Source organism: Abramis brama (genome assembly GCF_963993115.1).
Source record: "Abramis brama genome assembly, chromosome: 6".
Classification (NCBI taxonomy): Eukaryota; Metazoa; Chordata; class Actinopteri; order Cypriniformes; family Leuciscidae; genus Abramis; species Abramis brama.
Window position 1 is genome coordinate 36284160 of NC_139968.1, and position 144179 is coordinate 36428338.

At 37.6% G+C, this 144179-nt stretch overlaps 5 protein-coding genes across 12 annotated transcripts; 2 read left to right on the forward strand and 3 right to left on the reverse strand.

Annotated features, from left to right (window-relative positions):
* The first annotated feature begins 12035 nt into the window (after nt 1–12035).
* Nucleotides 12036–21447, forward strand: LOC311084779 (uncharacterized protein). Its single transcript, XM_084117049.1, has 7 exons — nt 12036–12270; nt 13327–13641; nt 14710–15030; nt 15682–16011; nt 16881–17012; nt 17144–17175; nt 17778–21447. Exons 1-7 carry the CDS (start codon nt 12219–12221, stop codon nt 17904–17906), a joined length of 1311 nt encoding a protein of 436 aa, XP_083973175.1. The 5' UTR covers nt 12036–12218; the 3' UTR covers nt 17907–21447.
* Nucleotides 21448–22426: 979 nt separating this feature from the next.
* Nucleotides 22427–25172, reverse strand: LOC311084396 (SLAM family member 5-like). Of its 2 annotated transcripts, XM_084116400.1 has the most exons (5): nt 24849–25165; nt 24403–24699; nt 24168–24284; nt 23995–24056; nt 22427–23330 (listed from the first exon to the last, which is right to left on the reverse strand). In XM_084116400.1, the coding sequence occupies exons 1-5, from the start codon at nt 25132–25134 to the stop codon at nt 23283–23285; spliced, it is 810 nt and encodes a 269-aa protein (XP_083972526.1). In that variant the 5' UTR covers nt 25135–25165; the 3' UTR covers nt 22427–23282. The 2 variants fall into 2 exon arrangements, with proteins under 2 accessions (XP_083972526.1, XP_083972525.1); XM_084116399.1 differs by lacking the exon at nt 22427–23330 and having other exon boundaries at nt 23900–24284; nt 24849–25172.
* A 21098-nt stretch (nt 25173–46270) lies between these two features.
* On the forward strand, nt 46271–67448 carry LOC311084776 (uncharacterized protein). 4 transcript variants are annotated; one of them, XR_014606599.1, is made up of 10 exons: nt 46271–46385; nt 49417–49749; nt 52358–52687; nt 56035–56364; nt 56456–56564; nt 64555–64689; nt 64829–64860; nt 65758–66960; nt 67098–67204; nt 67292–67448. XR_014606599.1 is itself a non-coding variant. In XM_084117045.1 (7 exons), exons 1-7 carry the CDS (start codon nt 46334–46336, stop codon nt 65905–65907), a joined length of 1362 nt encoding a protein of 453 aa, XP_083973171.1. In that variant the 5' UTR covers nt 46271–46333; the 3' UTR covers nt 65908–67448. The 4 variants fall into 4 exon arrangements, 1 of the variants encoding a protein (XP_083973171.1); XR_014606600.1 differs by lacking the exon at nt 56456–56564; XR_014606601.1 differs by lacking the exons at nt 64829–64860; nt 65758–66960; nt 67098–67204; nt 67292–67448 and adding an exon at nt 62274–62392 and having other exon boundaries at nt 64555–64690.
* A 4414-nt stretch (nt 67449–71862) lies between these two features.
* Nucleotides 71863–76392, reverse strand: LOC311084790 (SLAM family member 5-like). Of its 4 annotated transcripts, XM_084117070.1 has the most exons (6): nt 76289–76390; nt 75617–75937; nt 75149–75445; nt 74935–75051; nt 74468–74541; nt 71863–72888 (listed from the first exon to the last, which is right to left on the reverse strand). In XM_084117070.1, the coding sequence occupies exons 1-6, from the start codon at nt 76335–76337 to the stop codon at nt 72841–72843; spliced, it is 906 nt and encodes a 301-aa protein (XP_083973196.1). In that variant the 5' UTR covers nt 76338–76390; the 3' UTR covers nt 71863–72840. The 4 variants fall into 4 exon arrangements, with proteins under 4 accessions (XP_083973196.1, XP_083973198.1, XP_083973197.1 ...); XM_084117072.1 differs by lacking the exon at nt 74468–74541 and having other exon boundaries at nt 76289–76392; XM_084117071.1 differs by lacking the exon at nt 74468–74541 and having other exon boundaries at nt 74939–75051; nt 76289–76371.
* Nucleotides 76393–89739: 13347 nt separating this feature from the next.
* Nucleotides 89740–98989, reverse strand: LOC311084118 (sterile alpha motif domain-containing protein 3-like). The gene is made up of 8 exons (XM_084115971.1): nt 98862–98989; nt 97869–97920; nt 97569–97636; nt 97326–97365; nt 93661–94717; nt 93368–93526; nt 93123–93215; nt 89740–90716 (listed from the first exon to the last, which is right to left on the reverse strand). The coding sequence occupies exons 5-8, from the start codon at nt 94645–94647 to the stop codon at nt 90390–90392; spliced, it is 1566 nt and encodes a 521-aa protein (XP_083972097.1). The 5' UTR covers nt 94648–94717; nt 97326–97365; nt 97569–97636; nt 97869–97920; nt 98862–98989; the 3' UTR covers nt 89740–90389.
* Nucleotides 98990–144179: the final 45190 nt, after the last annotated feature.

The following is a 144179-nucleotide window of genomic DNA, read 5'->3' on the forward strand; positions in this document are numbered from 1 at the left end:
ATAGTTCAACTGAATAATCAATTATTGTGTATATGAAAAAAAAAAACGTTATAACCATGTGACCATCTCTCATTGCCAGTCTCATTGAGGTGTGACTCTTGCAGCTCATCTATTGAGTCAAACTGAAACTGCTGCGGTCGGTTTTCTTCAGAAACATGGTTTGATCTGTTGGATGGACAAAAAGCTTTTGCACGACAGAGGCCATTTGTTTCATCTGTGTTCAGTTTGAAAGAGCTTGTTCCTGTCTTGCTGAACCTCACAGTCTGACTTCCTCTTGATAAACCTGCTTCACAGAGTAATAAAGTACTGAATCAATGCATCAAAACTAAAAGCAGGGAAAGAAGAGAAACAGTTCGGCATTCTTCATCCGGCCAATTTGAATTCTTACCCATCATGCATTTTTAAACTAAAGATTAACAGCTAAGGATTTTTGCTGCTTGATCAATTACATTACACTAAATGAGAACATTTTGTCACAAATTCATTTCATTATGTTCATCCTCTTAAATTTGTAAGATGTGACTACAGGAATCGTTTTTGTTGGCATAACAGGACAGTGCAGTATCAAGCAAAGCTTGCTGGGAACTAGATTCATTAGAAGAGTAAATGTTAAAATCAGTTATTTTACGCACTTTTCAGTAAAGGTAAAGACTTTTTAGTGTTTAATATTATGTTGGCGAGACCAGAAGACCAGAAGGGTTTCTGTGATGTTTTTGTGCTTGGGTTTAGCTGTTGATAACTAGTGTATACAGACACTAAACCTTTTCCTGGCTTGTATATGACTGGTATTGTATGTAAGTTTTGTTTTGTTTTGTTATTTTACACAAAAATGCAAATATTTTCCCCCCAGAATAATATTTCTAAAGCCCCGATTTCAATGATAGAAGATTTCTGAGAGCATGTAGTTACAACATCTACCAGCAGGTGCTAGCAGGATAAAGATTAAAGAGACTGTTGCACTTTGAGATGCTCCTCTTTCTCGCTTCTTCCTGGACAACATGGTTTAATGAATTACACATGTTATGGTGAATATCTAACTTTGACCGTCAACATTACTAACTAATGGAGTTATGCAGTGATCTTATACTCGTTTGTGTCTGTGACAGCTTGATGTTTAAATTCATCCAGATGTCCATAACCAAAATAATAAAATGCTAAGTTATACTCTACATTTAGATTAAAAGTAAACTACAACATTTAACTGTTTTACTTAGAACCACACTGCGAGTTAAAGTGATATGAAATAACATTTCACAGCACTGCACAAACGGACAACCGGTCATTTTAAAATAGATAAAAATAATTATAATTAAAATCCCAGGTTAATAGGGAAACAGTGGTGGCGGTCTTCTTAGATTTTAAGAAGGCATATGATATGATGTGGAGAGAAGGGTTGTTAATTAAACTAGATCTTTTAGGAGTAGGAGGTAGGACCTATAGGGATTTCCTATATGGGCGCTCTATGGGTGAGAATTGGGGAAGAAATATCTGGTAGCTATTTTGTAGAAAATGGCACCCCTCAGGGTAGTGTTATTAGTCCTTTGCTCTTCACCGTCATGATAAATTATGTATTTTCAGATTGTAGAGCTTTTAGATTTTTTTTTTTTCTGATTTTTTCCCCCCCAGATTTCAGCTGAATATGTGGTCTCAGTCCGGTTCCAAACAAACTCTGGTATACGGTTTGAATTTCTGTCCAATGAATGGTTGACCTTAGCACACTTGTGGTTTTCACTTGCAAAAAGGGCAGTGTGAAAGCGAATTACACCAAACAAAAACAAAAATCTACAGTGTCTTTGGTCTGGACCAAAGAAAGTGAACTAGTGGACTTTCCTGGTGAGAATACATGTCCAGGAAGCAATAGGACTGGTAACGGTGGTCAATGACATAAGATTTTAGATTTTCAAAAGAAAAAACTCAAGTGGTTTCTTTACAAGGAAAAGGGTGGGGGAAGAGATTAATCTTAAAAGTTAAGGGTGTGTACTGGAGAAAGTAGAGTCCTTTAGGTTTTGGGAATTGTTTTAAATGTGTAAAAGGTCTAAAGTGTAAAAGGGTGTTAAATGTGATGAGGTGTTTGGCAGGAATTGACTGGGGTCGAGCAGGAAATCAGATATATGTTGCACTGAATAAATATGCAGATTATGGTTGTTTGGCATATATAATTGCAGCAACAACACTGGCCAAGTTGGAAGTTACAAACCCAGGCACTAAGAATATGTAGTGGGGCTTTTCGAACATCACCTGCAGTGGCGTTGCAGGTATGGGTGAGATTCCTCTGCTGCTGACAGCCAGCTATTGGGCAAACTTACAAGGGCATGGTAGGTCTCACCCCTCAAGAGCAGTTATGCAAGTAAGCTGGGAGCATTAAAGGGTTAAAAGACATTTGGCTGTGCAGCCAAATGTGGACCTGCAGATATTAAATAGGCACTCAAAGAGGTTTAGGGAGGTGGATTTATGTGAAGTATTTTTTAATCGGATGCATGAGGAGCATAAGGGCTATCTGGATATTTATACAGATGGGTCTAAGGATAATCAATCTGGACAAACTGGGGCTGAATTCAGAGTACCAAAGATGGGGATCAAGGGAAGAGACTGTCTGTTTTTTATGTTTTACTTTTTGGAGGTACCTACACTCCCAGCAAAGATTAAAAGGGTTTCACAGGATGGTGCAGTGGCCACTGACAGTTTGCAGGCATGTGTTCATATTCACTTTAATGTTCATGAAATGGCTTACAATGGCATGCCAGACATTTAACAACATTGTGAGCATTTTCAGCAGGAGGCACACTTCAGATGGCTTGATAGTGAGTGAGTTCAATAAGTGTGGTTGCCCCATCTTGTTTTTTGTCTAAACAATTAGGCTAGGTTAATCTCACTCTCTTCCATTTCCCTAATGCTGGGTACACACCAAAAGATAATCGGGCTGATTTTGGGCCGATTTCCCCCCTTCCGACAATCCTAGCTATGTCCCGATTATCTTGATGGTTTAACAGATTATTTTATCAGATTTTCCCTTGGTGTGAGGTGTGTTAAGAGTGTCCGAACCTGCTCGGAAGAACGTCGGAGCCGCTCCGATCGCGAATCGTAAATATTAAACATGTTTAATATTTACGATCAGAAATCCTGATGTGTGGGGGGAACCCCGAGGACAAACGCGCGCACGTTCTGGAGATTATCACGTGAAACAAAACAATATCCAATCAGAAAACGAGATGATGGAAGACACGGTCATTCTCTCTCTCACACACACACTTGCAGGAAGCTTAATGTTAAGATTTAGTATTCATAAGTGTAAATTTCGAGGAAACAAGCCTTTGTTTTTCATTGTAAGTGCAGAAATTTTACAATACCTAAACACAATTGGGTTTGAAAAATAAGAAAGCTGCAAAGTGCGTTTCAATCTGTAAACATTTTCAAATTTTTGTTTAACTTTTAAGTTTGTCACTGTTTATGTATATGTCTTTTTATGTTTGTTTATCGGCTTTACTCTTTGTAGCCCCCTGACTGTAATTGTAATTCTTAAAATCAAAAAAAAAAAAAAAGATAAAAAAAAAAAAAAAGAAGAAGCTGAGTGTTAAGGGTTCAGTGAGGTTCTATAGAGGGATTAAATAACTTTTTCTAAAGAGACAATAAATCCAATAAAGAATAAATAAAGACAATAAAGAATGAATATATTTCTGTATAAAAGGTTATATACAATGGTAGGTACAATGGTTTTTTCACGTGAATTTTCTGTGAAAATCATTCCAAACACTATCGCAATTTCTTCCTGCATGTTGTCCATCATGCTTATTCTGAAGTCTCACGATATTTTGCGAGATTTCCTGTGTTCATAGTCGAGACCCTGGTTGAAAATCTGTTTGTGTGTGGTGTGCTGTCTTTGTCACATCATGGCACACCACACACTATAGGAGCAAAACGCTTAAATCTAGGATTTTTTGTCCTCATGTTTGTGGTCTGTCACATTTTGAAAATCTTATAAGATGTCAAAAATCTTTTGGTGTGTACCCAGCATAACTTGAAACTTTTTACAGTTAAAGATTTGTTCATTTATTGTCTGAATTGTGTGACTGTCATTGTCATTTTGATATTGAACAGGTGTAGTGAATTGGAAAAGACTTTCAAAGAGACACTGTCAAAGCTACAGAAAGCTGTACACCAACTCTAGGTGCAGAAATGTCTACAATGCAGCCAGCTTTACAAAGACTGTGGGGCTGGCTACCAGGGAAATGGACAACGGGGAGAGCTTGTGGGGTTTTACTCCTCAGATAACAACCCTGGCTACTGTAGCTGGGATTGCTTTTTGGACGATGGAGGTCTTGAAGAGTGAAGTGTGTGTGTGTGCGCGCAATGCGTCTTTGATGTAACAATTTTGGTCACTTTTTTTGTAGTTCAAGTGTGTTGTCAATATATATTTTTTCTTTTTCTTTTAAAAAACAATTAAATTAACTGGAAATTATTCTTCATTATTGTACTGCATGTGGTTGATTTGTACGTTATTTTGCTTTAAATACAAAATTCTGATTAATTATTTTCATATTTTTAATTTTAATATAAAAATTTTTTTTACAAAAAAAAATCCCTTGCAGTTATTGTGTGTTGTCAAAATAATGTAAGATTATTTGGGTTTTTTTACATAAAAACAATTAACTTAAATTGTGGAAATTATTCTTCATTATTTTACATTGGTTGATTTGTACATGTTATTTTGGTTTAAATAGAAAATTCTGAAATTCTTTTTACTATAATATTATTAAATAATATTAAATATATAATATTTTATATAATAATATAATATTTTAAAAAGTCATAAAACGTAAAAGCTTAGTATACCGCTTCGATATTTTGCGTGAAGATTAGGTCAGGTGACGTTTATATATCCACTCAGCGCAGTGGAAGTGACGTGTGTGTGTATATATATATATATATTCTTTTATTTGCTGATGAACAATCAAATAACAAATAAGGAAAAAAATTTACAATTACAGCAATGAAATGGCATTGGATGACAAAAAAAAGGAAAAAAGGAGGAAGACAGTAAATACACTAAGTATCAAAACAATGGAGAAATAAAAAAGAGGTATTAAATCAAATTACATTTCACTCAACAAAATATCATACAATTTCAAAAGTTTGACACTTTTTTTGTTGTTAATTCTTTTCAGCGTCTTTAGTTGAAGTCACACAGAAAATTATTTAATTTGGGTACTTTTAGATCAAATTTGCATTTATGAATAAAATATTTTGCCAATAAAATAAATGTTTCCAATATATTCTATTCTACAATTACAATGAGAAAAATAACAAATTACATCTCCCAATACAAAATCAATATCTACTTTTAGCTTTGAAACAAGGAGTTTTGACAATTCCAACCAAAATTCTTTAACAAGGGAGCAATTAAAGAAAAGATGATCAATTGACTCTGTACTGCTTTTACAGAAATTACAATTCAAATTAGTATTACCAAATTTAGATGTGATTTCGTAAGTGGGATATATATTATGCAGAATTCTTAAGTGTAGTTCTTTCACCTTGTTGGGGATACAAAATTTGTAAGGTAAGAGCCATGCTTTCTTCCAATTAATATTTTCTATCAAAGAATTCCAAAAAAAATTCCCCCTCCGGGTAATTCGTTTTCTTGACTGAAACACACTTCTTATTATTTTATTGCTACATTTTGGGTCATAAATACTCTTGTCTTCAATCAGAAATTTCTGTTCACTCTTTACAATCTCTTCAAATGATAAATGACATTTCATTAGATGAACAAGTCCATTTGGTATAGCTTTTACCATTGTAAGAAATTCCTTATGAATAACAGGGAAATTATATTTAGACATGAAATCATAATAAGAATAAACATTCCCTTGTGGATCTAACAAATCACAAAGATAATCAATACCCTTTTCATGCCAATTCTTAAGAAAAATCGACTTGTTCTCTGCAAGAATAGTTTCATTGTTCCATAGCTTTCCTTTATGTGGGGAGAAATGGTGGACAAAGCAAAGTTTCCATGACAAAAGAGCCTGTTCGTGGAATTTAGAAAGTTTTATAGGAAGCTTAGAAGGCGAGAAATTACAGGTGAGCAAAAACTTAAGCCCTCCCACTTTTTTTATAGATATTGTGTGGGATAAAATACCAAATAAACTCTGGAGAATTGACACAACTCTTTACCCAATTCAATTTGAAAGTATTGTTTACATCAAAAAAATCAAGCATTTCAAAACCTCCCTCAGCTTTTTACCACATAAAACCTGTTTCTTCAGATGCTGATGTTTGGAGGTGACGTATATATGAGCTCCGTCGCAGTGGAGGTGACGTATTTCCGCTATTGAGTGGAGCTCCACTAGCCCCATCAGCCAGACCAGAGCCCGTCTACGGAGAGCCTGCCCACTTCCTATTAAGTCCTATTGTACCGAATTTTGGTTGTAGTTCCACCAGAGTTCCACTGGGAGCGATCGCCCATGAGTGCAAAATGAATGGGAGTCTATGGGGCTAGACGGCTAAATGTGTCTCTTTCACCCGATTGCCGTTGAGAACTCTCAGATTTGATTGTAGGTTTTGCAAGTTCAACATGGGTTATAGGTTGAAAGTTAAATGAACGAGTACATATATCCTTTCGATTTCTTACAGGTTGAGTTGTTGTTGCCCATAACACGCTAGCATTCTGCTAATGAACGCTGATTGGTCAGTGAAGGACTGATTACGACCAGAGATAGCGCTTGATGGCATCGTGGCATCCGAAGCAGGACCAGAAACAAACAAAACAAAAACTCTTCTAGCACGTGTATTTTACCTGTGTCAGCTGTGTTCAATGCCTCGAGAGAAAAGAAAGTGCAGAGCGCGAACGCACCAGAGTGACTGAAGGATTGCCGTAAAGCAGTATCTCTGGTCGTACGATGTGTATGACGTCATTGACACTTTAAAAGACTTTTTAAAGCAAATAAGTGACTCTAAAAAATCTAACACCCAGCAATGTGTAATTTCTTTGCATCTCCTTTCGAATACATCATTCAAATTACTAGACAAAAAATTATATCCTGAGAAAAGTGGATTTTGATGAGTATAGCACCATAGACCTCCATTCATTCTGCATTCGTCCTGTGAGCGCCCTCATATGGAATCAGAGTGGAACTGCAACTGTAGTACCTCTGAAGAAGAAGTACAAAAAGATTAAAGAAGAATAAAGAAGAATAAAATAAAAGAGAGCGCTGCAGTTATTGCTTCTTTAACAGTGTATTGATTCTGAATGGCAAATAATAAAAACATACATGTATAACAGATGCTCAGTACATTACATTATCAGTGCATATAACACTTTTCTTACAAAGTAATGACTAGCTGTAAATATAAGTAACTTCAAGCATGTCTTATCACACTAGAGACGTGTGGCATTTACAACTGACACAGTGACACTTGTTCTTTACAAAGTGAAAACACATTTTCAGACTAAATATTTACCCGAACCCACTAAATGACAGTATGAAATTGATGACAATAATGCAGCTGAGATATCAATTACATGCTCATGTCCAACCAATGTTCACTCCATCGTCCAATGTATTTCCTACAATAAAGTCACTTACAAGATTGATGAAAACTATTGAAATGCATAACTCAATTCACAGACATGGAGTTAATTACCCAAATGTGCAAGTTTCAGATAACTCATAAAACTGAAACAACATCATAAACTCTTATATATTCAAACAATGTTGACATAAATGACTCTCTCTCGTGTATAGCGGGCTAACGCGCTGATCGCGAGGCATCCATGCTAACCATGTGCTCAGAAATGCTAACACATGACACACTATCACTAAACTAAAATAAACTACTTTCAATCCGTACAACTCATCAGTGTTGTATTAAACAATGTTACTACTCAAGAACCAAGTGTTTAGTTACCTGAAGAAGAAGTACAAAAAGATTAAAGAGAAATAAAAGAGAGCGCTGATTGCTTCTTTCTGATATCTGCAAAGGATTATGCAGTTGTTTTTGACGCAATACCTTCTGGTCTCCTTCAGTTGTTGCGCTCTGCTAATGCTGTTGATCTGAATATAACTATTGATTTCAACTTGAGGTTAGAGGGTATAAGTATTGTTGATAAAAAATGCAACAATAGTTTCCTTGTAGACAGTAGACAGATTTGTTGTTCATTTAGAATTCCTCCAGATAAAAGTTCCTGGAATTCACGCTTCCAGGACATTAAAGGGTTAGTTCACCCAAAAATGAAAATTCTGTCAGTAATTACTCACCCTCATGTTGTTCCAACCGCGTAAGACCTTCGTTCATCTTCGGAACACAAATTAAGATATTTTTGATTAAATCTGAGTGCTGGATCACTTCTCCATAGGCTGCTAGGTGACTGAAACTTGCTGGCCCAGAAAAGTTATTAAAGAGATCGCTAATATAGTCCAAGTGACTACAGTGGCTTAATCTTAAGTATATCAAGCGACGAGAATACTTTTTGTGTGCAAAAACAAACAAAAATAACGACTTTATTCCACTATTCATTTCCTTCTCTCTGGGCCTCGTAGTGTTTTTGCGCTGCGCGTCTGTGTTACACGTCACCACGTAGGCTCACAATTGGCCGAAGCTGGTCATGTGTGTGATGCGTGGTGACGTGCAACACAGACGCGCAGCGCAAAAACACTACGATTTAAGAAAGATTTGAAATATCACGTGGCATCAGACAGGGTTGCCCAATATCTCCCTATTTATTTTTAATTGCTGTCCAGTTTCTGGCCACCTATATCACACAGAGTTCTCTGAATGGTATTAGAGTTGCAGGTAGACACATTATTATCAGTCAGCTGGCCGACGACACTACCTTGTTTTTACAAGATGCCTCCCAAATCCCTGCCGCTTTAAACTTAATACATTTTTTCTCTGAAGCTTCTGGCCTCCGTCTTAACTTAAATAAATGTGAGCTCATGTCTGTTAAAGATTGTGCCACCTCAGCTATGTGCAATATTCCAGTTAAAAATCAAGTAGTCTCGCGTAGCCAGACCTTCAGACTGACGGCTGAAGGTCTGGAATTCATAGCAGCTTTCTTTGGCCAAGGCCCGCCCATAAGGCCGTTTGACCGACATGTCAAACAACCAATTACAGTTCGTTTCGTTCAGCGTCACGTTTCGGGGCGTGGAAATGTCCCCACAACAACAGACCGGCGTGCAACAAGTCAGTCAGCATAGAAAATCAAAGAAGGAGAAGAAAACAAGCAGTAAGTCATTGATCTGTTCGTGCACGTATAACCTCGCATACTTTTGAGAATCCTACGTTTAGCTGATCTTGATAAATGCTCATTGTCACTCATGTAAACACAACAGTTTTTCTTCCGCAATCACACGTCTGCGCTTTGTTTCCCGGCGGACCGAAAATAAACACGACACTCGCGCCCCCGGAAATCCGATAAAATTCAACCAATCAGATGACGACTTCGACATTCCTGAAGTGTTTCCAGTTAAGTGTACCATATGCATCAGACGTTTAGCCAACGTTCCGTGGGCGTGACGTCTGAGGCTGAGACTAAAAATCAAGTAACCTATCTAGGAATTATAATAACCAAAGACCCTAAACTTAGATGTCCGACAAATTTCTCCTCTGTTATAGACAAAACTCAAAGAAAACTAAATTTATGGCTTCAAAGAGACTTGTCCTTAAAAGGCAGGATCCTTCTCTCAAAGGCTGAGGGTTTATCCAGACTCTCCTATGCAGCCCAATCTCTTTATGTTGATAATCGTACCCTTAAAATGATTGATAAAATGCTATTAGACTTTGTCTGGAAAAGAAAATGTCACTATGTCAAAAAATCAGTTTTGATTAACTCTACGGAATGTGGTGGGATGAACTTTATAGACTTTTCAACCCTCAACAATACCTTTAAAATAAACTGGCTTAAACATTATTTCTTCAATCCATCCTCTATTTGGAATGCTATCCCCTCCTATATTTTTTCTAAAGTAGGTGGCCTGGGGTTTCTTTTGGTCTGCAGCTATGACATCTCCAAAATTCCTGTAAAGCTTTCAAACTTTCATAGACAAATGTTGCTCGCTTGGTGTCTTATTTTCAAGCACAACTTTTCACCACGTAACTGTTATATCTGGAACAACAAGGACATTACATACAAGAAAAAAAGCATCTTTTTTGAAAATTGGTTCAATGATAACATTACCTTAGTTATTCAGCTATTCAAACCTGATGGACAATTATACAGTTACAATGAATTTATCGATGCTTATCCTGTGTTCATTTCTCCTTCAGTTTTCTATTGTCATGAACTCGATTCCTTCTGGCGTCAAAATGCTGTTGAAAAGTTTCTCCCTCTCTGGTCCCATTATCACAAAATTAGATCCGTCCCAAACATTTGTGGGTAAAATGTGCCTCTCTGCCAGCCATTCTAAGAATAAAAATATTAGAATGCTCTTTCAGCAACTTTATGTCTCTATTCCTCATGTTATGTCTTATTGGAATAGTTTAGTAAATGACATACCTTGGAAAAAAGTTTGGTCTTTACCTTATCGATACCTCCTAACTAATAAGGTGAGAGAAATTTCTTTTAAAATTCTGTATAAATATTACCCAACTAAAATGTTCATTTCACACAGATTAAAAAAAAATATCGACACCAGCTGCTCTTTCTGTAATAGTACTCCTGAAACTCTGGCTCATTTATTCTGGTCCTGCAGTCATGTGGAAAAATTCTGGTCTGAGATTTTAAGACTTCTGCAAATTAACATCCTCCCAAATGCATCATTTTCCTTCAAAAATGTCATCCTTAGTTTTTATGAACATGAAGAAGACAGTAGATACTATGTTATTAACCTGATTTTTTATTTTAGCTAAGTTTTATGTTCATAAATGTAAATATTCCAATTCAAAGCCTTTATTATGTGTCTTCATGTCTGATATAAGAAGATATTTTGTATCCATTAAAAACTCCAATAATTCCAAAGCCTTAAAAACCGTAACATTGTTTGAAAAATTTGACGTATGTAATTGGTGATTTGCAAATGTTTATCCTCTCAAATGTACCTTTGGGTTTTTTTTTTTTTTTTTCTCTCATTCCTGTATAATTGATCTGTGCTCTGCTCTTCTATATGTTGATTGTTTTAAGCCCCCATGTTACTTGTTTGTTCAATCCAATTTTTCTTGTGCTTGTGTTTGATTTTCAATAAATAAAAAAAAAAAAAAAAAAAAAAAAGAAAGATTTGAAATGTTTTTTTGTTTTTTTTTGTAATTTAATTGACGAGACTATTTGTCATCTTTTTTTTATTGTATTTGTACTAAATTGTTTTGATGTGATTTTAAGATCTTTTTTAAGGAGATTTCTGGAACTGACATTACTCTGGAGGATAAGAATATAATATTTTTTTACGATAAGCCTTTAGAAAAGAAAATTTGTTTTGTTCTTAATTTGTTTGTTATTTTTGGGAAATATCACATTCATAAATGTATATGGGCAAAAAAATGCACCTATAGTTTTATACAATTTAAATCCGAGCTTTGCAGTATCTTGAATCATTGGAGGGTGTGAGGAACACCAAAGCAAAAAAGACTATAGACTGTTGTAATGCCATGAAATGTTATCCTTTTTAAGGACCTTTGTATTATTTTGTAATTAGATACATGGATTTGATTTTAATACCCCTGTGTATATAGTTGTTACTTTTTTTTCTTTTTTTTTACTTGTATTATTATTAATATTGGTATTTATATATTATACATTTTATATTTTTTTATTGGTTTTCTTGCTGTTATTATTGTTTTGTATTACTATTATTTTTGTATTAAATTGTTGTATGTTCAATTACTGAATAAAGCATAAAAAAAGTGATTGCTTATTTAACAGTCAAACAGTGAAGTTAATCATCAGAGAAATTAATAAACCTAGAAATCACTATATCACACAACCAATTCAGAAGCCGCAAGTGTACTGAGAGTGAAACTTCTCTGGCCAGACCCTATTGCTTTTTCCGGAAGCGACACCAACCGATGACGTATCCACACAAACCGAGCCCTCGTTTGTCATTAGTCACGTGATTTTCACGTTAACAACACAAGCCTCGAATCGCGGCTCCATCTGGCACTCCCATTTTTTCTCGACACAAGCTCCGACACCAAGGTTCAAATGTCACATCACTACCTGCCGCTATCCCTACTACCGCCAACCCCTGCAACTAGTCCATTGATATGTTTCAGGAAAAGTGGTGAAAATGAAGCTTCTTTATAGTTTGCTACTACTGCTCTGGTGTTTATTCGACCAAGGTAAGATATTTAGGCTTATATCTCTCTTCCGGACAACGATGAAACCTAAAGTATGTTCTGTTTTGTATAAACTCCAATCGCGTTATATTCGACAGGCTTTCATCGTTGGAATTTCGCGTTCTGTGTTTTTGTTCAACCATGGCATACTCTTTGCGAAAATCTCACTTACTGCCAGCGATAAAAAATAAAATAATAATAATAATAAAAGAAACTTGAAACCAAGATCCAAGCGTTAGATGTCACGTGACTAATCAAATCATGGCACAAATATTGAAAAGTCCGTGTAAATGATCACATCGTGTGATTTGGTATGTCTACATAAAAGTAACCTGGCTTCAGCGTGCAATGCTGCCTTCACGTGGAGATATCTTACTTCCCTCGAACAGTTAGACCAAACCAGAGAGTAACAGAGTAGGCTACTGTGCAAAGTCCTTAGTCTATTTTTTTTTGTACTGAATTTGCTTTTGTGTCTTTTATACACACGAACCTGTTTCAGAAATATACACAGAAATGATAGAGATGACTACAGATTTAACAGATTTAAGTACATAATTCATGTTATACTTGAGTTTGTAAATTGATATTGTTAAAAAAAAGTTAGTCTGCGTAGTAAGTTTTTTTATAAGTTATTCACCATCATTGTTTTAGGGATAAGTTATGTTTAGGTTTACGTTTAGGACAAAATTTTCAGACAGGAATGTTGTTCCAGGATCAACAAAATGTGATGCCTTACTTGGAAACATCACAGTGACCTTAGTTTGGGTCAAGTGTTGATGAAAAAGATGCATCTTGGGCCATTTCTTGAAGAAGTTTCAGACTCACCTGCTCGGGTTCAGTTATGAGTATTTCATATTCATTCATTACAGTAACATTCATTATGAAAAAAGCTATGGGAATATGAAAATTCTTAGTTGCGTGAAATGCACCGATAGGGAAAGGGTGTTGGCAAACTGTCAAAACATAAGCTCACCCTTTGCAGAATATGCAAGATTATGTTAATTTCTAATTTTCTAATGTTAATTTAAATGTTAATAGTACTGTTCATTTCTCCTTCAGGTTTTCCCTGGATTGTTTCAGATGAAGTGTCAGTGATGGAGGGGGATTCAGTCACTTTAAACACTGGTTTTGAAGTAAAACAAGATATTAAATGGTATTTTAATGACATTTGCATTGCTCAAATCAGCAGAGATCAGAGGAAGATCTGTACAGATGTTCAGTGTGAAGATGGTGATATGAGATTCAGAGACAGACTGAAGCTGGATCCTCAGACTGGATCTCTGACCATCACAAACACCAGAAACGCAGACTCTGGAATATATCGATTAGAGATCATCAGCATCCATGAAAAGATCTTCATTGTGTCTGTTTATGGTGAGTCATTATGTGTAGCGGCGTACACTTTAAAAACAATCCAAAAGCCGCAGCAGGCTAAGACACACGGAGATTATACTAAAGACGCGTCACGCTGAAGTATTACATCTGATGTTATTTTTATTACTCCGTTTCACCAGCAGAAAGAACAAACACCAATCACTTACTTTGTTAAATGCATTCAGTCGAGGGAAGATACATTAAACAGCGCATAGAAACAGATAGTGATGGTAGTAACGTCATTGACAGTAGTGACGGTCAAAAGAAAGTTTTTCCCCATGCTCACCCTGCAGCCATGCTCCAAACAACCCGCCATGTCCCACAGGTGAACACACACGCTAATATACACACCACACCCCCTCACGGTGCCATAGTTACAAATGACGTCACACCGCACGTGCACATACACAACAGTATAGAAGGAAATAAAAACGTTTTCATAAAAACGTAATTTAGGCTATAACGCGGAATTTCACGTAATTTGTCAGATTTTGGATGAAAAGAAAATCCAGCCCTCCGTGGGATCTCATGTTTTCATGAGATCTCATGTCTCATGTCTTTACCTGGAAAAATAAAAACTACCCACATACTGTAAAAAAATATATATTTACATGGCTTGGTTGAATTCTTGGTGGAACATGTAGAATGCGGTCTGTTATTTCTTGATAAACGACCGCTGCGAAGTATAACACACCGTTGCCATGAAAAACAGAGGGTTGCTATGGATGCGGAACGGACTATTTTCTTTAGCGAAGCAATATAATCATTTTTAAATCAATAAACTCCTTTTTAAATAAATATTTTGTGTCAAATTATGTATTTATTTTGTAGGTAGCCATGTAATAAGCGGGATAATGTATAGCGAGGCGGTTGTTATTGCGAATAACAACCCCTTCAGGCTGATTCAAGCTCCGCTTCGCGTCGGAGTCCTGTTCAGCCTGTCGGGGTTGTTATTCGCTATAACAACCGCCTCGCTATACATTATCTCTTAGCTGCTACATAATATATATTCAGCTTTCATTTTGTTATTTTGTTTGGCTTATAATTAACTGTTGATTTCTTCTTCAGGTGCTGATGAAGACAGAGTGTCGATGATGGTGGGAGATTCACTCACTCTAAACTCTGGTGTTCAAACAAGCCAACAAGACACAATTAGATGGTCTTATTATTACATTCACATCGCTTTAATCAATAGAGATCAGAGTAAGATCTGTACAGATGTTCAGTGTAATAATGATACTGAGAGATTCAGAGACAGACTGAAGCTGGATCATCAGACTGGATCTCTGACCATCACAAACACCACAAACACAGATGCTGGAGTTTATACACTACAGATCAGCAGCGGCAGCAGCGACACTGAAAAGACCTTCAATGTTATTTTATATGGTGAGTCATTATGTTTAAAATGCAAATCTTGTACATTTAAAGCACATGTGTTAGGGATTTTTTGCTGACATTCAGAGGTGTTTTTTCTCTTTACCTGTATATTAATTTAGATAGCCTACAGTATAAAGATAATTTCTACAAAAACACATTTACTGTTAAAGTGGAATTTGTTGATTTAAATTTAAATTACTATGTGCATGTATGTCATTAAATTTATTTAATTAAAATAGTAATAGAATAGATCAATATTATATAGTATTATTTCTATCTAAATAATAATGTCATGATTACAATTTAATTTGTTATTTTATAAAGGTACTGCAAGATGACACGCGATCTGTCATGTGTGGATATAATAGAAAGAAACTCTATTGTAATACAAGCTTCACTGACTTCATCATCCTCATCACCATCTTTGCATGTTCTGAATTAGATCTGACGTAATTAATATCTTGCTACACAGTCTTTTCGTTGGATACTTTTTATTATTATTATTTATTATTACTTCTACTTGAGTAATTACTTCTATTAGAACTTTTACTTGAGTACAGATTTTGGCACAAAATGTTGCTTTTCAAACTTTTCAGTCAAGAGAGTATGTTTTTTCCCCCGAAAAAGATCCTCCAATCATCTTTTGTTTTTGTGTTTCAGGTGTTTCTGTTTTTGAACGAGATAAAATGAAGAGAAAGTCAGTGAAAGAGGGAGAATCTTCTATTTTATACACTGGTGTAATAAGAAAACTGAATGATTCAATAACATGGTATTTTAATGACACTCTCATCGCTGAAATCAATGGAGATCAGAGTACGATCTGTACAGATGTTCAGTGTGAAGAGAGATTCAGAGACAGACTGAAGCTGGATCATCAGACTGGATCTCTGATCATCACAAACACCAGAAACACAGACTCTGGACTCTATAAACTACAGATCAACAACAGCAGATTCAGCATCATTAGGAGCTTCAATGTTTCTGTCACTGGTGAGTCTCATTTAATCATTCAGTGCATTTTCACTTGAGCAGTTTTAAAATACAGTTTACTATATTTAAATTGAAACAGTAAATGTTTTCATTGTGGCCTGTTTAAAAAGTGAGTTTGGACTCCATATGTACAAGTGTATAAGTAGTGTATCCATATGTATAAGTGTAATGGCGCTTTTCCACTACACAGTACCAGCTCGCCTCGACTCGCCTCAACTCGCCTTTGTTTGGTTTTCCACTGTGTAAAAGTTGTACCTGTACCTGCTTCCAGGTACTTTTTTTCGTATCACCTCTGGCGAGGTTCTGAGCGAGTTGAGGCGATACTAAAATGTGACGTGAAAACATGGCAGACTGCTGATTGGTCAGAGAGAATCGTCACTATTCACTGTGTCATCATTTCCTGCGGCGTTGCTATGACGACCAGGTACTATTGTGGAGGTACTATCTGCAATGGAAAATGGAGCGAAAAGTGAGCCGAGACGAGGCGAGTCGAGTCAGGTTGAGCTGGTACTGGTAATGGAAAAGGGCCATAAATGCTATTTAAAAGTATTCACCTTATTCTTCAGGTGAGAATGAGTCTGGCGTCCGGTGTCATCACAGCTCATTATGCCACTTGATATTGAAAACTGGTGTTTCTAACCATATTATTTTAATGTACTGTTTTAGTTATAAAGGCGCTGGTTTGTAGAGCAAACAGTTTTACGGTTTACTGCACTTTGATATTAGTCTTGTTGATTCCCTATAGCGGGTAATAAATCAGAAGTCTTACACATTTACAGAAAACACATTACTTCTGCGTTGTAAAATAAGGTGTATTGGTAGAGTTGATTATCAGTTGATCTCTAGTAATAATGTGTGTCTGTTTTTAGCTGTTGCAGGTTTATCTTCAGCTGCTGTAGGAGAAATAAGTGCTGCTGTTAAAACAGGAATATGTGCTGCTGCTGTTCTGCTTGTGGCTGCTGCTGCTGTGATTTACTGTCTCTACAGATCAAAACAAAAAGGCAAGTATGCAGCTTATCTTCCAAAATATAAATATAATATTTTTTGTGCATCAAGCTTCTTTAAAAAATATGTAAAAGTACATATTTTTATTTTAATTGACCAAAGTAAGAGTTTGTTGTTGTTTAAACAGAAAACTGGACACCGCGCGATGATCATCATCAGGTGAGATACTCTGAGCTCTGAAACTGTCTGCAAATTTTTTATATAACAGATAGAGATCTGTAAGTGGTGTGTGTGTTTGAAGTTTTCTGTCTGAAAGCATGTGTGGTCTCATTCAGAAATCATTACATAGAAACACCAATAACGATTGATTTATTCACTGCTGGAGAAATGGGCTTTCAATAAAACCTTCACGCCTATACAGTTGAAAGGCAAAAAACTTTTGTATGTATGCCAAAGAAAACAGAAGAAAAACAGCTGTTGTCTTCCATCTTGCCAAATCGGTGGAAAAACTGCAACACCCATAATGCACTGGGCATGTTGCCATCCAAGGCCTAATAGTCATAATAGTGTCGACTTGGAGAATGGGTAAACTTTGTTCATTTACATATACTACCATCATTATAACAATACAAAGCAGGTTGAAAATTGGAGAAGTGTCACTTTAAGAGAGCACTGATCTTGTGCTGTTCGACTTCAGAATGAAGAACAGGCTCTTTACATTCAGCAAACATCAGAGAGAAAATCACTGTTGTGTTTATGCAACTGAATCATCAATCCTGAACATCTGTTTCACCTTCTGTGAATCTGTTTCTGTCTTTCAGGAGGATGATGTCACAGTGTCCCTTCAAACGACTGACAATCTACAGGAGGGTGCTGCTAACGGGACGTCCACTGGTCAGACTGATGGGCCACTGACTGGAGCTGATGATGAGATTCCACAGTATCATTAACATTAAGGAACATTAAGAGAAATAAGAAAGTTAAGAAAAAGTAAATGGAAGAAGATTATCTGACTTTCAGCAAAATAATGTCATGATACCGTATTAGTTTACTTTCGTGGATTTGTAAAAAGGGTCCTTATATTGTGTTAAGAACAAAACTTTTACATGTGCATTCAGAACAGGAGAAAGCCGCCATAACAATCACCGAAGCTACCTCAAGTTTATACCATGGTCTGGGTGAATACTCTATTCTGATTGGCTGCAAGGTGTCCATTAAAAAGTGATAGAGGACACCTAGTAAATAAACTGTCAGGTGTAACCAGGGAAACCAAGTTATTGTTTGTGAAAACTTTAGAGTTCGATTGTAAAATTAATTAAAATATAAACTAATGTTTTAAAAACGTGTTATTTGGCAAGTGACCATGGTATATGCGGGTTAATGCCCTTCGAGGTGTCCATTGTCAGGTATTAATGGACTTCGGCGGAGGCAACCTCCGTTGCGCGTCGGACAGTTCACGCCTCGCCGTCGTCCATTAATACCTGACAATGGACACCTCGTCGGGCATTAACCCTTACATAATTGACATGTTCGCCTTGATGACAAACCTAAAAAAGAAATTTACTAAATATTGAGTTTCATCCATAGACTGTAAAAAGATGGATGACGCCCCTTCACTCTCCCATTGGTGAAAAGTGAAGCCGTCAAAGTCTTAATTTGTCCTGATTTGGGACCTGATTCTGTGCAGTAGAAATACTGTAGAAATTAAATATAGCTGAATCTTTATAAAGTTACAAAAGTCATTCGATAGCAGTGAGGGCTTACTTTGTCTTTTGTATTTTGATTAACAGTAAAAACATTTTTTTAAAAAGCAGCAGGTTTGTTAGGCTGCTGTCCCTTTAAAGGTGAACTAAGTAACTTTTTTACCTTAACTGAACAGCTTCGGAGTCATTGGAATGGTTATATTACTTATTTCGGGTTGAATGGTGGTCGTTTCGCACCCCCCTGGTGCCCGTGAGCGGAAAATCCGCACTTGCAACTTTGAGCCGTCGGGCCGCCGCGCCAGGAAGTATCGCGTGATATGAGGTCTCGCGATGTAAACAATTGCTTTACAGCCAAAAGAAATCTGCTAAAATGCTGCATTATTGCGCTCCCTCACGCTGTTCGAACCCGAATGAAGAAGACGTTTTAAAGAATGTCCCATCTGCTTTGATGTCATTGATCTACTAGCCTCTGGTGTCTGAGAATCGCCAACGAGTTTTTACAACAGTGTTGTCAAATATCTATTCCGAAGCTGTGGGGGGAGCTCTAGAGAGAAACCTGCGAGCAAAAAGCGAGAATACAGCGAAGAAATCCCGAAACTACTGAGCCCTGCTTTAAGACTGAATGCATGGATCCAATATGGCCTGCCCTACTGTACAAATGTTTGTACAAATGTTGCAGTCTGTGAAAACTATTGAAAACGCTGTATTCTGCTGCCATGCCATTAGATGGCGATGCAAAACTGTAGCTGATTATGTAAAATGCATGCGCAGTCATACTTTTCACTGATTTGCATTTTTGTTGTTTTTCTCTCTCTCTCTCTCTCTCTCTCTCTCTCTCGCTCTCTCTCTCTCTCTCTCTCTCTCTCTCTCTCTCTCTCTCTCTCTCTCTCTCTCTCTCTCTCTCTCTCTCTCTCCATTTACATATCCGATGAACTACAAACTTTCCACTGATGTCTGTGAAAAATCTACTGCACATTTATATCACCATGGCTATAGGCGTTACTATATATTTTGTTTCATTGACAACCTTCTTTGTTATCCCCATTATATTCTCTGTTGTCAGTGTTTCCTTGTCTGGAAACAAAAATTGTACACATGCTGCCTGGTATTAGTTGTTGATATCGGAGCATTAATCTTGACATATCTGTTTTGATATATTAATTTATAACTGGTTAGGAAAATGAATATGTTTTCAAGACATTAGGCATTTTGGCCTAAAAATGTCATATTGCAAGATGTGAGTGCTCTTCACACACTATATGTGCAAATGCACATTTTAAGACAATTTAGTCTGTACTATTGACACTGTTGAATGCCTGATTATGTTACATGTTTACAATTTTAGCAATGGCATCTTCGCTACACTAGGTAGTAAAGGAACTTGCCACTATGGTGGTTCCCCGAGAACTAATGGTTCCCTTATTTTGGGATTTACCCATATCCCTTGTTTTGATGCTGAACAGCTCATATAACCAACAAACCTCCCTTGTTCTATCAGCTTTGTTAACTCTAAACTGGTGTTTTTACCGGGAAAAATACATTTTACACTCCACACTGATGCTTGAATGTCTGGTTAACAAAGTTTTGTGGTTAAAAAAAGGCAGTTCAAATCCAGCAAGAGTTGATCCATGAAATATCACCATTGTGTCCTTGACTCTGAATCTCAGGATTTGCACCTGCCCACACTGCCAAAATAACCAAAACCTGGTTCAATGACCATGGTATTACTGTGTAATTACTGTGTGATTTCATGTAATATTCTAATTTTCTGGGATTTTGATTTTGTGGGTTTCATAAGCTGTAAGCCATAATCATCAAAATTATAACAAATAAAGGCTTGAAATATCTCACTTTGCATGTAATGAGTCTATAATATATTAGTTTCACCTGTTAAGTTGAATTCTTGAAATAAATCAACTTTTTGATGATATTCTAATTTTATGACCAGCACCTGTATATTAACCACAACTGTTACTGGCTGCTGCACAAGCATTTTAATTGGGTTAAGTACCTGAGTAGTGTTCATGTTAAAACAATATTGTTATTATAGATTTCATAGAAGTTGAAATGTGTAAAAGTGAGTTTTTCTTGTGTCATTCTGCCTTTTGAAAGTATTGCTGACTATTTTTTTTACAGTGAAGTTCTTGTGTTTATGTGAAAGATGAAGACCTGTGTCCCAGGTCAAAAATACTGTAACATTATCCCTATATTTTCCTCCATTTTGTCTGTTTCAATTCGTAACTTTTTTTCAGTGTGATTTTTTAATGTATCATGTATTTTTTTTTCTTTTCTTTTTCTGAAACTACATTAGCCAAAAAAAAACAAACAAACAAAAAAAGTCCCTAAAAATGAGCCTGTAAACACATTTTCAAACAATGTAAATACATCTGAAAGGTCTTTTTTCATGTGATAGATGCCATTAAAACAGATCTGATCATAACTCATAACTGCTGAAAACTGAAGTTGTCATGATTTTAGAGCTTGTCATCAGAAGAAACTGAGCTAAACTAACATAAAATGTTGAGTTATCATTTTGTACATTTAACACTCACAATCTTTAACCTTAAAGAGAGAGAGAGACATATAGATGAGTAATTTGCAGCTATGTTTTGCACTAGAAATATACATATATAATTGATAAAACTGTAACAAAGCAACTTTTGAAGTTGTTCAGGGACAATTTCATCAGTCCATCTCTGAATATCACAAGTGAACGTTTCCATAATGACCATGCTGTATGTCCACTGGGATGTTTTGATCATTAAACTATAACATTGAAACCTATAGCAGGAATTTGAGCTGGTTTTGTGCTGCTGGTGTGGTTTACTATCATGATGGAATAGCTGGCATTACGTGCTAAGACAGAGCTGATATGATAAAATGTAATCTATGGTTAATTGAGTTTGTTATTGTTCAAACAGGGCAACGGGAGCGCAAAATATCCAGCATGTACGTCTGTGTAATAATAATAATAAAAAAAAATCATTGATTTTGTAAGGCTTGATTTTGTCCAACGTTAGTTTCCGATAAACTGGTGAAGGTTTCTGTGCAACACTGTCTTTTCAGCGTGGCAAAGTAATTTAATTAACTCATTGTTTCATCTGACCCCAAAAATGAAAAAGGTTTAATTGATGTTCATTAATCGTTAAATTTAGGTGAATGTTTGATTATTCTATTTAACTCTTTATTGAAATTGCATTCGTTCATCCGGATTCCTAAAACGTTTTGAGTCTTGCACTGGCCGGGTATACGATCTCTTAAACATAAGCTCATCAGTCTTGATCATTAGACAGAGGCAATTGACTATTCTAGACGGCCGTACTCCACTTTGCTCATTCTAGATTATATTATTTAGGCCCCATAGATCTGAACACACTTAATTAAGGTTAGATTATATCTAACCAAACGTCAAGACAACAAACAAGCTGACCAACTTAACTTCTAATGGTAACTTTGTATAATCATGCCGTGGTTTCCCACATACACTTAGTTAGAATAATATTACAGTAATCAGAGGTTGAGGCTCACCTTATTTAGACTGGTTTAACATCACACTGTTGCTCTAAACACAAAGCCCATTATTAGCCTCTTCAGTCTGTATACATTGATAAATGGCAATGTGTTAGGCGGAGCTCTAAACTTCAGTTTGCGTGCCCCAATGCTCCACAAAACTGAGCGTTAGTCTGTTATTAACCTGAGCGTAGACTTATGGTGTTATGGACTTAACGCAATCTACTAGAATCATTAATTTCAGAGTAAGTCAGAATAAATCCAAATGTAACAATTTATTATTAACCAGATAAATGTATCATGTCAATTACATAATTAATTCAAAGATAATCAATACAACAACATCAAATGCTCAGGGATAAAGAGTAAAAGATGTATAGTGTGTCTGGAGGCTATCACAGGCTGTTCTCATTACACATCGCCCCGAGCCTCTGGAGACATTTCTTTATATACTCAGACCAAGACAACACATCCCCCAATGTAGGGAATGAACTTACAATAGGAATTTGCAATGACTAGAGTTATAGACATGGCGGGTTCACACCTCGAGGAACAGGAAGTAGCTTGGATGAAGAACCCAGGGAAAAAGTGCACACCCAGTAAGCAAAGTATCTCTAAACCCTTATTACCATTTGGTTTACTTGGTGATGAGACCACTGTACCAGTCGCACTGAGGCATTTTAAATGATACCCAACATGACTGTTAATTCACTTGTATTGACATAGAACATTATAATTTAATATATAATATTTCTAAGTGAAGAGAATTATGTGTAAAGAGAATTATGTGGGGGATAAGGAACAAATGTTAAGGAAGGACATAAGGGAAAGAAGCTTCACTCTGGGGTGTGGAGACAAACGGCAGTGTGTGTTTGTGGTGTCCATATCTCAGGAGATCAGAGTATCTGAGCTTCTGTTTGTCTTACAATTTACAAAACAAGCAGTGAAGCGTGGGGGGGTCAATGTTTAATAGTGAATGTAAGGTAAATTTCCATGGTGAGATAAAAATATAACATTCTCTGGATGCTATTAGAGCACCGCTATATTAAATTAATACCGAGCAACAACATTTTAAACAATACAACAACAAGTCATGTGCATATGTGTATTTGATCATCGTTTTTTGGGAATATTTTCATACACAGCATCCGTCTTTGATTTCTGCAAGGGAAAATATACTCATTCAGGAACATTGCTGATACAATATAAATTTAAAAAAGACTAACTGAGGTTTCACTGTGCAAAGCTTAGTGTTTATTTTGTTTTGAAAAACTACTGTACAGATCAGATGCTAACATGAAGCAACAAGAGGAAATGACATCAGTCATAACTTTTCAAACCGTTAAATCATCAAACAGATTAAGATCTGCAGGTTTGTCATGACAGCCTGTGCTGAGAATGACTGTCTTTCACACAACAGCACTGAACGTCTACAAAGAAACCAATGTCTGCTAAAGCTGCATTTAACCTCAGATAATGATGAACCGCAGAGACGCTGCAGCTCGAGGACAGTTAATAACTCTGTGTCCTACTTTCTGTCCAAAGACAATCTAATGGTATAAACGCTGATTTTGTATGGGTTAGGCTATTTAAAAATTGCAAACCACATTAGTAACATGATTTTAAGCAAAAGATAATTTAGGCCACAGATCACATAATGAGCAAAAATAGAAATAGAAATCGTTTTCAAAAAATGTTTTGAAAAAACTAAAGATTTTTTTTTTTTTTTTAAGGTAATGAGTTAAACCACAAACATAACCGTCTAATGATGCAAACTTCAATCATCAAACTTCAATCACACTAACTGACTGCAACTACTTCTTACCTTTTGTCGTGTTGTTGGTTTACACAATGTTGTATCAGTTCTGTCTTCCTCCTGGGTCTCAACTGCATTAAGAGTTATGACAGACATGTTAGGACAGTTGTTATTATTATATAGAAAAATGTCTGTCTTAAAAAGATAAAGATGTGCACAGATGAATTGCTTGCTCCTCTGACCTGTTTTTCTACATTTCTTACAGATACAGAAGATCATGACTATAACAACAATCATCAGAGATCCAGCAGCAGCAGCAGCAGAGATCAACACTATGTACAATAAAGGTAGGCCTTGATCTGTAATGGACAAAATGAATCATTAGTGTGAGTGAATCTGTTAATCTGATCTACAGCTAACACTCTGAAACATCAGTACTATATAACTGAGAGTAAATCAACATTAATATCATCATACCTGCACATGTGTGACAGAGTGTGTTGATGTCCAGATGTGTGGTCTGGTTGCTGATGGGATTGTTCAGCACACAGCTGTAGGTGTTTTTATCCTGATATTCCACCTCCAGAGGTAGAGAGAGACCGATGCTGAGATCACACACACTGATGCTGGACAATACACTGATTCCTGCGTACCAGGAGAGAGTCGCATCACTCACATTATACACTGATGAACACACCAATGAACAGTTTGATGATGATGATGATGATGAACAGTGTGAAGAGTTACTGATAATGACAGGAACAGGCAGACGAGCTGAGAAAGATTAGAATAAATCAGAATAAATCATACAGAATAAATCATACTTTTTTACAATGTTTTAATGTGCTGAGAGAGAGAGTCTGTGATGTCTGTAGGCTGAAAAGGAAAGTCAAAAATAAGTGTGTAAAAATGATTTGGCTCACCATAGACTGTGAGACTGAAACTCTTGATCACACTGCTCATCTGTAGTTGATAATCTCCAGCATGTTCAGTTCTGGTGTTTGTGATGGTCAGAGATCCAGTTTGATCGTCCAGCTTCAGTCTGTCTCTGAGTCTCCCATCAGGAACATCATCATATACAGTGATGCTGTCGTCCATTACATTGATTTCAGCTATTAAAGTGTTTTCATCTCCAAACCTCCATAGAATCAGATCTTCATCCATTATTTCAGTAAGATCAGAGTTTAGAGTGACAGAATCTCCCTCCATCACTGACACTGACTGTATTTCATTAGTTTCAGCAGCAAACACACCTGGAGAACATGAACAGGATCAGATTAATGCTTCTTCTGATGGTTTATAAACCAGCTAACGGTACACCCGATATAAGACTAGTCCGGACATAAAATACACCTAAAGTCCTGTATGGAATTAATACCTGTTGCACCATCTAGGAGTATCGCACATCTGAGACTAAATCTTACAGTCAAAGGTGTAAAGTTAAAAGTCATGACTTGTTCAGAAAAGATACTTTCCTGTCAGTGAATTAATTGTTACTGCAGACGTCAACTGTAATGTTTACAGTTAATTTGCACAGGATAAGTGAGATGTGTGTGCCGAATACACACTGCCGACAGATGACCTAACAACATTTATAATAAAGAAAACATTATAATGCAGTGTAATGTTTGTATGTCATGTTCTGTAATGTAATGTAATGTTTAACCATAATAATGTAGGAAATATTAAATATTAATTTATCTGGGATTATTAGCTGAAACTGTATCATGCATCATCTAGCTGAGAGGGACAGTATGATTGGAAATAATTTTTCACGTCTTTAAGTCCATTCACAGCAAGCGATATTTAGCCTGTAAATGGTTGAAATTAACTGGGAAAAAAAAGCAACATTATCGCAACATATTATCTGACACATAACATAATTATTAATTACATAATCCTTAGGCTTCAAAGTGAATTAAGCTGTATGCGCATATACCTTTTAGAAAGAGCACTTTTACATTTACAGAAGGCTTATATGTAGCTCTTTTACTTTTAATAAACAGGGACAATTCCCAACTTTAAATAAACAACCATTTACAATCTTCGGACGTTTGCGTTGTAATGTACAAAGAGTTCAGAAATAAAAACCTCGTTCTGTAACGTTTATTGAAATCAGATGGTGCAGTGTCTTCACTTGAAATGATGACATGAACAATGAAGTTCTTTATTAATAGCAAAGTTTTTAACCATTGTGAATTATCTACACTGGCTGTAGTTGCACATGGTCGTAGTTTTAGATGGTGCAACAGGGATCCATTTTTATTGAAAGGACGAAGCGGAATCGGCGTAGATCTTACACATTTTACTGTATGTTCAACTGGTGACACGGCTCCTGATGTTTGAAAGGATTAATTTAACTGCTTTTTGACCAATAGGCCTAATATATTTTACTTCTGTTGTTGTTCATTATTACTATACTAAAGTTTTTTATATATTTTATAGAGGTGGATATGTATGTTCAGGAACAATTTTTGAAAACCAAAAAAAAAAAAAGCCCTGAGTTTTGAAAAGTGCTTTCTGAGCCCCACTAAATTGATTCAGTATAGAAATGTCCATTATTTTGCCTAACTTTTAACAGTTTAATGTATTTTTAAGGCCTGTAAATCACAATTTAAAAATTCTCTGTCAAACAAAGACAACAGTGAATGTACAGTATAAGCTGTTCTGAAATATATAACTTACCAGTCAGACGGCACCAGCAAAAACAGAACAAGACAAACATGTGAAACATTTTCTTCACCCGTTCAGTGTCTGATCTAATAAAACTTTCAGATGAAAACACTCATCTGTGTGAATCCTCCCACAACGATACTGACCCACCTAGTCCAGTACAGCCTCTAGTTACATTAAAAAAAGTTTTTTTCTAGCACTAACTACGGTTTTAAAATCTGGTTTCACAGACAAGGCTTAAGTCTAGTCCCAGACTAAAATACATGTTTGATCTGTTTTAACTTAAAGCAACTTGCACTGTCATATCTTAAAATATTGTTTTGTCTCAAGACGCACACTAATGTTTTTTTTTTTTTTTTTTTTTTTATAAGGCACGTTTATAAAAGCTAAATGTCTTATTTGAACTAAGGGCTAACCCTGGCTGATCTTAACCCTGTCTGTGAAACCAGGCCTAACTGTTTTAACAGTGGAAAAAATCTCTTTTTTCTTATTTAACATTGTTAATTTAGTTGAATATTTTAAGTAGACTACATAAAAGGAGAACGTTGTGTGAATCTCCTTGGATTAAGAACTTCAAATGGTTTTATAGTTCAATTGAATAATCAATTATTGTGTATATGAAAAAAAAACAAAAAAAAAAACAGTTATAACCGTTTGACCATCTCTCATTGCCAGTCTCATTGAGGTGTGACTCTTGCAGCTCATCTGTTGAGTCAAACTGAAACTGCTGCGGTCGGTTTTCTTCAGAAACATGGTTTGATCTGTTGGATGGACAAAAAGCTTTTGCACGACAGAGGTCATTTGTTTCATCTGTGTTCAGTTTGAAAGAGCTTGTTCCTGTCTTGCTGAACCTCACAGTCTGACTTCCTCTTGATAAACCTGCTTCACAGAGTAATAAAGTACTGAATCAATGCATCAAAACTAAAAGCAGGGAAAGAAGAGAAACAGTTCGGCATTCTTCATCCGGCTAATTTGAATTCTTACCCATCATGCATTTATAAACTAAAGATTAACAGCTAACTAAGGATTTTTGCTGCTTGATCAATTACATTACACTAAATGAGAACATTTTGTCACAAATTCATTTCATTATGCTCATCAAATGTAAATGTTAAAATCAGTTGTTATTTTATGCACTTTTCAGTAAAGTTAATGACTTTTTAGTGTTTAATATTATGTTGGCGATTTAGAAGAGTTTCTGTAATGTTTTTGTGCTTGGGTTTGGCTGTCGGTAACTAGTGTATACCAGACACTAAACCTTTTCCTGGCTTGTATATGACTGGGACTGGTATTGTATGTAAGTTTTGAAAGTATGTTTTGTTTTGTTTTGTTTTTTTACACAAAAATGCAAATATTTTCCCCCCAGAATAATATTTCTAAAGCCCCGATTTCAATGATAGAAGATTTCTGAGAGCATGTAGTTACAACATCTACCAGCAGGTGCTAGCAGGATAAAGATTAAAGAGACTGTTGCACTTTGAGATGCTCCTCTTTCTCGCTTCTTCCTGGACAACATGGTTTAATGAATTACACATGTTATGGTGAATATCTAACTTTGACCGTCAACATTACTAACTAATGGAGTTATGCAATGATCTTATACTCATTTGTGTCTGTGACAGCTTGATGTTTAAATTCATCCAGATGTCCATAACCAAAATAATAAAATGCTAAGTTATACTATAGCTACATTTAGATTAAAAGTAAACTACAACCTTTAACTGTTCTACTTAGAACCACACTGCAAGTTAAAGTAATATGAAATAACATTTCACAGCACTGCACAAACGGACAACCGGTCATTTTAAAATAGTTAAAAAAAAAAAACAGTGGTGGCAGTCTTCTTAGATTTTAAGAAGACATATGATATGATGTGGAGAGAAGGGTTGTTAATTAAACTAGATAGGAAGTAGGGCCTATAGGGATCCCCAAGAAATCCCCAATCCCCCCCCCCCCCCCCCCCCAGATTTCTGTTGAATATGTGGTCTCGGTCCGGTTCCAAACAAACTCTGGTACAGTTTGAATGTCTGTCCAATGAATGGTTGACCTTAGCACACTTGTGGTTTTCACTTGCAAAAAGGGCAGTGTGAAAGCGAATTACACCAAACAAAAACAAAACGGTGGTCAATGAGATGAGATTTTAGATTTTATAAAAGAAAAAACTCAAGTGGTTTCTTTACAGGTAAAAAGGTGCGGGAAGAGATTAATCTGAAAAGATAAGGGCATGCACTGGAGAAAGTAGAGTCCTTTAGGTTTTGGGAATTGTTTTAAATGTGTAAAAGGTCTAAAGTGTAAAAGGGTATTAAATGTGACGAGGTGTTTGGCAGGCATTGACTGGGGTCGAGCAGGAAATCAGATATATTTGCACTGATTAAATCTGCAGATTATGTTTGTTTTGCATATAGAATTGCAGCAACAACACTGGCCAAGTTGGAAGTTACAAACCCAGGCACTAAGAATATGTAGTGGGGCTTTTCGATCGTCACCTGCAGTGGCGTTGCATGTAGAGATGGGTGAGATGCCTCTTCAGCTTAGAGGGGAACAGCTGACAGCCAACTACTGGGCAAACTTACAAGGGCATGTAGCCCTTCTCACCCCTCAAGGGCAGTTATGCAAGTAAGCTGGGAGCATGAAAGGGTTAAAAGTCAGAGTTTTGGATGGGTGAGTGATGCTATAGGAAAAGAGATGGGGCTCCACTTTGGTGGACCACCTTGGATTCTTGTGCAGCCAAATGTTGACCTGCAGATACTAAATAGGCAATTAAAGAGTTGAAAGGAGGTGGATTTATGTGAAGTATTTTTTAATCAGATGCATGAGGAGCATAAGGGCTTTCTGGATATTTATACATATGGGTCTAAGGATAATCAATCTGGACAAACTAGGGCTGCATTCGGAGTACCAAAGATGGGGATCAAGTTACAAAAGAGACTGTCTGATCATTTATCCATATTTACAGTGGAGCTGGTGGGTATGGAAGATGTTAGACCAGATTAAGTTGTAATTTGACTCTAGTGCAGTTCTAAAGAGTTTGCAATCATTCAAAACACAATCAAGGCACGACATAATATATGAGGTACTAGAATGTCACACATGGATTTGTCAGATGGGGATGAGGGTCAAGTTCACATGGGTTCTGGCACATGCAGGGAAGGTGTGGATTTTGCACTGGTATTGAATCTGTTGAACTTGGTATTTGAATGTCAGAAATATGAGAGGGAACGGATTAAGATGAAAGAAGGCATAAGAAGATGGGGGGTTCAAAGGAATTAATTTATTTGATTAAAAATACAAACAAAAAACAGTAATATTGTGAAATATTATTCCAATTTAAAACAGCATGTTTTCTATGTGAATATACAGTAAAGTGTAATGTATTCCTGTGATCAAAGCTGAATTTTCAGCATCATTACTCCAGTCTTCATCTAATATGATGATTTGATGCTCAAGAAACATTCATTATTATTATCAATGTTGAAAGCAGTTGTGTACATTTTTTTTTCAAAATTCTTTGATGAATAGAAAGTTCAAAAGAACAGCATTTATCTGAAATCTAAAGCTTTTGTAACATTAAACACTACCGTTCAAAAGTTTGGGGTCAGTAAGAATTTTAATTAGATTTTTGGGGGAAAGAAATAAAATAAATCAATACTTTTATTCATCAAGGATGAGTTAAACTGATCAAAACTTACAGTAAAGACATTTATAATGTTACAAAATATTCTATTTTAAATAAATGCTGTTCTTCTGAACTTTCTATTCATACCACCTGAATGGGGCGCTATTGTAAAAAAGAAAGTGGGTAAAACTTCCGGTGAGGCGCGGAAGTAATATACCGATGGTATTTTGTGATTTTGTGTGGTATAGCGAACAGATTTGTGTGTTTTTAATCTCTCAAACAGGTTAATGACTTAAGATATCTTGGTGTGTGGTTTGATAGTAAACTTACTTTTAAAAATCATGTTCAGAAAATGGTAGACAAATGTAAGAAAGCAATCAATCTTTTAAAGTGTCTTTCAGGGTATAACTGGGGGGCGTCAGGCTCTTCTTTGAAAATAATTTATATTGCATTAATCCGATCAGTGTTTGACTATGGATGTACAGTATACAAAACAGCAGCAAAAACTACATTAGCTGAACTGGACAGGGTGCAGGCCAAAGCTCTCCGGCTGTGTGGTGGAGCCTTCCGAACATCACCTATCCCATGCAGCGCTGCAAGTAGAAATATAGGGGAGATGCCTTTAAATCTTAGGAGGTTAAAACTTTCTCTAGCATATTGGGTAAACTTACAAGGGAATGAAACTACACATCCTACAAAACTGGTGTTAGAAGAATGCTGGGAATATAGTCACATTGTGAATAGTAGTTTTGGATGGAACAGCAATAAAGAGGCAGATGACATGGGAATCAGTACTTTACCTTGCAGCAAAAATGTTAACTTGAGCACAATTCCACCTTGTTTTTTCTGCTATTCTGTAGTTAATCTAGAAGCTAAAAATATAATCAAGACGGGATTGTATCAAAGTGTACAGCAGTACCTAGAAGTAATGTATGATGACACAGTAAACATATTTACAGATGCATCCAAAGAACCAGCAGGTAAAACGGGGGTGGTTGTATACATTCCTAAATATAATGTTATAATACAAAAAAGAACCTCAAACCACCTCTCAATCTTCTCTGCAGAGATGATGGCCATCATAATGGCACTACAGTGGGTAGAAGAAGTGAAGCCATATAAATCTGTTATTTGTTCAGACTATATGTCCTCCCTAATTAGCATCCAGACTGGGAAATCTGCATGCAGACAGGATCTTTTAGATGTTCATCAGATGATTTTCAGGATAACTCAACAGAAGCTAATATTACAGTTCACTTGGGTTCCAGCGCACACAGGTATTGAGGGCAATGAGAAGGCAAACGGGTTGGCAAAAGAAGCACTTAAAGCAGAACAAGTAGAAGTAGGCCTGCAGGTTCCACTCAGCAAATCAGAATTGAAAACAATTTCAATTTCAAACATTTATATAATATTCAACAGAATGTAACAGTTAAAAAGATCAGCTCACTTTCACGACAGGAGGAAACCTGGTTCACCAGGCTAAGGCTAGGACATACAGGACTGAACAGCGGCTTACACACTAGGGAAACATGAGACAGGAATGTGCCCATATTGTACGGAAACAGAAACCATGAAGCATGTACTTCTGACATGTAGGCAGTACTCTGAAGAGAGAGAAATATTTAAGAGGGTAACAAAGAACTCTGTTACTTAAAGCAACCTGTTGAGTCTACCTGGAACACAGTCTACAACCAAAGCAGTGATAGAGTTTCTAAAAAAAACACAACTAGCAAGAAGACTTTAGCCCAATTTAATTATTATTATTTTTTTTTTTTCTGGAGGTTTGAGCTGAGGTTGAAGCTGGAGGAGCTGAACACGCAGCGCTAGCTAAAGCTTGGGCTCTGATCTCCTTTTTTTTTTTTCAATATACATTTATTTATGACTTCCCAATGTGATCACACCTCAATCCAGTAGATGGCGGTAATGCACAAAGATTGCAAGCTGCCAGTAAAATTCACTGAAGAAGAAGAAGATAAGGTGTTTTTCGGATAATTTTTTTACTATTTAAAGTCGCAAACCTTTATGAGAGATGTCGTTACGGAGCTCAGGGACAACATGTGCTGTTCGTGGTTGTACATATAACCGGAATAAAGTAATTCAGTGGCTTAAACGTGAGTGTTTTGAACATAAGCCTAAAACTAAATCAGAGTGTTCCTGCCAACGATTGTACAGTTTCCATCACCTCCCAAAAGACGACGAATCAAAAATAATATGGCTGAAGAACTTAAAAACACCACCAAAACCCTTGTTTGTGTGCTCGTTTCACTTCGTGGATAAGAAGCCAACACAGCATAACCCGTACCCAACGCATAAGGTCGTTTTCGACGTTCTTAAATAACACCCGACCGACTTTATCACTGTGTAGATACTGATATGCCTCTGAGCTTTTCAAATTGCTCACAGGCTAACGTTACTGAATCTACAAAATAGCTAAAAATGCTACCATACGTGATACGAGGCCACTTCTTCACGTCATCCTCCCAACCATCTACCGCGGATGGTATAAAGGAACTCTTATTTCACCCTTTTTTATTTCGTTGAGGTTGTGTTCCCACATCGCTATATCTTTAAAGGCACAATATGTATTTTTTTTGCTTTAAAAATATAAAAAATCACTATATCTATGTTATATATTTTTTAAAGTTGTGTATTTACATTATCCCGACAGTTCCAATTAACTTCTAAATCCAGAGAAATTAATATTTTAATTCGAAGACACGGACCGTGTCTTTATTTCCGTTATGTCGCAGTCAATGGCGTCATATCCGCGTTGTCCCTGGTTTCCGCTCGTGCTGCCATGGTAACCAGAACCATAGATATCATATTCACCTTATTCCGCCCCGCCCACTTTTAATACTTCGCGCTTCCGCATTTTGTCATCCGACTTCCGCTAAACTGACACGGCACATCCGGTAGCTATTTCAGTAGTTAGAAGATTGTTTATAGTTAGCCAAAACTTTATCAAAATGACAAATAACGTTAATACCGTAAATGTTTTAAATTGGGAGCACGGAGAAAACTTCGTACGACTATCAGTTCGTCTCACATTGTCTCATTCATCGTCATTGTTAACGTGGCCAGAGGTAACGTTATCCTATGGGAATATTTAACTACGTCCTGTCAGAAGGAGTTGATGGAGCAGCAATAAAAAATTATTTGTAAATAATAAGGAATGAGAATATTTAGGGTTAAGGATAGGAGATTAGGTAATTGGTTAAATATGAACGATTAAATAAGTTGTATAAAATCAGTTGTAAGAAGTGTTTGATGTTTTCAGGAAGCTAGAGACACCTTCTACTGACCTTCATGTAGATACATTTCATCATTTAAATTTCATAAGTAATAAACCAAGATGGTATTCATTTGCAAACTTGACGTGACTTATTCCTTCTAACTAGAAGACTTAATTCATTTAAGTTTTAAGGGGAATCTACAGAGCTCACATTATATTGTTTTATAATAAATGACTGACAGGTAAAATCTGCTCACACTGTAAAGGTTTATAAAAATAACTTCATAGCAGGTAAAATCTGCTCACACTGTAAAGGTTTATACAAATAACTATTCATAACAGGTAACATTGGTCACATTGTAAAGGTTTATTAAAAAAAACTTCATAACAGGTAACATCTGCTCACACTGTAAAGGTTTATAAAAATAACTATTCATAACAGGTAACATCTGGTCATTGTAAAGGTTTATAAAATTAACTATTCATAACAGGTAACATCTGCTCACACTGTAAAGGTTTATACAAATAACTATTCATAACAGGTAACATTGGTCACATTGTAAAGGTTTATTAAAAAAACTTCATAACAGGTAACATCTGGGCACATTGTAAAGGTTTATAAAAATAACTATTCATAACAGGTAACATCTGGTCATTGTAAAGGTTTATAAAATTAACTATTCATAACAGGTAACATCTGCTCACACTGTAAAGGTTTATAAAAATAAATGTTCATAACAGGTAACATCTGTTTTACAAGATTCACAAGGAGGACAAGTTTGACCTTCCTTTCATAGAGGAGATCGGTAATGGTGAAGCCTGTCTGCCATTACTTCATCACCTGGACAAGGTTATTAAGTGCACGATATTGAAGAAAAATGCAATAACTCATTAAACAATGCGATATTCGATACGATAATGCTTAAAGTATATAAAATTAACTTAAATTAGATTTAAAATTATATAACCTACATATGTGTTTCACATTCTTTTTGTAACAAGAAAACATCAACTTGTGAAAGTGAACATCAGTGTTTTACTGTATATAAGATGTGTTATTTTAACATCAGTGTAAACCATGGGGTTCAGGTTATCCTACATTAGGGTTATTTAACAACAGAAACAATAATCAAATGTAAAAGTAAAACACTGCTTAGTTTTTCCACTGTATGAATTATATAAACTGATTAAAGCTTATTAAAGCAAAAAAAAATTATGCATATTGCGATATATACATTTGCGATATTTTGATATATTGTGCTCTACATGTTGTGTTTGGAAACTGCTCTCTGAAACACTTCTCCATGATGTCAAGCCAACGCGAAATCATCTTGCTTACAATGAACTGAGAAACACCAAACCTTTCAGCAAGATCACCCTGCAATGAATTAAAGGGATAGTTCACCCAAAAATGAAAATTCTGTCAGTAATTACTCACCCTCATGTTGTTCCAACCCCGTAAGACCTTCGTTCATCTTCGGAACACAAATTAAGAAAAAAATAATAATAATAAAAAAAATGGAGGAGTGAGACAGCTCTCAGTTTAATCAAAAATATCTTAATTTGTGTTCCGAAGATGAACAAAGGTCTTACGGGGTTGGAACAACATGAGGGAGAGTAATTACTGACAGAGTTTTCATTTCTGGGTGAACTAACCCTTTAAGACGCAGCTTCATCAGAGTCATCAGGAGCTGATACCAAGTGTGTAGCTGAAAGCTGTTGGTGTATGAATTGGTAAGGTGCTCAGCAACTGAGTGGAATGCATCAATGTCGACCCTGTGTAGAGCTGACAAAGGTGGTCGTTTCTCAGCAGAGTTGAGATTTTGGAGTGTAGTTGTGGTCAGAGACAGATGGATCCTCCTATTGTGTGTCTGCATCACAGGTCTGGGGCATGTGGCTGTGATCCTCCTCACAGTTGTCCACTGCAACACTGACTCTCATCGATGTTCTATGGAAATAATAGAACCATAAACATTTTTACATTAGTACTTAAAATAGATTTAAATAGTACTTTTTAAATTAGATTTAAATTAGTACTTAATATGTAGATTTAAATTAGTACTTAATATGAGAATTAATTAATTTATGATGGCACTCATACTTAGAACAGTGTGAAAAAGAGAGATGCATTAAAAACGAGACAGTATACACACAATCTCCTAACTCTACGTAGGTCAATATCAATATCTGAATAATATGTAGCTAGCTGGCCTCCTTACAGGAATAATGTGAGCTATTGTAAGACTGTAATGTACCATAATATATTGTACTATCGTGAATAATCATTCATTCTTTATTTCAGACCCTTAGGTCGACATATCACAAAGTAAACGAAATCTAAGAAATATGACATATAGGTGGCCAATGGTAATCATGCAAGATTCGTTGTATTTTGTGAACGGCTCGTTACTAATCTTAAATGTATTCATAGAACGGACTTCATCTAACGTTAGGCTAAAAAGCACATAGATAGGTAAGTTAGGAAACAACAGTTAGGTAAAGTTAGCTTACCTGCATCTGACAACCTGTTCAGCACCCGTCGGGACTTCTTTACCAGAACATCGTAGCCGAGCCTTTACTCGGGGTAAGGGTGTTCGTTCGTCAGTCTGCTCCCCGTCCATAAAATGGTACTAACACACATGGTACGAACACACAGCGCTTGGGTGAGCACTTCAAGTTTAGCGCCTTCCACCATTGCCTCAGGTGCTCCTCGTGTAAATCGTAAAGTACACCACAACATTCCGATCGCTTTAGCCTACATTGTGTTCGTAACACCGTTGGTTAAATTGTTCTATCCTCTTAATCCAATTGTTATGTCAGCCCCTAACTGAGCATATAATACTTAACATATTTTACCGTTACAACTATAGAATTACGCTAGAAACTAGCGTAGGTCCTTTCAGCCGGAAGTTGAAGTCCCGCTTAGCCGGAAGTAAGATGACAAAATGAGCGTAATGGCGTCGCCCTTGTTGTCATGGAAAATAAGGTGAATATAAAGGCTAGTGCCCGGTTGCATAAAGCACCTTAAGTTTTTCCCTTAAGTATGATACTTAAGGGGCGATTTCCCCTTACCTAAGAGAATAACTTAAGGGTGTTGCATATAATCTCTTAAACGGTTCTCTTAGGTAAGGGAAACATTTAAGTGTTTCACGACAGCGATCCTGGATTCACGTTATAAAAGTCTGTTGTTGCCATAGATACGCAAAACACTAACACGCCGCGTCGCGTTTAGGACAACTGTATCACACACCGGACGCGCACTTTCTCAGTTTATGGCCAGCAATATTGTTATGTTTAAGGACATTATGGAATTAAGATAATGTCTGTACGTTATGTTATGACTACTGTACTGTACAATTAAATATAATCGTTGCTATAAGTCTGCAGTCTGAACACTTTACCTCAGAGCGTCCGTAAACTGAATGAATTGAGACTATATCACCTGAAAATCCGATACACACTAATTGTAGCCTACATTTATTGAATGGTAGCCGATTTATGCACGTGTAAAACATATCCCACTACTGAAAACTCCCAGTTGCAAAAAAATGCAGTGCTATAAGCAGTTGTAACACCGCAAGTAAAGAGTGGTTGCTATGTGTGACATGGTCAAGGTCGCTCTCTAGTTTGTTAGCGATGTATTGCGCAAATATTGCGCGTCGATCAAATCGGTATTCTTGCAACAATTTTTCATCGCTAAGATGGTCCAAAGGGTTCTCCCTATCCTTAAAAATTCTTCTTGGCACATAATGATCTTCAGCTGGTTCCATAAATTCAGCCATGTTGTCTTATTTTTGTCCGCGTTACTCTTAAGGTTACGATTTCCAAACCTTAAATTATACTTAGGGAAATGACCGTTAAGGGGTTTTATGCAACACTTAACGCTTTTTAAGGGATTATTTAAGTGAAAAAACAGCATTTAAGGGAAATTCTAAGTGTTTATGACGTTTCACTTAAAGAAACCCTTAAGTAACACTTAAGGGTTTTTTTCTGCAACACCCTTAGGTTTAAGGGAAACATAAGGGCAAACTTTAGGGAAAATTACACTTAAGGTGCTTTACGCAACCGGGCACTGATGTCTCGTGCGCGCTGCTGGCCAATGGAGGTCGACGTCCGCACGTGGCGGCCATCTTGCGGCAGTGCGCTCGCTCACTCGTTTAATGGTGCAAATACTTTTAAATAACCATAACTTGCCCAATTTTCTACCGATTTTCAAACGGTTTGGTTTGTTATAAACGTCAGAGATGTAGTTATGACTCTACATACATACACTGCATACATATGAAAAATTATAACATACATGTTCAAGCATTCAGAATTATAGCCACGTTAATAACGTTTGTAAGAAACCAAACCGTTTGTAAATCCGTCAATATTTCAGCGAGATATGAGGATTTGTGTGCATGCACTGACATAAGATGGCCGAACGGTGATGCCGGAAGTGACTGCGCCATAAGACATCTAGCGTTTATATATGATATCTATGACCAGAACTATGAACCAGAGCCCTCTGATAGTAACCAAGACGACAGACGTGGACCACTGTTCGCAATGTCTATTTGCACGCTGTTGTTGTTTCGTTCAAACATTATGGACCATGGCAAGCAGACTTTGGATAAAAAAAGGAGAACTAAAACGAGAATCAATATCAGCGCGGTGTTTTCGGGTGCGGTAAAGTAGGTTTTATGTTGGACATTCGTTAGACATTCGCCAAGCAAATTAAGGGACTGTCTCAAAACTACACACACACACACACACACACAAATAAGCATTCCAAGGTGCGAAACCACGCAAAGCATACTAATAAAATGTAAAGATGTGAATTAAGTGGACAACCTATTTTTTTGTCAAATAGGCCTAGATAGTTTTAAGCTGTGAATGGGATATTCACTATGAATGGGTACATGGTTTTTACATTGTACTCCCAAAATTTCATTTTACCTTATAGAAACAGGTGATATCACACCACCTGTTCACTAACCCTTGCAGCACACCATACACGACTTGGATTTAGAAAAAGTCATTTCACAGCTTTGTCAAATTCCTCTTTTAATATCAATTAGAAAAATAAAAAATAGAAAACTTTAGGAAACCTGTAAAAAATGTTCCAAGGGTTGGTGAATAAATCCCAGGTGGTGTGACATCATCAGGTCACATGAACAGGAAGTTATATAGATTTGCATATTTAAAAAATTCATTTAAAATAGACGATTTGTGTATTTCAAAAATTCATTAAAAATAGACGATTTGTGTATTTCAAAAATTCATTGAAAATAGACGAAATAACATTTTTTAAATCCAAGTCGTGTATAGTGTGCTCCAAGGGTTGGTGAATAAATTCCAGGTGGTGTGACATCATCAGGTCACATGACCAGGAAGTTATATAGATTTGCGTATTTCAAAAATTCATTAAAAATAGACGATTTGTGTATTTCAAAAATTCATTAAAAATAGACTAAATAACATTTTCTAAATCCAAGTCGTGTATGGTGTGCTCCAAGGTTTGGTGAATAAATTCCAGGTGGTGTGACATCATCAGGTCACATGACCAGGAAGTTATATAGATTTGCGTATTTCAAAAATTCATTAAAAATAGACGATTTGTGTATTTCAAAAATTCATTAAAAATAGACGATTTGTGTATTTCAAAAATTCATTAAAAATAGACGAAATAACATTTTCTAAATCCAAGTCGTGTATGGTGTGCTCCAAGGGTTGGTGAATAAATTCCAGGTGGTGTGACATCATCAGGTCACATGACCAGGAAGTTATATAGATTTGCGTATTTCAAAAATTCATTAAAAATAGACGATTTGTGTATTTCAAAAATTCATTAAAAATAGACGATTTGTGTATTTCAAAAATTCATTAAAAATAGACGAAATAACATTTTCTAAATCCAAGTCGTGTATGGTGTGATCCAAGGTTTGGTGAATAAATTCCAGGTGCTGTGACATCATCAGGTCACATGACCAGGAAGTTATATAGATTTGCGTATTTCAAAAATTCATTAAAAATAGACGATTTGTGTATTTCAAAAATTCATTAAAAATAGACGAAATAACATTTTCTAAATCCAAGTCGTGTATGGTGTGTTCCAAGGGTTAGTGAATAAATTCCAGGTGGTGTGACATCATCAGGTCACATGACCACAAAGTTATATAGATTTATTTTTTAATCATAACAAATGTAATAAAAAAAATTTCACCAATCTAAGTTGTGTATTATATGCTGCATGTGTGTATAAATACATTGTAGGTCATTTGAGGTATTTACATAAAACAACCACAAAGTTAAATAGATGTATTTCATTTAAAACATTCAGTTTAATTACATAAGTATAACATATATAAACCATATACAAGTTAAAAATTGGCTTAATCTATTTTTAATCTATTTACTAACATCAACTACATATGTAAAAGGATCACACTTTTAGTGTTTTTGTGGAATAATGCACATACTTAACCAACTTGTCGATTTGGCACTTTTGAGACACTCCCTAACTTGAAGTGCCCAAGTGGGGATCCTTATGAGGACTTTTTCACTTCCAATTCTTAAAACAATTACATCATCGAATAATAATAAAATTCACCTTTGACATTATGCTTTACAATGTGACCTAGACGAGATACAGCATCATCCACGACTATTAAGCCATTACATATCAATTAATGCTGCAGAAAAGATCGAATGTCTAACGAATGTCCAACATAAAACCTACTTTACCGCACCGTGTTTTCGAGATGCCGAGAGCTCCACGTCCGAGACTTCGACCGCTCCTGCATGTACTTTATTAAACAGGTGAGCACATTTACATAAAACTAATCAATGTTATATAGTTCAACAATGATAAAATGTCAGAATATGATCTGTATGTTATTCTAATGTTGATCTAGCTTAACGTTACTGCTAACGTTAGTCTCATACAGACAAACTAACACATAAGTTACATTTCAACACATTCAAATGCAGTTTAGTGTGCTAGTGTAATGTTAGACCAAGTGAAACAGCGCTGCGTTACCTCACAAGTTTAATTTGTCTAATAAACTGACCTGTGAGTAAGTTAGTGATTCTGCGTGTAGTTCGGTAGAATGAAATGTCCATATTCCTTTTATATCCGCGGGACTCGCGTCGCGTGTGGAGCTGATAGCTGTCTCTTAGCAATCCCGAACTGCTTCATATCACAGTCATGATAAAAACATTGATGTATTCAGTCATCCATAAACATTATTAGATCGGTCGGCTTGACGTTGACGACAACATCCATAATTCTTAGCAAATGTTGCGTCATCAAACTACGCCTTTGTTATTGTAAATAGGTTAGCGACCCCTAGTGGAGAAAAAATCCCATACTGTACGTTTAATGATGATGTCAACTAATGAATTAATGAGTGTCACGTCCATAGACAGTATGGTCACGTCCCACTTGTTTACTTCGAATCGGAAGACGCGCCCACTTTTGACGCAAGGCCTCATGGGACGTGTTGTTGTAAGTTATAATATTTTCCAACAAGAAAGTAGATAATGAATGGAAGTTAAGGATATATAACAGGGATATGGCACGAGTAACATCAGTTAGATTCTTGGGAATGTGGCTAGATACTAGACTTACATGGAAAGAACATATTGATAAGATAGTGAATAGGTGTAAAAGAGTGTTAAATATAATGAAATGTATGGCAGGACAAGAATGGGGAGCAGATAGAGGGGCGCTTCAAACAGTATATATAGCAATGATAAGATCTGTACTAGATTATGGAAGTATAGCATATGGGTTGGCGGCAAAATCACAGTTAGAGAAATTGGATAGAATTCAAGCACAGGCATTGAGAATTTGCTGTGGAGCATATCCAACAACACCTATAGCAGCAATGCAAGTTGAGATAAATGAAATGCCGCTTAATATTAGAAGACAACAGTTAATGGCTGTGTATTGGACAAATCTTAATAGTCAGAATGAGGTACATCCAACAAGGAAAATATTAGGAAAATGTTGGGAACAAGGAATGAAGAAACATAAGAGTTTTGGGTGGGTGGTAGAAGACGATATTAAGGAGATGGGGATAAACAATTATAGATGTGTACCAAGAGTAATATATATGCATACTCCTATATGGATTATTCCTCAGCCAGTAGTAGATTTAACATTACTGAAGATAAGACAGAATGAAGGAAATAATGAGATGGAAGTAATGAGAGCAAATGAGTATTTAAGAATAACGTATGGAGATAATATACAGATTTACACAGATGCTTCTAAAAAAGGAAGTAGAATAGGAGTGGCAGTCAATGTGCCAAAGTTAATGGTGAAGAAAAAAGCTAGAATTACTGATCATTTGTCAGTATATACTGGTGAGTTGATGGCTATTCTGCTAGGAGTACAAATAATTAAGGAAAGGAAAATTAAAAATGCAGTCATATGTTCAGATTCTTATTCAGCAATAATTAGTATTGATAACCAAAAGTCAGAATCAAGACCAGATTTAATCATGGAAATTCTTCAAAATCTCTTTGAATTGAACCAAATTAAAATAGAGGTAGGTTTTAGACCTACAGTTTATGTGGGTCCCAGCTCATGTGGGAATTAAAGACAATGAGGAAGCAGATAAATTAGCTAAACTAGCAGTGTAGTATTAGGTTCTTTACGGTAGCATTGGAATGCATAGGAAATGTGTGGAACATATATTGAGTGTGTTACGGTACTTGGGGGAGGCAATAAAAGGTTATCAAGAGTTATGGATGGCTGTCGCGTCTGGCTCCTTAAGAAAGGTTGTTGTTGTACCTATTAAACAACAGAACATGGTGTCAGAAGTGCAGAAATAACGGCTCGTTCGTGAATTAACAAGTTGTGAAGTTAGTTTCAGTTTCGGGTTAGCGATTAACTGGACAAGTTAACGGCACCATCATGAATCAGTTTCAAGTTTCTCCGCCGGAAAAATTCACGTTTAAAGCGGAGGACTGGTTGAAATGGATAAAACGTTTCGAAAGATTTCGTGTTGCGTCAGGATTGGAGACGCAGGCTGATGAAAATCAGGTGAATGCCTTGATCTACATGATGGGTGAGGAAGCTGAAGACATATTAACTTCCCTGCATTTAAGTCCTGAAGAAGCGAGTGACTACGAAGTAGTAAAGAATAGACTGAACGATCACTTTGTAGCTCGCAGGAACGTGATTTTTGAGAGGGCTAAATTTAATCAGCGGCAGCAAGAAGTGGGTGAGTCTGTGGATCGCTTCATAACGGAACTGCATTGTCTAGCCGAGCACTGCGGTTATGGAGATTTGCACGATGAGATGGTGAGAGATAGACTCGTCGTGGGTCTGACTGACAAAAGGCTGTCAGAACAGTTGCAACTGGACCCTGAACTTACACTTGAGAAAGCCGTCGTACGAGTTCGACAGAGTGAGCAGGTAAAAAAACAACAAGAATTACTCAAGTCAAACTTCAAAGGGGAAATTTCAAGTGAACAGTTGGATAGTGTGCAAGCTAAACAGAACAGTTATATGAAGTCTAAACCATTGAAGTCACAATATGGACATTTGGCAAAGAAAACACCTCAGGAAAGACCTAAAAAGGGGTCATTGTGCACAAGATGCGGAGACACAAAGGGCCATAATCTGCAGCAATGCCCAGCGAGAGATGCAATATGCAATCGTTGTCATAAAAAGGGACATTATGCTAGGGTGTGCAAATCAAAGAAAGTATACGAGGTGAGTATAGCCACGCCAACTGAGGGGATCAATGAGGAAATTGTATTCCTGGGCACAGTAACGGCTAATGTGGAAGGGAGCCCATGGATGACTGACATTAAAATTGACAATTTGGATGCAGTGTTCAAAATTGACACTGGAGCTGATGTTACAGTTGTTCCTATGACGCTGTATAACCAAGGCCAGTTCAACAAGCTGAAACATCCGGGAAAAATTCTTCAGGGGCCGGGTGGAATGTCACTGAAGGTAAAAGGGAAATTCATAGCGACCCTCAGCAAGCACAATAAATGTACAAAACAGGACATTTATGTTGTTGAAGGATTGCATATGCCATTGCTAGGCCGACCAGCAGTCGCAGCACTTCAGCTGGTAGCCAGGCTGGATGAGGTCAGCTTAATCACAAAGGATAGAGTGGAAAGGGAGTTTCCAAAACTCTTCAGTGGTTTAGGCAAAATGGAGGGTGAGTACAGCATTGTGCTGATGCCAGGTGCAAAACCCTTTTCTCTTTCAACACCTAGGCGCATTTCCCTCCCTCTCCTACCAAAAGTGAAGGAAGAATTGTACAGAATGGAACAGCTTGGGGTAATTTCAAAGGTGGAAGAGCCAACGGAATGGTGTGCTCCCATGGTCGTGGTGCCCAAGCGGACAGGGAAAGTGAGAATTTGCACAGATCTCACTGAACTGAATAAGTCAGTTATGAGGGAAAAACATCCTCTCCCTTCTGTAGAGAACACATTAGGACAACTTGCAGGTGCCAAAGTGTTTTCTAAGCTTGACGCCAATTCTGGGTTTTGGCAGATTCCACTTTCAAAGGAATCGTCTTTACTCACCACCTTTATAACTCCATTTGGCCGATACTGTTATAACCGCCTATGCTTCGGAATCTCCTCTGCGCCAGAGCATTTCCAAAAACGCATGTCAAGAATTCTGGAGGGACTGGAAGGTGTTGTATGTCAAATGGATGATGTACTCGTTTGGGGATCAACACAGAGTGAACACGACGAGAGGCTGCGGAAGGCGCTCTCGAGACTTCAAGAATCAGGAGTCACACTCAATGAGAAATGTGAGTTCTCCAAAAAGAAAATCAAATTTCTTGGACAAATCATCGAGGCGTCAGGGGTGAGTGCAGACCCAGAGAAGGTGGAAGCAATAAAAGCCATGACACAACCACGTAATGTAAGTGAAATGAGACGGTTTTTGGGAATGGTCAACCACCTTGGTAAATTCTTACCATTTATGACTGACAAAACACAACCACTCAGGGATTTACTGAGAAAGTCCAACATGTGGGTCTGGGGGTCAAAACAGCAGGAGGCCTTTGAGAAAATCTCAGAGAAACAATGTTGCCTACTGAATTTCCATCCAGGCCGTGGTCCACAGTAGGAGCAGATCTGTTTCAAAAAGACAACAAGCAGTACTTGGTCATTGTGGACTACTTCTCTAGGTTCTTTGAAGTTACCAAACTGACGTCGACGACTTCTGAAGCAGTGGTTGAGCACTTTAAATCCATTTTTGCACGTCATGGAGTCCCAGAGGTAGTGCGCTCGGACAATGGGCCACAATTTGCTTCGGAGTGTTTCAGAGTGTTTTCACAGGACTGGGGTTTCAACCATGTAACGTCGAGTCCTCATTTTCCACAAAGCAACGGAGAAGCGGAGCGAGCTGTGAGGACAATCAAGAACCTCCTCAAAAAGTCAAGTGATCCATACATTGCACTTATGGCTTACCGGGCATCTCCTCTTGCTAATGGATACAGTCCTGCCGAGCTCCTCATGGGGAGGAAAATAAGGACATTAGTTCCTATGATTCCGTCTCAGCTCACTCCAAAGTGTGCAGATTGGGACATGCTGAAAAAGAAAGAGCTGACATACAGACGTAAACAGAAACAAAATTTCGACTCAAGACACAAAGCACATGACATGACGCATTTGCAACCAGGTGAACATGTCTGGGTCAAAGACACTAAGGAAAGGGGTACTGTTGTGTCTACTGCTGGCACACCCAGATCTTACCTTGTAGAAACACCCAAAGGTACATTGAGGAGAAACAGATTTCACCTCTCACCAACTTCAAAAGCTCCTGTGACATCTTCTGATCTTCCAGACCCAACAGAGATAAGTGCATCTCCACTCTCTGCAAGTTCAACTGTCACGCCAGAAATTCAGAAGGTCTGCCAACAGTCTTCACAATGTTCAAGACGTTATCCTTCCAGGGTTAGAGTTCCTCCTGGGTATCTAAAGGACTTTGAATGTAGTTAGAGATACCCCGGATAAATACTGAGTGGTCAATGGGGCAGAATAATCCCCACACTCAGTTGAAGGTTTTGGGCAATCTACCCCATCCTTCTAGTATAGAGAGAAAAAGTTATGGAACGTTTTGCTGTCATTTGGTTGTGTATGGAAAAAAAAGAGCATTGTGGTAATGTAAAATTTTACAGAATTATTATTTAGAAAAGATAACTGTTTCCTTATTTGGAGTTTATTTAGCACCCCTAAAAAGATGAAAGGAGAAGGAGCCTTATTTTGAAAGGGGGATGTAGTATTAGGTTCTTTACGGTAGCATTGGAATGCATAGGAAATGTGTGGAACATATATTGAGTGTGTTACGGTACTTGGGGGAGGCAATAAAAGGTTATCAAGAGTTATGGATGGCTGTCGCGTCTGGCTCCTTAAGAAAGGTTGTTGTTGTACCTATTAAACAACAGAACAAGCAGTAGATGAAGAGATGGTAGAAATTGAGTTACCACATAGTTTAAAAGAAATTAAATCAGTAATAAAAGAGAAAATGAGTAAAAAGTGGCAACAATATTGGGATAATGAGAGTAAAGGGAGACATTTATATGCAATACAAAAGAAAGTGGGAAAAGGTAGAAAAAGAGGGAGAAATAGAAGGGAGGAAAGTATAATTACAAGACTAAGGGTGAGACATACCGGTTTGAATAAAACATTACACTTAATATCTAAGCATCCAACGGGTTTGTGTGAGAAATGTGGACAGAGTGAAACTGTAGAACATGTGATTATTAAGGAATGCTTAGGAATGTTTCTGATCCAAGCTCCAAGCTACCGGGTGATGGCAGTAATGCACTGTTAGCCAAAGTGCGGTTGCCAATAAAACGAAAAAGAAGAAGAAGAAGACGTGTTGTTGTTGTTTTTTTTAAGGAAACGTGGCGAAGATGAAGGTTCTCTTTAGTTGGATCTTATTGCTCTGGTGTTTACTCGACCATGGTAAGACATTTAGGCTTATTATCTCTATTCCGGCCAACGAAGAAACCGAAAGTGACTTTTATATTAACTCTAATCTCTTTATATTATACAGAAAAGCCTTTATTGTTTGTATTTCGCTGTTCGTCTTTTTGCTCGACCATGGCAAGACAAGTATTTGTTAAAATCTCACTTCATGTCAGCGAAAAAAACACACAAAAAAATGAAGTACGAATATGTGACGTGTGCTGCTTGAAACAAAGGCCCAGGTAGTTTACTGCGGTCAAGTGGGCCGCGCGTTGAAAATACACGGTCAAGCCAGCCGCACATTTTTTTTTAGTATGCGCGTCTATTTGTGTACTTACGGTATGGGTGCTGGAAGAGGCCAAAATTGATTTTAAGACACATTTTCTGCTATTTTCCATCTTATTAGGACATACATAATTAAATTTCATGATTTTTGTATTAAATACGACTTTTAATTGTGTTTAATCTTTATTATTTTAATGTTTGTAGGCCTATATATGATTTACATTAATTATTACATAATTTATTCATGTTCATATTAATGTTAATTATTATACATCATTCTTTTTTTTTACATTTTCATGATTTTTTTAAGATATGACTTTTATATTTGTTTATTTTTTATTATTTTAATGTTTGTAGGCCTATATATGATTTACATTAATTATTACATAATTTATTCATGTTCATATTAATGTTAATTATTATACATCATTCATTTTTTATTGTCAATTTTAATGTTTAATATATGATACATTAATTATTATACTTTATTAATTAATGTGAATTAAATTTAAATTAAATTATGTAAATTAAATTATTAATGTTAATTATCATACATTAATTGTTTTGCATTTTTATTGCTGATTTTAATGTTTGTATATATAAAGTATTCATTAATTATTATACATCATGTATTAATGTTTGTTTGTTTATTTATTTATTTACTTACATTTTAAAGTAAATGACAAATATGACACTACAGGCTTTTAGGTGCCTTTTAATCTGTTAATTCTCAATGAATTGCCTAAAAACCTGATCTATGAAATATACATTCATACCTGATGTATTAAATATGATACTCAAAACACACACACACACACACACACAGGCATTTTATATATAAACGTTCATAATTTTGCCATTTTATTTTACGTTCTAGCACTTACATAATGTCCCATTTTCAAACACTCATATGAGTGAACCTGTCTATTACTGTATTTATTTTCATGTCATTTTACATTTTACATTTTAACATTAATAATTTAATTTACATAATTTAATTTAAATTTAATTAAATTCACATTAATTAATAAAGTATAATAATTAATGTAGGCTAATATATATTAAACATTAAAATTGACAATAAAAAATGAATGATGTATAATAATTAACATTAATATGAACATGAATAAATTATGTAATAATTAATGTAAATCATATATAGGCCTACAAACATTAAAATAATAAAAAAAATAAACAAATATAAAAGTCATATCTTAAAAAAATCATGAAAATGTAAAAAAAAAGAATGATGTATAATAATTAACATTAATATGAACATGAATAAATTATGTAATAATTAATGTAAATCATATATAGGCCTACAAACATTAAAATAATAAAAAAAATAAACAAATATAAAAGTCATATCTTAAAAAAATCATGAAAATGTAAAAAAAAAGAATGATGTATAATAATTAACATTAATATGAACATGAATAAATTATGTAATAATTAATGTAAATCATATATAGGCCTACAAACATTAAAATAATAAAGATTAAACACAATTAAAAGTCGTATTTAATACAAAAATCATGAAATTTAATTATTTATGTCCTAATAAGATGGAAAATAGCAGAAAATGTGTCTTAAAATCAATTTTGGCCTCTTCCAGCACCCATACCGTAAGTACACAAATAGACGCGCATACTAAAAAAAAATGTGCGGCTGGCTTGACCGTGTATTTTCAACGCGCGGCCCACTTGACCGCAGTAGGGTGAAGCGTGATTGAACAAAAGGCAAAATACAGAAAGAAAGAAAGAGAAAGTCGTGTCGAAAAATATTAAATATTAACCACTTTTATGGTCATATCTTAATGTGGTGCAAGTAGCACAATTTTAGTAAAGTTCAAAGTAGAAATATTTAATGGCTAATGTTAATCAATTTTTTTTTATTTTTTTTTACATTTACTTTTCTCCCCATACAATTAGGTTACGTCGTGAAAAACGGTTTTGTTATTTTGAGATCACGAGAAAAATTAGTCGTGATCACGAGAAAGCAACTTTTGTGGTCTCGAGATCACGAGAAAAATAAGTCATCGTCACGAGAATACAACATGGAAAATCATTATAATCCATGGCCTGGAGAACAACAGAAGCAGTTAAAGCAACACTACCTAAGTGCTGTGAACAGTGAAGTCCCTGTTAGTTCAGCAGAAAACCCCCTTAAATATCTTTAGATTATGCTTTTGTTTATTGTACTGAATATACTTTTGTTGCATGATACACACACTGAGGACAACTGAAGGACTCAAACTATTAGGCTAAAAAAGGTGAAAAAACTCACTGATGCTCAAGAAGGAAACACAATGCACATTTTATTTTGTTTAAAGATCTTTTTTATTCCGTACTGCCCTTCATAAGCAATGTGTATTTGCATGTTTCCCAGAAGACAAAACAAATACAATTTTCCCTGATCACCCATTTCAAAAGGGCTCTTTGTGCATTGTTTCTTTCTTTAGCATTAATGAATGGTTCCAGTTTTTGTAATAGTTGCGTACGAGTCCTTCTGTCATCCTCAGTGTGAAAATCTGGATCTCAAAATTATACAGTCACTGCTGGAAAGGTTTTAAATATGCGAGAGATGCTGGGAAATTAATTTATCATTGATCATCCTGGTAACGATACATCAGGGGTAGTCAAACTGGTTCTGTACTGGTTCTGTTATTTAAGTTATTTCTACTTGTGGACTATATGTAAATGTTTTTGTTTGGCGTTTAATGCACTGTTAATTTCTTTTTCAGATTTTCTCTGTGTTGTTTCAAATGGAGTGTCGGTGTCAGTGATGGAGAGAGATTCAGTCACTCTAAACACTGGTGTTGAAATAAAACAAGAAGAAGATATAAAATGGTATTTTAATGACATTTGCATTGCTCAAAACAGCAGAGATCATAGGAAGATCTGTACAGATGATCATTATGAAGATGCTGATGAGAGATTCAGAGACAGACTGAAGCTGGATCATCAGACTGGATCTCTGACCATCATGAACATCACAGACACAGACTCTGGAGTTTATCTACTTGAGATCATCAGCAGCAGCATCATTAAAAAGACCTTCATTGTTACGGTTCATGGTGAGTCATTCTGTTTAAAAGCAAGTCTTGTACTTAAAAAAATAGGGTAGGCAATTTTTTTTTCATCAGCATTTTTTGTTATACTGGTTGAAACTCTCTTCACATCCTGATAGCAATCAATAATAGAAGTGGTCTAAATGTTAAAACATTTACATATATCTTCTGTGGAAGTCTCAGGACCAAAAAATGTTCTTCCAGTCATTGCATTTGGTCCGACCTTTCTGTCAACATGTGTATACCTCTGCGCACCTGGTCGCGCAGACATCACACGTCATCAGCGCATTCTGTAAAGCTATGCAGAGTTGTAGACAGTCAGTCACCGGGTGCCACAAACAAACATCACAAACAAACAGCAGCCGCATAAGATCGTCAATAAGACTCATGAATTTTTGTCTGATGAGCGAATGTGTAAATCGATGTTCTTTTGCTGTTTGTACTGTATACATGTTACATTATGAATCAAGACATACATCCGTAAAATATTCACAGCTCCTCATTTTTTCCACATTTTGTTATTTTAGTCTTATCCCAAAATGTATTCAATTAATTTTCCTCAAAATTCTACAAATAATACCCCATAATGACAACGTGAAAGAAGTTTGTTTGAAATCTTTGCAAATGTATAAAAAAAAACACAAAAAAAAACACGTACATAAGTATTCACAGCCTTTACTCAATCTTTTTTGAAGCACCAATTACAGCCTCAAGTCTTTTTAAATATGATGCTACAAGCTTGGCACACCTATTTTTGGGCAGTTTCTCCCATTCTTCTTTGCAGAACCTCTCAAACTCCATCAGGTTGGATGGGGAGTGTCGGTGCACAGTCATTTTCAGATCTCTCCAGAGATGTTCAATCAGGTTCAAGTCTGGGCTCTGGCTGAGCCACTTATGCCCCTTTCATAGAGAGATTCCGGAAAATACACGGATAAAGTGACCCGGATTTGACTCGGGTTCGTTTGATTTTGCTTCATTCACACTGCCTGTGATTTTCCGGAATCAGAGAGTGCGTTCACACACAACCCGTAAAGACACGTGACATCGATTTGACGTCTCAGCAGCATCTTAAGTGGTGCATTTTTTTTTCTCTGATTCGATCATAAACTTGCACATTACATACCGTTTCACAGCTGGTGAACGATCCCGGCTTAAGCGTCATCACTACGACACGGCATTATTACGGCTTTTGTTTACACAGCGCGCGTTCCGGGACTGAACACGGCAATGTTACTAGGTCCCCAACCAGGCATCGATGCCGGCATCAATCCAGGGTCGTGTTTGCGTTCACACAGAAGGCGTTCTGGCAATTTGCCGGGATCATCGCTCTGTGTGAAAGGAGCTTTAAGGACATTCGCAGAGTTGTCCCTAAGCCACTCCTTTGTTATCTTGGCTGTGTGCTTAGGGTCGTTGTCCTGTCGGAAGATGAACCGTCGCTGAGGTCCAGAGCGCTTGTGAGCAGGTTTTCATTAAGGATGTCTCTGTGCATTGCTGCATTCATCTTTTCCTCGATCCTGACTAGTCTCCCAGTTCCTGCTGCTGAAAAACATCCCCACATCATGATCCTGCCACCACCGTGCTTCACTGTAGGGATGGTATTGGCCATGTGATGAGCGGTGCCTGGTTTCCTCCTGACATGACGCTTGCCATTCAGGCCAAAAAGTTCAATCTTTGTTTCATCAGACCAGAGAATTTTGTTTCTCCTGGTCTGAGAGTCCTTCAGGTGCCTTTTGGCAAACTCCAGGTGCGAATGTCATGTGCCTTTTACTGAGGAGTGGCTTCCGTCTGGCCACTCGACCATATAGGCCTGATTGGTGAAGTGCTTCAGAGATGGTTGTTCTTCTGGAAGTTTCTCCTCTCTCCATAGTGAAACGCTGGAGCTCTGTCAGAGTGACCATCGGGTTCTTGGTCACCTCCCTGACTAAGGCCCTTCTCCCCCGATCGCTCAGTTTGGTCGGAAGGCCAGCTCTGGGAAGAGTCCTGGTGGTTCCAAACTTCTTCCATTTACGGATGATGGAGGCCACTGTGCTCATTGAGACCTTCAATGCTGCAGAAATGTTTCTGCACCCGTCCCCAGATCTGTGCCTCGATACAATCCTGTCTCTGAGGTCTACAGACAATTCCTTGGACTTCATGGCTTGGTTTGTGCTCTGACATGCACTGTTAACTGTGGGACCTTATATAGACAGGTGTGTGCCTTTCCAAATCATGTCCAATCAACTGAATTGACCACATTTGGACTCGAATCAAGTTGTAGAAACATCTCAAGGATGATCAGTGGAAACAGGATGCGCCTGAGCTTGTCATGGCAAAGGCTGTGAATACTCATGTACATGTGATTTCTTTTGTATTTTATGTTTACTAAATTTGCAAAGATTTCAAACGTCTTTCATGTTTTCATTACGGGGTATTGTTTGTAGAATTTTGAGGAAAATAATGAATTTAATACAGTTTGGAATAAAGGTGTACCATAACAAAATGTGGAAGAAGTGAAGCGCTGTGAATACTTCCTGGATGCACTGTATTTATGTACCCACAAACAACAGGAAAGTGCTGTGAATTTCATTTATTTTATTTTTGGCTTATTATGAAGTATTGTTAATTTCTTCTTCAGGTTTGTCAGGTGTTGATGAAGACAGAGTGTCAGTGATGGAGGGAGATTCAGTCACTCTACACACTGATGTTTTAACAAACCAACAAGACAGAATTAGATGGTATTATAATGACATTCGCATCGCTCAAATCAATAGAGATCAGAGTAAGATCTGTACAGATGTTCAGTGTAATGAAGATACTGAGAGATTCAGAGACAGACTGAAGCTGGATCATCAGACTGGATCTCTGACCATCATGAACATCCCAGACACAGATGCTGGAGTTTATCAACTACAGATCAGCAGCGGCAGCAGTGACATTGAAAAAACCTTCAATGTTATTTTATATGGTGAGTCATTATGTTTAAAAGCAAATCATATACATTTAAATCACATCATTAAAGAGACTATGTGTAGCTTTTTAGATATTTTATTATCTAAAATCAATATTTGTATTAATAAATATGCCCTCAATGGTGTACAAATACCTATGCCAATGATCAGACTAATCCTCGTAAACGAAGAATTTATTATCTTTATATACATGGGACGGGTAAGTCCACGGAGGCTTCCATGTAGTTCCGCCATCTTGAAAAACTATAATAGCAGAGAGGGACAAAAAGTACTAGGCCAACGCGTTTCCACAACGCGTTTTCGTTCAGAGCCAGCGTCACATGACTGAAGCCAGCAGAAGCAGAGGAGCAGAGCAGGGAGAGGCGCTTGTCACTGCCCCGGCAAGTTTAAAAGGCTGCACTGCACGGTTATTTATACACCGTTCATTCATACATATGCTGAGTCACAGGATAAGGAGTCCTCGTCGTCGAAAAAGTCCAAAATAGACCGTAAAAGGAAACGTGACCGGAGATTACAAAAACAAGGGTTAATGTCGGGATAGCTAATGCAGGAGAAAGCTTTCAAAAGAGACCCTGAAGTTGCCTGCTTTCTTCTCGACAGGTAAGTCAATGTTACGGTCTAAATTATAGTGTTGTTTTTGGCGGCCTGTTTTAATTTTAGTTTTAGTCTAGTCTTTGTGTCAGGCTGTCATTTTAGTTTTTATTAGTTTTAGTCACATTCATACTCTTTTTAGTCTAGTCAAGTTTTAGTCGACGAAAACTGATGACATTTTAGTCTAGTTTTAGTCAACGAAAACTGATGACATTTTAGTCTAGTTTTAGTCGACGAAAACTGATGACATTTTAGTCTAGTTTTAGTCAATGAAAATTGTATTTTAGTCTCTTTTTAGTAATGCGATTCTATTTAACCCAGTCAATATAGAATTTCAAACAAGGCTATCTTATTATAGGCTATTTAGTAGGCCTATATTTAGGGCTGTGACGGTGGCAGTTTTTTTTACCACCGCGGTAATGGACCAACTACCGGCGGTGGTTGGGGGGTTATTAAAAAAAAAAAACTCGTTTTATATTTCCACACAAAGACGCTGATACACTCTGGGCTTTGAGAGGGATATCGGGACACGAGCAGGAAAACACGAAGATATCGATCTCTTTATGATATATTCGTGTTTTCTACTTGATGTAAATTGGTTTGAAGAGCGAATTTTATCCTCCACAAGGGCGAGATATTTAGGCTGTGTTTGAGATTGCGCTGCCAGAGAAAGTGAAACTAAAAATCACCCACACGTGTCAAACGCGCTTTACAACTAAACTCGCGCCCAATGTCTAATATAGGCCTAACAAGCACAAACTGTGTTAAAAAGAATTTGACATGCAAGTACAAATGTAGGCTATCTGTCCTACAGCGTTTTTCTACTTTACCACAGTAAAGAATACGAATATAATAGGCCTAATTAAAAGCGAACCAAGAAACCTTTATAATACCTTTAGAAAATGGATGAGACGTGACGTGAGTGAAGATTTGGGAAAAGAAACAAGAGATTCCATGCAGGGATGAGTCACGATTTTTGGATATTCGATTAGTTTATTTAATTATAAAATATCGAATAGGTTGTGCGATTATATCTACTCTAAAATAAAATCTCCATGTTCTGGCGCTGATGCGGTGACGTGTTCATGTAACAAGAGACGCTGCCAATAACGCACATAACAGCTGTCACAAAGAACCAGCAAAAGTAATGATTATGAATGTGTCAAATATATCAATGAGACATTTTAATAGAATAACTAATGGATATGGTTAAATTCGCTGATAATCGGGTGACCAGATCGCAATCCAGAATTTAAAGCCGACAAAGCTATATGGGTTCACGCACAACTCTCTCATTCGTTGTGACGTTACATTTCGTCTCGTCTCGTTTTGGTCAACGAAAATGAAGAGACATTTTAGCATAGTTTTTATTTTTTAAACCACATTTAGTCTCGTTTTTATTCGTCAACGATATTGCATTATACATGTATTTTAGTCATCGGCACATGACCATGCATTTACGTCTAGTCTCGTCTCGTTTTCGTCAGGTGATAACGGTTCGTTGACGACAATATTTCGTCATAATTTTCGTTGACGAAAGCAACACTACTAAATTACAAGCTTTTTTTTTTCATTGCTTGGTTGTGTACTTTATTATATAGACAGTAGAACATTTATAGTTAAAAGTTAAACAGGCTCTTTGATGAATAGCAGCTATTGAGTAACTTAAAGTAACGTTAGAGAAGGCTCTGATGATGATGATATCTAACAATGCACGTACTTCAAAAAATATAACAAGTAAAGAAGGCATTACTACTAATTACCATAGTTAATGTTTTTCACAGTCAGTAATTCATACTGTAACATTCTTTTTTCGTTGTTTCAAGTTTCAGTTTGTTTTAAATAACACACCTGTTCACCCGAAGAAAAACTCGAAGTCCTATTATAAGACATCCTGTCATAGCTTTTTAGTACATAATGGCTACCGTAGATGCAACGCGCATTTGAAAAAGTGAGGCGCTGGAGAGCACTATTCGTTTGAATGCAAAATACAATTTCACCACTAGATGGGAGAAATTCCTACAGAGAGTCCCTTTAATGTGTTTAGTGATATTTTTTGCTGACATTCAGGGGTGTTTTTTTTTTTTTTTCTCTTTACCTGTATATTAATTCAGATACATTATATAGATAATTTCTACAAAAACACATTTACTGTTAAAGTGGAATTTGTAGATTTAAATATGAATTACTGTGCATGTTGCAAAGATATCTTGTGTAATATACAATAATTAAAATGATTAAAATAGTTATAGATCATTATTATAAAGGATTATTATTATTTCCATCTAAATAATGTCATAATGACATTTTTAATTTGTCACTTAAAAAAAAAGTACAGCAAGATGACACGCCATCTGTCATGTGTGGACAAAAAGTAATGGGGAGAAACCCCTATTGTAATAAATGCTTCATTGACTTCATCATCATCATCTTGCTTGTTCTGAATCAGATCTGAAGTAATTAGTATCTCTACTTGTAGTCTTTTTATTGGATATTTTTTTTCTCTGAAGTTATTAATAACATTATTACTTTTACTTCTACTTGAGTAATTACTTCTATAAGTACTTGTACTTTTACTTGAGTACAGATTTGGTTACTGTGTCCACCTCATGTGTTTATAAGCACAAAACGTGGATAAATGTTGCTTTTCAGAAAAGTCAAAGCATCTTTTATCGCTTTCATATCCACAGTTCTCTGTTCTCAGTTCCCCAAAAAACAAGATCCTGCAATCATCTGTTGGTTTGTGTTTCAGGTGTTTCTGCTGCTGAACGAGATAAAATGAAGAGAAAGTCAGTGAATGAGGGAGAATCTATTATTTTATATACTGGTGTAATAAGAAAACTGAATGATTCGTTGACGTGGTATTTTAATGACACTCTCATCGCTGAAATCACTGGAGATCAGAGTAAGGTCTGTACAGATGATCAGTGTGAAGAGAGATTCAGAGACAGACTGAAGCTGGATCATCAGACTGGATCTCTGACCATCACAAACACCAGAAACACAGACTCTGGAGAATATAAACTACTGATCAACAACAGCAGATTCAGCATCATTAGGAGCTTCAGTGTTTCTGTAACGGGTGAGTATCATTTAAAAGAGTATGAAAAATGTCTCTTTTCTTATTCATGCATCCTCGTTTCCTTTCCTCATTTCCTTTACTCGCGTCTCAGGAGGAAGCATCAATTGGAGTATTGAGAAGCACCCGCGGTCTTCCTACGAGTCCGCACTTTTGTGACGTAACGCTAGAGGGAGAGAGAAGATTCTCAGAAACGAAATAAGGTTTGGGCGCTTTTTTTAAGGGAATAAATCGCTAAAGGGGTCTGCAATGTCGCTTAGTTGGCAACAGGACCGGCCCTGACCAATTTGCTGCCCTAGGCAAGATTTTACCTGGTGCCCCATGCATCACAGCCCATTTCACCCCGTCATTGTGTTCATGATTATTTAGCATATATACAGTATACATACATACACATACGTATATATATATATATATATATATACACACACACACACACACACACACACACACACACACACAAACACATTACAGCCTAAACACAAATACCAAGAGCATTACATCTAACATTCAAGTCCCCATTATTTTTTTATAGCACGTTTTACAATACAGATTTAATGTGAAGTCGTGAACTTTGCTATTTTGAATAAACCTGTAAATAAATATCATTACTAATTTTGGCAAATAAATTTAAAAAATGCCATATACAGTACAGGCCAAAAGTTTGGAAACATTACTATTTTTAATGTTTTTGAAAGAAGTTTCTTCTGCTCATCAAGCCTGCATTTATTCGATCAAAAATACAGAAAAAAATAATAATATTGCAATATATTATTACAATTTAAAATAATTGGTTTTCAGTTTATTATACTTTAAATGATCATTTATTTCTGTGATGCAAAGCTGAATTTTCAGGATCATTACTCCAGTCTATCACATGATCCTTTAGAAATCATTCTAATATGATGATTCATTATCAAAGTTGGAAACAACAGTTCTGCTGCTTAATATTTTTCATAACCTGTGATACTTTTTTAGGATACTTTGATGAATAAAAAAAAAGAAGCAAATGTTTTAAAAATATAAATCTTTTGTAACAACAATATACACTACTGGTCAGTAATTTGGGGTCAGTCATTTTTTTCTTTCTTTTTTTGAAATAAATCAATACTTTTATTCAGCAAGGATGTGTTAAATTGATAAAAAGTGATAGTAAAGAAGATTTATATTATTAGAAAATATTTTTTTATTTTGAATAAATGCAGTTCTTTTTAACCTTTTATTCATCAAATATATTAGGCAGCAGAACTGTTTCCAACACTCATAATAAATCAGAATATTAGAATGATTTCTAAAGGATCATGTGATAGACTGGATGTCACATGTGACACTGAAGACTGGAGTAATGATGCTGAAAATTCAGCTTTGCACCATATAAATAAATGATAATTTAAAGTATAATAAATTGAAAACCAACTATTTGAAATTGTAATAATATATCGCAATATTATTTTTTTCTGTATTTTTGATCAAATAAATACAGGCTTGATGAGCAGAAGAAACTTCTTTCAAAAACATTAAAAATAGTAATGTTTCCAAACTTTTGGCCTGCAGGCTACTGTATCCCCCCCAAAACTGCACAACTGTAGAGTAAAACACTAATAAAAAAAAGTGATAATAAAAAATGCGTCTTAAAACTGACATGATTGTTATAAAATCACACAGTCTAGGGCCTCTGGAGAACTCAGAACAACTGCTAACATTAAGTTTAAGGTAAAAATAACTGCCATGAAATTATAGTATCTTACTCCTATGCAATTAGATAAACTGTTCATTCACTACATCACTTTACCTCTTTCTTTATCCCCTTTTATCCTCTTCTCTTCTTTTTGGCACTGTATCTATCGCAGACTATGCTCATTTATAATGTGTCATGTAAATGCGGCCATCCGTCATAATCAGGAAACTTTCACCGTGTCTAGAACTGGCGCGAGCTGCCAGGCCCGTTTCTACGAGCCTGAGTGTGTTAACAAAAGCAGTGCTGTCTACATTGGATGCGGCGTCGCACACGCTACACAACAAATTACCAACAACTGATCGCGCGCGCGCTCTGTGTCTGACACACTTCAAGCACTCGCTGGGCGGGGGAAGATTGATGAGTCTGACTTTTTTTTTTTTTTTTGTTGCTTTATTTGGTAGTATTTCGAATTAATGGTTTTAAAATATTTTTTTAAATGTAAAAAAAAAAAAAGCACTCGTTCACTCAATCTGGCGCCCCTTTGGATGAGTGGCGCCCCTAGCATTTGCCTATTCCGCATATGCCGCGGGCCGGCCCTGGTTGGCAACACTGTGTATCTCCATTTCTCCAACTAGGGGTTGGGCCACGGGTCAAACAGAAAATACGCACTGCGTTAATCGCGCATTTAAAAACATTAGCGTCCCGTCAAGAAGCTACTATCACTATTCACTACCTCAATCACACATGAGCACACAGGTCTTTATCATCTATACACTCTCACCGTTCTTCTCAGGTGTACGCTGGTCTGACACAGGATCATTAATACTAACTCAGAGTATTACAGCCTCACCCCGAGGGCGGCTCTATAGTCTTCCAACACTATCACTGTCTCTGCGGGGGTCTTTTGAGCATAGAACCTTCTATTACTACCTCAATCACACATAGATGTTCTGCTGTTTTCTTTTGAGAGTAAAATCTGTTTCTCAGCTGTGCAGCATATACCTGACACGACTCCCAAGTTGTTCTTTGTAGAAATTAAGTTTTATTCACAACCGGGAGATCACTGGCCAGAACAACCAAGTGAGTCTCCTGAATGGAAAGATACATGTACATTTATATCATACAGTTGAGTAAAAATCAGTGTCACTCAAGTCTTCTTCACTGTGATTTGTTCTGGTGATTGGTTTGTAATGATCTAAACTAATTATTTGACTGATAGTTCTACTGTGTTAAGCACTTTTTGGTTAAGTATATATGGCCTTTGACCTGAGCATCCTTAGTCTGCATTTCTCTATACATTTAATGTTGAAAATACTCATTACATAATATATTTCTATCACAATATATACACACAGGGGCAGATGTAACGAAAGTTACTTCCAAACAAAGTCCAAACAAAAAGATGGCAGTTAACTGAAACAAACCAAAATTTCACAGACCTTAAAAATTATAAAAATCTTCCATTAACAAAATAAAAAAACAAAAAACACTAAGGTCAGCAGGACGAGATGTTATTATGGCTAATCAGGGCTAACTAACCCTGATACTTTAACCTACTTTCACTTTCACTCATTTAGCCTCCACCAAACAAAAGTAGAGGTAAACATCAAATAATACTTTACCAAATAAATCCAAGCAAAAATATGCACGTAATCATAACTAACATAATACCGTCAACTACTTAACCCTCTGGGGTCTGAGGTGTTTTCTGGGCCCTGGAGGTGTTCTGACATGTGCTGACATTTGTGCATTTCTGCTACAATAATATATCAGCAGCATGTATGTAAAAGTTTGTAGTTTTGAGATAATGACATTTATGCGTGGTTTGTGAAAATACAAAAAAAATTGTCACTGAAATAAGGCCATGAAACCCATACTGATTATTTCTTCACAAGACTTTTGAAAATTGTATCACGTAGCCTAGAATATTTGCTCCAAAACTATGTGAAAATCATCCTGACTGCTCATTTAGATAAGACAATATATTGATTTAAAATTTGTAAGACGTGTTTTGTGTAAGAAAGCTTTATGCGAGTAGGCGTAAACACATCCTGAATATGTATGGGTTTTCACACCTGAGAAAGACAAAGACTCTATTAGGCTCTTAAAGATAATGGCTCTATTAGGAGCTATCAGGCCCTATGCCCTGAGCAACCTTGCACAAAGAATGAGGAGATTTAAAAAAGAATGGCTTTTAGATTGTTTGGATTTATTTACAACACAACATAATCCAAAGATGCACAACAAATGACAAAAAAGCACACTATTGAAAACAATGATCCAAAGATGTTGGGTCTGGCAACTCACCATAGACACGGCTCAATCCGAGGGGCGGGATAAACGACTGTCTTTCAAATTCCCTCTGCACGCAATAGGACAGCGCTTCACCCAACCAGAGTGTTTTCCCAACAACTGAGTTTGTTGATAGATTCAACTTTTGCCATATCTGGCCGGCAAAACTACGAACACATCTTCCTTTTTTTTAAGAATGACTTAAGTGCCGTTCTTTGCTCTTTTCTCAAAGAAAAACCTAACTCCAAGTCCTCCAGAGTCGCGAACAAAGCCAATTCGAAAGACTGTTCTCCTGCAGCCGTCATTCTTTGTTTTCAAGTGGCAGGTAACCGTCGCAACTCTGTCGTCATTATGTTAAGCCCGCCCCGACTACTCTATACACGACGTGATTGGCCTGACCCAATTTAGGTTTTTGCAGCTCGAAAGTCAATGGAGAGTTGCTAGACTGCCCTGGCTGCAAAATACACTTTGCTGCCGCTAGGGTGCGTCTAGATTTCTAGGCTACCAAAGACAGAGACCTTTGTGCCATTCCTAAAAACATTGTACATACCTTTCATTTCCAAGGTGTTTGATTTCCACTTTACCATGTTCATGTACAGAGACTCGTGTGAATGTTGAAGTCAGCAGGACTCATCCCAGTAATAAATAAATAAATAAATAAAACTGTGAACATACTGATGCTGCATGATTTTTGGGAGTAGATTTTAGATTTTTCTGGTTAAAATTGCTTTTTAAAATTCACAGAAAATACACACACACACACACACACACACACACAAATGTTTCCAACAATATATAATGAACAGGTTTGTTGTGCCTTGTAGGCATAGGCTATGCACAGTGCTGCATAAAATAATAATAACAATAACCTATAGCAGCATATAAATCTTTCAAAAGCAACATTTCAGAGTAACAGCTACGCTAGATAAAAATATATTGATTATCATATGTTACTTCAAATGTTTCCATTCGTTGTGATGACATGAAATGAGATTAGAGTAAAAACATGATGCCTAGTGTTTGGTGCGTTTTGCTTTTCAAACGCACCGCACGCTCCACATTCAATTGCAGAGCGCGCTCCAAAATATGAAACATTATGGTTACCATATTATACATATCTACGTTTGAGCAGATATCCACAAACACAGTATTTAACAGTAAACATGGGTCTACATATTATAATATTCACCATATATCTAGCAACAGTTCAACTGCAATGTGAAGTTTATGCAACAATAACATAAACTAATAATTAAGAATTTCTTACCTTACATCTTTCTTGTCTTCAAATCGCCGCCGCCTTCTAAGGTAAATCCAATGTAAGCTCACGGCGTGTCTTCCAAACTCGACGAAAAGCAGAGACTTGTGAAGTTTGATGCTTTGTTTTTGAGGTAATGAGCTCCTTCGCGTTCCATGTGGAGATTTGCATGTCAATCTCTTTTTGCGCGCATGGGCGTGGTCAAATTAAAAAAAATGAGCAAGGGTTTGAGATACTGGACATCTTGTTGGTTTTATACAAATTACTTAAACAGAATATTTGTTTTCAGTTTGAATCGGATCATTTAAAAGTACACACTTAAATGTTTATAAAGATATATGGGTCATAAATGTGTGACAAGTATTCGCTGAGTTTTGTTTCAGTTTATAGACGTGCTCAAGAAAAAAAAGTTCACCGCGACGGAGAGGCAGAAAGCACACCCTGTTTATTTATTTTACAAAAGCACAATGTTTTGATTTGATTGTAAGTGGACATATACAAAAGTAGACATATCACAGATTATTTTTTCATATTTCTTTTTTCTGTATGACCATAAATGACGGAGTAATATAAGTTTATTGTGCTACTATGTGAAGAAAATCCAGCAAAACGCGCCAGCGCGTTTGCCGACCCCAGCGGGTTAAAGCAACACTTAAGAACCTTTCCTCTTCGGTCCCCCTACAGGTTGGAAGCGGAATTGTCCATTACCACTGTCGTAAATAATTTAGCCTACCGCAGCTTAATGTTGCACGCTCGCTGTTTATCCAGCACCAGCTTTGGAATGAACGATGTCCACAGACAAGGTAGTGTATGTTGCTTTATTTTATGAAAGTATGATGCATTGCGACATCAGAAATGAAGAAAAACAAAATAACTATTGTAACGCAAAGTAAATCCAGAAGTGCCTTTCACCCTGTTACGACTTGATGAACCACTGAAACGATTTTGGAAACATAATTTTAAGGTAAAAAAAAAAAAAGTTCTTTAGTGTGCTTTAAAGCACAATATAATAAACTACTCTAACATACAAAACAAAGAGAGAAACTGAATGAAATCAAATGAAAGATCCCCCTTCGAATTGGATCATGATGCTGCAGTTCAATTTCTTTTAGAAAAGCACAAATTGGGAGACTGAAGCACTGCCTCTCCCTTTGTTTGCTGACACATGGAATGTGGCCTTTCACTCCATGGACCAGCAGTGTATTCCAGAAAGCAAGGTTAACTTACCCTCACATATATCCTGAACTCTTGGTTGATTAACCCAAACCTTGCTTACTCAAGGTATGCTGGTTCCAAAAATGCATCCTGGAGTAAGTTCATCCAACTCAGAGTATGTTCATGGTTAACACACCAGACATTCACAACAGAGTGATGAATCGACGAGTCACCATGGAAACAGACACTAAGAAAAAGTCTAAATACCTAAACTAGACTAAACTGTCTGTGCTTGCAAAGATAGCATGGCTGTTTAAGTTTATTTTGTATGTTTAGTCATTTTGCTTCCACATTGCTGGAAAGGTAAGATATGTCAAATACATTTTTTATTATAGAAATATATTCTGTATAGAGGCATAGAAAACATCCTGTTGTCAAAAAAAAAAAAAAAAAATCCATTTACCTTTGTTTTAGGAACCGAAAGTTGAGGTTATCCGCTTTGCTTACCCATAAACATACCTGAGTATGTCACATAACCTGCTTTCTGGAATACCCCCCTGAGGAATAGGACTCAGGTAGAGTTAAATGGCAAAGTGTGCACCCTTCTGTACATTCAAGACTTTAATAAACTGTTAACTTGCCCTGTGTTTTTTTTTTTTTTTAATCTTATAAGGGGATTTAAATAAAGTAACAAAAACATATGAAATTAAACTTCAAAATAACCAATTTAAACCGTGATAGAGGCCAAATATGTGTGGGCTACCCACCCGTCACAATAGTTTTAGGGCGTAGTATAAGTAGGCAAATTGGGATGCAGGATTAGACATCAACAGTCATCATACAAACCTCAACAATGGTGACAATCAAAAAATATTCAAATATAAATAGTAAAAGATTTCAGCTGCATAATTTATTTGTGCTGCAATGCATGCTGGGAGCCATGAAGGAGTTTTGTATGCTGGCATGAAGCATATCACCATTGTTGAGTTTCATATGCTGATTGTTGATGTCTGTGAGCATTTAAAATAACACCTTAGTTAAGAACTCACGGGACATTTTCATTCAGAAAATCTGATATTCGCAATAGCATCTCATGTTCAGTAGCAGAATATTTAAACAAATTAATAATGAAACACTTCTGATCAGTGATTAGACTTCAGATGTGATCAGTGAATCAGACAATTTCCTGATGATGTCAATATTAATTAACAGTCAACATCATCTGAAAATCTGTCTTAAATTCTTCCCAACACATTAAATGTGTTTTCTTGACATATTAATACTGTGTTCAGAATCAAACTTGAGAACATTCATCAAATACTAATGATAATACTGTATGTGGTGATTACATGAACATTGTTTTGAAAGCGCTCAATTCTAACACTTGCTTAACCTTTACATATATTTAAGAGAAAAGTTAGGAAGAATAACTATTGGACAGGAAACAAAACTTTCTCACATTCCAAGGATGATCTTTTAAAACAGATACACAACCTTATTCATTTAAAGTTAGTTGTCATCCTAATGTTTAAAGGATGTTCCAAGAATGTTTTCTCCCAACATGAGGACATTTAAAAAACCTCTAAAAACAAGACCAGAAGACCAGAAAAGTTGCACGAACATTCTATTAATGTTTATTCAGAACTTTGAGAACCTTGCCAGAATGTTAGCCAATATCCCTGTTAACTGGGTTACGTCTTTCTATATAATAATAATATATATAAATAATAAGGTGCAAGTGTCAGTGAAATGTTTGGTAAATTGATTATCAGTCGATCTCTTGTAATAATGACTGACTGTCTGTCTTTAGCTGTTCCAGATTCAGGTCCGTCTGTATCCAGAAAAAGTGCTGGTGTTGTTGTTGCTGTTGTTCTGCTGGTTCTAGCTGTAACTGCTGCTGTGATTTACCATCGCTGCAGGAAATCTACACAAGCAGGACAAAATGGCAAGTATTTCATACAGCTGATCTTCCATAATGTAAATATAAGATTTATTGTACATAAAGAATCTTTAAAAATATGTTAAAGTATGCATTTTTTATTCTAATTGACCAAAGTAAGAGTTTGATGTTATTGTTCAAACAGGAAACAGAACAGGGCACGATGATCAACATCAGGTAAGATACTGTGAGCTCTGAATCTGTCTGTCTGCAGTGAATTGACAACAGATTAATATCTGTGAGAACTGTAAAGGCCCTAATGACATGATTTCAAACAAAATTTGTTGAACGAAGTTTGTTGTGGGAGTTCAAAACATCTTGTCAAATCAAACTTTCCGGCTCTGGCAAGTAAACACCTTCGAACAACCATAATAAGTGGGTGTGTCTCCGCCTTCTTTGAAGTACAAATCTCCTTGTTCGTTTCTTCTGTTCAGCCCGTCAAGGTCAGACGTCTGCAAGATAAAGTATGAACACACTGGAGAGCAGCTTTAAAATATGATTCCAATCGGAAGGGACACTGACACTGTTATTCATGTTTAACACTGTTAAGCTTCTGCTTTAAAGCAATACGTTTGTATAAAGTGTTAAATAATAAACGTGACATGACTTTACTGGAGTGCTGAGCTGGTGCAAACATTACCACATTTCTATGATCCTATCTTTCTTAAATGTTGTTTTCTCACCGCTGTCATTTTTGTTGAGTTTTTTTGTTAATTGAGCAGTAAGTGCGCATCACATATTTACATGTTCATCTGAACGTCACTCTCAGCAGTGTGAAAGGCTTCAGGATGTTCACTAACAGTATATAGCTGGTCATGTACTTCAAACCTTTTTTTTTGCCCCTTAGTGAAGAACAGAAAATAATTTAGGTGGTGCATGTCTGTGTGTGTGTGGTTTTATACAGAATTTATTACATAGAAACAGCAATCATTTGTGGGTTTTACTTCCGAATGAAGAACAGGGGCCTTTACATTCACAAACATCAGAGATAAAAACAAATTTCTGTGTTTGTGTGAGTGAATCATCAATCTTAAAATTTGTTTTACCTTCTGTGAATCTGCTTCTTTCTTTCAGGAGGATGATGATGCAGAAGAAACGGCCCTTAATCAGAGGACTGAGACTTCACTGATGGATGATGATAATGGGACGTCCCATAATGAGACTGAGACTCCACAGATGGATGATAATAATGAGACTGAGACTGCACTGATGAGTGAGACTTGAGACTAATAGGATTTCACAGTAACATTATTTATTATTTTACGCTCATGATATGAGTAGTCGGTACCAATAATGGTAACTTGAAGCTTCTAGTCAAAACAAAGCAACTTATCACCAGCAGAGTGCTTCTTACAGCTGCTAAAGGATCCAGGCAGAAACAGTGCAGGATTATCTCTGTTTCTTAATAGTGTTGCTGTTCCTTCAATCATTAGCAGCAGCGTTTACACTGTAAGACCCAAAAACACACTGATCTGATTTGATCAGATTCGTAGTAATATCATACTGCAAGATGCAAGTGCTCTTCACATAACGTGCACATTTGAAGGCACCTGTTGGTCAAAAACAGTAACTGCAGTTACTGAATTAAATTTTTACTTCTGATACTGTAGAATGACTGTTAAGGTTACATCTTTTCAATTGTAGCATTTACATCTTGTCAACACAGAGGAACATCCATGATGAAAACACCAGTATGTTGCCCTTTGAATGATTTTGTCTTTACACCTTATTTAGCTGCTTTGTAACCTCTAAACTGGAGTTTTAGCAACGTTCACTGTCAAAAATAATGCTTTGAGTTTTGCTTTATTTGTTTGTGGTTAAAGAAAAGTTTAAGGTTGAAAACCTGCAAGGGCTGATCCGTGAAATATTACCATTGTTTCGTTGATCAAACTGTGAAACTCAGGAACTGATCCTGTAAAAAATGCACTGAAAGACACTGTGGATTTAACCAGCTACAAAATGACAAATGTGTGTTTATGTAATGTATTGTTATATATATTCCATAACTGTTACTGGCTGCTGTGTAGCTTTTTAATGCAATTACGCATCTGAATGGTGTTTTAAGCTCATTTCACAAATTTGTGTTACTGATAAAACACTGATTTGTTGTTTTTTGTTATAGATTTCACGTTTTCTGAATGTTTTCTTTGTACTTTGTTGTAACAATTTACAACGATTTTGTTACTTTGTGCCTTTTATTATTTATTTGAGTTTTTTTACAGTCAAGTTCCTGCTTTTCACGTAAGGAGAGTGATTGAGAAGTGTGGGACATTCAAGGTGAATGTTCACTACTTCACATCTGTCTGTTATAGATGTTTTGTTCATGTCTGTGTCTTTCAGTTCTGTTCATGAAGCATGTTCAGATGTCCTATGTTTGTTTAAAGTTGTGTATTCTTGATGTGCTTGCATTGTAGAATATTATCACAGTGTGATGGAAATGATCGCCTTCGTTTGAATTTTCTGTTCAGTTCGGTCTCTCCTTCAACGTCCCTGAAGAGCTGCAGAAAGTTTACTAGAACAGGTAAAGTATGTTTGACCCCAGTTTAAATGTCACTATGGAAAAGACTTCTAATTGTGCGAATCTCTCTTCCTTTCTCATGTTTATCAGAGCTGTTTCCAGAGGCACTGTTCAAAGATCTCACTGTTAGTTTTTCCTCATCTTTTAAAGCTGACCCTAAAAAAACATTACTTTCTTACAATGTAAATAAACTCAATTTATTTTGATATTTTCATGTGATGAATGCTATTAAAATGTGTTTGCTCGATTTGAAATGATTTTTGAGTTTATCAGAAGTAGCTAAGCTAACATTGAATCATTTGTAGATGGATCATTGTGAAATGTGTTTTTTACTCAACAAGGACTAAACTTTCACCTTTAACATTTTAAGATTGAACCTAACCAGCTGTTCAACTCAGTTTTTTATTTTTTGTACTCATATCAGATGTTGCAGGCTGATACAGGAATGAACACTAGATGGCGCTCTTATGAGAAAACTAGATAGCACCTGTTCTAGTAAAGTATACCGTATACTCTGAAGAAGATCCCATGTAAACTCTCATTAGGGTATTATTAGTAGACTGTTATGGTTAGTAGAATAAGTTGACGTAGGCTACTACTTGCAAAGTTACTTAGTCATATATAGTCTCAGAATATATTAGACATTCTACTACTCTACTGAGAGTTAATTAGTTGATATGTTGCAAAGTAACATAGTAAAATGTCCAAAGTGGACAACTAAGATTAAATGTAACCAAAAATAAAGCAGACTCAAAATACAAAAGGCTATACAAAAAAATCAGAGTACTGTACTTAAGTACACTTTTTGAGTATTATTTTTTCTGGAAACTTTTTACTTTAACTTCACTACATTTGAAAGACAAATACCATACTTTTTACTCCACTACATTTCTGTCAAGGTCCTTGAATAGAAAGTAGTAACGTCAGTCAGGGGATGATTTTGGTTGGAAATTAAAGTCGGGTTGACACCAGAACCCGACTGATGTTGGTTTCTGACGTCAACCCGATTTTAATTTTCAACCACAATATGTCTGTCCAAGGTTGGAGATTAATGTCAATCTGGCGTTGGATTCTGACATCAACCTGATTTTCAATTTCAAAGTTGGGTTTGGTCTTCTAAATGCGAATTTTGTCATTGTTTTGGAGCACACTAGCTTATAGATAACAGTAAGGCTAACATATTCATACTAAAAGCCAAGCAACTTTAAATAGGGCACTATTTGAGCAAACAGCCATTTGGGTGTCCGTTGTGGACGTTATTGAGTGCACTATTCAATCTCACATTCAATCCCACTACTGGAACTCTGTTCTAGAAATAAATTTGATATTGATATAAGGGTAGCTAGACAGGCATAGATTCAGAGGCATAAGGTAGGCTACTGTAAGTATTACATACAACAATGTAACACTAATAAAACAACACATTGACATTTTCTTTTCTTAGTTTTGATACTTCTGTACTTTTACTCAAGTAAAAATCGGTCTTTACAACATTTACTTGTAACAGATTAATTTTTGACCTGTAGTATATGTACTTTCACTCAAGTAAGGAAGTTGTGTACTTTGTCCACCTCTGACAAAAATAATGCCTCTCAATCATTACTATTTGTCCACTAGAAGCGTGTTCTACTCATTTCTACATTCTACTCGTTACTTGACTTCTTGATTGTGTTCAGTATGCTGGAGAGATTTTTCCAGTCTTTAGCAGACTTTCTTTTACTTCCACTAAAATGTTTACAGCAAAAGCAAACTGTAATGTCCTTGCTAATTGAATAAACAAGCCATGGTCTGTCCAGTTTGTCCCAGTTAGCTAAGGGCTGTGACATTATTTAATGAGCCTCTGAAAATCACCTGTTCCCTCTATGTTTTGGAAAAAAAATATGCCTTGGTTTGAACTGAAGTATCTTAAGTCCAGGTTTTTATTACTGCTGGAATCATGACATATTTCCTCACCTGTAAAATGACTCCCTGCTCTTCAATCTGTCCCTCATCAGATAGTTACAGATAAGCTGTCTGCCTCCAGTACTTTACTAGCAATGTCCATACCTTCACTGTCGCTGCATGGTCACTAATGCTAATGCCTACACTGTCATCTTGACTTCCAGAGATGAAGAATTTCAAAACAGAGATTCTCTTTGTGTCCGCAGTTCTTGTTCTCTTAAAATTCGTCATCTTTTGCAATCATGTTTGTAAAGTTGTATTCGTTTTGATGACATTTCTATGTATTTTTGAGTATTTCACATGTAGACTAATTGAAGTCGCTCTAAAAGTAGGGGCAGGACTGGCACTTCTAGGTAGAATGAATGAAAGTAAATTCAGATTTAGGTACTTTCACACTAGCAGAGTTCAGGATGATGTGAACAGAGTTTTCCAAACTGTACCTGAATCCGTATAAAAAAAATTAAATAAATACAGTTCATGTGAACTGGTGATATGAACGCATTGTTACTAAATCGTGAAATTTAATTATGATTCAATAAAAATCTGTGTTTGTGTGTTCTCTCTCACTCTCTCAGACTGACACACTGCAGGCAGAGAGAAGAGTGTCTCATTTCTGCTCAGCTTCAGTGGAATTTGACCCCCACGATCTTTAGGACATTTAATAGATAGATCAGATAGACGCAAGTGCCATAACGACTGTGTGAATTCTCACTCCGAGCTGAACTAATAAGTTGGCAGCCCTGGTTTTTATCATAACATTATTTGAAATAACTGCAAAAAAAAAAAAAAAAAAATTGCTAATGCTAACTAACTTCTTCACAGGCTACACAGCATATTAGTTACTAACCTAAACCAACGTCCCTTTTAAGGAAAGTATGTGTACTCGGCAGCCATTTGCAATGCCTCAGGGTGGCTATAGAGTGGTGCAGGGTTGACACATTTTTGTAGGCCAAAACCCAGAAGCGAGTTAGCATTTTAGCACTTCCGGTTCTATCGTCCTGAAGTCAAGTGTTTTTTGGTTAAATGCTGTCCGTAAAGGCAGGTCGAGAGACGTGAATGCTGCTCTGCAGAGCGCTGTGGTGACTGTGATAAAGTGGGTCGGAGAGGGGTCTTGGGGTCTATATGTGCATGTGTCTGATGTGTGTTATCTGTCTGCACGTCGTCAGTTTCCTCTCTTCTCTGCAGGATTTTTTCAATGTGTGAGAAAATGGACTGGCGGCGTGAGAAATCTCAATTGCATGAGTCTCACTCTGAATGCATAAGAGTTGCGGGCTGGCTCTGGTGATGTGAGTGACTGTGCAAACATGAAAAACACGTAATCTGAGCTATCTTTTTACAGAGTGCCAAAAGCTACAGAAAATATAAGCAAGCAAGGGCAGGGCTTTGTTAAAATTGCCTAAACTTTTTTTATTGGTTTGGTTGATAGCAAAAACAAGTCACTCTTATCATGGTCATTTTAATAATAATAATAATAATAATAATAATAATAAAAATAATATATGTATATATATATATATATATATATATATACACTAGCAATAATATTAAACTCAACATCAATGCTTTTGATGCATTTTTTTAAGTTTACATTTTATTCAAAACGTGGCCATATTTCTACTAAAATAGACAGTATGTTCAGGATATTTTCACGTCACTTGGCTTTACAATCAGCCTGCATGTTTTAAGTCATTTAAATTATGTAAATTATAACTTTCAATGAATATAGAAAGCCTATTTTCAGCCTTATCTACTGTAAACTTCCTCACTATACAGGGGCTGTGTCCAAAAGCTTTTTATTTTTGAAGGCAGCATAGATATATCCTTCACTGCCTTTGATATCCCACTATCCTGTGCTTTCCATTGAGCTAAATATTAAAGATGGCATCTCAAAGTTGCGGTTGGAGGTCAGTGTGTGTGTAAATGTAAGTTTTTCACCAATGTTTTCCACTTATGTCATTTCTTGCGTGAAATTACTATAGTATTAATTAAATATTCGCTTAGTTCTCACCAAAGCTCTCTATATTTTGCTGTCGATCATGAAACTATTACACTGCCTCAGAAGTCTGTCCGAAATCAGTTTTGTTTGGTGCCTGTGTACACAAACGCTGCCTGCAACAAGTCACAAGCTTGACGCAGCAAATGAATTATCAGGGAAAAATTGGGTCTTGCCGATTCTGTGTTTGTTAATGAAAAAAAATTACATCTGCATTTCAAGCTTAAGCTTCTGCTATTGTCATCTCAAGTTGCTACTAAATGTGCATTTCCAAGAAACACACATATAAATGTTATATGTGACCCTGGATCTCAAAAAACGTCATAAGTCGCACAGGTATATTTGTAGCAATAGCCAACAATGCATTGTATGGGTCAAAATTATAGATTTTTCTTTTATGTATCCCAATAATCATTAGGATATTAAGTAAAGATCATGATCCATGAAGATATTTAGTAAATTTCCTAACGTAAATATATAAACATTTATTTTCTCAATGTTTAAATTTTTTGCACCCTCAGATTCCAGATTTTCAAATAGTTGTATCTTGGCCAAATATTTTCATATCATAACAAACCATACATCAATGGAAAGCTTATTTATTCAGCATATGATATATATATATATATATATATATATATATATATATATATATATATATATATATATATATATATATATATATATATATATATATATTTTTTTTTTTTTTTTTTTTTTTTTTTTTTAAATGTCCCAATTGACTGGTTTTGTGGTCTAGCATCACATATGTGCATTTTTCAAGAAATATAAATATATTATTTTTGGTGCCAAATCAGGTGCTGGTGCCACTGGTCTCAAATGTTATTCTGGAGCCCTGTTTATATTTATATATAAAAAAGGGTGTGAGAGATCAAGGATAGTTCTTCTTCTTCTTAAAAAAAAAAAAGTCCTCTTACTAGAGCTAAAAATATGTATGGAAACTAGCAGAGCTTATCTGCAGGATCACAGCATGAGTTTATGAGGTCATGGAGACATATACCCTGACCTTTATCATCAATCTTAGAATTTCACAGATACATAGTAAGATCATGCAATAATATCACTGTTTGATCCGAGTGAATCTTTTATCTGTCAGATTCAGTATTTTGTTGTAAAACTTTTGTCTATAGCAGATGTCAGATGGTTTCATGTGAGCAGCAATGGAAAAATGTAACCGCATTCTGTTCACCCAGACACACTATTCACACCTCAGAGACACACACAGACATCAAACACAAGCGTCCGGCAGTAGATACGTGCTCATGCACAAGATGTTCGGCTACACAACCACATTTCTGTACCTATAACGGCAAGGTTCACTCCTTTTACAACTGTTGCATATGTGCATCTACACTTTGCACATACACACATGGTCTCTTAAGCTTTTAAGAGTTAAACATGAAAAAGCTCCAATGGTCCATATGATTTAGATAATTTGTATTGCAAGGCATATTCTTTTATAGGAGAGCATTTAATTGATCAATCTTTAGTTTTTACGTATCGCACTATCAAACCCTTCAGGATGATCCTGCTGCATGTCCGGTTGGATTTCCTCATGAAACATGATGATTCTCACAATCCCAAAACTCAGCACTGACTCAGAGTCTGAGGTCGTTGCAGGAGATTCACAGTGAAAGCGATGACACGGCAGCTGATCTGATGGAAAAATAATGATGATTGATGATCATACGGCAATAGCTGCATACTCCACATGACTCTCCTCTTCAACATTCTGTAAAAAAAAAAAAAACACAAACAAGAGATGATAATAATGAAAAACAAAGAAATGTGTCCCTCTTAGAAAGACCTCATAGTCAGACAGATTCCTTGTAAGCATGTGATTTTTATGACTTTATATACAATGCTTTGAAGTAATGCCAAATTGGAAACTAAAACCTGATTTTGCTGTTACAAGATTTAATCTAGATGTCTGCAAAAAAAAGATGCTGCCGTTGTGTTATAAAGCGGATTTGACAATCATCATATGATGTAAAAAGCGCATTTTCTTGTTAACTGTTGTGCAAACCATCAAAAAAGATGCATTCTTATGACTTTCATTTCCTGAATGCTTCAGTTTCCTGTCAGACGGTTTAACATTGTGAGTTTCTGGTAAAACAAACAAACTCTGTCCACTGCTCAAATCAAAGACAATGTTCAATCCAGGCACATGAACAATACCTCCAGTGCCATGTTGGCTTCTGACTAAACAAGTGCCCTTTTTGCAAGGTTTCAATTTATATTTAATTGCATTTAAGTTCTAATTTTGCGTGACTGCACAAGTCTTTTCTGCAATGAAGAGGCAAAGTCTTCACAGTCCCCTTAAATTTGTAAAATAGAACTTAATTGTTTAAATTTATGTAATATTTTGTTTTTTTGGGGGGGAATTTTAAGGTATTAAATTATATTTATGGAATAGTTATGATAATTTATTACCTGTTAATCACTTTTTGAGCATAATTCTTTAGAGCACAGGCTTAAGTTTGGTCACTTGGCAGAATATTGCTAAAGTGAAACAAGTTAAAAAAGTGGAACTAAAAAAAGTTTATTGTTATGAAAAAATAAAGATTTTTTAATTTTATATGAAACATATATTTTATATTTTAACATGTTTTACTGTAAAATTGTGAGAAAATCAAAGCCTTAAATCTAAACAAGTTGTGTTCCAAATTTGCAGTTGATATCTTGAAAATGAGCTTTCAGCTTTTATCAATGAGCTTTTATTTGGGCACAGTACCAAAAGTTTCCCACTAGATGAAATCCACTTCCCATTAGTTTCCAATGCGCTAATTTTTAACACAGGAAAAGTACTAGTGTGAACATTTTTTTCAGGACCATTTAACATTTTTCAAAACATGTCTATTATTCATAAAAAATAAAACAAATCACATAGCAAGTGCCAAAATCTTTCGTACCATTCTGATGAAGTAAAAAAAAAAAAAAAAAAAAAATATATATATATATATATATATATATATATAATTTGATATATATATAAAAAATGACCAAACAGCATGTTCTATGTTAAATATCATATTCACTGACTGAAAGTTGAAGTCTATAGTGTTGATAGTAAGGTTTACATATCCTGCACTCTTTCAGTCTTTCTTATTTACTTCAAAAATAAATGACTTTGGCTTTTTTTGGAACTACGTTCTTGGTCAGAGCAGATATTATGTGCATTTCTGGTACTGAATAATGATACATTATTCATAAATATCTGATATAGTTCTGCTGTGTGAGTGATAGCTCAGAAATGATACAGATACTTAAATGATACAGACTCATGACATAAATTAAACACATAATCTTACCAATATATGTGCGTTTCTTTTGTGGAATGTCGGATGAGCGTAAGTGATCTTTCTGTTAAGAGTCTGAACTGTTTCTACAACAACAATAATATGCATTAAAACCACAAAACACAGACTTAGCTCTATCTGATTCTTTGAAACATTATTAGAGCTGTCAGCTAAAGTACTTCCAGGAAGGTTTTGATCGGCAAATATTATTTTTAAAGGTCCTAACAGCAAAATAGCCAAAACCCACCAACACATTGACCAAGCCAATACATAATAGGATAAATTTTTTTTTAACTATTTCCATCTTTTCCCCCACTAAATGACCTTTTATGGAAATCTCTCTCTTTGACACATACTGTACTGAAACATACACATGCCCACAAACTTTACACCGTTGCCCCGCAATTTACTTTTCGATAATATATTTTTCAACTGAAAACCCTGCATGTCATTTCTCACTAGTTGTAAGTAACACTTGCCTACTTGATCAGTTGTTCTACATTTCTTGCAGATGCAGAAGATCCCAACGACTGCAGCAACAATCACCAGAGATCCAGCAGAGATCAGGACGATGTAAAATAAGGGTAGGCCTTGATCTGTAATGGACAAAATGGAAGTGAATGTGTCTGATCTCCAACAGAAGCCAGAGATCAGGTCAGTAAATACACACATATATCATCAGTGCTGTGGTACCTGCACATGTGTGACAGAGTGTGTTGATGTCCAGATGTGTGGTCTGGTTGCTGATGGGATTGTTCAGCACACAGCTGTAGGTGTTTTTATCCTGATATTCCACCTCCAGAGGTAGAGAGAGACTGATGCTGAGATCACACACACTGATGCTGGACAATACACTGATTCCTTTGTACCAGGAGAGAGTCGCATCACACACATTCAACACAGAACACAGCAGTGAACAATTTGATGATGATGATGATGATGAAGAACATTGTGAAGAGTTGCTGATGATGACAGGAACAGGCAGACGAGCTGAGAAACATTAAGAGAATAAAGAGAAACCTGGGTAAATCTACTCAACAATATTATTTTCAGTTAAGTGTGTTAAATGGGTATTTATACGGTCCATAATTTCAAATGATCCAATTCAATATGTAAAAATAAACAAATATTTGAAGGACAGGACAAATGATCTCTACTCACCATAGACAGAAACACTGAATGTTTTTGACGATCGTTTCGCTCCCCTTATCTCTAGTTTATAAACTCCAGTATGTTCAGTTCTGGTGTTTGTGATGGTCAGAGATCCAGTTTGATTGTCCAGCTTCAGTCTGTCTCTGAATCTCCCATCAGGAACATCATCATATGTGGAGGAGATTCGGGTCTCAATGCTGATTTTAGCTATCAGAGAGTTTTCAGCTCCATATTTCCACAGTATGTCTTCCTCTTCAGGTATTTCAGTAAGATCAGTGTTTAGAGTGACAGAATCTCCCTCCATCACTGACACTGAATCACCAAACACACCTGATGAACAAACAGATTTACACAGATTAATGTTTTTTGATGGTTTTACTGAATCCTGAAATCAACTTTAGTTTTTATAATTTACATGTGAACTGAAGAATATTCACAACAGCAGCAGAAACACAACATGAAAGGTGAGATATAAGTGAACCTTTGATCTAGAGTTAGTGCGTAAAGTCACATATCCATTATTTTTCAAGACCAATCCTGAATAGAGACCTGAATTCAAAGTGAGTAGATCTCACAATATTCAAGATTCGTTTGAGACAGCAAAGATGAAAATAGTCAAGTAAGCAGCAGCTTTATTACTCCAGAAAGAAATTAAACCATAAACATATTTGTATAACTCACCAGTCAGACTCCACCAGCTCAAACAGAATAAAACAAACGTGTGAAACATTTTCTCCAGTAGTTCAGTGTGTGATGAAACTATCTGCTATAAACACTTAGTCTATATGTGTGAATCCTCCCACGACACAGTTTGACCCTCCTAGTTTCACACGTTGTATTTGCACATGATATGTTATAGTTTACCTGGCCCTTAAGACTTTAACTGTTTTAATGGGTGAAAATATTCTTTATTTTTATCGATCAACAAACTTTTTGTAAGATTGTTGCCTGACTTTGTTAAATGGCTAAATAGAAAAATGTTGTGTGAATTGTGTATAATCTACATGTCATGATGAAATAGTGCATCTCTAGTGATTTTAAAATGGTTGATGGTTGTGTATATTTATTCAATTCTCAATTTTAGTGAAGGGAAAAACCAAAGTAAAAAGTTAAAACCATGTATGGTCTCACATTACGAGTTTTACTGACATTCATCTTCTGAGTGAAAGTGAAACCTGCTGCGGCCGGTGTTCTTCAGAGTCGTGGTTTGATCTGGTGGGTCTACAAACATCTTGTGTGTGGGCATTCGGTGCAAGTGTGTATAGTTTGTAGGTCAGGGTCCTTCCTTCCTTCTACTATGAACAGCTTTTGAAAGACCCCCTGTGGTGAATAGCAAGTTTTGTGTGTTGTTTATATGTGGTGTTTTTAACATGCTTCAAGACAAACCATGTGCAAATTCATAGGTCAACACCATGTGACCAGTCCTGTCAACGTGGGTGGTCAGGGGTTTTCCTATCACTCCTATCCTGCTCTGTGGGCTTTTCAACACAGTGAGCACAAATATACCTTTAACAAGGGAAAGGAAAAATATAGTGGGTGAATTATGTATATGATATATACTATGATGAACTATGCCTTTCTCCACCGACTTTCTATATGTTTCTAAGGATGCCGATATTTAGAAGACAGCTCTCTGACTCTGAAATAAATAAAGGGTGTAGTTATATTTTGTGATGTTTTCTGTTTTATCTTCAAGGACCTTTAGGGTACATTTACACGACAACGATCTACTAAACACCGAAAAGTTTTTTCTTTGCATTTTTTACCTACAGGCAGCAATGTTGTCAAAACAATCCTCATTCACATCAATCCACAAAATCGGCTAAAATGCTATATTCTGCTGCCAGGCCAGTAGATGGCGCTGTCACTTTGTAAAGAAACACTATGGGCCTATCCGCTTGTTATGTCCAGGTCCAAATGCTCTGCCTCAACAACAAACGGTGGCTTATATACACTCACAACGATGCAATACTACAGTGATTCATCTTTTATAAATCGTTAAAATATTCGTGTCTTGGCCGTTGCGAGCATGGAGACTGTAGTGTACACCGGAAGTGTGTAAATTGTTAACTTAAATGTGTAATATGATAAAAAATTGGCTGTTGAGGGATAAGGGGATAAAATTGAGTGCAGGGGAACTTTAAGTCTTTTTAATCTATCTATCTATCTAAAAAAAAATATATATATATATATTTTTTTTTAAGATAAGAAACTGTGGCTGTGTCCAAAATCGCTGCCTATTCCCTTATATAGTGTTGCATGCTTAGTTAGTATAATAATCTGATGTTTAGTTAAAGTAAAATGTTTGTTACATTAATAAGATAGAACGAATGCTTGTTACTTTAAAGGAGAACGGTCAATTGTAACATTGAGCTCATTTTTTTGTACATTTGGAGTACTGTCAGTACAGAGAACAACGTCAAAAATCGGTGTTGCCTACAACGTGTTATCCTCTTTTTAAAATTTGCACCCTGTTGACTTCAATGGGGCAAGTTTTAAACCTGCTTTTAGGCTCTTAACATCTTTGATGTGTCATTACAAGTGCACAGGTCATGTGAGTGATTCCACGAAGTCCACAGTAATCGATTGTCGAGTTCACACGCATAGGTTTAGTACCTATGATCACGCGCGTGAACTCGACAATCGACTACTGTGGACTTCGACCGAAAACAGGATGTAAATACAGGTATGTGCGCTGGCTGAATAAACATAATTTTTTATATATTTCTTTCACATATACTGCAGTCAGATTCACCCGCGTTCACTCCGAAGGAATCATTCACATTAGCTGTGCACTTGTAATGACACATCAAGGATGTTAAGAGGCTAAAAGCAGGTTTAAAACTTGCCCCATTGAAGTCAACAGGGTGCAAATTTTAAAAAGAGGATAACACGTTGTAGGCAACACCGATTTTTGTCGTTGTTCTCTGTACTGACAGCACTCCAAATGTACAAAAAAATTAGCTCAATGTTAAAATTGACCGGAGTTCTCCTCTAAGGGTTGGGAACGGAAGTGACGTGAAGGCTTGAATGTTTTTTTGCACACAGTTCGGTGATGTGAACGAGAAAACAGAAACAATAAAGAAGTGAAGTAAGCTCAAGGTCAAGTCGTATTTACAGACATAACATATAGGGCACTATTTGAGGAGACAACCCTTTGTAGTGGTGTCCGAAATCATAGTGGATGTTATCGAGTGCAATCCCACGATGCACTGCAATGTACAACTGATAATTGATGCGCCTCAATCAGCTTCCTAGTTCAGTAGTCACTGATCAGGGAGTCGGCTATTTTAAGGGCTGTCTGAACTGCAAAATCCTTCCAGTGCACTGAAATATTCGCTCCCTAAAAAGTCCCACAATGCACCGTGAAAACCAGGAAGCATCGATTCTCACTATGTTCCCCTAACGGAAGTTCTGAAGCGCGAAACATGAATCACGTGAGCCAACTCACTACACATAACCACACGCGATAGATGTTTTTAAAAACTATTATTTAATTATATTTTAGCATAATCATACATCACTGGACAACTAATGAACATAATTTACTGTCTGAGTAGGTAGTACATTTGAATTTAAAATGTTCACACTGGATGATTTTAGCTCAGATTTTCACTCGCCGACAGATTTTGCGAAATCGCCGTCAAATGGCAGAAATCGGAGGCAAATTTGTGCTTGTTCACGCGAGTGACTAGCCTGGCTAACGTCAGACCAAGTCTCGGTCTGGGAACCACATGTTAATTTTCTCGTATTTGAGGCGTGGTTTACGAATGCCCAGAGCCGTTTATTGGGCGCTATGAATGTCTATCAAATGCGCCTGTACGTAGCTCATAGCCAATCGCTTCAATTATACCAGATGACGTATGTAGAGTGACAGAAATTCGATGAGGAAAAAGACGATGGGTCAAAGATTTATTTGTACACGATGGTGTTTAGCGAATATTACCATTTGTGCAAGATAAACATGAGGGTAGAAGGTAACGTCGAGTCTGATGCCATGTTGGATCCATAGATATAAACAAACTGCTTCAGTGTCGTCATCGTCTTGCTGCTCCCTCCCCGTTCTGTGATTGGTTCCCTTTTTCAGGGGAAAATCTGGTCCATGGTGTCCAGGCTGCCTAGCAGCGTGAATAAAATCACGCTGCGAGCAAGGCAGCATGGGGAAACCCAGGCTAGGGAGTGACAATCACGCAGTGTGAACTATCAAAGACGCGATCTGAGAGAATCAACGGTGTGTTGTCGACGTCCGTGAGATATTTGGCATGTTAATATCTGGACCTATCTGCGTTTCAAAAAAAAGTTGTTAAAAAAGTACACTCTATATGAATATGGGTAGTATGAATGAAATTCGGACATAGGCTACTACATCCGCCATGTTGTTACTGTCATGTGACCAACCAGTGTGGGCCTTGAAAGTGGGAACATTGCAGTCTAAGGGGATCAGATTCAGAAAGCTCTCAGATTTCATCAAAAATATCTTAATTGTGTTCCGAAGATGAACGAAGATCTTACGGGTTTGGAACGACATGAAGGTGAGTAATTAATGACAGAATTTTCATTTATGGGTGAACTAAACCTTTAACATTCAGGGCCGGAGCACGCTTCTGCCGTTTACGATGTGACTGTGCGATGAAGAAAACCGAAAGAAAAGTGCTTTCGCTTACAAACTGATGAACAGATTTATCATTTATGCTGCGCAGTAATTTTCACTTGATTGTGCTGCATGTATCTAAAGATTATTACAGAGGCAGCTGACTTTGATGGAGCCCCACCAAAATATTCATCCAAACATAGACCTCTACATACAGTGAATTAATAGTAAATTATAAATTTGTTCAGCATTCTGCAACAAATATTTTTGGGATTTTCTTGACTATTTTAATTCGTAATGTAAGCAGGATATGTTAAAATGTAGCACATGGATTCGGCAGGCATGTATTCATGATTCTATTATTCATGAGTCTCTACAGCGCCCCACAAATTTCCAATGTAAATATGTGGTGAAAAATGGAACTGCAGCGTGGTCTCATAGAGAAATATTGGGGCAGATTTCAGACTGCCCCGCTTATTTTCACGTGACGTTACCTCACTTAGGCCAAATCTCGCTCCAGACCAAGACGATAGTATATCAGTCGTTTCAGCATTAGGGAATGTTCTGTATATATTATTTGTAGGTTATTTAAAAATAACCTCACTGCAATGTTCTTAGAACATTATTTTATGGTTGTTAAAAATGTAAACTAAAATGAACGTTGGTTAGTTGGTTCCCAAAACCAAAAAAAATTACCAAACGGGAACCAAATATCTAAGTTCTGTGTTTGTCAATGATGTTTCACTTAATGTAGAGGAGAATAAAACTGCAAATTTTAAAATAAATGCAACATTTTTAATGAAAACTCAATATAATTAAATTATTTCTCACCCATTTGATCAGGGATCTACTGTATGAAAATATATGATGATCATTATTTGGTAATATAACCTATTTAAAAGGAGGGGGCAATATGTGACCCTGGACCACAAAACCAGTCACATAGGTTTTTTTTTTTTTTTTTTTTTTTTTGAGATTTATACATCACATGAAAGCTGAATAAATAAGTGTTTTATTGATGTATGGTTTGCTAGGACAATATTTGGCCGATATACAACTATTTGAAAATCTGGAATCTGAGGGTGCAAAAAAAAACGAAACATTAAAAAAATCGCCTTTAAAGTTGTCCATATATATTTGCGATACTGCTGCATTCACTCACAAAAATAAATGTTTTATATATTTACGGTAGGAAATGTACAAAATATCTTCATGGAACATGATCTTTACTTGCTATTCTAATGATTTTTGGCATAAAAGCAAAATCGATAATTTTGACCCATATGTATTGTTGGCTATTGCTACAAACATACCCGTGCAACATGTGACTGGTTTTGTGGTCCAGGGTCACATTTATGAATCAGGATGTGGTGTGTACATGTTCATTAACTTAAAGTCATTCATGAGACTCATGTATGTTTTCCTGATGAGTGAATATATAAATCAATGATGTTCTGCTGTATTACATTATGAATCCAGACATATTTCTCTGTTATCTTTATGATCTGTAGAAGAAAAAAAAAAATGTCACAGTACTTTCCTGCATGTTGTGTATAGTCTATTTGTTCCACTATTCAAAAAGTAATTTATAATTAAATGTTAATTTCTTTTTCCAGGTGTTTTCATTGCTTGGACAGATGTGGAATCATAAATAAACCAAAGACTTCTAACAGCTAAAGATCATCACCATCAGCAGCTATAGACTATATTAAACTCAACACGATAAAAAAAAGTATATACTGATTATTTAATAAGATTTAGTTTGTGAAAAAGCTATATCCTTATATTTAAATATATAAATATATTTAAAAGAAGTTCAAATATGTATATTTATTCTAATTAACCATAGAACCTGAATAATAATACTGAGCTTAGTATATTTGCTCAAACAGGAGGTGAAATAATCAGGCTTGTGTGTTATTTTGCTTTTATTATTGGTTCTGGTTCCTCTGAGTGCAGCAGCATCTATTTATAACGCACTCTACCGGAAAGTCACGCTATTCTGAGATGTGATTTCTGCTTCGGACACCATGCTTCTACTGAATTTGCTGAAATATTCAGCAGAGCTTAATGTGTGTGAGACTGTCATAGATCACCAGACGCTGTAATTCAGCCTGTTTACTTTCATCAGTTTTTAAAGTATTTTAATTATGAAATTCTAAAGTAAATTTAAATTGTATGGAAGGGATAGGTTTAGAGTTGGTGGTAGGTTTTTAGCTATAACCAGACTGCAACATTTCAGCCCAGATCCGGCCCACATCTGGTACACGCACCAGATGTGGGCCGGACCTGGGCCGACACTATGTTGTTGTCTGGATAAGGACCATGAGTCTGTATTAATTGGGTAGTTTAATTAATTTTATGCTTTACAACTAGCTGTTATTTCATACTTCATGAGTTTCGAAAGCAATACAAGCTAGTCTTACAAACATTTCATACATAAAACATAAAATAATTTTCTTATTTTTAAAAGATTATTTTAGTCAATGATATCCACAGTTTGTTTCTTCATGGGAGGCGTAACATGTTGTAGTAGGTGTAACTTGCAGGGGCTTGGTTTGTTCTTAAGGACACAGAAAGACCCTTCTCGAAAATCTTAGAAACCGAAAGTTTTGTAACACCGGTTTATAATATCTCCGTTGTTAAATTGGATGGTCTAGTTCTTGTCTCCTAGCAACTGTGACAGCTGACGTTGATGAGTGTCAGTAACGTGTGTCCTGGACTTTTTTGAGAGTTAATAAACTGTCTGAAAACAAAACAGGGTTCAGAAACTGTCTAAATATGTTCACCATAGTCCATTTATGTAAATAATAAAGAGTATAAACTATATATAATAGCATCTTAAAGGAATAGTTCACTTTTAAAATGAAAATTCTGTCATCATATACTCACCCTCATGTTGTTTCAAACCTGTATGAATTTCTTGCTTCTGCTGAACAGAAAGGAAGATATTTAGAAGAATGTCAGTAACCAGGCAGTTTCTGGTCTCATTGACTTCCATAGTATATTTTGTTCCTACTAACTTTAAAGTGAACTATTCCTTTAAGATATAAGGCAACATTTGAATGCTTTAAAGTTTATTTTATTTTATTATTATTATTTATACATTTGTATCATATAGTAAGTTGAAACCCAATATTTTAAGATACATCAGTGCAAGTTGCTTTCAGTTAAAACAGCTTAAACATGCATTTTAGTGTGCATTATATGCATTCATGTCTTGTCTGTGAAACCGGTAGTAAAAATCAATTTGCAGTATCAAGCTGCATAACGAGCTGTGTTGTAGTGCGCCATCTAGAGTCATAACTAGGAATTCACCGTTCCAAGAATGAAAGTGAACGTTTAGTGCAGCAGTGTTGAAATTACATTTCAGATGTAAACATAATAATAATCACTCAAATCATGACTTAATCATAGCTTAGTTCGTTTAAATTACAAACTCACAAGTAATTTAGTGGCAAGCAAACTCACATTTGATCCGTTATGAGAAAATCTGATCTTTTAATAGCATTTGTCAGATGAACATACTGTTATGGAAATCGTTTTTTATTCATTATTTTATTCATATTACTGATCTTTCCCTATAATAAATCATGTATTTTTCTTACAATAAATCAGGTACTTTCCTAATAAGGCAGAGAAATGTTCAGATGGCTATAGCCTGGGCTATGGCCTCTATAGTTATCTATGTTCAGAGATATAAAAAGAGAGAGAGCTACCCTTCTGGGCGCCACTCTCATATGATAATATGATCCCATACACTGATAATTTACAATATTTCAACAGTTTACTTAAAATCTGAAAAAATTTGTGTTACAGAAAGTTAAACATCCATGTCCAGTTCTTTTGTTTAAAAAAAAAAAAAAACATTGGTAAAAGTAGCAGGCCATGGTAATATAAATTTGCCTATTTTCAGATCAGATCATATCACGTTTTTTGTGTACATCACGCTAGTCCATATAGGGAGGTTCCCTACATACTTTCACATAGTGAAAGAACTGCGTCTCCCGTGAAGGGCAGAAGAACGACTTATACTAGCCTATTGTCTGAGGGGAAAAAAGTGGTGAAAATAAAGCTTCTCCTTCATTTACTCGCAGTGGTCTTTTTACACGACCTCGGAAAGACATTTGTTTATCTCTCTTTCGGTCAACTAATTCATTTATAATTCCTTATTATTGCTGATTAATGGAAGTGAAGGTGTGTCATAAAACAATATGGACTTTTTATAATGGTTTTAACGTTTGAGGGCGCGGGGACACAATCGAGTGCTGCGTTTCCCCCCACAAATAAAACATCGTAAACCCTACAAAATCATATTATATGTCCAACAATTATGTTATCGTTCGCGTCAAAGGGTTAAAGAACATGACGAAGCGTCACTACGTCATCGCGCAGTGCGTGGACTAAGCATCCCAAAATATTACTTTCTCTTCGGCGTCGATGTGATGCAGAGGAGGACCACAGCGCTATTGTGTATCAAAAGAAAGATGCAATGATTTTTTTAGGAAAAGTGGGGAAGATTAAGCTTCTGTTTATGTTTCCTTTATTTCTCGTGTGTTTAATCAATCATGGTAAGACATTAAGCTAATGTTATAGTTTCTCTTATCTAATCGATTTAGCCTATATTCGACAGAAATGCATTTATCATTTGCATTTTGCTGTGTGTCTGTTTTTACTTGACCATTGTAAGACATTTAGGTTTGCAGACATCCCACACAAACTCATTTCAGGGAGTGGCATTCAGACACACAGATCAAGAATCAGCGTATGAATCTCAACAATGATGACATGAAATGAAAAGCTTGATGCTGCAGTGTATGCTGGGTACCAGCACAGTACAGAACTCATTAGTGCTTCTCATTTGTTATTTGTGTCCTCTGTTCCTTTTCTCGTGTCTCAGCTCCTCCTGTTTAGGATGCAAGGAAAGAAAATAAAGACAGAGGAACATCTTATTTGTACGTTAGAATATTATTGATCACTCGAGCTTCACAGCATCAGCTGCGCTCAAAGGATCTGGCCTTTTGTTGTTGAATTTTGGTTATTTAAGATATTAATAATAATAATTAAGCAAGACGCCCTGTTGAAATATGTGAGATGTGTGGTTTATTAAAACTGCAAAGGTAAAGCATAAGTTAAAATTATTGTGTCAGATGTGAAGGGGAAGAATTTGGGGAGAATTTGTGTGAATCAGGTTTCTGGACAAGAAAGACTTCCTCATAGGAGACACGTGTGTATTCATCACCCGAAGCTTCCTCACTCCTCGATACTCGATCCTCGATCCTCACAGTGCAGTTAGAGAGTTGAGATGTCCTTAAGGATAACTTTCTTTGATCGGTTTCTGGGTCATGATGGGCTGAAGGACAGAGGAGTGAGGAAATGAGAAAACATCAATTTGAGTATTAAGAAGGACCCGTTGATGACTCCCAGCATGCATTGTGGCATGAATTAATCATGCTGCTGAGCTGAATTGTCTTACTGTTTTATTTTATTCTTACTAATTACTTTTACTTTTGCTGTTATTTTGTTGTGATTTGAGTTGCTTGTTTTGTGATGTTCAGAGTGTATCTGTTTATCTGGATATTTTGTGGATTGTCCCCAGCTAATAGGGAACGTTCCCATAACTTTCAACGTTATGTAAAAGTTATGTAAATGTTATTAAAAATGTTCCTGAAATAATGTTTCTGGAACGTTTAGAGTTTAGAGTTAAAATACATTCTGGTAACGTTGAGTGAAAAACGTTCTTAGAACAAAGTTTTTAGAACGTCCTTGTGATGTTATTTGTTCTTAACTGATGTTCTCATAATGTTGAGTGAAAATGTTATTCGAACAACATTCCGAGATAACAAAAATATGTTCTTAGAATGTTTTTCTAACATTCCCATTAAGTTATGAAAATGTTATTTAATGTTTTCTGAACGTTCAAAACCTCCCTTTTTTTAAAAAAGTGTTAAGAACGTTTTTTTTTCTTGGTTTATGTGAAGTTAGAAGAACATTCGATTCTATACATTTGGAAATGTTATGAAAACGTTATTTTTGAATGTTTTCTTAACGTTCCAAACATCTTTTCTTTTTTTTCTTTTTTTTTTTTAGTATTAAAAACGTTTTATCATCTTGGAAATGTTAGGAAAATGTAAAAAAAAAAAAAAAAATGTTTTCTGAACGTTCAAAACATCCAGTTTTTTTAAAAATGTTTTAAGAAAGTTTTGTTCAAACATTTAGACATAACTTTTAAAGAACGTTAGTGAAGATTATGGGAACACCCTCTCTAGGTTATTAAAAAAAACGAACTTGCAGGGAACGTTCTGGAAAATTCTCTTTAAAATATACTTTAAAATGAAACCTAAAAATAACCTGCAGGGAAAGTTCCTGAGAAAGTTCTCTTTAGGTTATAAAAAAAGAACCTACAGATAACGTTCCTAGAATGTTCCTATTTGGTTCCCAAATGGGAACGTTAGGGGGGAGGTTCTGTGTTTGTTGGGTTCTTTGTTAGCTGGGATTGAACCTCATGCATTACACTAACCAATCAGGACTTTTGAATTTCCATTCAGTAACAGCATTTCATCTGATTCTGAACTAAATTCTCTCATTGTCTTTCTATCACTCACAACTCTGCGCATGCACTCCATTCCATGCCATCATTACACCAAACATCCAGCGTCTCCAGACAACCGTTACACTCTAAGGTTTCTCTTCAGTCTGAAGCATCACTGTAAAATGACTCCGTATGAAACAATTCCTATAACATAATTGTGTGGTGATTTTTTTCTTATTATTGTGTTGGTTTCCACATGTTTTTTATTTTATTTATTTTTTTGTGCAAAAACATGTAATTTTTGCCCTTTATGATTCCAGTTTGGACTGTGTACTTCCCAGAGACTCTTACAAAATTGTGTGTACTACACAGCAAAATGTGAATCTTAAAGTCTTATCTGTTATTTTTGTAATTCAAATATTTAATGTACTTAGAAACTTTATACTCTGGAAAAATGTAAACACTCTGGACAAATGTGTCAACAGGTTTTGGTATTTAAAAATTACTTTGAAATCCAGACCTGTAGCTGTAAGAAATTAATTGCTTAAATTTTATGATTTCACATAAACATAAATAGAAACAGGGCAGCACAGTGGCTCAGAGGATAGCACTATCACCTCGCAGTAAGAAGGTCCCTGGTTCGAGTCCTGGCTGAGCCAGGAGTTAGCAGGTTCTCAGTAATTTCCTCCAGGTACAACAGTTCAAACCCATGCAGCATAGGTTACTCGATACTTGAGTGTCTGTGTGCAAACCCGGGGATGGATGGGCCAACCGTTCAGGGTGATGTGAACGTCCAGAAAACATTCAAATATAATGTTTTCAGAACATTTCCAAAATGAGTGAATGGAATGTTCTTGTAACGTTCACATAAACCAAAAAAAAAAAGTTCTTAATACATAAAAAAAAAAAAAACTGGACGTTTTCAATGTTTGAAAATCATTCCAAAATAATGTTTTCCTAACCTAATGGGAATGTTAGCAAAACGTTCTGACAACTTATTTTTGTTAGCTGGATCATCACTGAGATTCAAACGCTGATTTGTGATGTTTGTGTGTCTAAATGAGGTCATTGTGAATTTTGTTTTTGAATTTGAATTTCTTAAGATGTTCCTGGAGATCTAACTTGTTCAGAGTTCAGCTCCAACCCTAAACAAAAACAGCTGAAGCAGAAAATTAAAGGTGCTGTCTGTAAGAATGACAGCTAGTGGTCGAAATAGGTACTGCAGTCCAAATTCAAAATATCAGAGAGAGTTGTTTTTAGGTTTTGTGGAATCTGCCATCTTGTTTTCTGACTGCAATACGCTGTGTTTCCTGCTAACCTTGCTTCCTTGGCAAATTAACGTGGAATATAGTGTTAATGCGGAATTTTACATATTTGGAATAAAATTCAGTTTTTGTGTGGGAGAAAAACGTATGTCTGAGGAAAATGTAGACCGGGGGAAGCAAATCTGGGCAACACAACCCCTCCCGTCATTTCAGCTTCCCCTTCAAAACAATGAAATCATGGCGAAGCGGCTCTCCACGGCTCTGCTTTTGTCGGCGGAAAAATTAAGAAACTCAACGCTAAGCCCTCAGTATCGAGCAGTTCCCACGTGACTTTTATGTGTCAGTCGAACTCTTGTTTTGTAAATTTTGGCAACATTCCATTGACTGGAAGCGCAAAAATACATGCACTGACCACCTGTTATCCAAAAGCCATGTGAAGAACAAGGAGAAGTACAATGATAACGCTATTAAGGCAACCACGTCCCTACAGATGTGTTTTACTGCTGCTGCATTCAGTGAATGGCTGTTACATGATGACAAAGTCAACTTTAATTTCATAACTCAGGGAGTAGGCCCTACTTGCTGTATTTTTCCTTTTTTTTATGCACTTTAATGTACTGTATGGAAAAGATGATTCTCATAAGTACTTTATGTATAACTCTGAATTTTTTTTATTTTTTTGGTCCTATTTTTTTTACTTTTTTTGCACTTTTATTTAAAATTACATAAACTAATATAATTTATTTTACTGGACAGTATAAAGCTCATTACCATTCATATTTTGTTGTTACTGAAAAGTACTGAGTAAATGTGATGTGTGTTACCTCAATAAATTTAAGGTCATTCCTATTTTATTTGTGTACATTTTAATCATTAACATTAAAAGCACTATTTTTACGACTAAAATAACAGTAAAGGGTAAAAAAAAACTGAATTCCCAAAAATTAAAATGGAAAAAAAGGAATTTGCAAAAATTAAAACGGAAAAAATGGAATTTGGGAAAAAATAAAACGGATTTTATAGGGCCCTATAACTGGCTGTTGAAGTGTTTTTCAGAGAAACAAGTATTTGAACTTAGAATGTTTCCTAAATATCTGCAAACATATTATGGCATTTTTTTCATATATATATATGTTTTTTTTAGAGTGAAAAAGTTACATACAGCACCTTTGAGATCTTCAGGAGCCCTCAGTAATTACAGAAGTTTTTGATCAGGGTTGGATCTAAACTCTGCAGGAATAAAACTACACTGTAAAATGTAATTAGTTGACCTTACTTAAAAAAAGTATGCAAACTCGTTGCCTCAAAAAAATTAAGCAATGTAAACTTAAGATTAGTGAGTTAAAAAAGCTTGTTTATTTTAAGTGTGCAGTACTAAATCAAGTAGTACCACTAACAGGTTTTTTTATGTTCATGTAACTTAATAGCCATGCTTAGTGTTAACTTAATTTTTTCATTTTGTGTGGATTGCTTGATATAAATGTAACCCCACTTAGAATTACTAAATACCTACAACTTAACACTTTTAGTTCTGCTCACTCATTTTTCAAGTTCACTTAAATTAAAGAAACCAATTTCCTTTAATGGGTCCTTGTTGCAGCTGCCCAGGTTTAGGTCCAACATGTGGCCTTTTCTCCCCCCCATTTCTTATCCATTTTTGCTGTTACTATCTAATAAAGGCTCAAGCAGGAGCACACCACAAACATATAATTTAAAAGAACACTCACTGGGTTGATTCAGCTCTATTACAACATTTATTCAATGCACATTCAAGTACAAAACAGCAGCTAAACAACGAAGTTGTGGTTTGATTTAACTGTATAAAATGACATGGAAAAATATATATATAAAAAAAAAAAAAAAAAAAAACACATTTCTGTGAGCTAATTCTATGCATGTAGCAGTCTCCCAATATTAAACAGGTAAACACCTGATAAGTACAGGATTTCAGTGCATGCAAAATCAGTGCATTTCTGATCAAAACTGAAAGTACAACAAATGCTTTTGTGTCCCAAAGTAAGCAGTCCAAGGATTAAACCAACACAAATAAAAATATCACTCCTTGGGGTTTGTGTTTGTACTACATTACAACTATTAAAAGTTTTCTCAAAACACAAATGTAAACAGGACAACCTTGCTAGGTTCTTTTCTGACATTATCATCTAATAACAACTAACAACTCTTTGCAACAACAACGTGGCACTATTTCCACCATTAGCATACATGCATAACATGGTACAGACTTTAATGGAATTTTCTTTTTTTTTTTCCATTGAGAACGTAAATAAGCGAGAACAGTTGCATGAAAGCATCAAACTTTCTTGATAACAGGAGAACATTAATGGCTGCAAAGCTTACAAAGTGCTATCTAACAGCCGACGGCTCTTTACCGTTCTAACCCAGAAGACTGTTCTTCAGAGTTAACAGTTTTGGTGGGAGGTTTTTCTTTCCCAGTCCAAGCATCACAGTCTGAATGAAGTTGAGTGTATTTGCCATGCATTTTGGGTAATCCAAATGCAATGCATATGTAAGCCCAAACAACAGACAAACTGCCTGAGGCAAGTTTTTAATATGATCCATGACAATACCTCCCTCCAGAATGATGGCAGTGGAGATGGGCTGGAGGTCCACTGAGCTTTGACCCTCGTGAGGACTATCTTCACTGACAACTGTCAGCACACCAACAGTGATGCATTCTAGGGCCTCGTCTCTCGCTGTATCCTACAAAGACACACATTCTTCAGCATTGCAATTTATGCTATTCTAAAACATAAATGTTTAGTGTTGTAATGGTATCAGAGAATATGGCTTTAAATATGTTTTCACACTGGATCATTACAATAAAGCAAACAAAATATATTTGGTATGGTTAAACTAAAGCTATGGAGATACAACAAGGTCTATACTCTCAAACAGTGACACTGACTTTTCAACCTACAAAATACATCAATCACTGTACAAAATGTATGTTGTATATCAAGCAGATAGAATTACATCTGTCAACACAGGTATAGTTTTATAATCATGCTGACTGTAGGATTACAAATTTAAGAATATGTTTAAGATCTATGGAAGACATTTTCTGCCAAATTTAAATAAATAAATTAAATGATTAAAATTAAAACCAGATTAACGATTTTATTACAGAAGACTGTATGCAAAATGTGTGACAAAATTGAGAATGAAATGATTTCATCACAGTGACCGTGCATCATCCCAGTCAAATTGAAAAATAAAATGCAATTGGTGATTTCACATTTCATTTTCACTAGTCTCGAGGTAATACTGCCAATATTAAAATGAAAAAAAAATGTTTGTGTGAGTGTGAGTGTGTCTGTGTTTGAATCTGTGTGTATGAGTCTTTTTGAATGTGTGTGTGTGCGAGCCTGTGTGTGTCTGAGTCTGTGTGTGTGTCTGTGTTTGAATCTCTATGTGAGTGAGTCTTTTTGAATGTGTGAGTGTGTGTGAGCCTGTGTTTGAGTGTGTGTGTGTGTGAGCCTGTGTTTGAGTGTGTGTGTGTGTGTACCTGTGTATGTCTGAGTCTGTGTTTGAGTGTGTGTGAGTGTGTATCTGTGTTTGAATCTGTGTGTGTGAGTCTTTTTGAATGTGTGTGTGTGTGTGTGTGTGTGTGTGAGCCTGTGTTTGAGTGTGTGAGTGCCTGTGTTTGAGTGTGTCAGTAAGTTTGAGTGCGTGTGGGTCCACCTCCAGGTCCAGGTTGGTGTGTGTGTGTCCACTTCCATCTCCATCTCCAGGTCCATGTTGGTGTGTGTGTGTGTGTGTGTGTGTGTGTGTGTGTGTGTGTGTGTGTGTGTGTGTGTGTGTAAGTGTGTGAGCCTGTGTTTGAGTGTGTGTCTGAATCTGTGCGTGTGAGTCTTTTTGAATGTGAGTGTGTGTGAGCCTGTGTTTGAGTGTGTGTGTGTGTGTGTGTCCACCTCATGTCCAGGTTGGTGTGTGTGTGTCTGTGTTTGAGTGTGTGAGTGTGTCTGAATCTGTGCATGTGAGTCTTTTTGAATGTGTGTGAGCCTGTGTTTGAGTGTGTGTGTGTGTGTGTGTGTGTCCACCTCAAGGTCCAGGTTGGTGTGTGTGTGTCCACTTCGATCTCCAGGTCGGTTTGTGTGCGTGTGTCTGTGTTTGAGTGTGTGTGAGCCTGTGTTTCTGTGTTTGAATCTCTGTGTGTGTGAGTCTATTTGAATGTGTGCGTATGTGTGAGCCTGTGTTTGCGTGTGAGCCTGTGTGTGTCTGAGTCTGTGTTTTGAGTGTGTGTGTGTGTGTGTGTCTGTTTGAACCTGTGTGTGTGAGTCTTTTTGAATGTGTGAGCCTGTGTTTGAGTGTGCAAGTGTGTGTGAGCCTGTGTTTGAGTGTGTCAGTAAGTTTGAGTGTGTCAGTAAGTTTGAGTGTGTGTGTGTGAGAGTTTGAGTCTCTGTGTGTGTGTGTGAGCCTGTGTTTGAGTGTGTCAGTAAGTTTGAGTGTGTGTGTGTGTGTGTGTGTGTGTGTGTGAGCCTGTGTGTGTGTGAGCGAGAGTTTGAGTGTGTGTGTCCACCTCCATGTCCAGGTGTGTGTTTGTTTGTGTGTGTGTGTGTGTGTGTGTGTGTGTGTCCACCTCCAGGTCCAGGTTGGTGTGAGTGTGATCACCTCCATCTCCAGGTTTGTGTGTGTGTGTGTCCACCTCCATCTCGGTGTGCGTGTGTCCACCTCCAGGTCCAGGTAGGTGTGTGTGTGTGTGTGTGTGTGTGTGTGTGTGTGTGTGTGTGTGGTGTAAAATTTGCAACAAGTCTGTGGAGCAGTCATATAAAATGTAGCAATAGCAATGTCTTTAAGTTATCTGACATTAAGTGTTGGCAATGGACATATGTGTACTTGTCAATAAAAATATATGATATATTTAACCCTTTTGTTGTGCCTTAATCACCAACCCCCACACCACCACAAATAGAATCTAATTATGTGGGAAACACTGCACTGAATGCCTATAAGATACCATGCAAAGTTACGTTAGTCAGACTTGATGACTGCAGCTACAGCAGCTCGTGTTCTCAAAGAATCCTGCTGAAGAAAGAACCAAGTCTCCTGGTCTTCAATTCTGAGTTTCCTACAAGACCAAACTTTGTCTTATGTGCAAGTACTTACAGAGCAGGTCTTGTAGAATTCACTGGAGTCGTCACCAAGTAAAATGGGAATGCCTTTGAGGACAACAGAGCGAAGTACTGTGACGTCTGGTGTCTAATGATACACAGAGAGAGAAAAAAACAGTTAACCGAGTAATTTGCAAAGCCCAAGCAGACAGGAAATAAAATAGGTTGCTCTGGATCATCTCATTTAGAACTTGATTGATGAACTATCATACAGATCAAAAGCAAAATGAACCTACTTACCATCCAGCTCACGAGCTGCATCAGCTCCCTGAGTTTCTGGCCAACAGTTCCCTTTTTTGTTTTGAAAAGTTCGATGAAACGTGGGGCGTACTGGTCCAGAGCCTCAAAGAAGTCTCCCTCAAGATTCTTACTGGCAATTCTATTAAACTCAGCAAACACCTGAAAAAGTAGAGAGGGGTGGGTAGGGATGGAGAGGTGGCAGAGGTATTAACATTCCAACAGGTGTTTGGATTTTTAGCCACACACCTTGAATTTATTTTTGATTTTATTGGTTAAGAACAAAAATTGCTTACCTGTCTCTCTGTGAAGAGTGCTGGCCATCGTTCAACCATGTTCTGTACAGCAGGCACCTTTTTTACAATTTCTTGTCTGCGTAGTGGGAATGATTGGTCCATCATTTGTGAAATGAGAGTGCCATTTGGTTGTTTTTTCTTCATTTCTTCCACTAGAACCATTCTGGCATTTTCTAGACTTGTTTCATCATGTCCTTCAGGTAAGTTAGGCAGGTAGTTTGCTTCACCTCTTTTTGGCCGTTTGATATTCTTGCTTGAGGATTCTCCCTCTGGGTTGCCTTTACTTCTTTTGCCTCCATTGATTGCTACATCCTCACATCCAGCTTTCCGAAGCTTTGTGCGATAATTGGCCATCTTAAATTTAAGGCTGTTTTTCCAACCATACCATCTGTGTGGTCCAGGCTCAGTGAGGCAGGGGTGTTTGCTAATCAGTGCTTTTGCAACACTGCTGAAGTCATCATCTTCAGGGTAAGCCTTGAAACTGTACATCGTCTCAGCAAGCTTTTCTAGTATGTCATGCTTCATATCTCGTGGTAGAGTCATACGTGTTTCATCTTTCATAAAGGCAAGATCTGCCTGTCTGAGCCTATACTCAACATCTACTGAGAAATTGGGTATGTCAAAGAACTCTGGCCACTGTTTTCTTAGCGATGGTGATGCTCCTACAGTCGACAGGATCTCAGTGTCTGCTGTGCTGCCCTCAGTGTCTGATGTTGTGGTGGGTGATGACAATGCTGTTAAATGGAGAGTCACAAGAGGGATGATTTTGACTGTAGCTCTTTCAGGTAAATCAGTTATTTCAGTCAAATTGCAGAGGGCATTACTGAAGTCTTGATCTTCATACTGCAGTTTAAAGTCATACTGCAGTGACAGTTTATCCACCAGTTGCACTTTGAATTCTTCAATGGACTGTGGTCTCTTATTTAAAGTCAACTTCCTTATATCATCTTCAGCGACGATGACTCTCAGCAACAACCTCTGGTCCATTTTGATAACTGTTTGACTCTCTCAGCATAATATGTGTCGTTTAAGTGTGACAAGCTGCTTGTCTCCAACTCTGTAAAGTGAAATTGGGAAAACATCATTTAGTTCAGACAACTGAGTGACAGAGAACGTGGGCAAATGGCTACTACAGAGCTCGTATGATCTAAGATGCTCATTGTACCATGATTTCATGAGTCTGCAGACAAATATTATGTCTGTATTGATCACCACAATCTTTGCTATTTGTCTGAAATCTGGGAGCCCTGAGCACGATCCAACGGAAATGACCATATTAGCACTGTACTTAATGCCATCTATGCAAACAGAAGTAGCTACAAGGACTGTGTTCTGGTAGTTATTCCTGAGATAGAGACAGTTCTTCACATTTTCAGGAAATGAAGCAACCATTACAGACTTCACTTTGTTAATTTCAACAGATGGCTTGAAAAAGGAGGTAGCAGCTAAATGAAAGGCTATCATATGCTGGTGTCTGAGAGCTAAAGTAAGGGGTATGTTCTTGAAATTGTGAATGTGACGCACAACTTTCTTGAAGAACTTGTGTTTTCCTTCGAAACGCATTGTCCACACATCACACAATGGACCAAAAGTTTGAATTAGTTGAGGGTAGTGCTCAATGTAGTGGTGCTTCGGTCGTAGCTTCTCGTTCGGGAAAACTTTCTGAAATAGATCTCTATGTTCTGCAATCTTGCAGTCAAGAAAGCACACTGACTCTTCTGAGAAGCTTGCAGACACTGACAATTCCACTACATCTTTTAAGTTCATTAAAACCTCCCAGGTTTCATCCCCCTCAGGAATGTGATGACCTATCAGTAGTGGCAGAAGGCGGAGGAGTGTCCAATTTTCATGACCATTTCCTCCAATTGTTGCTTTGGAAGCAAAGTTCTTTGCGATGATCTGGGGTTCGTTTGTTCTGTCTGAAAATGTATATGGAAACTGTTTAATAGCCATATTCAGGATTTCAAGTGAGAAGTATCCCTTTGATATTAGTGCCTTCAAGCACAAGGCCAGTTCAACCGGAACAACACCCTCCAGAAGATCATGTAAAAGATCTGGAGGATAACCATTGACAACATGAAAATGTTCCAAGCTTTCACTAAGTGGGCAGCTTCTTTTCACACCATATTGTTGAGCCATGGTAGGATTCTGCAATACATCTTGCAACTGTCTATCATGGTTTTCTTTTGTTCTTGGTGGAAATGAGCCTGTCCGCACTTCCTTGTGTTGTATTTCCTCCCGTTTGGCCATACAGAATCGGCACATCTGACTTACTGTGAAGCTTTCAAAGAACCCTCCCAAAGAATGGGCAGCTAAATTATCTGCTGCAACAAATAATACTGTGCCTTTTATGCTGGCTCCCAACTGTTCAACATATACACCCTGTTGCTCAAGAAAAACAAGGTCCTGAATGAGTGGGCGGAGAATTTCCCCATAACCATGGTCTTTGAGACTGCTGACCTTGCAAAGTAGAGCAAGCTGAATGGTATGAAGAGAGGAGCGATATTTAGGGTGAAGATTTCCAAGTACCCAGTAAATGGCACATAGCTTGTGTTTCTTTCTGGAGGTTCCCAAGGGGTTAGCCACCTCAAAATCATCTATGTACAAGCAAAGAGCAATTCTGAATTCTTCCTCTGTCAAGAGAGAATTGTCTTTAAACCGGGAACCATCCCTGTGAGATCTGTATCCTTGTGACAAATTTGTCTCAGGTGACATGGCCTTATCTAAAATGTCTCTATTGTTTAGTAATGTCTGCAGCATTTTTAGTATGGGGATATACACAAATGTCTGCCTGTCATTTTTTAGAACAAACTCAACAGGCATTACCACTGAGAATTCTTTTGAAATGTATGATGTTCGCTTGCTAGTGGTTGACAATGACCCCCCAGTAGAGGTGAATTTCAGGAATACATTATTCTCAGTAAATACTTTAACTATCTCACTCACTAAAGAGTCCTCAACATCTCCACAATGTTGATTTAGTATTTTTCCAACAGATGTATGTAACAATGGCTGTGAAAGCACATAAATTTGGTTGATCTGCTCTATAACTTCTTGCAGGGCATTTTCAGAGATGTTAAGAATTGATGACATTTTTAGAAAAAGAGCAGCTACATTATGTTCCAACTGACTCTCCAAGTTCTCCACATCTTCACTGAGCTCAGTAACCTCAAACTCAACCTCATCAGTTTCAGGGGCACTATCCTCGGGTTGAATATTTGTATGAGGTGGAGGTTCCTCAAGTTCATTATGTGACACAATTTCAGGTTTGAATGCCATCATATTGTGGTCTTGATGTTCTTTGCTTTTATGTGCATTAAAGGTTGAATAAACATTGCTCTGAAAGTTACATCCTTGATATGGACAAGAAACCTTTTGCTTCAGCTTCAAATGTCTTCGTAAATGGGTAAAAAAGTCAGCTTCAGTACACGGCTCCACAAAGTCACACAGCTGACAATGGAAAGCAGTTTCACCCACTTTCTGTAGGTCCTTTTGAGTGTGCCATGTTGATAGGTGGACTTTGAGTGCATTGAACGATTTAAATGTGCACAGGCATTCCTTATGAAGGCATGGTATTGGTGATATTCGAGTGTGGCACCCATGTTTTAAGCGGTAATGTTTAAGTAAGTAGCCCCTCTTTTCAGCACAAAATGTGCAGTACTTACATGTCCACTGCATAGGAAACGGTTTGTCTTTTTGAAAAATCTGAAAAGAAAGAAAATATAATTTTAGCATCAAGCCTAAACATAAAAAGACAAAAACACTAACATGCAGTATCAGACTTGAAATACCAGAGCTATAGGAAAAACTAAATCCTTGCAAAAATCGAATTATCAAGCTTTTAATCATTGAACTTCTTTAAGACAAGTGGACACAGCAGTACAAAAGGTAAATGGTAAATGACTCACTTCTGTGGTTAGACATCAAGGGAACTGTAGTCCTGGGTATGATGGACTATAAACTGAACCCACAGTATCTATAGAAACAGTCCAGAAATACTAATTACTTCAAATATTTGAAATTCAAAATATGCACAAAATATTCTGTATGATAAAATGTACTATAATGATGAAATAATTTCAACACACAAGATAGTTTTATATTGATTTTCTTAATTTGATTTGCTTTTGTTGTAATCCAATTGCTCTGATGTAAGCATGACATTTACTTTAGCATGCAATAATAATACAGTTATTAGTTGAAAATACCTTTGAGTGCTGGGATTATGGAATGTGTGGATTGATCACCATCTGCTTGAGCCTGGAAGGGGACAGTTAAAAAAAATACAACAATTTAACACAACCAAAGCTCACAAACAAATACATGTGAAAACTGTAACATAGGCCTATAACCCACAACGACAGTTCCCAGTATTAAAATGTACATATGTACAAGATGACCTTAAAGAATAATGTAAGCCACTGAGTATGCCAGCAAATACGTTCCCTATCATAACAAACTATGATAAACTGAGTGTAAAGATCTTTTCAGACAGGTAACACTCTGTCTCTGTACCGAGTCTGATCTTGGTACTACACGTGGTAACCATGGAAACGGCACAGCTACGAATATCGACTAGTGTTAAGTGCGAAGTGTTAAATAAAATAACATTAAGTTAGTGGACTGTGGTGATATCCCCAATCATATGTCGACACACAGTGGTGATCCTGTCTTTGATAAAGACTGTTATTTTTAGTAGCTAAAGTTAGCTAAATTAACATCCTAACTTTACAGACTATCTTAAAATAAAATAACTTACATACAGACTTGTTCTGATGTTCTGCCTGAGCTTATAAACAACAGTTATAAAGCTCAGGAAACTCACAAACCGCCGGGATCAGTCTGCCATCATGCTAGTCAGTAAGTTACTCGACGACAAAAGTTACTGACATGGCGGGTGGGCGCGGGCGCGGGCGCGTGCGCGTGACGAGCACGCCCGCGACCGTTACACTAAAGTGTTTCCTCAATTTTAACGTGACAAAAGTCTTGAAAGTTACCTATTTTCAACACCGAGGAAGTTATGGATTGAAAAAATAATAAAGTATTGACCAAGTTACATCAAAATATAGCCACGTTATGTCCATAATATAGTTAGCTATATTAGCCGACATTACTGCACACATCATTACTAGCAAGCACAAAACACTGGCGCTGACTTACAGAAACAAAACGGTCTGCACAAGAGTAAAATATTTACTCACCAAATGAGTGTGCCAAGCACAATAATCGCTGTAATGCTGACAATAATCACAAGTGCCGTTGAAGCGATGTTTAGGTCCAGTTCAGTGAGATCCAGCTTCATCTGATCGGTCAGTTGCGGGCGTGATGTGACATGACATGTACCGTTTGCAAAATTACGAATCAAGGCCAGTCACGCCAAGACCCGCCTTACGAAGCAGCTTGATTGGTTGGGGATGATTGATTGATCTGCGCATGCCCACAGGTCATAAACTTACTTTTTCTAAATGAATCCAGCTCAAGTAGACTGAGCTGGTAAGATTTTTCAACCTCAAAGTACAAGTAACTTACTAAAAGCGAGTGTTAATAGCAGGTTGATAAAAACTGATTAAGGTCAATTTACTATTTTTAATTAAATACCATGTTTGCATTTACAGTGTATGTATTCAGATATATAAACATTTTCACAGTATTTTCCTGTTGTATAATGTTGTTTTGCTCATAATGAACTGTTAATTTCTTCTTCAGGTGCATCAGGTGTTGATACAGACAGAGTGTCAGTGAGGGAGGGAGATTCAGTCACTCTAAACACTGGTGTTCAAACAAACCAACAAGACAGAATTAGATGGTATTATAATGACACTCGCATCGCTCAAATCAATAGAGATCAGAGTAAGATCTGTACAGATGTTCAGTGTAATGAAGATACTGAGAGATTCAGAGACAGACTGAAGCTGGATCATCAGACTGGATCTCTGACCATCATGAACACTAGAAAGACACATGCTGGAGTTTATAAACTATGGATCACCAGCGGCAGCGACAGTGAAAAGATCTTCAGTGTTACTGTCACTGGTGAGTTATTATGTTTGAGAGGAAGTCTTGTACATTTAAATCACATCATATTTTGTGTTTAGTGATTTTGTGTTTTTCTCTTTACCTGTATATTAATTCACATACAGTATAAAGATAATTTCATCAAAACACATTAACTGATAGAGGGAAAATTGTAGATTTAAATATACATTTTGATTGAAAATGTTTAGGTTTTCCATTGGTTGTTAGATTACACAGTTGGTTTTGTTCTGGTAAACATGATTGACAGGTTCTATCCATCTATTATTTCATACTCAGTGTTGTTGTTTTTTTTTTTTTTTTTTTTTTATTCTCCAGGAATAGTGTACAGGATTAGATGTAAAATATGTTTATAAGGAAAACATTTGAATAAATGTAGCTTTTCAGACTGAAAGTCAGGAGAGCTTGTTTTATGTCTTTCATATAATCCATTCTCTCATGTTGTGTCCCTCAAAACAAGATCCTTTCAGCATCTGTTAGTTTGTGTTTCAGGTGTTTCTGCTGCTGAACGAGAAGAAGTGAAGAGAAAGGAGGGAGAATCTGTCACTTTATACACTGGTGTAATAAAAAACTCAAATGATTTTATTACATGGTATTTTAACGACACTCTCATCGCTGAAATCACTGGAGATCAGAGTAAGATCTGTACAGATGTTCAGTGTAAAGAGAGATTCAGAGACAGACTGAAGCTGGATCATCAGACTGGATCTCTGACCATCACAAACACCAGAAACACAGACTCTGGAGAATATAAACTACAGATCAACAATAACAGATTCAGCATCATTAGGAGATACAGTGTTTCTGCCTCTGGTGAGTCTCATTAAGTACTTTTTCCTTTGAGCAGTTTTAGAAAACCAGTAAATGTTTTCATTGTGGCCTGTTTGAAAAAGTGAGTTTTTTTTACTCAATATTAAAATACAATTGAGATTAAAAGTGCATAATATCAGTCAGTTTTCCTGTGAACATTGTTTTCTGTTGAGCTCACAGAGCTGATGCTGTTTTAACTGATGTTGCTCAAAAACACAGACTGGACAATTTACAAGTTAAAGGGGTGGTTGATTATGATTTCACTTTCCTAACTTTAGTTAGTGTGTAATGTTGCTGTTTACATAAACAACATCTGCAAAGTTACAATGCTCAAAGTTCAAAGCAAAAGGAGATATTTGCTTTTAAAGTAATTGTTTCGAAAATAGGACTACAACAAACGGCTGGTAGGAACTTCACACATTCCTCCCGGGCTATAGTGACATCACTAACCCTAAAATTTACGTAAACCTGCCCCCGGGAACGTGATTTATAGATTATCATGACAGAATATGCTAATCAATGACTAGAAAATAACTACACATAAGATACATACATTCATCAAGTAACCATTCAAAAATGTTGTCACTTCTTCTTGAGTCTCTCCATCTTTCTGACTCTGGTTTGAACATAAAAGGCTAAACATTTTTGAAAATTTCAGTGCATTTCTGTGTGAGATAATCAATGCTATTAAATTGTTGTAGCTCTGCCCTCTGTGCCGGGAGCAGCAGCTCATTTGCTTTTAAAGGGACAGACAAAAAAACGGTGCGTTTATTAAGAGACAACTTTAATATGTTATATACAAATATCTGTAGGGTATTTTGAGCTAAAAGTTCACATAAAAACTCTGGGGACATCGGAGATTTATTTTACTTATTGTGAAAATGACATTATACCACACCTTTAAATCAATATCATGCACCTTTCTACTGTAAATAGAAATATGTAATTATCAGTCAACAGTATTGGTAAAATCAATTACCAGTTGATCTCTATTATTAATGACTGTTTTTCTTCATCTGTTCCAGATTCAGGTTTGTCCTCAGCTGTTATAGCAGGAATAAGTTTTGCTGTTGTTGTTCTGCTGTTTGTGACTGTATCAGTCGCTGCTGTGATTTACTATCGTCACAGGAGACATACACGCACAAAACATTATGGCAAGTATAACATACAGCTGATTATACAAAATGTGAATATGAGATTTATTGTGCAAAAATAATCTTTAGAAATATGTTAAAGTATTTGTTTTCTAATTGACCAAAGTATGTGTTTTTCAAGTAGCTACAGTAGACAAGACATCAGGCAAAGATGATCAGGTGAGATACTGTGAGCACTAAATCTATCTAAAAAAATAAAATAATTTACAGCAGACTGACAAAGTGAATTGGTGACATCATTTCAAACAAAATCAGGCCAAAACAAAGTTTGTTTGGAGTTTGTTTCAGGAGTTTGAAACCACTTGCTTTAAACTCCCTTGGTTCGTGGTGATTATGTTTAAGGTGTGACTGTTTTCTCACCCCTGTAATTTTTTTTTTGTGTTTTTTTATTATTGAGAGGGAAGCGTGAAGCACATTTTTACATATTCATCTAAACTTACTTTCAGTAACTTTTTCACTTTTCTTTATTTTAGGAGATTGACACAGAACAAAAGTCCCTTATTGACAAACCAATAAAAAGTCTCACTAATTCCCTTCATAAGCCTGAGAATCCACAGATGGATGCTGATAAATGGATGTCTGACAATGTTCTCTGGAATCGGAACCAGCCTCTGCCCACGGCTGTCCCTAAAGGGGCTTTTAATGATCAGAATGACCCTCCGATGGCGGACCCTCCGATGGCGGAGCCTCCGAAAGAGAAGCCGGAGCCTCCGAAAGAGGAGCCGGAGCCTCCGAAAGAGGAGCCGGAGCCTCCGAAAGAGGAGCCGGAGCCTCCGAAAGAGGAGCCGGAGCCTCCGAAAGAGAAGCCGGAGCCTCCGAAAGAGAAGCCGGAGCCTCCGAAAGAGAAGCCGGAGCCTCCGAAAGAGGAGCCGGAGCCTCCGAAAGAGAAGCCGGAGCCTCCGAAAGAGAAGCCGGAGCCTCCGAAAGAGGAGCCGGAGCCTCCGAAAGAGAAGCCGGAGCCTCCGAAAGAGAAGCCGGAGCCTCCGAATGAGGAGCCGGAGCCTCCGAATGAGAAGCCGGAGCCTCCGAATGAGGAGCCGGAGCCTCCGAAAGAGAAGCCGGAGCCTCCGAAAGAGAAGCCGGAGCCTCCGAAAGAGAAGCCGGAGCCTCCGAATGAGAAGCCGGAACCTCCGAAAGAGAAGCCGGAGCCTCCGAAAGAGGAGCCGGAGCCTCCGAAAGAGGAGCCGGAGCCTCCGAATGAGAAGCCGGAGCCTCCGAAAGAGAAGCCGGAGCCTCCGAATGAGGAGCCGGAGCCTCCGAATGAGGAGCCGGAGCCTCCGAATGAGGAGCCGGAGCCTCCGAATGAGAAGCCGGAGCCTCCGAATGAGAAGCCGGAGCCTCCGAATGAGGAGCCGGAGCCTCCGAATGAGGAGCCGGAGCCTCCGAATGAGAAGCCGGAGCCTCCGAATGAGAAGCCGGAGCCTCCGAAAGAGAAGCCGGAGCCTCCGAAAGAGAAGCCGGAGCCTCCGAAAGAGAAGCCGGAGCCTCCGAAAGAGAAGCCGGAGCCTCCGAAAGAGAAGCCGGAGCCTCCGAATGAGGAGCCGGAGCCTCCGAAAGAGAAGCCGGAGCCTCCGAAAGAGAAGCCGGAACCTCCGAAAGAGAAGCCGGAGCCTCCGAATGAGGAGCCGGAGCCTCCGAATGAGGAGCCGGAGCCTCCGAATGAGAAGCCGGAGCCTCCGAATGAGAAGCCGGAGCCTCCGAAAGAGAAGCCGGAGCCTCCGAAAGAGAAGCCGGAGCCTCCGAAAGAGAAGCCGGAGCCTCCGAAAGAGAAGCCGGAACCTCCGAAAGAGAAGCCGGAACCTCCGAAAGAGAAGCCGGAGCCTCCGAATGAGGAGCCGGAGCCTCCGAATGAGGAGCCGGAGCCTCCGAATGAGGAGCCTGAGGCGGACACTCCGATGGCGGACACTCCGATGGCGGACACTCCGATGGCGGACACTCCGATGGCGGACACTCCGATGGCGGACACTGGAAAAGGAGAACATTGAAAAGAAAACTCCTGACAATGAAGAAGAGAACATTGAAAAGAACACTCCTGACAATGAAGAGAACCTTGAAAAGAAAACTCCTGCCAATGAAGAAGAGAACATTGAAAAGAACACTCCTGACAATGAAGAGAACATTGAAAAGAAAACTCCTGACAATGAAGAGAACATTGAAAAGAAAACTCCTGACAATGAAGAAGAGAAAAGTGAACTGAAAACTGACAATGAAGAAGAGAAAAATTTTAAAGAAAACTCCTGACAATGAAGAAGAGAAAAGTGAACAGAAAACTCCTGACAGTGAAGAAGAGAAAATGTTTTTTGAACAACTAGGCCTATAAAAGAGATCAACAAAATATAACTATACTCAAAACAGCATACAACAAAACAGGACATGAACTGAACAACCTGACCTAACTGAATGAGACACAAGGAAACATATATAGTGGCTTGGCCAAACCAATTTACACATAAAGGGAAAGCAAAAATGGACGACAAATACAAACAACTACAAAGCAAAACAAACTAAACCCAAAATCCCCCTCCAACATGGAAGCACATGGTATGGCTTAATTGGCAGGCCACAGGATATCACAGTCCTCCACCTTTGGCCACGCCTTTCTTCTCCCAGAACAGACCTCTCTCCAACATGGTAACAAAGAAACAATGATTACAGTTTTTCTCGATTGCTTAAACACATTTCTTGAAACTATGCCTCGTATTCTCAAAACTGTAAACACAAATCCATAACGTCTCACCCAATTCCTAGTGATGGCCAAATGAAGCGTTTCGAAGCATTATTGCTTTCTGATACAATTGTGTCGAAAATGGTTCATTACTCGAAGCTTCATTCAGATAGAAATTGCAGCACCATCTCCTGGTGAAGTAAATGTAATGCAACAAAGCTGACAACCATAAAATGCAAGTAGGCTTATATGTTAACGCCCCGTTTATTACGTGTTTACCGAGGCGATCAAAGCTGAAACAGTGTTAGTGCTGTGAAACTCATTTATGTAGGTGAATTTACAGATACTGATGAATTTCATGTGTTCACCTTGATAATAAAACATTAAGCATGATGTGTGTGTGTAATTATTTTTAGTGTGTAACTAATGGACATATTCCATTAGGATTTAATGCCCCCACCAATAGAACCCAACACATATCAGTAGAGACCCACAGAGACCACTATAATTCACATTACAACAAATAAAATTCCCATGAAAACCATTAAATCCAATAGAATTTCTGTAATGGTTTCTATGTTTTTTTTTAGCAGGGCAGTATCATGTGTGAAAGCTTTATCTTGTTTAGCTGTGGGAAGCAGAACTCTATAACTTGTTAACTGGTGGGACTGATATTTTTGTATGTTAAAAAGGATGTGCTTGTGTAACTGGTTGTACTTGTATAATGTAGCAGATGGTTTTTGAAGTTTCTGTCTTTGATGCATGTTATTATGTTCTCTAATTAATAATAAAAAAATAATAAAAAAAATGTGGCAGAGGAGCAGAAGGCTTAGACAAAGTGTTCATTAAATGGTATGGTTTTTATTCAGAAATATTATTTTCTAATATACAGCCGCCAGGCTTCAAACCTGTCAACACTGGATTGGGCTGTCAAAGCAGTCAGGTGGTTCACTACAGGAGTGAACCAGTGTGTTTGCTTCAGAAGTCATTTTCACATGACTAGTGACGTAATGATACAAACTCCGAAGCAGTGGTTCATTGCAAGGACCGTTCGAGTTTGAAGCAAGCTTCGGAGTGTCGGTGTCAGACGTAACATCACTACCAATTCCCCAAACATCCTATTTTCAGGTCAAAATGAAGCTCGACACTCAAAACCATTCACTCTTGCTGAAAAACCAAACTTTGCCCTCAGACAGGACACACAAGCCCTCAAAATCACACACACTACAACATAGTCTAACACACTGGTGCAATAAATTCAAAACAACATTTCCAAAACTGGTAAGTTATGTTGCTTGTGGTTCCCCCCTCACAAACGTTTTCACATGATGAACACAAAAGACACAACCAATGGATACATTGGCACATTTTTATTCAGTCATTGTGTGTCCTTTGAAGCATTACAAATTTATTAAATGTTTAATTTAGTTTACTGAATTTAGCATGTGAGGCATAGATGATGATATTTCAAAGAAGAATAAGTCAAGCAACCCAGGTGTCGGACATTAACCTTTGTATCTGGAACAGTGTCATGGTCCCAAGTTAAGCTATGATCATGTGAGGGTATGGGTGATACTGTCAGGCTGATTGGATCATTTGAATGATAGTGTTATGCTGATTCTTGATTGAATCAAATCATCCCTATGCTTTGTTTTGATTTATCTCCACCTCCAATAGTCCCTCCTCCTTGTAAATGTATAAAAACTATACTGTATAGAACTCAGTTAGACTTTGGTGACTGCAACTACCGACAGCTTGTGTTCTCAATAAAGAATCCTGCTGAAGAAAGAACCAAGTCTCCTGGTCTTCGATTCTGAGTTTCCAACAGTTTGTACATTCTGGCATGTGATATAGCGACTGAGGCAGATCAGACACAATTTGTTATTATATTGAACAAATAATACATAATATCCCTCACCAAACAAGCAAAATATCTTCTGAACCTCCCCCAAACTGCAACTAACACACAGGCAGAACCAGGTCTGGTTACAGGACACATGAAGACTGATAAGGTTTATGGCTAGAAGCAATTTGCAGTGTTGTGACCCTCACTGTATTCTACATATAACCACTTGAGAAATGTATAAACAAGTATCCAATTTTCCCATCTCATCATTTTCCTTTATATAGGGTTTGGCCTATGTATTCATTCTCTTTTTTAAACTCTTTTGGATTAATGTTTCAGATTTGCATATGGTTAAACAAAATCACATGTATAGCATCTTTGGTCTCTATAAACTCCAATCTTCGTCCCTCATTTGTTAATTTACATTTGGCTAACTCTGTGGTGCAGGCAGTGGGTTTAATCAGTGACATTATTAGTAGATTTACTATCCGGTGTCTTCCCATCTCCTCCTTGCTTCCAGAGTTTTTACACGTAGAAAAGGTGAAAAATATTACATTATCCATTTTTCAACCTGAACGATTATGTGAGTTCCTATGGCAACTATCGATACGGCACAGATGACCTACAATGGCAACATTTTCACTATTACGACAGAAAATCAAAAACACTGCTTTAAACTCACTAGCAGAAAGGCAGCGAGAAACCAGACCTCAGCTTCAAATTCCTCAATGGCAGGCAAGCATTTCAATTCAGTAGAAAAAATCGCTCCTCTTCATAACATAATGATCACATCCAACATATGTTGTGATTTTCTAAACTGTCACAGTATGGACTTTCCTCCATCTTGCCCATCCATTCTGCTTTTTTTTTTTTTTTTTTACTTCCCTCAATCTGAATTTAGTGCGTCGTCAGTGTTGGATTACATTTTTATTAAAGGTTTAATTTAGTTTTTCCACTGCAATAGTATATAAACTGATAAAGTTTAGTAGACTGATTTCAGATGATTATTGAGTCTCCAGCAAGAGTCTCCTTTCCTGCCAAACCTGTTTTCTCTATTGTGTTTTAAATGAGTCAGATCACTTGACTCTCACCTTTCGGAGCCCAGATGTTGAATCGTTAGGTTGATTTACTTTCACCTTTTGTCTTTAATGGCTCTGGGATGGCTCTTGGAATTGGAGTTCCTGGGGTCTCATTTATAAAGCGTGCGTACGCACAAAACGGGGCTGGAAACGTACGTACGCCAGTTCCCACGCAAAGGTTGTGATCTATAAAAAACAAACTTGACGGGAGAATGTTCGCACCTTTAAGCAAACTTTGAGCCGTGCGTACGCACATTCTGGAGACAAAGGGAATTGGCGACACCGATGGTGAGCTGGAGTTAAGTGTCTTTTTGGTCACTTTTAGACAGAAAATCTAAAGAAAATTAAACATATACAGAAAGATAATACAAATATTATTTCACTCACCAAGCCTGTCACTTGAAGCAAATATCCATCCCTTCTTAAATGTCCGCGCCAGCGAGCGCGTTGGGCCGTTTAGTGAAACTGACGCAAATAACAGTTTAAATAAATAAAATAATGATTTAAACTGTTTTACTTCTGATATAAACATTTAGATTAAATATGCCATTCAAATTAATGGAGTTAAACACTTAAACATGAAATACTGAGAAGTTACAACATTTTTATATTCAAATTCAGTCAATAGAAATATTTGTTGTGGATGCGATGTTTTTGAACACTTTTCCTGTGGCGTACTGTGCTTTAATGTTTAACCACAGAGATAATTGCTTATCATGATAATACCAGATTGTCTGAGAAAATAGTTTCGTGCAAATAATGCCCAAGGCCTATCTGTTTCCATTAAAAATATAAATCAATTAAAAATACAATTCGGCAAGTGGAAAAGATTGAGAAAAACTTTCTCTGAAATGTATTTTACACTATTTGATTTATGTATTCAAAAACAAGACAAGGATAGGCAACTACATGATTTTTATTAATGTAATGTGTCTTGTACCGTTAAACGTTATCACGTGGATGAATAATCATATGCAAATGATATGCAGATGAGGATCTGCATAGTAAAACGAGGCGTTGTAAGCTCCATATATGGTTATTTCGGGGAGGAGACGCATGTGCGCACAATCTTCCGCTGACTGGGATTTATAAAGTGAATTCTGCGCAGGTTCTGGCGTACGAACGGTTTTATAAATCTGAATATTTCTTTGCGTACGCCATTTTTGGCTTTCGGGCGCACGTACACTTTTAGTAAGGTTCCTACGCACAGTTTTATAAATGAGACCCCAGGTCAGTATCACCATGTGAATAGTTATGCTGATTCAATTGGACTCAGAGTAGGGTGTGTTCCAACTTCATTTGCATGCTTTGTTCAGAGTCTCCACCTCGATGTAATCCCTCCTCCTTGGAATGTATATAACTACAATGCATACTGTATTAGAGTTAGATTATGTTGGACGAAACCGCAGCCGCGCTCAAATAAAGAAACTCTTCTGTTTGAACGTGATCCCAACGTCTCCTGGTCTGCTTTGAAGAAAGAAAAACTTTACAACAGATGGTGCCTTGTGACCCGGATGGAGAAAAAGGAAACTTAACTCAAAGATCTCAACAAAGCCTGACTAAGTTCCAGACTGAATCTTCTGAATCCAGATTGAAAACTTCAAGCTCCAAAAAGATCTCAAAGACTGTTTTGGAAGAACTGCAGCACGCTCAATAAAGAATAACTTCTACTTGAACGTGATCTCCAACGTCTCCTGGTCTCTTGCTTCGACGAAGAAAAAGTTTTCAACAAAATCACGTGACTGCAAACAAGTAGTGATGGCAATTTCAAAACACTAGGCTTGTTTGAGATTTGTTTCCATTTGAAAGACTTGTTTATCAATCATTTTTACTTTAATTACAGACATGTTTTTATATATATATTTTAAATATGACAACAATCAAATAACCCATATATAGATCGCACTGTCAGAGAGTTTGGGAATATAAACATATCATTTACAGTAAAACATGATATCAGATTTTTTAAATTAAGCATTTTAAAAGAGACCAATAAATCACGGTTGTTTAAACCAATGAGCATTCAGCTGTGTCGTCAGCAAGTCATTTCCATTCATTCTTTTGATCAGTGCAGTCGGTGGACTTTTAGAATAAAAAAGGAAATAAAATACAGTACAAACAGTCGGACGAACAGTGGCACAGTGCTCATTCAGTAAATGCACAGCTAAACAGAAGTGTTTTGAGTCTGGATTTGAATGTGACTACTGTAGGAGCACATCTGATCTCTTCTGGAAGCTGGTTTAAGCTGCGGCTGCATAATAGCTAAAAGCAGAGTAGCAGACTCGCCATGCTTAGAGTGAACCTAGAGCTAGAGTGAGCTGGTATTTCTAGCTGATGTGAACCTAATGATCTGAGTGATCTGTTGGGTTTATATTCTGTGAGCATATCTGCAATGTATTGAGGTCCTAGGCCATTGAATGATTTATATACCAGTAATAATACTTTAAAATCAATCCTAAATCTAACTGGGAGCCAGTGTAAAGACCTGAGGTCTTTTTAGGAAGGCCAGTGAGTATATGTTATTTTATCAATTGTCAGGGTTTGTTTTGTTTGTTCAATGAATGGCTAAGCTGAACAGGGCAATAAGAGCATATTAACTACCATTTTTCATTTTAATTAATATAATGTCTAATTAAAACGTTAAAAAAATATATAAAACTGATCAGTGATCAAGTAAAACCCACAGACACTTGTTCACTGGTTCTCAGTGACTCCTCCTCCTACAGTATCACATCCCTCATGGATCATGGGTTGACAGCAAGGGTTAAAGAACGACGTCACTACTGCATCATGCTTCAGGGAGTAGCCACTAATAACATTAGACTACTTTCTCTTTGGCGTCGGCGTGGATGCAGAGGAGGAACACAGTGTTATTGTGTATCTATGATTTTTTTAAAGGAAAATTGGGGAAAATGAAGATTCTGTTTATGTTGCCTTCATTGCTCTTGTGTTCAATCGATCATGGTAAGATATTAAGCTTATGTTTTAGTCTCTCTTATCTAATCGTTTCACATTCAACAGAATGCATTTAGCTATCAGTTGTGTTTTGCTGTGTGTGTTGTTACTTGACCATTGTAAGACATTTAGGTTTAAATCCCACCCTGTAAAAGCTCATTTCAGTGAGTGGCATCATTCAGACACACAGATCAAGAATCAGCGTATGAATCTCAACAATGATGACATGAAAAAATGAAAAGCTTCATGCTGCAGTGCATGCTGGGTACCAGCACAGTACAGAAGGTGCTTCTCATTTCTTATGTGTGTCTTGCGTCTCAGCTCCACATGTTTAGGATGTGTAAGGCTGGTGCCAGTAAGTCTGGGCGACCCCTCGAGAAAGCAAAAGGCTCTCCTGAGAATTACCATTTGAACTCACTCTTGCGTATGTAACAGCAACATCCGAGACGCAGCACACAGTGCAGCTCATGCCTCACTTTTACAGTCTCATCATCTCCCATGCTCCCCCATTCTCCTCCTCACCCAAAACTAGTAACTATACATGTTTGGTATCATTTAAAGTGTCTCAGTATGCCTAGTAAAATGGTCTCATTCTCCCAGCCATAGTGAAAAGCTAAAATAAGTTATAACCTATAGAGAAATGTGGTGTGCCTCTTAAAGGTGTGCCCTCCCCCAGATCCTCCACTCAAACTTCCTCCTGTGTGTAAATGAGTATTCTTCTACAGGTATCAAGAACCCATTCAATTACAAATTCTGATCAGACAGTTGTGAAATAGGGGACAAAAATCTAATTATAATGACAGACACCACCATTTGGTAAGATATTGAATTATCTGGGTTTATAAGGGAAATTGGCAAAAGGTTCGAGGAGTCTATAGGTTCACTGTAAAAAAAAAAAAAAGTAAATTTACAGGAACCGGTCTGTATTTTTTGTCATTATACAGTGAATACCTGTTATTTTACAGATATTTGTTGTAATTTAAAGGTCTACTATTACATTTACAGGCAATTGCTTTTATTTTGGTTTTACATTAATTTTACGTTTTTTAAAGGAAATTCTCTGTAATTTTAGAGGGGTATGTGTAATTTTACATAAAAAATTAAGTAATATTTTACAGATTATATCTGTGGAATTAGAAAACAAAGAAAATAAGGTATAACTGCAGAAATCAGCAGTCACTTAACATGTTTTCCTTAAAGATTATTAAGCATGTAGGGGTTAAAGTGAGTTTTAAGATTTGTACACACATTAGGCAGGCCTATTTAATTATTTATAGTCTTTTAATTTTTTCTTGAAAATAGATGTTCATTTTGATCATCATTTGTATTTGCCCCTAAACTTCATTTAGGCCTATATTATTTTATGTCTTTTATGAATATTTTTCCAAATCTGCGTTACTGCACATTGCATAGCTTTGTGTGCGTTTGAATCATAGACAGTATAAGAAGGGTTTGAATGTATGTGTGTGTGTGTGTCTGTGTGTGTGTGTGTGTGTGTGTGTGTGTGTGTGCCCGCGCACGCACAGATTCAAATTATCCGCCATTACGTTTCCGTTGCTTAGTCCCGCCCACAAGGTTAGCTGGTCAGATCTGTCTCTGTCATCGATCTGTGTCAAGGGCATGCGGAATATTTGAATTCAGTCTACGCGTGTGAAGTGGTCGTGGATTGTGATCACAGTGGTTCATAATCGTATTCGACAGAAGCAGCCGTGAGCAGGAGCGCTGAACAACACATATGCTGAGTCCCAATTCGCATACTATCCGTCCTAAATAGTATGCGAAACTAGAATTAGTATGTCCCAAATCGTAGTATGTTTAAATGAGTATTCCAAAGATACCCGGATGGTCTACTATTTCCGGTTAGAATTCGAAGTGCAGATCAATGCACACTCTAACGGCTAATATTGCCCACAACCCATTGCGTGCGGGAGGGAGGAGCATTGTGGTGATGGTGGTGATGTAAACATAGCAGCCGGATGCGGCAGCGGAGATGTGCCCTCAGTTTTTAAGTGTAAGAATTCAAACGTTTAACCCTAATTAAATTTATATTTTATTGTCTCGTAATATTAATGGGTTTATGTTGTGCAGTAAAAAAGTACCGTGTTTATCTTGTAGGGTCCGATGAAGATATGCGCGCCTCATTGGGGTTATCAGGCTACAAAACAATAAATAAAATGGCTCTAGTAACTTTACAGTGTCATGCAAGTGTCTTTTTTATGTATTTCTTTTGATGTTTCTGTCTGACTTATTTGTAGTAATACTGTGGCTGTACAGATGTTAACTTTATCAGTCCAACCAAAGAAACATGGTTACTACACTTTTACTATAGTAAAAGCATGGTTCATTTTCATCGGGGTATTTTTAAGTATTATACATAGGCTAAGTATAAGATTAAGTATAAAATACGTTAAACAATAGTTATACTATAAACTTTAAATATTTTAACTCAGAAAATAAGTAGCTTTCGTTACACACATTTGCACATGAACGTCAGAACCATCAGCCTCACAAACGACCTGTGTTTGTTTGATCTACGACGATGCCCTGCTTCACTCCTCAATTTGGTAAAACACATTGTAAATGTATTGTGGAAAAAAAGATGGGAATAGTAAATAAAATTATATTGGATATATTAAAATTATATTGGATATATAAGAATGAATGAAATGTAAAATGTTTTGTTAACAGTTGTGGTGTGCGTAACTAGGCAACCACGTTCTCGTTTACGTTGCATGACGTCATCGAAGTATGTCCCAGAACGTGCATACTCTTTTGCTACAGGGGGTCGACCAAGGTGGCGCTCTGAGTGGACGTGTTTCTCTGAGCTCCGCAAACCCAACTGTTTTCAATATAGTTATAAAGTGTGTACAAAACTGACTTTTTGCTTTTAGCTCATGTAACCGCATTTGTTCGGCTGTATTTTGGTTACTTTTGCTGGTAAAATGAAGCCTCAGGAGAAGAGGAAGAGCGGCGCTAAAAAAGCACTTGCTAGCGCGTGTTCTACCAACATGGCTGAAACGTGTAATGGGAATTTTAATTTTCACACTCTAGGTGTGCTCCTGATTTTTCAATTTAATGATTAATGTGAACACTGTGAGACAAAGGGGGAGACAGCTGAAAAGGGAACCTCTGACCCCTTGGGATCAGAGGTGGTCCCATTTGGGACTTCTGAGTTTGTAGGAATAAACTCAGCAGGATTAGGTCACTAGCAGAGAAACCTTCCCTTGTTTAGATAAGGGCCTGTGAGCAGAAGACCTTGAAGGTACTATAAAGGCTCCTCTGCCCTCCCTCCCTTCGTCGCACTTGTTCCACAGACTGTACTAATGACTTCTGTGTGGCAACTGGGCCTTCTTGCAAGAATAAAATACTTTTTTAATGATCATTTGAATTTCAGAGTGTCTCTTACGCAGTTGATGATTGTTTAATGAATTTTTGCCACTACAAACGTTAGCTCCCACTGAGCAGTCAGATACAAACAACATGCTCATTGACAACATGCACAACTACCTCGAGTCAGACACAGAGGTACTGAAGGTCTCGTTAGTGGATGATGATTTTCCGACACTTCCCATCACCCCGGTTAAATCACCTGCACCTAAATGGAGACGAGTGGAAGATACGACAACTGCCGCAATCCTTTCCCAGCTTTCCTCCCTCTCTCAGCTGATAAACAGCAGGTCAGATGCCTTGGTAAAGTTGGTCAGTGATAACTCCATGGTGATTGCCGACGTGAAGATGGCAGTTACAGAAAACACCAAGCAGATCGCTGGTATTAAAGATTCATTTGATGCTGTTTGTGCTGAAGTAAAAAGCATTAAAGAGAGAGTTGACCGCTGTGAATCGCGGATTGAGGCTTGCAAAGTAAATACTAGCAAGACTGAGCAGTGTGTTTCTCAATTAGAAGCGTACTCCTGACGCTGGAATCTCAAGCTCTACGGCCTAGAAGAGAACGATCAGCAGGATCTGCGACAAGAGATCATCCAGATATGCCAGCGTCTGCTTCCTGAGGCCAAAACCAAGCTTCCAGATGCTATAGACATCGTTCACCGCCTCGGCCCTAGGAAGCCTGGTAACAATCAACCGAGAGATGCCATCGTGCGTTTCTCTTCCAGATTCTACCGTGATGCTGTGTGGCGTTCCGCAAAGAACTCCGGCTTCCTGAAGACCAAAAACCTGAAACTGGCGGAGGACTTGTCGGCAGAGGACAAAGAGAAAAGAAAGAATCTGTGGCCCTTTGTTGAGCAGGCTCGGAAATATGGCAAGCCAGCTTTCTTTGTAGGTGGTCGTGCTTTTGTGGGTGGAAAGGAAATTGTCCCACCTTGAGTCTTTGTAGATGAGGTAATTCTAGTACATAGCTTAAGGCTGTTTTTATTTTATATGTTCTTTATGTGATTTAGTCAGTTTTTACTACCTGCTATTTATGTTACTGAAGCAAAGTTGTTTTTTGGAGCAGAAGAGTGTCAAAAAAAAAAATTTCTAACATGCTTGTTAATGCATAGCATGTCACCCTATGTTCATCAATATTTTTATTTTTATTTTGATGCTTCAAACTAATACGGTTCGATAGCATTTCAAAGCTGTTTATCAGCCTTTCATTCATTTATGTATAGTTACTTTTCCTCCAAATTGAGTGGGAGTAAAGGAAAACGGGTTCTTTTTAGGCTCTCCTTGCAAAGGACTCTTTTCATAAAACGTTTACAGTCTGTTTGATTGTACTGATAGCATATGTTCACAAATTTCACATAAGGTTTGCTGTTCTCAGACCCATGTTGGCGCTTTTGTAGAGACCTTATCTTACCTATTTCGTATACGCACTACCATTTTTTTCTGGTCTAGTTTTTCTTATATTTATTTATTTTATTTCTTTCCTTATGTCTTTATCTATTATTTCTTTAAACACAAGAGGTTTAAGAAACAACCTTAAACGAAAAGCTATATTTTTATACTGTAAACAGCTTAATACTGACTTTTGTTTTGTACAGGAATCACACTCAATTGAACAGGATGCTAACTTTTGGAAATCACAGTTGGGGGGGTGACCTGTGGCTGTCTCACGGATCTGAGCGCTCAGCTGGTGTTTGTATTTAAAAAAAACGCTTTAGTGGAAAAGTTTTAAATTCTGACTGTGACAAAAGCGGTCATTACATATTTCTAGTTCTAGAAATTTCTAGCGTAAATTATATTATAGTTAATGCTTATGGCTTCAATTCTCAAACAGAGAACAACAGTTTCTTTGATAAATTGGAAGAACGACTCCTTTACTGGTTATCTAAATTCCCAAACTCTTTTATCGTTTTGGGCGGAGATTTTAATACCGTGTTAGATAATTGCCTGGATAGGTTGCCTGCAAGGAATGCGGACTCCTCTAATATTTATGTGAAGACGCTCTTACATGGTTTTAATTTAACCGATATATGGAGAGATACTCACCCGCTACAGAAATCATATACATGGAGCAACAAAACGTTATCAAGGCAGTCTCGCATTGATTTCTGGCTTATATCCAAGGATCTGAAAAATGTAGCTGCGAACATTCTACCATCGCCCCTATCTGATCATAAGACTATTCAAATTCTCATTCCTTCTCTCTCTCCCGGCTCTCCTAAAACCTCTTATTGGAAACTTAATAGTACACTCCTTAAACACAAGGAAGTGACTTCTAAGATTGAGAGTTTTATTCAGCTTTACTGGGACAAAGCTCAAAGTGAGAATTGTTTTAGCAGTAACTGGGAGTTACTGTATGAAGTACGAAGTATGAAGTTGCTAAATTTCTCAGGAAATACAGTAGTGATTTAGCTAAAAAAAGAAGATCAGAGGAAAACGACACTATACTTAAAATTGCATCCTTAACTTCTAAGCCTTTAGATGTACTTACTGAGTCAGAACAGTTGGAGCTTACTAATCAGCAGCATAGCTTGGACGAGATATATAAACGAAAAGCGGAAGGTGCTTTTGTTAGATCTCGCCGTAAGTGGCTCAAAGAGGGCGAGCAGAATTCTGCATATTTCTTTAGACTAGAAAAGCAGCAATCAAAAAATAACACCATTCAGCAATTAAGAATTGATGGAACAATTACTGACGATTCAAAGAAAATTGCCAAGTATTGTGCTGGTTTTTACAGTGATCTTTACCAGGGCCGTGCAGAGACCTCTGGAGGGGCAGGTGCTCAAAGTATAAAAGGGGGGCACATGGAACAAGGCTTTAAATGGGGCTGTGTTTTTCCTGGCTTAAAAAGAGGCGGAGGTGGTAAAATCCTAATAATGTATTTTAATAATGAGATAATAAAATGTGTATTTTTTTGTAGATCATCATATAGCCTAATGTGTTTCCCACATCATTTTTGTGGGTGGAGCTTGGTACCTCTAGGGGGGTCCGGGGGCATGCCCCCCCGTAAGAAAATTTTGTACATTTTAAAGATAAATTCATTAATCTGGTGCACTTTGAGTCACCCGAATCTGCCCGAATCCACTGTTAAAAATAAATAATCCACCCGCAAACCGCCCATATTCTTTGATTTAGATATCTGCATCTGATCATCACATTACAATTATTCAAATTCTTAGTGTTAAGCATGATAGTATGGTAACATATCACACTGAAGTAGGCTGATTTAAAATGAACATTTATATACAATAAAAGTTCTTCTTTTGGCAAAATTACATTTCCTTAATAGCCTAAACAGAGGCTTTTCTCCCTTCAAACTTAAATTGTCAATGTTTCATTACATCACTGTTTGAAATCTCACATTTTTTGTATCTTTTATAAAGGGCATCTTTCCCCTAATTTTATTAAATGTATGCTCCAACTTTCATTTCAAATTCTTAAATTTGATCATTATATTATAGTTATTATATTATAGTTACCAATCACATTAAATAATTTACATTGAAAAATTATAATTGTATTAAATTAGATTATTTTAAATATTTTAAATATTTTTGAATATACAAAAATAAGGAATGTTGAAAAGATGATACTTTATGAAACTAAACCGCCAGTAGGAGGCGGCAGGCGACCGTCTTAATGAGCGAGTCATTGAGTCATTCATTCAAACGATTCGTTCAAATGGCTGATTTATTCAGAATGAGGCAGTTTGTGAATGGGTAATTGAATCTTTGACTCAACCGATTCGTTCAAAATGCTGAATCATTCAGTAATGCAACAAGTGTTGCTGTGAGATGCGCTATGGTTCTGCGGTGATATTGTTTGGAACTATTTTCGCTGCTGAAACAGAACAAAAACAGTCATTGCGTCTAAAATGTAAGTGACTTAATTTTAACTATTTGTTTATTGACCTGTTATGAAATCAGTCTCGGTTTTAATCTTGATGGCATTCAGGAAAACGTACTTGGTTACTTACGTAACCTCGGTTCCCTTAGAGATAAGGGAACGAGTACTGCGTTGCAAACGCTGTGGGAAAACTCCTTTTCTCGAGAATATTGAAGCCTTTATTTTAAAACGCATTGCTGCAGCATAAGCGAGAGCATCAGGCTCGCGCGAGCTAGCTGATAGGCTATGCTGCATGCAACTGCACGAACCAATGGCGAGAGAGCAGAGGCGCACGAACCAATCAGAGAGCTTGGCGCCCTGCCATACTCGAGCGCGCCAAATAGGGCGTGGCAGAAGAGTATAAATACAGAGAAATCTCGCCATAAAACAGGTCTAATCGACTGAACGAAAATACCTGATGTTCGAGGATAGCACGGCAGGGCAACGCAGTACTCGTTCCCTTATCTCTAAGGGAACCGAGGTTACGTAAGTAACCAAGTACGTTCCCTTACGAGAACGTTCTCTCGTACTGCGTTGCAAACGCTGTGGGAACACTTTTTAAAACGCCGTGCTAAGTCTCGTGGCTACTCTAATCCAGGAATTTCCGGGATAGAAAGTAGCCAGAATACCACAGACCAGAACATCGGGTCTAAAGATACTTGGTGTGTACATAGGCTAGGGCGAAAGGGGCCAGCCCATGTAAAGTTCCCATACAACTTAGAAATTTAACCCGGATCGGAGAGCCGAGGTTAGATTGAGAGAACCCGTGCTTGTAAAGCAGGGACCTCTAAGTTATAAAATCTCGCAAATGTGGACGGAGCTGACCAGCCTGCCGCCGCACAAATGTCTTCAATAGAGACACCACTAGTCCAAGCCCACGAGGAGGCGATGCCTCTCGTGGAGTGAGCTCTGACACCCATGGGGCAAGGAAGGCCCAGTGAGGTGTATGCTAAAGCAATAGCATCAACTATCCATCTGGATAGCGTGAGTTTCGTGACCGGCAACCCTTTGGTTCGGCCCCCGAAACAGACAAAGAGCTGTTCGGACTGCCTAAACGAGGCCGAACGCTCCAAGTATAATCTCAACGCTCTAACAGGGCAGAGCGTATGAGCATCACTGTCTTCTCCCGAAACTGGGAGGGCCGACAGCGAAATTACCTGCGCTCTGAACGGAGTAGAGAGCACCTTAGGCACGTAACCGTGTTTTGGCTTCAAAAGGACTTTAGAGTCGTTGGGGCCAAACTCAAGACAGGAAGCGCTTATGGAAAGCGCATGTAAGTCCCCTACTCTTTTGACTGACGCCAGTGCCAGTAACAGAGCAGTTTTCAGGGAAAGGGACTTTAGGTCCGTGGACCCCAAGGGTTCAAAGGGGGGTCCCTTGAGGGCCCGTAGAACCAGAGAAAGATCCCAGGCCGGCACTGAGGGAGGCCGAGGCGGGTTGAGCCTCCTGGCTCCTTTAAGGAAGCGAACAATAAGGTCGCATTTTCCCAGAGAAGAGCCAGCCACCAAAACGTGAAAAGCCGCGATGGCTGCCACGTAAACTTTGAGTGTGGACGGGGAACGTCCCGTGTCCAACAGCTCCTGGAGAAAGGAAAGAACCAACGGTACTTCACAAGAGTGAGGGTCGAGGTTTCGAGCCTGACACCAGCTGGAAAACACTGACCATTTAAGGTGGTAGAGACGTCTAGTAGACGGAGCTCTAGCCTCCAGAATAGTATTCAGGACGCCCTCTGGGAGGTCCTGGGGTAGCCGTTGAGCGGCCAGGCATGAAGGGCCCACAAGTCGGGACGGGGGTGCCATATCCTTCTGTTCGCTTGAGCCAATAAGTCGCTCCTCAGAGGAATTGGCCAAGGGTCTGAAACTGACAGCTGCATCAGCTCTGGGAACCAAGATTGGGACCGCCAGAGAGGAGCTATCAAGAGGATCGCACACCCCGTGTTCCTGATCCGTTCGATGACCTGAGGCAGCATCGAGACCGGAGGAAACGCGTAAAGGGGACGATTGGGCCAGTCGTGGGCCAGCGCGTCCTTTTTCTTCGAAAAGAAGATTGGGCAGTGACAGTTGTCTTCTGAGGCGAAGAGGTCTACCTCTGCCTGTCCGAAGATTTCCCATAATAGGAGAACTGTCTGGGGGTGGAGAGACCATTCCTCTGGGGGAACGTTGCCCCGAGAGAGCATGTCTGCTCCTGTATTCAACGTGCCCGGCACGTGAGCTGCTCTGAGCGAGCGCAGATTGGTTTGAGCCCAAAGTAGCAGCTGGGTAGCTATGGCGAGCAGATTGCGGGATCTGAGACCGCCCTGGCGATTTATGTAGGACACCACTGACATGTTGTCCGTCCGGACCAAGACATGGTGTCCTGCCAGGTGTGGAAGGAAGGTTTTTAGGGCCAGAAAAACTGCTCTCATCTCGAGGCAGTTTATGTGTAGGCGTTTCTCCGAGCTCGACCAGAGGCCGGAGGCAGGCCTGCCCTCGTACAGGGCTCCCCAACCTGAGTTGGAGGCATCTGTCGAAATGACCCTCCTTTCTGAGACCACTCCCATGCTCACGCCCTGCTGATACCAGCTGGCGTTCATCCAAGGGGCCAGTGCTAGAATGCAATGCTGGTCCACCCTGATGTTCAGGATACCTGTACGCCAAGCGTGAGGGGGTACCCGAGGTGCTAGCCACAGCTGAAGAGGACGCATGCGCAGTAGACCTAGTTGGAGTACTGAAGCTGCCGAAGCCATAAGGCCCAAAATCCTCTGATACGTTCGAAGGGGTACATGAGTGCCCTTCGTGAACGACGCGGCGAGCTGTTGGATTGAGAGAGCGCGGGTAGAAGTGGGCCACGCTCTCATAAGTACGGAGTCTAGAACTGTTCCCAGGAACGTAATACGCTGACTGGGGGACAGAATACTCTTGGAGAAGTTCACCCTGAGCCCCAGGCATTCTAAATGACTGAGAAGCCAGGCTTTGTGAGTATTGGACTCCGCCTCTGACTGAGTCAAAATGAGCCAGTCGTCGAGGTAGTTCAGGATGCGCATTCCCCGCTGTCTCAGGGGGGAGAGAGCTGCATCCATGCATTTCGTGAACGTACGAGGTGCCAGTGCCAGTCCAAAAGGTAGAACTGTGTACTGGTATGTCTGCCCCTCGAAGGCGAATCTCAAGAATGGCCTGTGGTGGGGGTTCACTTGGATGTGAAAGTACGCGTCTTTTAGATCCACTGAAACGAACCAATCGCCTGGGCGAATTTGCGCCAGGATGTGTTTGGTTGTAAGCATTCTGAACGGCCGTGTCATGAGGGCTTTGTTCAGATGCCTGAGATCTAAAATGGGTCTTAAGCCGCCGTCCTTCTTCGGAACGAGGAAGTAACGGCTGTAAAACCCTGACTCGCTTAGTGCAGCGGGAACTCTCTCGATAGCCCCCTTTGCCAGCAGACCCTGTACTTCGGTGCGGAGGACATGAACTAGTGTGCTCCTTACTGAAGTTTGAATAACCGCTCGAAAGCGTGGTGGTCTGCGGGAGAACTGAAGCGAGTAACCGCGCTTTATGATGTTCATTACCCACTCTGAGACTCCGGGTATGGCCTGCCATGCCAGAGCCCGATGAACCAGAGGTATGATCATATCTGAAGACTGAGCGCCCGGAGACGGGGGCTCGACTAGACATGAAAGTGAAATTTTGCTCGATTTGTGCTTTTTGTGGGTCGCTGTTAAAACAGCGTTTGTGTGCAGAGGTGCATGACAGATAGCAGGCCCTATTTCTGCATTTAAAACTACTCCAGCCGCCTGAACTGAAGAGGGGGCTGTGAGCAGTGTTCGAGCGATCTTCGGGGCTGGTCCGGCCGCGGCGGGACATGAACCCCTCTTTCTGCCGGTTAGGACGGCTTCTTCGGCTCGAGGTCGAGCGTGAGCTTCGGTCTGGGTCCCTGGCGCTTAGGGAAAGGGTAACGTTTCGCTGGCTTTAAGCGCTGACCGGTCTCAGCCGCTGGGCGGGGCTGATGAACCTGAGGAACTGACTTCTCTGGCCGCGGCGCGCTCTTGGGACGCCGTGAAGCCGAGCTGGAGCGTTTGGGGAGAAAGTGCTTCATAGCACTAGAAGCCTTCTGTGCTTCGGTGAAGCGCTCCGCGAAGCCATTGACAGATGGGCCGAAGAGACCAGATGTGGAGATCGGAGAGTCTAAGAAGGCGGTTCTATCTGCGTCCTTGATCTCCGTCAAGTTAAGCCACAGGTGGCGCTCAAGCACAATCAAACTGGCCATGCTGCGGCCGAGAGCTTGAGCGGTGGTCTTCGTGGCCCGAAGCGCCAAGTCTGAAGCGCTACGGAGGTCTTTCAGGGTGTCCGGGAAAGGGCCTGACTCATCCATGGAGCGGAGGAGTTTGGCCTGGAACGCCTGAAGTGTGGCCATGGCGTGAATCCCCGAGGCAGCTTGGCCAGCGGTGGCGTAGGCACGGGCGGCCAAAGCTGAAGTGGCCCTGCAGGGCTTAGACGGCAGCGTCATCTTAGACCTCCAACTGCCTGCAGTGGGAGGACATAAATGGACGGCGACCGCTTCTTCGATGGGGGGAAGAGACACGTAGCCCTTCTCTTCAGCGCCGTCGACAGAGGAGAGCGTGTGAGAAGCGGAAGCGCGCGCCAGCTTTTAGTGAGCTCCTCGTGGACCTCCGGCAGAAAAGGAGCGGCGCGCTGACGGGGGGCCTGTTGGCGGCCCGGCAGGTACCACTCGTCGAGGCGGCCTCTTGCAGGTTCAGCTGGGGAAAGCCAGTTGAGTCCTAGTTCGTCGACAGCGCGAGACATGACACGGAAAAGTTCGGCGTCGATGTTCGCACGTGTGTCAGGACGATCGCTCAGAGAAGAGGGGGCGGGGTCCACAGAGCCCGACCATTCCTCGCTCTCGGATGCCGCCACAGAAACAGCGTCATCCTCATCCGCCGATCCGCCAAAAGAAACGAGTCCCGCCGCTTCGAGAGAGGGGCGTTGGTCGCTTCTCGCGAACAGAACCGGGGATTGGGAGGCGGGTGAAGCACGCGGGGAGAGACCCGGCGTGAGCTCTTCAACCTCACCGCTTTCGGGGATCCTCTGATCTCGTCGCTTCTTCCTACGGGGCTCGTGGGGCGCCGAAGACGGAAGTGAAGCGGGTTCGCCCTCTGAAGTAGCGAGGGCGAGACGTGACCGGAGAACCGCCATGGTCATGCTGTCGCAGTGTGGACAGCCGCCTTTAGTGAGCGCTGCCTCGGTGTGCTCAGGACCGAGACAGACCGCGCACAGTGTGTGTCTGTCAGACACATGCAGGGAAACCCCGCAGGACTCGCAAACAGACATTTGAAACAACGCTGTTCGCGCGCTGTGAAAACAGCGGTATGCTCTTTTAGATAGTGCAAAAAGGATACTCGTCGGATGCCACAGGGAAACGCTCAGCCGGCGATCTGCGAGGATGATCTGCCAAAACCTGAAGCTGTTCCGCTGAAGGGCTTCTCAACGACGAGCGGCTTCTCTCTGGAGATTTCAGCGAAGAGGTGAGTCTCGAAGCTGAAGGAGATTAGATCTGTTTTATGGCGAGATTTCTCTGTATTTATACTCTTCTGCCACGCCCTATTTGGCGCGCTCGAGTATGGCAGGGCGCCAAGCTCTCTGATTGGTTCGTGCGCCTCTGCTCTCTCGCCATTGGTTCGTGCAGTTGCATGCAGCATAGCCTATCAGCTAGCTCGCGCGAGCCTGATGCTCTCGCTTATGCTGCAGCAATGCGTTTTAAAATAAAGGCTTCAATATTCTCGAGAAAAGGAGTTTTCCCACAGCGTTTGCAACGCAGTACGAGAGAACGTTCTCGTAAGGGAACAGTTACTTCTACAGCCTACACACTGCAATATAAACAACATCTCTGCATGCTCTCTTCACGTCGTCCTTGTAAAATAATAATAATAAGTAAACAAACATCAAAATCACTTCGCTGAAAATGAAACGCCACTTACCAGCAGCCGCAGATTTTAAGATATCTTCTGGTAGTGCGCGTAGCCGCGCGAAATTAAAGAATGTGCGTGCAGCGTGAGGAATCGTTCCGGATGAGTTCGTCAGGTGAAAGGTCATCATGTGGATCATTTCATTTACGGCTAAATTATTATTTATTAATTTTACTAATAGTTAGGTTGGGCAGGCATCCACAAAAGGGCCTTTAATTACAAAAAAAGGAGAGGAAATTTTGCCTTGACAAAAGGGCACTTTGGGCACCAAGGGGCAAAGGGGCAGGTGCTCGAGCACCCAACGCCCCCCCCCCCCTCTGCACGTGCCTGATCTTTACACCTCAAGGTATTGTCCTCAAGATACCACAAGTTTTTAAAATTCTATTCCTAATATCAATCAGATTTCTGAAGCTAATTGTGTCTTTTGCGATGCCTCTATTTCTCTAAATGAAATTACTAATGCCATTAATCAACTAAAAAGTAATAAATCACCCGGACCGGACGGCTTTACTGCCGAATTTTATAAGCATTTTTCTCTGAGCCTAGCCCCATTTTTAAAAGAAGTTTTTGCTGAGAGTGTTTATAGAGGTTCCTTGCCACCTACGTTAAGTCAGGGTCTAATTACACTCATCCCTAAGCCCAAGAAAGATTCTCTCCTGTTAGATAATTGGCGCCCCATTTCCTTATTAAATAATGACTATAAGATGTTTGCTCTGATACTCGCCAAGAGACTGAAATCAGTACTAGACTCTATTATTGATGAGAGCCAATCTGGGTTCATGCATAATAGACATATCTCAAATAATGTCAGATTGATTTTAGATTTATTAGACTACTCTGAGTTAGTTCACGAAGACAGTTTTATACTTTTCTTAGACTTTTATAAAGCCTTTGATTCCTTGGAGCACGGTTTTATAATGGAAACCCTAAAAAAGTTCGTTTTTGGTCAGTTTTTCTGCAAATCGGTCCAAACTTTGTACACTAATGGAAACGGTTCTATTAAATTAAGCAATGGTACATCCCCAAGGTTTGATTTAAAGCGTGGAGTACGGCAAGGGTGTCCTCTTTCTGCTTACCTGTTCCTTCTCGCTGCCCAACTTCTTAATTTACACATTAAAAACAGTCCTATTAAAGGCATTAGTGTTGCAACTATAACACATTTGAATCAGTCAGTTGGCGGATGATACAGCCCTATTTCTGGCAGATGCTTCACAGGTTTCAGTTGCGATTAACCTTATTCGCTCTTTTTCCAAAGCTTCCGGTCTCACCCTCAATCTTAACAAATGTGAACTGTTTCTGCTTCTGTAGTGTGTAATGTTGGTTGGTAATATCCCTGTGAGAGATTCAGTTACATATCTTGGTGTTCATATCACTAAAGATAGAGAAGCCAGAGGTAAGTTCAACTTTTTTCCCCTCATTGAAAAAACTCAAAAGGTTTTCAACCAGGGGTTACAAAGAGATCTTTCTTTGAAAGGCAGAGTTCTAATCACCAAGGCGGAAGGTATTTCTCGTTTAGCCTATGCTGCTCAGTCATTACATGTAGATAACTTCCTTTGTAAATCTGTCGATAAGATGCTATTTAATTTCCTATGGAAAAATAAAACTCACTATATTCGTAAGTCTGTAGTTCTGAATTCTTACAACAAAGGGGGTTTAAATTTCATAGACTTTAGCTCTCTCAACAACACATTCAAAATAAATTGGATCAAGCAATATCTCAAACACCCTACTTCCATCTGGAATTTTATTTCTCATCATGTCTTTTCACAGTTAGGTGGCCTATAAAATTTATTCTGCTCTGCAATATAAAATACAAAAAATCCCAGTTAAACTCTCCAATTTCCATCAACAGGCTCTCTTAGCATGGGCTTTGCTTTACAAGCACAACTTTTCTCCACAGAGATGTTGGAACAACTTTAATATTGTTTATAAGAACAAGTCGCTTTTTTACGATAATTGGTTCAACAACGGTATTTTATTAGTCAGTCAGCTCTTTAATAAGAATGGACTACTATACAGTTATTCAGAATTTCTTACCAAATATAAGATTCCAGTAAGCCCAAAAGAATTTTCTATAGTTTTTGATGCTGTGCCCTCAGGTCTTCGTATGTTATTCAGGTCAATTGATATCTCTCCGCCATTATCAATGTCACCTCCAGATCCAACTCTGTTTCCGTTAGGTAAAGTCTGTTTCTCTTCCTATAAAGCATCGAACTCCAAAATTAGATCCTTGTTTCAAGCGGACCTAGTCTCGATTTCTCCTGCATCCTTCTATTGGAATAAGTTTGACCTTAATATAGACTGGGGAAAAGTCTGGTCCCTACCCCAAAAGTTCCTTTTAACTAACAAAATGAAAGAAGTCTCATTCAAGTTACTACACAGGTTTTACCCTACAAATGTATGCTTAAATAAGTATAAGAATGACATTGATGTAAAATGCTCATTTTGTGGTTTACATCCTGAAACTATTTCACATTTATTTTGGTCTTGTGAATTCACATATAAGCTCTGGAAAGACATTAATTCATTTTTAGTTGACAATATTCTTCCTGAGTTCTCCCTGTACTACAAAAATGTAATTTTTGGTTGTTTTAGTGACTGTGGGAAAGACAATGATGCACTATTTCTAGTAAACCTAATCTTATTTATTGCCAAATTCCATATCCATAAGTGCAAATTTAGTAATAAAAAAACTTTTTTTTTCGGTGCTAAAAACTGAAATAGAACAATATATTTCTACCGTCTCTTCCATACAAAACAAAAAAGCTGTTAAAACTGTGGTTAATTGTACTATGTTTAATGTATTTATTTGATTAATATTCTTGTGTTTCGCTCGCTGTCTGTGTAATTTATTTTTTTATTTATTGGTTATTTTTATTTTATTATTTTTGTATATTTCTTTTCTCTCCTTTTTGTGTTTTTCTTTAACTTTTGCTTCTCTGATTGTATTGTTGTTTATCTTTAATAAAGTATATAAAAAATAAAAATAAAAAAAATACTCTTTTGCTACATACTCAAAAGTATGTACTTTTTCCTCACAAAAAAAAGTACATACTTTTAGGTCGTAGTATAAGTAGGCGAATTGGGACATATTAGTTATAGTCCGGGTGTCAGTCAGTCCGGAAATAACGCGCCCTTTTTCAGTGAGCCTGGTTCGCCACAGCAGACCTCATCCCGACTGATCAACGGCTGAGGTAAGAGTCTCATACTACATGTGAACGATATTTTATACTACATTTGTGTTAAAGGTAGGGTAGGTAATCCTGTTCAGAAACACTTTTTTTTATACTGGGTGAAATGGTCCTTCCATCCTGATACTGATAGTAGTCAATACATTATGTGTTTAGAAAAAGGAATGAAAAAAATCAGACCTCTGTAGCAGCTGCAGGACAGTAAAAACTCTGACCAATCACTGCCATTCGGTGCGAATGTAAAGAACCAATCAGATGCCTTCATGTCTCGTGCCCGAGCCCCACTGCGCGCGCTGCCCTGCGTGCACTCATCACATGTCACCGTTCCCGGAAATATTCAGCTCAAAGCACCTGCATATCAAGCGGGAAGGAAGTCGACCGGAAGTTGAAGTCGGCCGGGTGCCGCCATCTTGAGCGGAACTTCACTTGCGTTAGCAATCCCATTGACTTCCATTCATTTTGGCGTCACTTTGACAGCGAATAACTTTACATCTGAGGCGTTTGAAGACTCCATTTGTCCATTTTTTATTTCTAAAGAAACACGACAATGTATAAAATGCTCCATTACCTTGTAGCTTATGTTATGGCCCCGTAGAAGCAGTTTTTGTAAAAGTAGGCTAACGATTGCGTCATAACCAAGCGACTCTTTGTCGCACATTAGAGAGATTACCGTATGGACAGGAGGAGAAGCTCGCTGGCAATCGGGGGGACGTAGAGGCAAAATTACAATATAATTAATCAGAATACCTAGCAAAAGTTGATCCTGCTCCTAGCTCATGGACAATTTCTACTCACACTCTCCGTCTCTGCAAGATTCGGAAGGGAATGATTCAGATTTCTCTTGGCACAGCTACTAGAAGACAGACGGGTTGCTCACGTGGTCCGTGTAACGCTTTGCTCGGTTTGAGTCTGCGCGTCAGGAAAGGAAGTGCTAAGAAATCGCTAAAAATGGGCTTCACTTGTCTCAATTGAGTTCCAATGGGGTCGCTGTGTCCATTTCTTTTACTGTCTATGCTGCATATGCAGTCAGCGAAGGCAAACAAGGCAAAAACTACTTCCTCGGACCCTGCCCGCACTCTTGAACGACCTCCTCTGCTTCGCCCTCAACCCCGGACCTGTCCTCGAACCGACGATGCGGTACTTGTCTCCGGACTCGGAGTGTACGTTAGTCTTCATTAGAGTCAACAATGTTTTCATCATGGAAACTCTTACATGCAAAACACCGTATATGTTATGAATCTTACACGAAATTCACCTTCATCACAGTGTAACTGATGGTAATGGAAAACCGTGTATCAATGCAACCTGTTTTTAGTTTTGCCTTATAAATATAGCTCGTTACCGAATGAAACTTTACCATTATCGATATGCTAGCTTGATAGTGAGTACTAAAAGAAATCTTATTTGTTTATATTCATAGTGATAAAGTTAGGTATTTTATTACATGTGATTCTGACATGATGTCACTGTATGTACTGCGCTCCTTCCTCTCCACTCGTCTCAGGTAAATGCGTCTTCCAGCTGAGCCTGAGCGTTTGGCGTCGCGCGTTCATGTGTTTTGGGGGCGTGGCTTTGGAAGGAGCTCAGAAGGGAGGGGGTGGGAGTGAATGGAAATAATGAGCTGTGTTTATTGCAGATTAAAAGGTCTACAGTCACTCGATTTTTATATTTTCTTTTTCAGAGTACTTACATTTTAATTATGTATTGGTATATACATACCAGACGCCTACGATCTACATACATACATACTACGATACATACCAGACGCCTACATACCATATCCTACCAGACGCCTACGATCAATCAACGAGCGACGTCTCGCGGTTCCATCACAGAAAGCCACAAAATCACTTTCCAGAACATTCTCATTCACAGTTCCATGCTGGTGGAACACTCTCCCCACCCTCATCCGGAATGCAGAATCCCTGACAACATTCAAAAAACAGCTGAAAACCCATCTCTTCCGTGAGCACCTAACTTCATTAAAAAAAAAAAAAAAAAAAACATTTCCCTTTAAAACCTCACTTATCGTGCTTATGCTACTCTGAATAATGCCTGAACTTCGTATTTTGAGCACTTCTTGTGTTGTTGTTGTTTTTTGCCTCTTCATGATGACTCGCTTAATTTAGTCCTGATTTGTAAGTCGCTTTGGATAAAAGCGTCTGCTAAATGACTAAATGTAAAATGGTATATAAAGACAGTTTAAACAAATTTGGAATGTTTTTTTTTTAGAAAAAGGATTACCTACCCTACCTTTAAGGTTAGACAGTTTCCATGCTAACGTTAGCATTCTTAAATGATGTTCAGTCATAACTAGCGTCGAGGGCAAAACACTGAAAATGCAGCATGTGTCTTTCAATTATTGATCTGTGTTAAGAAAGATCAGTTGAACCCATCTCTAACTTGTTAACTTAAAGACCTAAAACCACCTTTAGTAGACTTGTTATTCATATTAAAGTCCATTATTGTGTATAAAATCTTCATTATGATAGTCAGTAACATTAACCCTCAGACGGTCCTCGGTCATTTCTGACCGAAAAATTTTCTGTTTTGAATTTCTAAAAATCACAGCTTCATCGGAATGTTATGAAACTTGGTGACTTTTGTGGCATTAGGTATGTGAATAAAAAAAAAAATTGGGGTCATGATCCGAGCATGCTAAGTGGTCGTAAAAAAAAATAGTCACACTACAGGCCTTCGGTCAAAAATGACCGACCCATAGGAAATGAATGGGAAATTGACAAAAAAATAAAAATTCTCTGAATTTTTGTGTGTACAATCTACAAATTGGCCACAATCTTAAAAAAAAGTACACCGCTGTAAAGGGGTGATACACTCTACAACATCAAGAGTGCAAAAAAGACACACCCAACCACACACACACACATACAAACACACTTTTATACACATACACACCAATAATTTTGATTACAAAAAAATCTGTTTTGAATTTCTAAAAATCACAGCTTCATCGGAATGTTACGAAACTTTTAGACTTTTATGGCATTAGGTATGTGAACACACAAGAAAATAAAGGTCATGATCTGAGCATGCTAAGGGGTCGTAAAAAAAAATAGTCACACTTGTGGTCTTCGGTCAAAAATGACCCCCATAGGAAATGAATGGGAAATTGACCAAAAATGTAAAAATCTAAAAAAATATATATTTTTAAATATTATTTTACATAAAGTGTTATAATTGAATGAATTGCATTTTTTGTTACAAATTCTGTAAAAAAAAAGAAGTAAATGTGTCCACAAACAGCTGGGGAATTCACATGCCTCTCCATAGAGAGCTGTACATGCCATCTAGTGGTTACACCATGGTTCTACGCTTTCTCTCCCTACTCTCACCAGATGGTGTTAATCTGCTTAAAACATTTTTTTTTGAAGGCCTAGACTCTATATTAAACTAAAATACTGCATAAAAAAAATTATTAAAAAATACATAAATATATAAAAAATATTTGATTAATTTCAATGGCAAAAATAGACCATAAATATTGCATAAATATTAATAAATTCAATCAAATTCTCTCAAAATACAAAATTAAAAAGAATAAATATTATAGAACAAAAATAAATTGGACTGGTTTTGCTGGGATGGAGGAAGTTAAATGTTTAGGTGTCCGGTCACTTCTGACCGGGAAGGCCCAGGGAGTGACTCCGAAAGGAAGACCTTCTGAGGGTTAAATCAATCTCTTAAATGGCGGGACATTTTGAGAAAACATTTTTTTCTTAAAAAACATACTTTATTTTATTATAGTAAAATTGTAGTAAACGCGTTTTTGGCGTATTTTTTACCATTGTAATAACCACAGTTTTACTAAAAAATAGGCCTACCGTGTTTCTTTTGTTTATTTCGTAATAGTTACCGTGACTAACTTTATTAAGACCGTTAAGAAATCGAAATACGTTACTGTAACTTAACGTAACTTACTTGTTGATAATGATATAGGAAAGCCTAGAACAGGAAGACTAGAATATGAATACAACATGATGAACCCCTAGGTGTAACTGATGCAGCTAGGTCACAGTAAATCATATTCATTTGACGTTACTTTCTATAAATATAACTTAGCTAAAATCACATGGCAGCTCAAAATATTACTGTTAGCCTTTCCAGCTCAGCTTCAAGATCATAGTCAGTTGAGTTTTTGCATTGTCCCAATGGAACATATTCTGACATGCGTAAATCTAATACTGAGTTTTAAAATAACTGTGTGTGTGTGTGTGTGTGTGTGTGTGTGATTTCAGGTCACGTGGAAAGGAGATGATCATGGCAAACAAGGTATGGGAAGAATTCATTAAAAAATAAAAATCATAATGGTGCTGATTCCATATGATTGCACTAAAAGTATGCACAAGGTTTGGATTTGATACAGCAAGATCACGATTGTGTTAGATTCCACCCATTTGTCTTTCTTTTTTTTAACTAGGCTCTGTCATTTAGCAACATGACTTTTCCTATCACTACTGTCTTAATGACACATATCTCTACCTTTTATTCCAGCCAGATGATCTGACGGTTGCTGCTCGCATCTCAGCCTACCTGATGGAAAATTCTTGCTGGATGAATGACCTTCACCTTTAAATCAGCCTTGCCAAGACAGAACTGCTTATGGTTCAACTTTCAGCCAAAACATACTTGCTGTGATCCTGCTGATTTGCCTTATCATTAGGAGGATCAGGCCCTTCCTATCGGAGCCACACAACTCTCTTGTTCTAGCCAGACTGGGCTATTGTAATGCTCTCTTGGCAGCTCTTCCAGTATCAGTCAAACCTCTGCAACTGATCCAGATGCTGCAGCAAGAGTTATCTTTAAAGGTAGCCCTATGCCTAAACTCACTGCTTCAGATCTATGTGTCCTCCAGAAGCATGTGTTCTGCAAGTGAACGGCGCCTTGTGGTGCCATCATCCCAAAGAGACACAAAACCACTTTCACTGACATTTACCTGTTTCCTGGTGGTGGAATTACCTGCCCAACTCAACACATTTTCAAGAAACTGCTAAAGATCCATCTTTTTCGTAAACACTTCACCCAATAATACTAAATCTTTGTAAAAAAAACAAAACAAACTTGCTATGTGTACTGTGCTAGACTAACTGGGACTTGTCACTGCACTTGTTGCTTTTTATTATCTTTAATTATTATCTTAATTGGTAAGTCACTTTGGATAAAATGTAATTGTAAATGTTAAAATAAGTTATACTGTAAAGGTATACGGTAATTGCCTTTTATTGTGGATATTTTTACATGTTCTAAATTATATACTAAGCTTCTATTTCCTATCAATCACTTATCTTGATGTTTAGTGTTTGTTCAATTACTAATTCTGTAAATGTGCAGGTATTCTGTACTCATACATTTAGTTAATTTAAAAGAAATTGACTGTACATTTGCTATTATTAAGAACCTTAATTAGAGATTGGTCAAAGTTGTGAAATTGGATCTGTACAAATAAAAATTTTAACTGTAAATTTATAAACATTTGTATTTGAATTTATGTACTTGTGTGCATTTTTATACATAATTTCATTGTTATTTTACACAGAAAAACTATATTAAAAGAAAATTACTGTAGATAGACAGCATTATTATATAAAATATTTTTATAAAACCTTAAATTTACAGTATTTAATTGTTTTAAATGTGTATATGTCTTTTTTAAACGTTAAAAATCCCAATAATTACATAAGATTTAATGTAATATTAAAGATACAATCTGTTATTTAATTATGGAAAATTACTGTATTTTAATGAGATTGTTTTTTGCCGTTATTTTACAGTAATTTTTTGGCGCCCCAGCTGCCGGTATAATACCGTTTTTTCACTTTTTTTTTTTTTATTACAGTGTTGACTTTCCACACAATTGCTGTTTCCGTTGCCAGGTAAATATTTTAACAATTCTTCGATTTCTGAATTGTCAATAAATTGTAAACATTTGCTTTTATTCTGCAAATTTTCCCAAGTTAAATGGATTTGAATGTTACCGCAAGTCTGAGTCAGATTAGTGACGACTAATATTTGGCACTAAAGTGTACCTGGTTTGCAAAGACAAGAAGTGAATTTCTGTTTAGAACAGCAAATGGTGATTGACCAACCTATATCTGGGTGTGTCTTACCTCTGTTTTAATTTAATGTTACTTTAGATAAGTGTACGTGGGAAATCACAGCATGGCCAATCCAAAGCTATTATAAGAGAAGTAAAGTTGGTTGACATATATCTGTAGTAGTGGCCATACCTCCACTGAAGTAAACGTTACAGTACATTAAATTCAAGTGTATGCAATTCCACGGGGGCTATACCAAAATATATTTGATTGTGTAAGCGTGAATGCGACCAATCTCAGGTATATAGCATTTACCTCTGTTTAGTGACCAAAACTGATGTCGACATCGCTTCCTAATCTAAACGGGTAAAATATACTTAAAGAGTTAAAAATGATAGGCTAATTAAACATTCGCTCAGTTTTAATGATGCTCAGATATCATTAAAACCTTTTCATTTATGGAGTCAGATGAAATAACGAGGTAATACATTTAATGTATTAAAAAGTATTTCATTTAATCTTGTTGTGTTGCATAAAAAGACAGTAACGCACAGAGACCTTCACCCGTCTTAGTGGAAACCCCCATTTGGACTGATAAACGGGCTTACAGATGTGAGGGAAGGAAATTAAAGGGATAGTTCACCCAAAAATGAAAATTCTATCATTGTTTACTCACCCTCAAGTTGTTCCAAACCTGTATGAGTTTCTTTGTTCTGCTGAACACAAAGGAAGATATTTGGAAGAATGTTTGTAACCAAACAGATCTCGGTCCCCACTGACTACCATAGTATATTTTTTTCCTACTATGGAAGTCAATGGGGACCGAGATCTGTTGATTACAAACATTCTTCCAAATATCTTCCTTTGTGTTCAGCAGAACAAAGAAACTCATACAGGTTTGGAACAACTTGAGGGTGAGTAAATGATGACAGAATTTTCATTTTTGGGTGAACTATCCCTTTAATGTATCTTATTTGTATATTGAAATATTATTGATCATCAGCTGTGCTCAAAGGATCTGCCCTTATATTGTTGAAGTTTGGTTAATAAATTAAAAATAATTAATAATATTAGAAAATGCCCTGTCAAAATATGTTAGATGTGTGTTTTATTTTTAACTGCAAAGGTAAACCATATGTGAAGGGGGAAGAATTTATACATGCATCAGGTTTTTCAACAAGAGTTTGAGTACTGAGAAGCACCCATTGCGACTCCCAATATCATGCAGCTGAATTGTCTTACTGTTTTCTTTTATTCTTACTAATTGCTTTTATTTTTGCTGTCATTTTGTTGTGACTTGTTGTGGCAAAAATTTCTTGAACATCATCACTGCGTAAGAGACACTCTGAATCCAATTGTCTTTTAAAAAGTATTTATTCTTGCAAGAAGGCCCAGTTGCCCACACAGAAGTCACAAAGTACAGTCTGTGAAACAAGTGTGACAATCAGGGAAGGACAGTAGCCTGGTAATACCAAACTCTGCTACTTCGCTGAAATTGAGCGGAAGTACGAAGTCTGACGTAGTCAGGCTAGAAGGACAGAGCAGCCTTTATATCATTTCTCAAGGTTTCTGCTTACAGACTCTCTTATCTAAAGAAGGGAAGGTTTCTTAGCTAGTGAATTAATTCTGCTGAGTTTATGGTTACAAACTCCTCTGGTCCTAAATCGGACCACCTCTGACCCTAGGGGTTAGAGGTTCGCTGTCAAGCTGTCTCTGAGGTCTCAATTACTTCACTCAGTGTAAAAACACACATCAGTCAGATAAAGTTCCCTGCAGACCATTGACAGTTCAGCAAAAGTATCATTTCAATGTCTTACTGCAAATAAATGAAAATCAATACTGTAAATCAATGAAAATCAAAATGTTCCATTATAGACTTTAGTTGTTTTTTTTTTATGATGTTTAGAGTTTATCTGAATATTTTAATGATTGTCATCATTGTTGAGATTCATACTCTGATTTGTGATGTCTGTGTCTAAATGAGGGCGCTGTGATGTAAAATTTCAGTGCACAATGTGTTTTTGAAATTCTTCATATTGTCACACTGGATCACAGCGCAGAGCCGCAGGAGTCACCTGACGAGAGGGATCCCGATGATTTTCTTTTTTTTTTCATTAAAAATATTATTGAATCAACATTAAACAGATGAGATGAGAAGTTTATCTATGTATAACTCTTAGATTATTAACTCTTAGACTCTTTAAAAACTCTTTTTACTCTTTTAAATCCTTTTATAACTGTTTTAATTTTCCCTGCCTTTATTTTGTGATTATTTTAATTCATTTCTGTGTAAAGCACTTTGAATTACCATAGTGTATGTAATGTGATATACAAATAAACTTGCTTTGCCTAAATATTTGTTGTGTTCCAAGAAAATATCAAAATAAACGCTAGGGTTCAGAGCATCACTGACAAACATATTTTCTTGTAAAATACGCGGTGTTATCGGTAACACCTGTGTTGTCACAAGGTTATTAATTAAACAAACACATAAACACATATAATATGTATGCCTGTAAGCACAATCTCCAAAGTTAACACAACTGCAGACTGCACTGCGACACTCATAAAAATCAACTCATAAACTCATGATCTTCACTGACGAGTGTGTGCTGTGACGTCATGAGACATTTGTCACTTGTTTTCATCGTGGCTTAGGCTACTTACTTTCATGTTTTAAATGAATTTTAATGAATAGACGAAGTAATAACATGATGTTTTTTTTTGTTGTTTTTTTACATTTTGTATAAATGTATTTTTAATCGCACACCATACCCCTACTTCCCATGGTACTGGACAGGAGTGTTTGATCAGGGTTAGATCTGAACTCTACGGGATCATAGATCTCCAGGAACAGGATTGAGCATCTCTGCTGTAAATCAATGATGTTCTTCTGCTGTTTGTTTTGTACGTGTTACAATTTTGAATCCAGACATGTTTCTATACCCACAATATTTACGATCTGTAGAAAAACATTTTCACAGCACTTTCCTGTTGTATAATGTTGTTTGGCTCATAATGAACTGTTAAGTTCTTCTACAGGAGCTTCTGGAGTTGAGCCAGACAGAGTGTCAGTGATGGAGGGAGATTCAGTCACTCTAAACACTGGTGTTCAAACAAACCAACAAGACAGAATTAGATGGTATTATAATGACATTCGCATTGCTCAAATCAATAGAGATTTCAGTAAGATCTGTACAGATGTTCAGTGTAATAAAGGCACTGAGAGATTCAGAGACAGACTGAAGCTGGATCATCAGACTGGATCTCTGACCATCATGAACATCACAGACACAGACTCTGGAGTTTATATACTGAAGATCATCAGCAGCAGCGACAGTAAAAAGATCTTCAGTGTTTCTGTTCATGGTGAGTTGTTATGTTTGAAATCAAGTCTTGTACATTTAAATCACATCATAAATGTGTTTAGTGATATATTTACAGTGACATTATAAGGAATTATTTCCTCTTTACCTGTATATTAATTCACATACAGTATAAAGAAGATTTCTTCAGAACACATTTGCTATTAAAGGGAACTTTGTAGATTTAAATATACATTTTAAATGAAAAAGTTTAGTTTTTACATTGGTTATTAGTTTTGACAGTTGGTTTTGTTCTGGTGCACTTGATTGACAGTTTCTCATCATATCATCTCTGTTCATCTTTTATAATCATCAGTATTTTTAGTTCACCAGGAATAGAAGATTAGATGTAAAATATGTTTATAAGGACAAAACATGAATAAATGTTGCTTTTCAGACTGAAAGTCAAGAGAGCGTGTTTTATCTCTTTCATATAATACATTCTCTGTGTGTCTGTCCCTCAAAACAAGATCCTTTCAGCATCTGTTAGTTTGTGTTTCAGGTGTTTCTGCTGCTGAACGAGAAGAAGTGAAGAGAAAGGAGGGAGAATCTGTCACTTTATACACTTGTGTAATAAAAAATACAAATGATTTTATTACATGGTATTTTAATGACATTGTCATTGCTGAAATCACTGGAGATCAGAGTAAGATCTGTACAGATGATCAGTGTAAAGAGAGATTCAGAGACAGACTGAAGCTGGATAATCAGACTGGATCTCTGACCATCACAAGCACCAGAAACACAGACTCTGGAGAATATAAACTACAGATCAACAACAGCAGATTCAGCATCATTAGGAGCTTCAGTGTTTCTGTCACTGGTGAGTCTCATTTTGTCATTCAGTACATTTTCCTTTGAGCAGTTTTAGAAAACCATTCACTATATTTAAATGGACTTAGTAAATGTTTTCATTGTGGCCTGTTTGAAAAAGTGATCTTTTTTACTCAAAATTTAAATATAATTGAGATCATCTCTATCATCTTCAAAACAGACTCACAATTTTGAAGTCTAATGTTAATAACAAGATACAGTAAGTGCATAATATCAGTCAGTTTTCTTGTGAACGTTGTTTTCTGTTGATCTCACAGAGCTGATGCTGTTTTAACTGATGTTGCTCAAAAACACACCAGATGCTGCAATTTACAAGTTAAATCAAAATCATGGAACTGAAAATAGAAAGATGTGAATATATCAGTCAACAGTATTGGTAAAATCAATTATCAGGTGATCTCCAGTAATAATGACTGTGTGTCTTCATCTGTTCCAGATCCAGGTTCATCTTCAGCTGTTATAGCAGGAATAAGTGCTGCTGTTGTTCTGCTGTTTGTGACTGTAGCAGTTGCTGCTGTGATTTACCTTTGTCACAGGAGACATATAGCAGCAAGACATTATGGTAAGTATAACATACAGCTGATTATACAAAATGTAAATATGAGATTTATTGTGCATAAATAATCTTTAGAAAAATGACCAAAGTAAGAGTTTGTGTTTTTCAAACAGGAGAAGAGACACCAGACAAAGGTGATCAGGTGAGATACTGTGAGCACTAAATCTATCTGCAAAAAAACTGAATTTACAGCAGACTGACAACTGTGAGAACTGTTAAAACCCTACAAAATTGAAAAACGAATTGGTGTGACATCAGTTCAAACAAAAACAAAACATTACATGCCAAAACAAAGTTCGTTTGAGGTTTGTTTCAGGAGTTTGAAACCGCTTGCTTTAAAATCCCATTGGTTTGTGGTGATTATGTTTAAGGTGTGACTGTTTTCTCACTGCTGTCATTTTTGTTGAGTGTTTATTTTGTTATTGAGAGGAAAGCGTGCAGCACATTTTTACATATTCATCTAAACTTGCTCTCAGTGCATGCGGCGTCTGGATGTTTGCATACAGTATACCACTGGTCACGTATTTCAAATTTATTTTTACCCCTGAAGTGAAGCAGGAAAATGAACTTCACCATGAGTATATCTGGGCCTTTGGTGGTGTGTATCTGTTTGTGTTTTCTGTGTGAATGTATGTGTGGTTTCATTCAGAAATCATCACATAGAAACACCATTTATAATTGATGTATTTAAGAGAGCGCTGCTCTTGTGTTGCTTTACTTCAGAATGAAGAACAAGGGTCTTTACATTTTGGAAACATCAGAGTGAAAAACACTTTTCTGTGTTTGTGTAACTGAATCATTAATCCTGATCATTTGTTTTAACTTCTTTGAATTTGTTTTTGTTCTTTCAGGTGATTGTTATCCCAGAACAAAGGCCCCTTCTTGACAATTCAACGAAGGGTGTCACTAATGAAACGTCCCTTCAGCCTGAGAATCCACAGATGGATGCTGCTAAAAGGACGTCATTTAATCAAACAAAGACTTTGCAGACGGGTGTCCCTGATGAGATGTCCAGTAGTATGACCGAGCCTTCGCAGACGGGTTACGCTTACAGGAGTCTCAGTGGTCAGAAACAGTCTTCACAGATGGGTGACACTAACGGGGCTCCCAGTGGTCCGAAAGATTCTTCACAGACGGGTGACACTGACGGGGCTCCCAGTGGTCAGAAAGAGTCTTCACAGACGGGTGACACTGACGGGGCTCCCAGTGGTCAGAAAGAGTCTTCACAGACGGGTGACACTAACGGGGCTCCCAGTGGTCAGAAAGATTCTTCACAGACGGGTGACACTAACGGGGCTCCCAGTGGTCCGAAAGATTCTTCACAGACGGGTGACACTAACGGGGCTCCCAGTGGTCAGAAAGAGTCTTCACAGACGGGTGACACTAACGGGGCTCCCAGTGGTCAGAAAGATTCTTCACAGACGGGTGACACTGATGGGGCTCCCAGTGGTCAGAAAGACTCTTCACAGACGGGTGACACTAACGGGGCTCCCAGTGGTCAGAAAGACTCTTCACAGACGGGTGACACTAACGGGGCTCCCAGTGGTCCGAAAGAGCCTTCACAGACGGGTGACACTGATAATACGCCCCTTATTCAGACTGAGACACTACATGACCATCAGCTGCAGTAAAACCAAGAGTGCTTGAGGATTTCCAGTATGTAACTGTGGAGGGATTATTACAGTGGATGATCCAGACAGGAACAGTGCTGGATAATTTTCCCCCAGTATTGCCATTTCTTTAATCATTGGCAGTTTCACTCAATACCTAATAATGCACTGATCTGTTGTAATCAGATCCATAGTAATGTCATACTGCACACTGCAAGTGCTCTTCACAGATCATAATCACAAAACACATGAGAATTTGAAGGAATCTGTACTGTAGAAAGAGTTTTAATATCTCTACAATTTTAGCATTGGCCTATGCTAGCATTTAGCATTTGAGCTATTTCTAGTTACAAAGTGTTTTTGCAGCGTTGAGCAGTGAAGCCAGTCACAGACATATCTGTTGATTTATTTAACGCAGAGGTCAATCAGAAGTGTTAGTCAGAATCCATTCACCACAAAAAATGCTGTTGTTTTTTTCAGTGCTGAGTTCTTCATGCTTGTAAATCCTCTCATTATAACAAACACTGCAAACATGATATAAATAAGAGATCTGTATAAATTGTGCAGTGTTAGACAGCTTTGATGATTTTGATGAAGCTTTGTGAGATTGCGATGAACAGAGTGAGTGACAGCTTTTTAGTGATTCTAAATGGGGCATGAACTTTTAGTAATTTGGATTACGATGTTTACGATAACAAAGTTGACAAGAAGGTGAAAAAAATGTAATAGTTGACATTGTGTTATGTTGGACTAATTTAAACTGCTTGCATCATACCGCGTTTTTTATACATAAATCCATTATAAAACACATACAAAATTACATAACATGTTAATTGTGCATGACTATGCAGTTACCATAGGTATTAGTTTAACTATTTGCATTTGCCACTTAAACTATCCTTTGGAAAAATGAGTGAAATCACAAGTTACCGACTCTTCATGACAGATGTTTGTGTATTATTCTCAAATAGCTGTTTTAGACCCTCTTTACTGTCAATGCTAACACTGTGGGCCATGCTTGTTTTAAGCAATAAGTGTAGTGTATTTTCTTTTAAAAAAAAAAAAAAAAATCTGTTTTTTTTCTATATACTTGACTAAAAAAATCCTAAGTGTCTTGTTTTAAAGGAAACCATGACTAGGACTGTAGTTATGAATTGCAAACATTTAAATTTGATTGCAATTTTCCAGTGTATACTCAAAAATGGGATGACAGGAAAGAGGCTAATTTATTGCTCTTTTATGTCCATTTGTTGTTTAATTATTTTGATTATTTGTTAGTTGTTTATTTCCGTTTACTTTATATTTATGTTCATTTTTATCAACATTCATGTCATAGTAAATTGCAGTTCTTATTGAATATGCATATATATTTCCAAAATATGATTTTTTATTCCTCTTTTTAGTCAACTTTAGCATGGGTGTATTAACTTATGCATTGCACTGTATATATATATATATATATATATACAGTGCAATGCATAAGTTAATACACCCATGCTAAAGTTGACTAAAAAGAGGAATAAAAAATCATATTTTGGAAATTGAACTTAATGCCTTAATTTAAAAAATTAGGAAAAATCCAACCTTTAAGGACACCAATTTTCTTTGTGAATGAATAATGTATCGTAAATAAATAAATGTTCTTCCTTAAAATACATGGTGCATAAGTTAGTACACCCCTATGTTAAATTCCCATAGAGGCAGGCAGATTTTTATTTTTAAAGGCCAGTTACTTCATGGATCCAGGATACTATGCATCCTGATAAAGTTCCCTTGGCCTTTGGAATTAAAATAGCCCCACATCATCACATAGCCTTCACCATACCTAGAGATTGGCATGGTTTTATTTCAGTTAGCCTAAAAGCTAGTTTGATTAGCATTGTGTATTTTAAGGAAGAACATTTATTTACGCACTAATAGAGTCTGGGCCACAGGATACTCAATGTCCTTATTGTTGACGTGTGCAAAAGTGGATGTTTGTCTTTGTACATTATTGTGTTTTAACCTGTAATTGTGCCTTTTGTGAAGCATTTTGTCAAGATGCTGATTCATGTTTTTACTGCTAAGTTTATAGCCTGACGTCGTCATACTCAGATTCTAGTCAGAATGTGAGTCTGATACTGCTCCATTGGGCTGTGATTATGGGGCGTGTTTCAACCGAACCAGGAAAGAAAATGCCTCTGCACTCAATTGGATAGACCTACAACCAATCAGAGCAACGGAGTAAGTTTTCATTCATGTTTCCGATCGACAAATGCCTTGATTGCGGTTCTCTGTTCCTCTTTTAAAATGAATGCGCTGTCGATATCTTCTATAACAGACACGATGGCGGAATCTACACATGATGTTTCATAAACAAAGTTCGGCAGGAGCACGTTCACATAATCAATCCAATCAACTTGTCATCTAACACCATGTCTACCCTATCAGCATGAGAGGAAACATATATTCACTCTGTCAACTCACCTAACATTCCTTGACAGTTTTCAGCATCCCTCCACTCACTCTCGGCCTGTTCTTCCACAGCCAGGAATACGGGGGGGGTACTGGGTTCGGGCCGAATACCGAGCCCGGAGCCTCTCCTCGGACAGCACGTCAAATATGCATTTATTCTATCTGCCTTATTTGTAAGTGTGACCTCGTGAAATCTCAATTCTCAAGCAGCTGTCGTTTTTGTTGTAAACTAATGCAAATCAAGCGCTCGTTGGTGACGTAGATGATTACGTTGCTCATCTGTCCATCATCGTATAAAGCCCGCCCTGACAATTTGATTGGTCCGAATAATTTTTGTTCGGGCATAATAGCTCCTCAACGGAGCGAGTCCAGACCGAACTTCCCGAACAAAAAAATTTGTGGGCGGGGCTAAGTTCGGCTGGCATCAAGGCTACTAAGTTTATGGATTTTGAATTAGAATTGGCCTTTCTGTGTTTCCCTTATGTGCTCCTATGTATATCTATGAAAAACCCTGTAGATTCACATGTAGCACTATTCTGTAATAAAACCGAAAACATCTGGCTAATGAACACTTGTATCTTTTGTAGAGTGATCACTGTTTATCCTATTTTTGGTTTTATTTATTGAGTTGGTCAGTGTCTTTGTGGGCACTAGGTCATTTGCTATTGCAAGCTATGGAATGTCACATTCTGGAATGTGGTTTTTTTTTTTTTTTTTTTACTAACATGAACTAATTTTTCACTTTTAACATTTAACATAGGATCTCATCACAACAAATCAGAAGTGACTTTAATTTCTTTTTTATTTTAGCAGTTAACAGACTGAATCAAATCTGGACAAAAACTGGATGTGCACATTTAACTAAATACAAATTTCACAAAATAGTCATGAAAACAATATTGTAATATGAATTATCATTGAATGTCACTGCAAATTGTAGAGTCCATGAGGAACACTCAGTGAATGGGGGTCGTAAAGATGGATAGGTGTCAAGTTTTCCAGAATTTTGTTTCAGCTCTGCTCAAACTTGAGATGGCATTCAGACCTATGAAGGACGCAAGAGGACAACTCATTGAACTTTACTGTTTTTATTTCCTTCTGTTTGTAACGGCATGGCAGAAGCAATAGTAGTTGCAGTAGCTGCAGTAGGTTAATAATTTTTAAAAGAAAGATTGAAACAAAACAAATATACATTAATATAAATCACCGTATTAACTACAGTATAATCAACTAAATCAAATGCCTTGACAAATTATAAAGGTTTACAAACTTAAAACACACCTTTCAAACTCAAATAATTGGTCAACACAAATCATACTAAGCTTAGCATCAATCAGTAGTGATGGGCAAATGAAGCTTTGCACTGTACCACTTAGAAGAATTGTTCTGAAAATGGGTTCCTTACTCGAAGCTTCAGTAACATCGACCTCGCCTGGGGCCTGTACCATGAAGCCGGATTAGGTGGTTAGCCGGCTATGTTTCAGCTTAGTTTCCGCCAACCCTGGGTTTTAGGTACTATGAAAGTAGCTCGGCTTTAATCGGTGTTCGTTGCCATGGTATCTTACGCTGCACGGCTAACCTGCTCCGGGGCAGGTTATGTTCTGGATTCGAGATCTCAGACTGAAGTTTGACCAATCAGCTGAGAGCAAAGAAACATATAGGTGACGTAACTTATTCCAAGTGTTTGTTGCAATGACTTCACTTTTTCTTCCAAATCCGGTGGACATCTCAGCGCAAATTGTTAGACGAGCACTTTGTAAAGAAAGAGTTTTTAGCCTGACAAAATCCCCTTGCCTTTCCTGAAAGTTATTTGTATGAAAGATAGAGATTTTCCGCGGAAGGAATGTCTTATTTTGCGAACTTCTTGAGCCGCACATAAATAATTTAACACGTCGAATTCATGCACTTACTGTACCTCAAATGGTATTGCGTTTGTGTTTTTTTGCAAGTGGTACATACTGCACGGTGGGTGATGCACAGAAGCTGGGGGAAAACGGTTTGTCGAACCATTCGCAAGGTGGTCCTTGCTCTGCAGGAGTACATGAATAGTTTCATTAATAGTGTTCCCCGGACATTTATCGACTATGTCCATAAAAGAGGGCTTTTATAAAATTGCCGGTAAGATATATTGATAGGGAACACTTTTTTTTTTTTTTTTTTTTTTTTTCAAAAAGCACATTTCACAAATGTACTATACAATATAATACATGTTAAGAATTATTTTAAATCTTTATTATTATTCTGTTAATCTTATGATAGGATTCCCTATAATTGCTCCAGTCTCCACTGCTCTAAGAGAACATGAGGCAGATGTTAATAGGAAATCCTATCACTTCAGGTAGAGATGTAAATTTGTGAGATGATTATTTTCTGTGAGATGAATCTTTAAATTAGTAACATTAACAGATATAAAAATGATCTACTAAACATTTCATCTGCTGATGACTTGTGGTCATGAACGTATGATCACAAGTTTGGATGCTAAATGGCCTGGCTCCAGTGCTTGACTCACAAATTTTCCATGAGTCTGTGTTGTGTCAGCGCTTTGAGGAAAGCAAGTTAAATTTGGTACAGTACAAAACAGTTAATTTGAACTGAGATAGAAAAACCTACACAATAACCCCCTGACCTCAGACAGGGCCACAGCACCGCTTCACTGTGGCCCTCAGTAAAACCAGAGTGAAGATCGAGATGACCTTTGGCCTCCTAA

What these genes read in the sequence shown, in the direction of transcription:
- LOC311084779 (XM_084117049.1), top strand. Translation starts at nt 12,219, where the DNA reads ATGAAGCTTCTTTATAGTTTGCTACTACTGCTCTGGTGTTTATTCGAC. An exon ending in CTTCAATGTTATTTTATATG is followed by an intron (nt 15,031 to 15,681) that starts GTGAGTCATTAT and finishes TTTGTGTTTCAG; the next exon opens with GTGTTTCTGTTTTTGAACGA. An exon ending in CGCGCGATGATCATCATCAG is followed by an intron (nt 17,176 to 17,777) that starts GTGAGATACTCT and finishes TCTGTCTTTCAG; the next exon opens with GAGGATGATGTCACAGTGTC.
- LOC311084396 (XM_084116399.1), bottom strand. Translation starts at nt 25,134, where the DNA reads ATGGAGGGAGATTCTGTCACTCTAAACTCTGATCTTACTGAAATAATG. An exon ending in TTTCAGTCTCACAGTCTATG is followed by an intron (nt 24,700 to 24,848) that starts GTGAGCCAAATC and finishes AATCTTTCTCAG; the next exon opens with CTCGTCTGCCTGTTCCTGTC. An exon ending in ACTCTGTCACACATGTGCAG is followed by an intron (nt 24,285 to 24,402) that starts GTATGATGATAT and finishes TGTCCATTACAG; the next exon opens with ATCAAGGCCTACCTTTATTG.
- LOC311084776 (XM_084117045.1), top strand. Translation starts at nt 46,334, where the DNA reads ATGAAGGTTCTCTTTAGTTGGATCTTATTGCTCTGGTGTTTACTCGAC. An exon ending in CTTCAGTGTTTCTGTAACGG is followed by an intron (nt 56,365 to 64,554) that starts GTGAGTATCATT and finishes GTCTGTCTTTAG; the next exon opens with CTGTTCCAGATTCAGGTCCG. An exon ending in GGCACGATGATCAACATCAG is followed by an intron (nt 64,861 to 65,757) that starts GTAAGATACTGT and finishes TCTTTCTTTCAG; the next exon opens with GAGGATGATGATGCAGAAGA.
- LOC311084790 (XM_084117070.1), bottom strand. Translation starts at nt 76,337, where the DNA reads ATGTTTCACACGTTTGTTTTATTCTGTTTGAGCTGGTGGAGTCTGACT. An exon ending in TAGAACAACTGATCAAGTAG is followed by an intron (nt 74,542 to 74,934) that starts GCAAGTGTTACT and finishes TTGTTGTTGTAG; the next exon opens with AAACAGTTCAGACTCTTAAC. An exon ending in AAAGAAACGCACATATATTG is followed by an intron (nt 72,889 to 74,467) that starts GTAAGATTATGT and finishes TTTTTTTTACAG; the next exon opens with AATGTTGAAGAGGAGAGTCA.
- LOC311084118 (XM_084115971.1), bottom strand. Translation starts at nt 94,647, where the DNA reads ATGGACCAGAGGTTGTTGCTGAGAGTCATCGTCGCTGAAGATGATATA. An exon ending in TGCAGCTCGTGAGCTGGATG is followed by an intron (nt 93,216 to 93,367) that starts GTAAGTAGGTTC and finishes GTGTATCATTAG; the next exon opens with ACACCAGACGTCACAGTACT. An exon ending in AATTCTACAAGACCTGCTCT is followed by an intron (nt 90,717 to 93,122) that starts GTAAGTACTTGC and finishes GTGTCTTTGTAG; the next exon opens with GATACAGCGAGAGACGAGGC.